Source organism: Rana temporaria, chromosome 2 (assembly GCF_905171775.1).
Source record: "Rana temporaria chromosome 2, aRanTem1.1, whole genome shotgun sequence".
Taxonomy (NCBI): domain Eukaryota; kingdom Metazoa; phylum Chordata; class Amphibia; order Anura; family Ranidae; genus Rana; species Rana temporaria.
Genome location: NC_053490.1, coordinates 214,751,057 through 214,895,235, shown reverse-complemented (window position 1 = coordinate 214,895,235; position 144,179 = coordinate 214,751,057). Strand labels below are relative to the sequence as shown.

General features: G+C 40.8%; 1 long non-coding RNA gene across 1 annotated transcript; it reads left to right on the top strand.

Moving 5' to 3' along the window:
• The first annotated feature begins 58,452 nt into the window (after window positions 1-58,452).
• Window positions 58,453-130,816, top strand: LOC120926469. The gene is made up of 3 exons (XR_005746950.1): window positions 58,453-58,590; window positions 117,403-117,782; window positions 129,285-130,816. It is a non-coding gene; the product is annotated as an uncharacterized LOC120926469 (long non-coding RNA).
• The last annotated feature ends 13,363 nt before the right edge of the window (window positions 130,817-144,179 follow it).

Sequence of the window (144,179 nt, the reverse complement as noted above, 5' to 3'; positions counted from 1 at the left end):
GTATCCACATCCCATATACAAAGATTACAATCTATTTAGATATCTATAGCTTATTCAGATAAATTATATGAGTCCTAGGCTAAAAAAAAAAATATGTTTTTTATTATTGCCATTAAAAACGATATTGGTGATGAATTTTACAGTAAAGAAAATTGAGGGGGCACAGTGATATATTGGGCTATTTTAAAGCTAAATAATGAAAACATTTTACCAACCAGGTAAGGCTCCATCATTTGTCAGTACATCCCTTTTTTTTTGTTTTCCTAGATCCCCTGTATGTAATGAATTGTAAGTACAGTGGCGAGGAGAGTATAGTATGTAATTATGATTAGGATAACAACACAATGGGGGAGATTTACTAAAATGGGTGCAGACAGAATTTGGTGTAGCTGTGCACTAACTCCAGTTTGCTCAATTAAGCTTTGATAATAAAGCCTAGAACCTAATTGGTTACTATGCACAGCTGCATCAAATTCTGTGTGCTCCAATTTAGTTTTCTCCCCAAATTAGTTCAGTATTAAGTTGCCTAGGAATAAGTATTTGATAAATAGATTCTGGTGGATTATCAGAATGTGACTATACAGGATTGTTGTATATATACTGTACATGGAATCAGAAGTTGCATACATTGCATTGGGTGTTTATATGTAATCTTCAATGATGATGTGGTGTACTTGTTAAAATATTTCAAGAAGGAAGGTGTTTACTGCATACACCATGTACAGTGCATTAAAGGGTGCATGGGCGCTGCCCCCTCTCTCCAGTCACCCCCTATATGTATGACACATAGCATGAATCTATCCATGACCGCCGCTGCCTACCCCCTATTCAGGCGTCTGGCCCCTTTTTGGACACCAGGCGCCTGAATTTCAGTGGTGGGAGTGTTTTTTTGAAGCACCTGATTAGAGTCATAGGCTCTAATAGGCTTCAAAAAAGGTGGAGTGCAAAGAATTGCACTCGCAGTCCACTCAAGTGTTTTAGAAAAACGAATGAATATCCGCTTTTCTAACACTAAACCGCCTCTTGGCCAATCAGGAGGTGCGGAACTAATACCCATCACCTGATTGGTTAAAGGCACAAGTAAACTGGCTCTGCAGTTCATTTAGACCCGACTACCCTCTGATCCACCTAAATGAAAGTGGATGGATCACCTTCCATAATTGTTAGCAGACTGGATCAGACATGGAAGTAGGCAATTGTAAAAGGACACAAGTCTGTTTACACCTACCTGTCCATAGGAATGCATGGACTTTCCAATCAGGCCCGCTTGAAAAACTGTAAGGCGGACCTGATCGAAACACCCATGTAATGTGACCAATGTACACTTCAGGTAAAATGTATAATTTAAAAAAATATATATATTTTTTTGCATTGTGGATGGAGTAGGGAAGTGTTAAAAGATCTTTCAAGTTGTATTGCTGAAACCTCTGGCTGCCAGTAACATTCTTTTTTGCAGTGATTCAAAGCTAACTTTTTTCCTGATCCTGTCATTGCAGAGAATATATCTAAAATATATAAACTTCTCAGTTACAGTTAGGAATAGGTGAATAGTTCGCACCGAGCATAAATTCAGGCCGAACTTTTGTTGTCCGGCCGTTCTAGCGAACAAACGGGTCGTTTGACCACTTATTGCCCCCCCAAACTGACCACAATGCATTGTAGCGCTGAACAGTGCATTGCAAGCCCTGATTGGCTAAAGCAGTGAAAGCTTCAGCCAATCGGAGTACAGAGCACTCTCAGAGTCATGATTGGACACTGTCATCATGACTTTATCCAATCATGGCTCATTCCTGCCCCACAGTATAAAAGTATTCTTTCAATGGCAGCCATTTTTAGTGTGATTTTGGTGTGGAGAGAGCTAGAACCGGGCTCTGCTCAGTGCTATTAGTTAGTTAGTATGCTATACTGTGCTATTTTGCTTCAATTGTCATTGTAGAATATTAGTTTAGTGTCAGTCTAGGGACAGTGTGAGTGTAGTGAGGCGGGCCATTGTTCAGCTTTCCATAGTGTGCAGCTAGAGTAGGGACAGCTCAGATAGTTTCACTGTAGTGTATTGAGACCGTGTCATTCATACATACATTAGTGTAGAGCAGGGACAGCTCAGATAGTTTCAGTGTAGTGTATTGACGCTGAAACAAGGGAAGACAATTTGGAATCAAGAGGTTTTTCACTTACTCATAATGTTATAAAGAAAGAGGGGAAGATAAGATAGGGGGAAAAGGGGAAAAATGTATGGTTGTGTATTTATTATGTTAAGACTATGCACGTTGGTGTACTGTTTTTTGTACCTTTTATATGCAAATAACAATAAAAAAAATTATAATTAAAAAAAAGAAGGTGATGCCACACAACCCCAAGGAGGCCAACATCAAGAAAAAGTAGAGAGCAGCCACCCAGGGGCGGACTGACCATTCGGTCATTCGGTCATTGCCCGAGGGCCCCGTGGTGGGGGGGCCCGGGCTGGCTCAGTCCGTCCCTGGAGGTGCCCGCAGCAGCGTCAGCTTCTACACTATTAAAAAAAACGTAGTCTGTACTCTGTACCCCCGAGATGCCTTGTATAAGAGGCTCGCTCGGGAGTTATGAGCTTCCCAGGATGGATGGCTCATCAGAGCCGTGAGCCGTGCGTGTGGGGATGTACAGTGACACTGTGACAGGCGCTCCGGCCACCTCTCTCCCCACCTCTCTCCCCTGTGCTTCAGCTGAGGGGGCGGGGCCATAAGTCACTGCCTCGGAGGACTGCATGTGAAGGAGCTGCTGCTGCTGGACTGGAGAGGCAGAGCACACTGAATTGCACAGACACAGGAACGAATGGCATTCACAATGACCTGCCTTGTGTTGTGTGCAGATTAGCAGGTCAGTGTGATAAATAATGAAAGCCCTGTGATTGCAGTTACCGTGACAGTGTCTAATCTGTGTAATAAGAGCCATGCCCATGCTGATTGTTTCTTTACCTTCTTGTCCTGTGCTGTGTCTGTGCTTATTTACCAGGTAGCAGGTCATGTCAGGGGCTATTCACTAGTGCACACGATGAGCCATCCATCCCGTTGTCTTGTCAAGATGGTTCCCCTATCGGATAGGTTCCCACCTCGACTGCGCAGGCGCTGCACTTGCGCAGTCGGAGGCTACGAAAATCTCCAAGCCAGAAGAGCTGTTTGTTAGCTGTAAACAGAGCATATGCAATGAACACTGCGCTCGCTCCCGACCCAATGCTTGGTGCTGGTTACACACACCCCCAGTTTGTTGATATTCTCAATATGACATCCACCCCTTTGACAAAAGCACTGGCCATCGAGTGGAGGAGCCGTGTATAACCAGCCCCAAGCATCGGGTCGGGAGCGAGCGCATTGCGCATGCTCCATTTACAGCGGACAAACAGCTGTTCAGCCTCAGAGATTTCCGTAGACTCTGACTGAGCATGCACAGTTGAGGTCGGAAACTATCAGATAGAGGAACCATATCGTCAGGACACCGGCCAGCTCATACCTCCCGACCCCCTCATATACAACAGCCACATCAACCTAGCTAGTGGGATTTAATGGTTCAAGGCACTGCTTTCTCGGGGGTACAGACTCAGTTTTTTTTTATTGTGTATGATAAGCTGCCACTGTTGCGGGCACCTCCAGTGGCGGACTGAGCCGGCCCGGGCCCTGCCACCACGGTGCCCACGGGCAGTTACCGACTGACTGGTCAATCCGCCCCTGCACACTGATATCTGGTACACTGAATGCCACTCAGTGTGTAGATATCAGTGTTATATATAGGGAATAGCACTTAGACCTGGTTCACATTGAAGCAATTTACCATGCGATTTGACATGTCAAATCGCATGGCAATGGCACTAACCAAATCGGTGCGATGCCCCATTTGTGGCGCCGATTCCCAAAAGTAGTTTCTGTACAACTTTTGGCGACTTCTTGGTGCAATTTCCATAGACATCTGTGCTGCAACCCTCACAGATGTCTCTGAAATCACCCGCCAAATTCGCACTGATATGCGGGTATGAAATCATGCGAGTTTAGCTGAACTGTTTCGCACAATTTCATTCCCGCTGTCAGTGCGAACCTGGACTAAAGCTGATTCACACCTATGGCATTTTTTGTGCATTTTGCAGATTTGCACAACAATCCATTTAACATGGTTTCCTATGGAACACGTTCTGTAGTGCAAATCTGCAAAATGCAAAAAGCACTAAAAATGCCAAAGGTGTGAATCCAGCCTAAGTGAGTGTTATTCCCTATATATATTCCTTACGTTGGTGGTCAGTGAGAAGAATGTTCCTTACATTGGTGATCAGTGGGAAGAATGTTCCTTACATTGGTGATCAGTGGGAAGAATGTCCCTTAGATTGGTGATCAGTGGGAAGAATGTCCCTTACATTGGTGATCAGTGGGAAGAATGTCCCTTACATTGGTGATCAGTGGGAAGAATGTCCCTTACATTGGTGATCAGTGGGAAGAATGTCCCTTACATTGGTGATCAGTGAGAAGAATGTCCCTTACATTGGTGGTCAGTGAGAAGAATGTTCCTTACATTTGTGATCAGTGGGAAGAATGTCCCTTACATTGGTGATCAGTGGGAAGAATGTCCCTTACATTGGTGATCAGTGAGAAGAATGTTCCTTACATTGGTGATCAGTGGGAAGAATGTCCCTTACATTGGTGATCAGTGGGAAGAATGTCCCTACATTGGTGATCAGTGGGAAGAATGTTGCTTACATTGGTGGCCAGTGGGAAGAATGTTCCTTACATTGGTGATCAGTGGGAAGAATGTCCCTACATTGGTGATCAGTGGGAAGAATGTTGCTTACATTGGTGGCCAGTGGGAAGAATGTTCCTTACATTGGTGATCAGTGGGAAGAATGTCCCTTACATTGGTGATCAGTGGGAAGAATGTTCCTTACATTGGTGATCATCAGTGGGAAGAATGTTTTAATTCCTATAATAAACATTTATTTTGAACAGTGTGTAGAGAAATTCTTTGAACGCCTGCAATGTGGGCAGTGCAATATGTAGGTGGGACTTTGTGTGAATGTAGCTTTAACGTGGGCGGGGACACATGGGCGGAGACACAGGGGGCCCCATGATCTCCTTTTGCCCGGGGGCCCCATGAACTGTCAGTCCGCCCCTGCAGCCACCCTATTCCGTCACATTCAGCAGCTGTTATCTCCTGGCCCACTCAAAGCTCAGCTGTCTGAGCCTTTTTCAGTACATCTGCAGCAGATCGCACTGTTGCTATCTGCACACTGTGTCTTAGGCACATCAAACATGGCAAAAGCACCAGCCATTTGGATACCACATGCTAAACAAGGCATTTAATGTCCAACCATTCAGTTCGTTGACAAGAGCACCTAAAAGCCACTGCAAAAATCTCCTCCTCCTCCTTACCCACTTCAGTCTGCCCCTGCTATACCAAGTCATTACCTCTCAGCAGCCTCCACTGACAGGATGATGGTATAGCACAGGGTGTCCCAGGTCTTAGCAGCACATCTGCCAGCAGCACACCACAAACTGTAGACTGTAGTCGGCAAATTTCTCTGCCCCATCTGCTGCAGCGGAAAAATTAAAAATACAGTTCCCGCCACCCACATGCCCAGCGTCTAAATGCAAGCTTGTCAAAGCTGTTGGCTCTTTAACTTCTGCCTTTCAGCCTTGTGGATTCTGCCCCCCTCCATGAATTTGCACAATGTATTGTACCATAATGGCAGGTTCACGTCCCTACTATTTTTCATGTAAGGCCCTTCCATTTTTTTACCATCACGTGGAAGGGAATGTTCTGACATCGTTAGGCAAGGCAGTCAGTCATAAAATCCACCTTACTGCTGACACTTGGTCCAGCAAGCATGGGCTGGGAATGGGATGATATATTTAGTTCACAGCACACTGGGTAACGCTGCTTGAAACTCGAAAGGATGCAGGACAGGGCTCAGTGCTGCAGCTTGTTGTGCCCCCATGTCTCCATACAGCTGGTGGTGATAATGACAGACCTGTGAGGTCTATCCCCTCCTCCTCCTCATCTGCCACCTCAATGCCCTCCTCTGCAGAATTGTCCTATGAACATCAGGTGCCCGCTAAGCGTTCAAAGGGCTATTCCATGAGTCAGGCTAAAAGATGCCGTGCAGTGCTTCAGCTGGTGTGTTTAGGGAACAGGAACCACACCGGAGCAGAGATTCTTGCAGCTCTGCAGGGACAGGTCCAGAGGTGGTTCACACCATGCCAGCTGGAGCCAGGAATGGTGGCGTGCAATAATGGTTCAAACCTCCTATCCGTCCTTAGACAGGAAAAGTTCACACATGTGCCATGTCTGGCACATGTCCTTAATTTGGTGGTGGAGCTTATCTTAAATACAATCCATGGGTTGCAAGATGTGCTAAAGCTGGCCAGAAGAGTCTGTAGACATTTCAGGTGGTCATACACAGCCAGTGCTCGATTGGCTGAAATTCAGTGGGAATTCCACCCTCCCGGTAAACCGCCTGATTTTTGACATGCCCACCAGGTGGAACTCAACTTTGGAAATGCTTCAGTGGCTATACATGCAGGAAAGGGCTGTCAATGATTACCTGTGCGAGTACGGCATGACAACAGGCTCAGGCTGCCTCTGCTTATTTTCCCCACGCCAATGGCTGACCATTAAGCATGCATGCGCTGTATTGTCACTATTTGAGGAGGCCACAAGGATGGTGAGCCGTGACAGTGCTTGAATCAGTGACACAGTCCCTGTTGTATTCCTGCTGGAGCAGACTCTGCATGGCATTATGGACAGGGCACTGGAGGCAGAGCAGCGGGAGGAAAATGAGGCCTTCTTTTCCTTTCAAGGCCCACTTTATCAAGACACCATCATTCCCATGTCACAGAACACACAGGAGGAGAGAGGGGAGGAGGATGAGGAGGAGGATTCTGGCACTTTCATAGGCTTTGACAAAGAGCAAGACATGCATCAATCTGTAAGTGATGGCTTTCCAACCCCATGACCCTTGGCAGTAGTACGTGGCTGGGAGGAGGAAGTTCCAGATGCTGTCATCCTGAGTGATCCTGAGGAGTCTGCTTCTCAAGCCTTGGCAAATTTGAGGCGCATGTGCAACCTCATGCTTCAAAACCTGCGAAAGGACCCAAGAATACGTGGCATAAAGCAGAAGGATGATTACTGGTTGGCAACCCTCCTTGACCACCGTTATAAGGGGAGGGTCTCAGAATTCATCTTGTCCCCACAGAGAGTGCAGAAGATAAAATCTCTCGAGGGCACGTTAAAGAGGATTTTATTGAACATTTTTCCTGACTCCATTAGGTTACAGTGTCGTGGAAACCGTTGTTTTGAGTCTTCTCTTGGTCAAGAGAGGAGTGTTGGAGAAGGTGCCCGCTTAAGTGAGGGATTTCAGATTTGTTTTAGTCCTCACTGCCCAGGGCTGTCAGCTTCCACATCCCATTGGCAGCGTCTGCTTCACATGGTAGATGATTACCTTGGTGCAAAAACAGAGATGGAGAGCTTTCCAGCTGACGATCCACTGACTTACTGGGTCATGAGAATAGAATAGAACTTGCCCAATATGCTATTGAGTTTTTGGTCTGCCCTGCATCCAGTGTGCTTTCTGAATGGGCATGCAGAAGGTTTTGTTACTGATCATAGAATGCGTCTGTCCACAGACTCCGTGGACCATTTGACTTTTATAAAAATTAATCAGTCCTGGATTACCAGCATTGAAGCCCCTGATGCCGAGGTTACTGATTAAGTATTTTTGGGATATGGAATCCCTGCAGGACTTCAATGCTGCCTAGCTTTGAGGGTGTTCAATCATTTTATCTGGAAGAATGTTTTTGGTATAAGTTTCATGGGCACAATTAACACCCAAAGAACAATTTTTCAGCACCTGTTTGAAAAACAGGTGCATATCATTGCATTTTTTTTTTTGCCTTAATCAAGAGAACTTCTATAGGGTTACAGTGGGAAGCAGCCTCCGACACCCAAAGAGTAATTTTTCTGCACCTGCTTGACAGGTGCATATCATTGCAATTTTTTACAGCAAGGCCAATTCTTGTTTTTATCAAGATTACCTCTACAGGGTTACGGTGGGAATGCGCCACGACACCCAAACACCAATTTTTACCCACCCGTTACTTCTATTCAAAGTCAAAGTGACACCAGAATGTATCCAAAAAATCTCTAATCTTGTTCCTAGTGCACTACATTGTGGCCTCATCATACACACTGGCTCCCCAGCTGTTGCTGAGCAAAATAAAGGCAGCTTTCAGGGAAAAGGTAATTCTTTGGGCTTTATAAATGCAATTGTTGCTTCAGCAGATTATAGACATGGTACGGATCTTCCACTTTACAGGTAGACTCAGGGGACCCCCCATGCACTATATTGGAAGGAATTTTTCATTTTTATGCCTTCACTTTAAAAATCAAAAAATCACTGCTCATTTTTTTATATTGATACATGCCCTCCAGGGCAGGACTCAGGCCCCTATAACCATTGTATGCCCAATTACATGCATATAAGCCTTCAAAAGGGGCACTTCTAAATTTTTGAAGTTCGGGTACCATTGACTAATGGGGTTCATTATTCGGGTCCGAAATTTTGTGGTGTTCGAAAGTTCTGATGCGAACCGAACAGGAGTCCGTTTGGCCCATCCCTAGTTACAGACAGTATGGCCCGGATTTACAAAACACTTACGCCGACGTATCTCGAGATACGCTGCGTAAGTGTAAATATGCGCCGTTGTATCTGTGCGCCGTGCCCACAAAACTAGATACGCCTGAAAATAGGCTTCATCCGACCGACGTAACTTTCCTACGCCGGCGTATCGTTGGCGCATATTTACGCTGGCCGCAAGTGGTACTCCCATTGATTTCCTGTTCACCTATGCAAATGAGGGAGATACGCCGATTCACGAACGTACTTGCGCCCATCGCATAATATACACGCTTTGCGTAAGTCCTATGTCCGGCGTGAAGTTATTCCCCATATAAGAGGCGCAAGTCATGCAAAGGTATGGACCAGGGAACACAGTCGTTGTATCTTACGTTGTTTACGTAATACGTGAATAGGGCTAGGCGTAGGTTACGTTCACGTCGTAGGCAGTGATTCGACGTATCTTAGGCAGTTGTTTCGACGTGATTCTGAGCATGCGCACTGGGGTGCGTCCACGGGACGGTGCATGCGCCGTACGTTATTCGTAACTTTATGATGCTCATTTACATAGAGTCACGCCTCATTAGCATGGCTCACGCCCACTACCACCTACGCCGGCTTACGCTGAGGAAACCCAGCGTAGATTTGAGAGCGACTGGGGGCGAGTGCTTTTTGAATACTGTGCTTGCCTCTGTGCGCTGCGTCGGTGTAGCGTATATTCGATACGCTACGCCGGCATAAATATGCGCCAATGCATGTGAATCCGGGCCTATATCTCTACTTCAACAGTATACTATTTTACAAATTTGATCAGCCATATGTTAAAACTGTTATCAGTAGTAACTCCCATGCAGTCTGCCATCCTCCAGAGGGAGACAGAGAGCGTGTGCTTGGATGGACCCCAATAGGTATATAAAAGGTAATCACAGTATAAGATGTATGTAACTAACTACCTTGCCTAGACAATTCTACCATTAATGTCTATACCTTAAGAAACTTGCAGAACAAGTGTTTCTTCCTCAGTGGCCTAGAAGAGATGTACAACAGTTTAAAATTTCCCAAAGAGGGAGGGGTGCTCTAGTAAATTCCAAACACAATTTAGTAAATAAATATGTAAAGTTGAATTTATCAATCCATAGGTCCACGGGTCAGGACTATACAGCCAGTGTCAGCAGGAGCCAGAGTAGGGTACTGATATATGGTTGGGTGTACTGAATTGCAGCTGTCATTGCTATAGATAATAAAGAAGAGTATTTTTGAGAAAAGCTCGTGTCTAGAGACTGGGGCCCGGATTCACGTAGAGCCGCGCAAAATTGTGCGGGCGTAACGTATCTGATTTACGTTACGCCTCCGCAACTTACACGGGCAAATGCTGTATTCTCAAAGCACTTGCGGCGGCGTAACGTAAATCGGCCGGCGTAAGCCCGCCTAATTCAAATTTGGATCAGGGGGGCGTGTTTTATGTTAAACTACTGTGACCCGACGTGATTGACGTTTTTGCGGAACGGCGCATGCGCCGTCCGTGGAATTTCCCAGTGTGCATTGCTCCAAAGTACGCCGCAAGGACGTCATTGGTTTCGACGTGAACGTAAATGACGTCCAGCCCCATTCACGGACGACTTACGCAAACGACGTAACTCTTTCAAATTTCGGCGCAGGAACGACGGCCATACTTAACATTGGCTGCGCCTCATATAGCAGGGGCAACTTTACGCCGGGAAAAGCCTAATGTAAACGTCGTAACTTTACTGCGTTGGCCGCGAGTACGTTCAGGAATTTGCGTATCTAGCGCCACCTAGCGGGCAAAAAAAATGCAGTTAAGATCCGACGACGTAAGAGACTTACGCCTGTCTGATCTAATGGATATCTATGCGTAACTAATTCTAAGAATCAGTCGCATAGATACGACTGCGCAACGCAGAGATATACGACGGCGTATCTGGAGATACGCCGTCGTATCTCGGTTGTGAATCTGGGCCCTAGTGTAAGTTAAAGTGGAACTGTAGTAAAAAAAATAACGTGTTTTTTAATGCAGAAGAGACATACTAGGCAGCTTCTTACCTGCCTGTCTGCACTGTACAGCTCAGTACACAATGTTGGGAATGCTGAGATAAATTCTGAGATAAATGAACTCCTGGGCATGTGTGGGAGTGACATATTCTGAGCCTGGCTAATGAAAATTAACATAGATTGGTACTCAGAGGACCACTCAAAGATACAAGATTGTAAACGCCCAGCTCTATGACATTATGACGCTGGAGAGAACATTGGCATAACTGAACTGAGACTTAACTGAAGCTGGAGGTGATATGTCTGACCAGACTTAGGCCCCATACACACGAGAGGATTTATCCGCAGATACGGTCCAGTGGACCGTATCCGCGGATAAATCCTCTCGAGGATTTCAGAAGATTTCTATGCGATGGCGTGTACACACCATCGCATTGAAATCCGCGCTGAAATCCTCTGGCGATGACGTGTCGCGCCGTCGCCGCTATTATGACGCGGCGACGGGCGCGACGCTGTCATATAAGGAATTCCACGCATGCGTCAAATCATTACGACGCGTGCGGGGAATCCCTTTGGACGAATGGATCCGGTAAGTCTGTACAGACGAGCGGATCCATCCGTTGGAATGGATTCCAGCAGATGGATTTGTTGTGCATGTCAGCAAATATCCGATCTGCTGGAATCCATCCCAGAGGAGATTTCTCCGCGGAAACGGATCCGCTGGCGTGTACACACCATAGGATCTATCCGCAGAAACCCATTTGCTGGGATTTATCTGCGGATGGATTCTATCGTGTGTATGGGGCCTAAGTGTGGGTTGAACAAAACTGAGCTTGCAATTCCCTTGTCTGACTGGAAAATCCTGGAGCTGCTCACTAATTAAATCCTGAAAGATCTGTCAGCAATATTCTCCATTTACTGATGCTAATATATATATATATATATATATATATATATATATATATATATATATATATATATATATATATATATATACACAACAATATAAACAACGGTAACCCGAGTAATGAAACTTGAGCTTTATATGTTATGTATGAACATTTGCATTTTTTAATTTATGCAATGAATAGGTTTTAACTCTAAAAAATCTTGTTTTTCAATTTACTAAAATGTAAAACATTATTGGAAAGATGTACATGTGAATTTCTTAAATTCTGACTGGTTTATTAACTCTGACAGTTTTTTTTTTAAATTGAAAATGTGAGAATCAAATGTGTCTTATTTTAGGATACAGGTCAGGGATAATGGAACCTAAATATACTATACTTCTGTGCTCAGTGCCAACATCTGTGCTAGATGGATGTTTTATAGACAAAAGTGGTCTAGCGATGCTGGTCACAATGCAAACAGTAATTAATTAAGCAATTATTTTAATTTATGTTCATATTTTTCTAGCGAACAGATGGCAAATTCAGGAAGTATGAGTACGCATGTGCCATTGTGTGCATAGGCCATTAGCAATGACAGTCAGCTTACAAATGGCATTCTATTACCATGCTGAAGGAAGTGACTTTACCAAACTACTCCTTAAAGTGGACATACACCAAAAACAAAAAGTTTTGTTTAAATTCAGAAAGCAAACATTTTTATGTTGATAACTGAATGTGATAATATGTTTTCTAAATGACCAGAAGTAAGCTTTGCTTTTCTATTTATACTGAATGCAGTGTGTGACATGTAACACATCTACTGGGTGTTTCATTCATTACTGCCAGGTCTACGTAAATGTAAAACATAATTTTCCAAATAAAGTGAATGTATCATGACATGTTTATTTACTTTTTTTTACATTTTTCAGATACAGTAAAACCTTGGTTTGCGAGCATAATTCGTTCCAGCATGTAATCCAAAGCACTTGTATATCAAAGCATTTTTTTTTACTGGGTCTAAAAGAGAAAAGAAGCACCTCTAAGTGTAGCAATAAGTTGCTAAATGTTGAACCTTCATTAAATGTAACCATATTGCTACACTTAGAGGCTCCTCTCTTCTTTTTTATACTCAGCTGTCACATGACACTACTCTTTTATCAAGACATCGCTTGTATACAAAAAACACAACTGAAAGCCTATCTTTTATCTCCTCCAAATTCCCCAATGAGCATTCTATTTTTGGTCAATGGGTTGCTTTCATTGGCTAGAAAATCTGTGCAGTGAAATTTAGTTCTGAAGTCAGAAAAATCTGGGGCCAAATCTTCAAAGGAGATACGCAGGCGGAACTGCTGTTCAGCCTGCGTATCCCTGTGGCTATCTTTGGAAACGATCCTCAGAAGGATTTTTCCAAAGATAGTCAGAAGATCCGACATCTGTAATAGACTTACACTGTCGGATCTTAGGATGCAGTACCGCATCCGCCGATGGGGGCATTTCGAGTCGAAATGCCGCTTTGCGTATGCAAATGAGTACTTAGGCAGATCCACAAAGCTTTTTAGCTTTTTGTTTTCTGCGTAAGTTACGTTTTGCATGCGTAAAATTAGGGATGCTTTTACAAGGCCTAAACTGTTTAGACCTTGTAAAAACAAACTAAACTAAATTTAACGCCTGTGTAACTTAACTGCTGAAAGTTAAGTTAGGCAGCTTTTTTGAGGATTTGGCCCCTGATTCTCAACTAACAGAATCCCTTTATTGTAAACATTATGGGCCAAATCCTCAAAAAAGCTGCCTAACTTAACTTTCAGCAGTTAAGTTACACAGGCGTTAAATTTCTACCTAAGTGCCCGATCCACAAAGCACTTACCTAGAAATTACACGCCGTGTAACTTAAGTGCCTCCGTCGCAAGGCAGTCGTCTGATAGAGGGGGGCGATTCCTATTCAAATGAGGCATGCTCCCGCGCCGGACGTTCGGCGCATGCGTGTGACGTCATTTTTCCCGACGTGCATCGCGCGAACGTACTTTACGCCGGGCTTTGTGGATCGCGACGGGACAATAAAGTTGCGTCGGGTAAAAAAAAAATACGCGCCGGGAAAAAAAATTCGAAATTAAAAAAAAACGCGGCGATTGAAAAAAAGGTTTGTTTTTACAAGGTCTAAACAGTTTAGGCCTTGTAAAAGCATGCCTAATTTTACGCATGCAAAACGTAACTTACGCAGAAAAGACAAAGCTAAAAAGCGTTGTGGATCTGCCTAAGTACTCATTTGCATACGCAAAGCGGCATTTCGACTCGAAATGCCCCCATCGGCGGATGCGGTACTGCATCCTAAGATCCGACAGTGTAAGTCTATTACAGATGTCGGATCTTCTGACTATCTTTGGAAAAATCCTTCTGAGGATCGTTTCCAAAGATAGCCACAGGAATACGCAGGCTGAACAGCAGTTCCGCCTGCGTATCTCCTTTGAAGATTTGGCCCAATATTACTGAAAGTAAGTAGCACGTTTTCCATTTTAACTAAAGGTTCCATACTGCTTGACAGGGCAATTTGGCTGGGTTCCCATTGTTACTGGCTGTGCACAATTAATGCTTGATTGTTGGTGGAATAGTTTACTGTGTACATGCAATTCCCTCATTCTGGGTCTGTACACCGGTAACTGACTTTCAGCAGAGAAGGGTGACAGTTTGTCTATTGATATAGTGATCGGTTCTAGTAACACCGACAAAAGGGGGGCAAATATTGTTTTAGTTTTTCCTCTGTTAGCCTCAGCATTTCAAATGTGACTGTGGCATCTGATTTTGTTAGTGTACTATTATGGCTTGCTATTCGATAGAGGTAGGAGGTAGGAAGAAGTGTGGTACACACAGTTAACCTAGAGAGACAGGAAAATTACTTCTAGGCTTGTGCATTGCTCAAGACAATTGATCCTGACCAGTGAAAGAGTACAATGCTGCAGACCCCACATCACTGCATTCTTTCAGCCAATGTGCATGGTGGTGGTAGGAACAATGGGTAAACTAAGATGCAAGCTAAAAATGATCACCAACTAATCATTAGAGTTTTAAACTAAGTGGCAGAAATAATTTTAAATTGCTACCAGGCTGCATCTCCTATTGGGCCATTTGGCCTGCCTAGCCAAATTCAAACACACTCTCCATTGCATGCTGTAGAAATAGGAAGCAATAGCCAGACCACCGCACACCTTGCCCAGCCCAAGTGGTTAGTGGGTAAAAGCAGCCTCACCTCGATTCATTCAGGCAACGCCCCCCAACATGTTTCCCCCACCCTGGAACTTAAAGCGGTTGTATAGTACGGTAATTTTTTTAACTTGTACCTACAGGTAAGCCTTTAATAAGGCTTAACTGTAGGTAAAAAAAATATCTCCTAAACCTTTACGGTTTAGGAGAAATTCCCCTTGCAATGAGCCGCTGACTGTGGCTCATTATGCCTTTTGCCTTACGGGTGACAAAAAAATATATAATTATGGGGCTATACAACCGCTTTAATCATGGAGGCCTCCATGATTAAGCCCCTGGGGCAGGGTGAAATATTTTGGGGTTGTGGTCAGGATGAATTGTGTGACACAGCAGTGCCTACCCACAAGACATAGTAAATTCATGTCACAGAATTCAAGGTTTATTTAAGGTAAATTAAATGTATGGGGATCTTCACAAAGTAAGTTTTAAAACTTCAAGATGATTCAGATTAATAGGAGTAGGCTAGAAATAATTAAAATACAGTTGCAAATTAATATATGATTTTACATTTTGACCATAGATACACTTTAAAATATATAAAAAATAAACATATGCACAGCCAAACCCTATGTAAAAGGATGGTATTTAATTATTTGTACACCTAACAAGCTGGAGTTCAGCATTTGTGTTTTAACAGCTTTTTGATACATATTAAGTAGTATTAGTTTTGACATTTGGGAGCATCTTTGAAGTTTTTATTACAAATTGTAATCAGTGTCCAAACTATGCAGGAAGCCAATAGGAAAGCTATTCGTTTCATTTATACAGAATCTGGCTCTAATGCTTCAGCCTATGTTTTGGTGATGGTATGTGCTGCTAATGTTTTTTTACAGTTAAGTTAGGGAAAAAAGAGACAGACTTCTGATCCACAACTGTGTTCAGGTCACCTCTGGCAATATTGCTCTCAGCAGCAAATGCCAAAGCCAGGAGAGGGTATTTGACCTGATTGGGAAAATAGAGATTAGCAATCATGTATATTGAGTTATACAGAGAAGGCACTTCCTGAAATGCCACCTTCTAGAATTCTATGATGGTGAATGAGAGGTTCTTGTGGAATGCAGTGTGGACACCATGGGGAGATTTACTAAAACTGGAGCATGCTAAATCTGGTGCAACTCTGCATAAAAAAACAGTTTCCAGGTTTTATTGTCAGAGCTTAACTGAACAAGCTAAAATTAGAAGCTGATTGGCTACCATGCACAGCTGCACCAGATTCAGCGTGATCTAGTTTTAGTAAATCTTTCCCCATGTGACTTTGAAGTAGAGTTAGGGCAGTGGACCCATTTATTATAGTATTTGCTATGGAATGTAGATAGGGATGGACCTCTGAAGTGGGTTTTCGTGAATTGTGGGGTTCCAACATGGCCATAGAGACACTAACTTGGAGTCCTAATGGCAGTTTTGTAGCTTCTCTGTCTGCCAAGGTCTTTTCAAAGCTACAGGATCATTAGAAGTGGTGCTTTGCATTTGAACACTTTAATAGACCTTGGCTTGTATAATAGCGAAATCTCTCATCAAGCCGGTCATGTGACGAGTGCGGATCTAATTCCGCCATGTTAAATAAAGGCATGCAGGTGAAACTTGCCATTAGGCACCTGCACACTGCACATGCGCGTGAAAGAGCGGTGAATGCTGGGAGACGACCATTCATTGCTTCCAGGAAGTCAGTGCTTGTGGGCTTCACAATGCCCACAAGCAAAATGGCAAATGCCTGCATCGGATTTTATAAGTTTCTCTTTTCAAAGAAAACAGACTGGGGATGGTTTCAGGCATTTAACAAGTGAGTACTAAGTTGGGATATAATACCACATTGAATGCAGACACATGTATTTTTGCATATACATGTAACCACTGTGCCCTAAGCAGGAGTGGTTATCTAAATGTAGTGGTGCTAAACTGCAGTCAGCTCAGTTGAATTTGTTTTTCCTGGGCTCTGGTTATTCTTTCTGCTGCCAGTAGGTGGCACTGCTTACATGAGAGCTACACTAATAAGGGGTATAAATATTTATCTCTTCCTAGCCAACCAGTAGGAGTTTTCTTGGAACTGGTGCATGCTGGATGAGGGTATAAATATGTAGGTAGGGACCTTGGAAAATTAGTATGTTCTCTCCTGAGCCTCTTGTTAAGGGGAGGGGTATGTTCACTGCTGAAGCCTCTTAAGTCTGCAGCCTAAGAGGGTGATCATGTGGTTGAAAAAAGGCCTGAAAATGGAACCTAGCATGTGGAGCCTGAGGATTGAGGAGCCATGGACAACCCAGAGATGGGATGAAGGACTGGAAAAAGCTTGAATGTGGAGCTTGGACCTCATTGGGGTATGGAATTTTCTCCCCAGGGTGCTGGTAGTTCATTTAATAAGTATATTACAGTCAGAGCTACAACCCCAGAAAACAAGGTCGGCTTTAAGGTTCTATATCTGTGAAGACTGTGAGTACTTTTATTCCCACTTTGTGGCGTCTGCTAGTTTTTAGGTTCCATGTGCCCTTACCCTCTTTCTCTGGAGTTTGACTTTCTATCAATAAACTCATTTTTGTTATACCTTGACTGGTGTCCATCTGTTCATCTCCCTCTGTTGCCTAAGTAATCTACTCCAGAGGTGAAATGTTAGCCCATCCTGTCTCTGAGGGTTACCACCATGCTTCTGGGTGTCAGGGGGGTGCTACATAAATAAAACATAGATACAATCCTGCATGGCTTGTCTGCAGTGAAATACAATTAGCATAATGTTAACAAGAAAGGAAAGCTACGGCTCCACAATCGACCAGAGATATGACAGCAAGTTCTCAAAAGTTTCAAAAACGTAATTAGAGGAAAAACCTTATGTATTTAATTTGTCACCACAGCCCCCCTTACCTGAGACCGATCCCTATCCAGCAACGTGCATGAAAGCCGCAGCTCTCTTGGCTCTGTTTTTCATTACTGCACAGATTGATAGCAGATTCAAATTCTTTGATGAGCGGGCAGGGACTGATCTGTCCTGTCTGTGTCAATGGACAAGGTGGCTCTGGAGCAAGCCCGCATGAGTGCCCCCATGGGGAGGAGCAGCCAGGCGTGACAGCAGAGGACCGCAGAAGAGGAGGAATTACAATGCAATTGCACAGAGCAGGTAAGTATGACATGTTTGTTCTTTTAAAGGAAAAAAACAAAGGTTTAACCACTTGACCTCCAGAAGATTTACCCCATTCATGACAAGGCCTTTTTTGCTATATGGCACTAGAATGTTTTGCAATTGCGTTGTCATGCAATGCTGTTTCCAAATATAATGTATATAATTTTTTCAACAGATAGAGATTTATTTTGGTGGTATTTGATCACCACTGCATTTAATTTTTTTTTGCACTATAAACAATAAAGGCAGACAATTAAAAAATATATATATATTTTCTACTTTCTGCTATAAAACATATCCAAAAAAATAAATAAACAAAAATCAAATTTCTTCATAAATTTAGGCCAGTATGTATTCTGCCTATTTTTTGGCAATAAGCGAATGCGGCTTGCACCTGTAGCTAGCGTGCGTTCCACCCTTCTTGACACACAGACCAAAGGGACCAGATATGGAGCGAGCCTTGGTCACATCTATATTCGGTCCCTTTGGTCTGTGTGTCGAGCAGGGCGGAACGCATGCTAGCTACGGGTGCAAGCCGCATGGTTACCATTCAACCGCCTTACACGCATGCAACCTCTGTGCCGGGCTAAGGCATCACACATGTAAGCAAGCCATTTGGCTTTTTGTTTTTTTTTATTGTTTAAAAATAAACGGGTTTACACTATATCCAATTCCTCTATCATTCTCTGCATATACCTCACCCACGATCTCTGAGGAAGCCATCCAGTTGTTCAGTATCCACCATTGTCAGCAGACAGGGTTCTGCACTAAGCAGTTTAGATCTACTTTTTAATTAAAGTGGTCAACTTCATCTGGTAAGCAGTATATTCAATCGAGCACTTTGGGTGATTACTTTTTCCGGTCAGTGAAAGTTTACTTTCTCTGAGAAGATTTTTCTGCACAGTAACAAGCTTCTTTTAACAGGACATTCTTATTCATCTGTTCGTTGCACCAATTGGATGTATTTTTTTTAAACATTCCAAGTTTATTAGTGTTCCAGAAAAGAACAGAATAGCAAGTGCAGCCAACATAACAGTACAGGATGATAATGACAGTTACACACAAAATTGTTATGCATCCACAGTTGACAATCAGGACTGTTTCGGTGAGCTATAAGCATCATGTTCCTTGATGTGATATGTATTAAAGCTAAACTCAACCAACATTGAAAGTGAATTCGGTCTTCAAATGTTTGAATACATAACAGTGTTTGTAAACTATAGGTTAAGCTTCGACAATACAAAGTTAAACAATGTTGTAATGTGAAAGAGTCATCCGTAACTTTTGGTGTGTACTCTTCACTACCATACCCTGAGGTTGGGCTTAACCGCCCTGCTGGGCCGGATAGATAGGGCCGTAGCAGGGAGAGGGGAAGGAGGTAGGGGAGGGGGTCAGTGATGAAAGAGAAAAAGTGGGGGGGGGGGGGAGGAGCAGTGAGGTGAGGAGCATTCACTATCTATATCAGTCAATCTACCACACCAGCACCTAGTCGTGTGGCTAGAGGGCAACTCTCAGGTGCTCAGCAGCCACCCAGAAGTGTCTCATACGTCTCAGAGAAGCGGAACTCAAACCAGGGGGACCAAGTCTTGTGAAATCTCTCTACACTATCCGAGGCTTGCGCAAGTGTGTTTTCCATTTCACAGACCTCCGATATCTTTTCAAGCCACTGCTTAACCGTGGGCGCCTTCGGGGTCTTCCAAAGAATCGGTATCAGGGCTTTGGCGGCGTTCAGCAAATGTTTCGTCAGCGAATTCTTATATCGCTGCAATGAAAAGGTGGAGATGTGGAGTAGGCAGCACGCAGCGTCCAGCTCCAGACTGGTCTCTGTGATTTGTTTGATTAAGTCTTTGACCTGTTGCCAAAATTTAGCTAAACAAGGGCAAAGCCACCAGATATGTATCAGCGTGCCCACTCCCTCTCCACATCTCCAGCAGACGCTAGGTGTCTGAGCATACCAGGAATTCAGCTTAGCTGGTGTAACATACCAGTCCGTGAGTAATTTGTAGGACGTTTCCTGCATTTTCGTGCTAATAGAACATTTGTGTGCAAGGATACAAGCATTTCGCCACTGTCTTTCTGAGATAGTCCTCTCTAATGCTTTGGACCATCCCTTTTGAAATCTATCCTCTGTTGTAGTAGAGGGTGTTTGCAACCACTTATATATGACTGACGTCGTTTTTTGCAGGAGATCACCTTTGAGACAGACCTCGTCTAGATCAGTCACCTGTCTGGTGAAATGCGGTTTGTTCATCTTGTCACAGGTATAGCTACGTATTTGTAGGTACGTCCAGAACGGTAGGGTGGGCAGGTCGGTGGTTTGTTTAAGTGTCTGGTATTCCAGAAATGTCCCTTCTTTAAAGCAGTCTCCAGCCTTGAGTTGTGCCTTAGAAAGTGGATGGCTAAGCGTCCGCGTACCAACTCCTGGCTGGAAGTCTGGATTGTCTGAGAGTGGTGTGAGCGGGCCCTTTACTGATGAAATGGAGGAGCATTTGGTTCCCATGTCAAACACCCTCAGGGTATTAGCTATAAGGGGTTGGTGGAGCAGCAAGCGTGATTTTCTTACTCCAGGGTTCCAGGGGGAAAAAAGGAGGGGGTAAGGACTAAGATCCTCTTCCAGAGTCACCCAATCCTTAGCCCTTTTGTGACAGTGCCAGTCCACCACTCTAGTAACATGTGATGCTATGTAGTATTTCCTGAAGTCCGGCAATCCCATACCCCCCCCTTCCTTTGGCCTGGTCAAGAGAGCGAATTTAATCCTTGCCCTTTTATGTGACCACAGAAAGGTCAGAAGAGCGGTCTGGAGTTTTTTAAAGAATCTGGTAGGTAGAATTATGGGCAGTGCCCTCAAAAGGTACAGGAGCCTGGGCAACATCACCATCTTGATGATGGCTGCCCTCCCAAACCACGAAAAGTATCCTGTATTCCACAGCTTGAGGTTTGCCTCTATTCTGTGTAGTAGTGTTGTGAAATTTGCGTCGTATAATGATGCTAGGGATGGAGTCAGCCATATTCCCAAATATTTTAGGGCTTTGCTTTCCCATCTGAAGGGACAATTGGTCTGTGTTTTGGAGAGAGTCAGGTCAGGTAACGTAAGATTCATCGCTTCCGATTTTGTCAAGTTTATTTTGAGGTTGGTGAGATACCCATAGTGGCCAAATGCTTTCAGAAGGTTTGGGATGGAGATATGTGGACCCGTTACAAAAAAAAGGAGGTCGTCCGCATACGCCGCTGTTTTGTACACCCTACCTCGCACCGAGATCCCTTGTATTGCGTTGTCCTTGTTAACCGTACGGATGAATGGTTCTAGGGCGAGGATGAACAGTAGAGGGGATAGTGGGCAACCCTGACGTGTCCCATTCCGAATCTCTATCACGTCTGACAATGACCCATTAATTTTGACCCTGGCAGAAGGGTGGTGGTATAGGGATGTAATCCACGCCATCATCTGTGAGCTGAGGCCTATGTGGGCGCACGTCGCAAACATAAAGTCCCATGACACTCTGTCAAAAGCCTTCTCCGCATCGGTGGACAGGAGAAGACTTTCGACATGTTGCGTACGGGAAGCTTGCATCAACAGAAGGGCCTTAATGATGTTATCCTTCGCCTCCCTTCCCGGCATGAAGCCCACCTGTTCCGTGCCTATTACATTGGGTAGAAGTGGCCTCAATCTGTTTGCCAAGATCTTCGCCAGTAATTTCAGGTCGATGTTTAGGAGGGAGATGGGTCTATAGCTAGCGCATGCCTCAGGGTCTTTATCTGCTTTCGGGATGACCGTGATGTGTGCCGCATGAAAATCTTGTGGGAGGGGTCTGGGATTGGTTAGGGAGTTGAAAGCCTTCTGCATGGGGCCCACCAGGATATTGCTAAAAGTCTTATAGTAAATCGAGGTGAAGCCATCGGGACCCGGGCTTTTCCCTGACTTCAAGGCTTTGATGGCACCGTGTATTTCTGCTTGGGAGATCTGTTCTTCTAGGGCGGATATAGCATCCGCCAAAAGTCTGGGTAGGCCGCTTTGTTCTAAGTAATCTAATATGGCTTGACTCCTATCTCCCTCCACCCCCGTCGGTTTGTGCTGCAGTGGCAGGTTGTATAATTTCGTGTAGTATTCGTGGAAGTGTCTCGCAATGTCCCCCGTCCTAACGTCCAGAGCACCGGAACCATTCCTGATCCCAGCAATATGGGCGGAGGAGTGAGGATCTCGTAGGGCCCTCGCCAGCAATTTACCTGACTTGTCTCCTGCTTCATAGTATATTTTTTTCCTAAAGTAAAGGAAGCGCTTTGCTTTGATGGCCAGAGCAGCCTGTAATTTTTGCCTGGCCTCTAGCAGCTCTGAGGCCGTTTGTTCAGACAGAGATTGTTTGTGTTTGGCCTCTAACGTGGAGATTGTGTTCAGTGGTTTAGTAACTTCAGCCTCCTGTAGTCTCTTGCGTCGGGCTCCTAAGCGAATCAGGACACCCCTGACTGTGCATTTGTGAGCTCCCCATACCATCATAGGGTCAGTCTCTTCAGATTCATTCTGCTTGAAAAAGTCCACTATATCGTCTGTTATTTGAGGTAGCAGTTCTGGATCTGTTAGGAGCGACGCGTTTAGTCTCCAGGAGGCTGACAGGGTCGGGAGTGTGGACTCAACGATCGTCAAAGAAGTGGGTGCATGGTCCGACAGGGTCTGGAGTCCTATTTTAGCCTCTGTCACTCTGGCTAAATCCCTTTGGGAGATGTACAGGTGGTCGATACGTGAGTATCGGTTGTGCGGTATGGAGTGGAATGTGAAGTCTCTATCTGCTGGGTGGAGAAATCTCCACGTATCCACCAGATGTAAGGACTGTAAGAGTGATTTTATTTTTTTAAGGATTCTGTAGGATATGCAAGTTTTACCTGTCGATGTGTCCAACAGTGGGTGCAGTGGGATGTTAAAGTCCCCCCCCAATATTAGGCAACCGGACATAAAACCTGTCAGGGCCCGTATCATACGTTGGCAAAAGCTCACATGTGCAGAATTGGGGAAGTAGACATTCGCCAGCGTAATTGGAGAGCCAGCGTAACTACCCTTGGCGAATATGTATCTGCCTTCTGGATCAGTCAGCCTTTCAGTCATTTGGAAGGGCGCATTTTTGCTTATTAGGATAGAAACTCCCTTAGACTTGTTCAGGTCATTTGTCGCGTGTAAAGCCGTCGTGAAATATTGGTTAGTCAGTTTTGGTACCTTATTGGTCTGAAAGTGAGTCTCCTGCAAAAAAGCAAAATGTGGTTTACCTTTCTTTAATTCCCTAAGCAGCGTGGTCCATTTCTCTGGTATGTTCAGACCTTGAACGTTATGTGAGATGATCGTGGGTCCGTTACCTAATGTTGAGTACGCCATCTGGAGTGTTCACTTGTGCCTTATCTGACAGAATCTGAAAATGAGACAACAAGTTAGACAGGTACTGGTGTAGTGGTATGCAGTTTCGCTCACTATCGGATGCTCCAGTGATAAGAGTGAGGACCAGGGGGAAAGACAGGGTGGAGGAAAGAGCTAGAAAAGAGGGGAAAGAGGGAGAGGGGAAGGTGAGGTAAGGAGAGGGTTCAATTAGCTCCTCGGGATGTGATGATCACCCCGAAGTTAGAAGTAATGGGTCCGCAGCGTAAAAAAGGATCACCGCGGGCCCACTCTGCGAGGTCGTAGCGCGGCAACAAGACAACAACGGAGGCGGGTGCCGCTGCGGAACCCGTAGGAGGTTGCCACAGGATTCCTCGTCACTGCCAATAAACTGCAGTCCGTGGAATCCGTTACTGTCAGTAAAAAGCTGTTCTATTGTAGTAGAAATAAATCTGGCAAAAGGAAAGATAAAAATTTAAACAAAATGAAAAAACTATAACAACTCTCTCTCACAGCTCAGGCAAGAAGAGAGGAAACCCGGCCTTTAACTAATACTGTATGTCCAGCCTTCGTACTCAAGGAGCACGGAGGTTGGAGTGGTGACATATAAACCCTGCGAGGGTTGATGATGGATAGGCAAATCAAGGTATTGTGGCCTTATATCTCTCAGTGGTGTAAGCATAAACATGGAGAGTACATCAGCCATCAATGTAGAGCAGAACACAAAACTAACAGGCAACATAGAGGAGAAAAAAGAGAACAAATAAAAAGTAAAATAAAGGACGGTGAATCTCAGGCATTATGCTACTTCGGATAAAGTGTCTTCCTCTAACTAGGCATTTTCGCATGGAGCCCCATGTGAAGTAGACAACACTAGGCCGTGAGGTTCCGTCATCAAGCTGGTGGAATGACCCTGAGCACGGTATCCGCCCTTCTGGGTGGTGAGTGCATTGTACCACTTTAGGTCACGTGGTATGACCCTGTCTGGCTTTCTCCCATCAACAGACATCATTGGCAACTGTTAGTAGGTTATCATGTTCGTGTCGCTCTACACTAAGCGTCATTCCTCTGAACGGCCAGTAGATGGCGGAAGATGTCCATGGGGTCTGTTGAGGCCTGCATGAGGGTGATCGTGGCAGCTCATTGTTGTCCTTAGAGCTTTCCAGATCATATTTGGGGAGTTCGCATAACAAGGGTGTTAACTTGAGATATGGTGGGAGAAAAATAATAATAAAATAAAGATAAAAAATGGGAAAAAAAAAAGGAATCCAGTCCGCTCAAAACTTGCGCTGTTTATTCATCCTCTTGAGCCCTAAGCGGGCCTTGCCTGGGCCTAGGTGTTCCGCTTTGTGAACCGTGGCCTCGATTCTGTTTAGGGCGTTTGGTAGGCCTCTTCTCTGGAGTTGAGAGCGGGGAACGAATCTGGCCTCCCTCAGCTTTAGGGAGAGCAAACTCCTGGTACCATTCCGGGACTGCAACAGGTTCTATGTCCAGCGCCTCAAAAAAGTCAGGAAGGTCAGCAGGAGTGCGCAACACGTGTTGTCTGCCGGCACGTGTTACGGCTAGAGCGAATGGGAATCGCCATGAGTAGGTCAGTTCTTTCTCTCTCAGCGCTTCCAGTAAAGGCCGCAGAGCCCTGCGATTCCTGAGAGTAATCTGTGATAGGTCATGGAATAACATGATAGTCTCTCCGTTAAACACAACACTGTCGTTTCTCCGTGCCCTGTTCATAATTTCCTCCTTAAGTGGGTAATTCTGCATACAGCAGATTATATCACGTGGAGGCGCCGTATCAGGGCCTTTAGGCCTGAGGGCCCTGTGAGCGCGGACAAAGTCAATAGCTGCATCTTCTTGTCTCTCTAGGAGGCTGTTAAACACTCTCTGTAGGGCCGGAATGATCTGCACGTTCTCCACGGACTCAGGGATCCCCCTTACCCTAATATTTGCCCTTCTCCCTCTATTGTCCAAGTCCTCCAGGTGCCGATTTATCTCAATAAGATGGGAGGAATGGGAGATCACTGCACTCTCTAGTCTCTGCAGCCTTTTATCTCTGTGCCGTCCACCTGCCTCCACTGCTGTCAGCTTCTCAGTGAGGACAAGCAGGTTGGATTTGAGGTCGGTGATGGCAGCTGAGAAAGTTGATTTAATGTCCGCTGCAAACCCCGACATGTCTGCATAAGTCAGGGGGTGGTTGGGGTGATTGTATCCCCTACCTGAGTCCTCCGTCACCGAGAGTGAGTCCTCGCTCGAGTCGTCTTCCTCCCGCTGCGGCCGCGCCATTTTGTGGCCTGCCATGCTGCTGTTGGAGACCGCGCTGTTTTTAAAGAGGTCTGGTATGTTCCGGGCCGGTACCGCCGCTGTGCCACGTTTGGATCGCGTCTGCGGGGTCTGTAATAGCTTTTTGCCCATTTCTGGCGTGGATCTGGCAGGGTTTTAGGCTGTGAGCCGGGTTTCCTCACGGAGCCTCTCTAGTGTGCGTCAGTCGCCATCAAGCGCCAAGCCACGCCCTCCAATTGGATGTATTATATAGTTTTTTGTTTATGCAACATTGCTACCTTTTCACTAATTTCTCTTAATCAAATAGATGTGTTTGGTTACGACATAAATGTAAGTGGTGTATTAGTGATTGCACATCACGGTTTATTTAATTATTGTATAATAGTTTATTTTAAGTAATATTGAGAGCTCCCTTTACCTTATATTTTACAAATCTAAAGCACATAGCACTTTAGTGGGGTTAGTAGCCTTTTCTTAACAATCAATACATTTTTTGCACATAGTTTATGAAGCGCAAAGTTTATTTATTATTTTTACTATACTATGTGTGCTACTTTTACTCAGAGAACTGATGGATTGTATGCCCTGCTTTGCAGGACACAAAATCCATCCCTTCCCCCCTGTCAGAATGGAGAGCTGCCATTGTTTACATAGGCAGACTTTTGTCCAGTGCCCAGCCCGTAGGCGGAAGTGCAGAACCACGTACAGTATATATATATATGTGATTCTGCACAGGAGAGCCTCCCTGTAGCAGTAAATCTGCTATAGGGTGGTCCTTAACTGGTTAATGTTACTTTAATAGATCAAGAATGGGTATTTCAAACAGGTCACTTTTTTTGTGCCAAAAGATAAACAAGACCAAATATTGTCAAATTTATGCATGGCATTGTGAAATTAACAAGTATGCTTCTCAGAGGCAGTGAACCTGTTTAGTTCATATATTCACTCATCCACCAATGAAATATGGATCTAAGTATGTCAAATGATGTTCAATCATCAAGAAAAAAAGTGAAAATATCCCAAAATACATGTCTGAAGATCAGCCACCATGTTTGTACCAACGACTCAGTTGATAGGCCCATTCTTTACAAAAATATAGGAAGATTTAAAATGCCTTTAAGTTCCTGAGATATATGAAATATGCATTTATTGTCACTATAGGTTAAAAGATGAATGACTAGATCCCTAGCCTTCAGCGGGACCCTCGTGGGATAACACAAAGAGGAGTGTTTACCTTTCACTCTTCCCACCTTTCTTTGCAGGTTTCCATTGAAGATTGCAGCAGGAACCTTGTATAGCAACAGGGGACGAATTGACCAGTTTTGGCAGGCATTTAGAGAGCCCACTTTCTGCCCCTTAATAATTTGCGACTCCCGCGTTGCTGCAGTCTCAGAAGGAAACACACCGTGGATCCAACCCACCCTCCCATTTTATTGTCTTAATATCGTCATGTTTAGTGGGGGTTTAGTCATCCAGTTTAGCTGGATGGACATTGTGGCTGAATTTTGGTTTGTTATTTATAGTTTAGCCAAAGACGACTATATATATATATATATATATATATATATATATATATATATATATATATATATATATATATATATATATATATATATATATATATATATACACAGGTGCATCTAAAAAAAATTGAATATCATCAAAAAGTTTATTTATTTCAGTAATTTAATTCAAAAAGTGAAACTTGTATATTATATAGAATCATTATACAAACAGTGATATATTACAAGCATTTATTTTGATGATTATGGCTTACAGCTAGTAAAAACCCAATATTCAGTATCTCTGAAATAATATACTGTGAAAATGTTCAATATTGTAGACTTGTGGTGTCACACTCTAATCAGCTAATTAACTCAAAACACCTGTAAGGGCTTCCTGAACCTTTACATGGTCTCAGTAGGTTCAGTAGGTTAAACAATCATGGGGAAGACTGCTGATTTGACAGTTGTCCAGAAGACAGTCATTGACACCTTCCACACAAAAAAAGTGCACAAGCAATAGGGATAACTACAGACTTGAGAGGAATGTGAAGGAAGGGCCATTCAAGAATTTGGGGGCGATTCACAAGGCATGGACTATGGCTGGTGTCAGTGCTTCAAGAGCCACCAAATGCAGATGTGTCCAGGACATGGGCTACAACTGTTGCATTTGTTATGTCAAGACACTCCTGAACCAGAGACGGCATCAGAAGCGTCTTACCTGTGCTAAATAGAAAGAGGACTGGACTGTTGCTCAGTGGTCCAAAGTCCTCTTTTTGGATGAAAGTATATATTACATTTAATTTGGAAAGCAAGGTCACAGAGTCTGGAGGAAGAGTGGAGAGGCACATAATCCAACTGCATGAGGTCCAATGTGAGGTTTCCACAGTGAGTGATGATTTGGGAGTCGTGTCATCTGCTGGTGTTGGTCCACTGTGTTTTATCAAGTCCAAAGTTAGCGCAGTCCTCTACCAGGATAATCTAGAGCACTCCATGCTTCCCTCTACTGACCAGCTTTATGGAGATGCTGATTTTATTTTACAGCAGGACTTGGCACCTGCCCACACTGCCAAAAGTACCAATACCTGGTTTATTGATCATGGTATTACTGTGCTTGACTGGCCAGAAAACTTGTCTGATCTAAACCCCATGGAGAATCTGTGGGGTATTGTCAAGAAGAAGATGAGCAATGCCTGACCCAACAATGCAGACAAGCTCAAGGCCACTATCAAAGCAAAATGGGCTTCTATTACACCTCAGCAGTGCCACAGGCAGATCGCCTCCATGCCATGCCACATTGATGCAGTAATTCATGAAAAAGGAGCCCTGACCAATAATTGAGTGCATGCTATACTATACTATACATAGACATACATTTCAGTAAGCTAGCATTTCTGTATTAAAAACCTTTTTTTTAATTGGTCATATGTAATGTTCTATTTTTCTGAGTTACTGAATTTGGGGTTTTCACCAGCTGTAAGCCATAATCATTAGAATTAAAAGTAAGAAATTATTGTAAAATATTGCTCTATGTGTAATAAATATATATAATATGTGAGTTTCACTTTTTGAATTGAATTACTGAAATAAATTAACTTTTTGATGATATATTTGATGTTTATTGTTTGGTTTAATTAAAGTTACCCCTTAAATAGCAGTGTGGCCAAAATAATTCCAATAAACTGCTGTTAAATTGAATTCACTGTGTGTACTGTGTTTATTCTTGTTTATAAACTCCTTTGTAATTTCTTATGAGAAAAAGCCTTGAAGGGTTGCCAGTTGGTAATGGGAGAATAGTGCCCTATGCACTATGTCTGCAGTAAAGAGGGGAGATAGATGTTTCTTGCCACAAGTGTCTAGTAACCATTGCTTAGCAAAGTCAGACATCACAAGTTTAATAGATCTAGAAAGGACATTTTAAACATGGCAATTTACTGTACCAAAAGACAAACAAGGACAAATATTGTCAAACTTGTGCATGGCATTGTGACGATAACAAGTATGCTTCTCAAAGGCAGTGCCTCTGTTCAGTTCATATATCCACTCGAACTCCAAGGACGGTGTTGGTGAGATACATTTTAAGGGTATAATTTTGCAGGCCTCAAATAGCGATCTAAGTATGTCAAATGATGTTCAATCATCAAGAAATAAAAGTCAAAATATTACAAAATATCTGAAGATCAGCTAGCAGATTTGTACCAAAGAGTCCATTGAGAGTCAAAATCATACCTTCCTAGTATAATGTGAAAAAATCAATAGTCCTATCAGTCTCAAACTCCGCCATGGGTGGAGTTTCAGTGGTGACGTCATCATACCTGCCGAACACTTTTATGTACTCAATGCTTTTCTTACTCCTCTTTATGTAAGTAGATTACTTTTTTTAATAAACACGATTTTAAGATATTGCACAATGAAGTGCTTCACTTCGTCCGGCACATGAATGTTTGAATTCATTCAAGGCTGTGAGCGCATAGCCCTGGAGGTGGTTTGGGTAGTGTCAGAGGGGATCGTATAAGGCTGCTGAGCCTGCTTTCATGTGCCTGGGTTGCAGTAAAGCTGTTTTACAACTGTGCATCCATCCAATGGAGGTCTATTACTAAAACCCCTTTCACACTGAAGCGCTCCAAAAATTGACGATACATTTTTGAGGCGCATTTGAAGTGCTTTTGAGGCGCTAGTGGTGCCCTTTTTTAAGGTCACGTGACAACATGACCTTAAAAAAATGGAAAAAAGAGCCATTTTGCTGTGCTTTTCAAGCGCTTTTAAGGCACTTTGAAACTGCTACCCATTCATTTCAATGGGCAGGGGTGTTTTTGAGGTGCTTTTTAAAGTGTTCCAAACATACCCCAAAGATGCTGCTTGCAGGACTTTTTTCACAACCCCACAAGTGCACAGCCCCTGTGTGAAAGCATATATTGAAATGAATGGGAGGCAGTTTTCAGGCGCTTTACAAGCGCTCATTTTAGCACAAAAGTGCCTGAAAACCACCTTAGTGTGAAAGGGGTCTAAGGCACAGCTAGACCTGTATAAAGGTCTTTGTTTCTGGTAAGAGGCAACTTCATTGTTAGGGTATAGCACATTTGCGGTGCTCACCAGAAGCACTGGATCTTTGTGTGAAACACACAAGTAGAGCAATTCACATTACTGCAAACACTTCCTATTATTTCATTGGGATTATTTTTTATTTTTTGACTGAGTTTTTAGAACTATTGATTTATTCATCTTTAGTCTCGATGCTGTTATATTGTTGTATTTATTAATCATGCATTCTATTTATTTATAAAATATGTAAAGCGCCATGCACTTTGCGACAGCACAACACATTTTTGTTTTATTTTGGTAGTTATATTTTAATGTGATATATAGTGAGTGCAGCTGTCTCCATCAGTTTGAGATTGTTTATATTTGGGAAGGTATTTGTATTTAAATACACTAAGCGCAGAACACTTTATTGTTTATTTCATACCCTCTCAATACCTTTGAAGCTTGGGGCAACACCACAGGAGATGAATAAGGGTACCATGTGTTTGATTGCATCTGTTGAAGCAGGAATCATAACATAGGCCAATTCTATACAAAAATGCAAAATTACGGTATACTCTTTGTAAAATAAATAGTTGACTCTGACTATGCAAAAGCAAGAGCAACGTCAACTGAACAAATTGTGAATTGTTTCCCAGATATCATCAGAAAATGTCTCATATCTTTTTACCAATTGTGTGTGCAACAGAGGGAAAATTAATTCAGGTGTAAGATCAGTAAATGTGTATAGGTCACTGAAATGAACCCTTATGCCGCATACACACGATCATTTTTCGGCATGAAAAAAACAATGTTTTTAAAAAATGTAATTTAAAATGATTGTGTGTGGGCCTCACATCATTTTTCGGGTTCTGAAAAAACTACATTTTTTCCCCCCGAACATGCTGCATTTTTTAACGACGTTTTAAACAATGTCATTTTTCGGGTTGTAAAAAATGATCGTGTGTGGGCTAAAACGACGTTAAAAACCTGCGCATGCTCAGAAGCAAGTTATGAGACGGGAGCGCTCGTTCTGGTAAAACTACCATTCGTAATGGAGTAAGCACATTCATCACGCTGTAACAGACAGAAAAGCGCAAATCGTCTTTTACTAACAGGAAATCAGCTAAAGCAGCCGAAAGGGTGGCGTCATCCGCATGGAACTTCCCCTTTATAGTGCCATTGTACGTGTTGTAGGTCACCGTGCTTTGCTAGAGCATTTTTTTAAAACGATAGTGTGTGGGCAACGTCGTTTTAATGATGAAGTTGGAAAAAACAACATTTTTTCTACATGCCAAAAAAAAGTATTTTTTTTCATGACGAAAAATTATCGTGTGTACACGGCATTAGGTTCATTAGATTTAGTAAGGGTAATAAACAGAGGTGTGACTGCTGTAAGTAGGGAAAAAGTACCATTCCGTGCTTGACATGTATTCCACAATTGCAAATATTGATAACATTTGCTGTAGATAATACCAAAACCAGATTGCAAGTGCTGGAAAGTTTTCAATTATTCATTCATATATAAGTGCTCCAAAAAATAAATTTCCAGCAAGCCTCCAGGTATGGAAACTCTCTAGTTTGTTAAATTCAGAACAATTTTCATTAGATGAGATGGGGTATTATGAAGTATGACAAGTGACCCATTATGTCACAATAAGCTCTATTAATGCAGAACCTTAGAGCAAGAGACCAGGGATTTTGGGATATATAGTTTCTTCATAGACAGTGAAAGGTCTTAGACTACAGAAATAGCCTTGAAGGCTTGCCAGGTAGTAATGGGAGAGCAGTGCCCTATGCACATGTCTACAGCAAAGAAGGGAAAAAGATGTTCCTTGCCACAGGTGTCTAGTAACCATTGCTCAGCAAAGTCAGACAGAAAGGTGTCCTCGGCACATCCTGAAAGGCCCACCAGCTGTATATTATTGTGCCTGAGTCTATTTTCATTGTCCTTAGCATTTAAGGCATTGGCACCTGCCTAATTTAGGGTGACTTTGACATCAATTTTAGGAGGATATAGTACACCTTTCACCTCTCCAAAAAGTTCCCCTGTGGCCCTTTTAAACTCCTTCACCTTCTGAAGCTCACGGTGGAGCAGGAGGGAGTCCATCAAATTATCAGCAGAAGTGGGAATATGGCTAGTTCCGATGGAGCAGGCAGTTAGAGAACTCAGTCTGGCAGCTGCTGATTTGTGTGCTTCATTCCTATCAGGTTTTCTCCCATGCACTGTCTTAGAGCTGCCACCACCATCTTGGACATTGTTATCTGTGGAGGACACAATGTTTCTTCTCTTGGTAATCTCAGCTAATTGTTTTGACAATTGTAGTAAATTGCAGGAAGAATGAGGCAGGCAGTGAGGCCAAAACAGCCAAGAAGGTCACAACGGGGGGGGGGGGGGTCTTGGCAAGAATCAAATCAGGATTGAATGCTTAAGCTTGTAGATGTGCATCCACTCACATGGAATGGTCAGCCATATTTCCACAATTAACATTTACAAGTGTGTCTTTTATAAGATAGGAAACATTTACTTTTTGTGTTCAGGTCCACTTTAACTCCTCCACGTAGATGCATGATGGGATAGTTGGACCAGTTTTGTAAATTGGATTAGACTACTACATACTGTAAAAAAAAATCCTGAATTAGAGAAATAAAAAATGAAGATACTATTTCAATAAAAACATCCAGATCATTCTCACAAAATATTTGAGTATGGTCCATGATACATTGTTTATTTGCACTAACAAACATTTTTAGGACACGTTTTCAGGGCATGTCCCCTTCCACAGGGTTCGAGCGGTACTCAATTGTTTCTGTCGCAAGTGAATTAATACGGCTAACATCACCTCAAGCAAAAATTTATGGATTTTTAATCTTTTTTGTAATTAGAGTCAGGCAGCAGTCCCTAAAAGAAAAAAATGTATGTCAGATAATACCTGGTCTTCAAATGTTTAAAATATATAAAAATATAGATGATTACGTTGTATGCAGATTTGAGGTGCTGGAAATGTACATGCATTTGCATTTTAATGGTATAGCGGTTAAAAACCAAAAGTGTTTAGTAGAAAGTTATGGTTACTAAAGCACACTATAGTGTAGACTTTAATTTGCCACTTAAATTCTCACATCTTTCTTTCATTTTTCATTTAGGTTTCTTTGATTTTGGTAAAACTATTAGGCTGAATAGGTAATCTCAGATAACAAGCAATTCTACTGGAGATTTACTGAAGTGATTAGGAATGATTTATTCAATTTAATGTTCAAAATACATAATTATGGAACAAAATATGTCTAGTGAATTTGCACAGTGTTAATAGAAATACAAGTGCACATCATTTGACTTTTTAACATTATACTGTATCTAAAATGTCTTCCGGTGCTTAATAAGCTTATTTTTCACAATTAATTTAATATCAAGCACATTTTTATTTCAGTAATTTAGGAAGGTATTCTGTATTAAATCTGTACTGTAAAAAAGTCAATTGCTACAACTCAGATATAGAAAAATTCTTTCATATTACTGAAATAAGAACATATTGAGCTCTTTATCCTGTGGCTTCTCATTTACTCAACAAGGTGCATTTGTATTTACATGTGGGATGATATATAAAGTAGTAGCAAGAACAAAAACTGGTATTGTCTTCGCTCAAATATTGGTCAGGATGCTGGATAACTTATGGCATATAAACATCTGACTAATAAAACAGTGTTCACAATGAGAATCAATAAATAGAAACATGCAGCCAAATATTATCTGTAATCATTCCCAGAAAGTGCTTTTGTTGCATTTGATAAAAGAGCTTTCTGCATCTGTCCAGTTTTATTTTAGTTTAATGAACCTATGTACAACTGAAACAGACTGGAGCTAGAAAAGGAAACATTGGCACATACAATATAACAGCTATAATTTTTAATATATTCAGTAGTGGCTAAGTGACCTGATTTTAGCATCACAGTCCTTTAATTTAAAATGGTGTCCTTTGTGTCTTACTTGCCATGCCCTCATTTGTCTCAAGGGGCAGGAATTCAGAGGTAAAAGAGCATAAAGGAAATGCTAGATACCAACAGAATGCACATGAAAACTACTGCTACATAGCTGTTGGATTTGGACATATAAATAACTTCACACTGGGATAGAGGCAGATAAAAAAAAATCACAAAATACTAGACATTAAACTGGGCCTCAATTTTAGATTCCTGAAGGCAGAAACTTGGGAACACATTGACAAAAACGTGTTGAGCATATTACTTGGTGGTATTTATTATTTACTTTTGTGTTGGTGCTTTTTTAGTAATATGACTATTTTGCTTTTTACTGTAGAAACATAGAAACATATAAAAGTGACGGCAGAAAAAAGACTAGTAGTCCATCGAGTCTGCCCATTTTATTTTATTTATTTATTTTTCATTAAAGCGGAGGTTCACCCTAAAAATCATCTATATACCATTAGATCCAGCATACTGCTACAGTATGCTGGTATTTTTTTTCCGAGTTCTCACTCCCGCGGGGAGTAGGCGTTCCTATGAAGAGGCGTAGATGATTGACGTGCGGGTAAGGCGTGTGGGTAAGGCGCATCACGCGTTCCGAAAATAGACGAACTAGGACTCGGCGCTATACGGCACCTGCGCCTGCCGTGTAGAGCTTACTGCGCAGGTGCCGTATAAAGCGAGTCCCAGTTCGTCTATTTTTGGAACGCGTGATGCGCCTTACCCACACGTAAATCATCTACGCATCTTAATAGGAACGCCTACTCCCCGGGGCAGTGAGAACCCAGAAGCCGGGTAAAAAGAACTATAAGAAGGTATGTACAGCGGAAAAAAAAAATACCAGCATACTGTAGATGTCAGCAGTATGCTGGATGTAACGGTATATAATTGTTTTAGGGTGAACCTCCGCTTAAACCTTGTTGTCTGACTATAGAGCTATGTTTATCCCAAGCATGCTTTTCATCATTTACTATTGACTGTCTCACTACCTCTGTTGGTAGTTTATTCCAATCATCAACTACCCTTTCAGTAAAATTATACTTTCTAAGATTAGTTTTGAACTTTCCTCCAGTTCGTTTGAGGTCATGTCCCTGTGTTCTTCCTGAATCTTGATGTATTTAAAGGTTTCAATCATGTCTCACCTTTCCCTTCTTTCCTCCAGACGTACAGTTCCGGAAGTCGCTCTCGATATGTTGTATCCCCCACACCTTTCACCATTTTTGTTACCCATCTCTGGACTCGTTCTATTTTATCAATATCTTTCTGTAAGTGAGGTCTACAGAACTGGACACGGAATTCTAAATGAGGTCTCACTAAAGATCTACATATACTAGATAATATTGTGGGTATTAACCTATCATAATGCACACACTGTTGAATATAGTGGCTGAAGAATTCTAAATATGATACTGATCTGAAAATCATGCTTTAACTACCTCAGCTCCGGAAGGTTTACCTACCTTCATGGCCAGGCCATGTTTTACGATACAGCACTGCATTACTTTAAATGACAATCGAGTGGTTGCTGTACCCCAAAAATGTATGTCCTTTTTTTTCCCACAAATAGAGATTTCTTTTGATGGTATTTGCTCACCTCTACTGTTTCTATTTCTTGCGCTATAAGAAAAAAAAAGACCAACAATTAAAAAAAAACAATATTTTTTACTTACTGCTATGAAACACATCCAATAAAAAAATTGAAAAATCGAATTTCTTCATAAATTTAGACCAATATGTATTCTGCTACATGTTTTTGGTTAAAAAAAAATCCCAATAAGTGTATAATGGTTGGTTTGCAAAAACGTTATAGTGTCTACAAACTATGGGATATTTTTATGCAATTGTATTTATTTATTTATTTAATTACTAGTAATGGTCAGTGACTTAGAGCGGGACTGCAATATTGCAGCAAATCGGACACTAAATTACACTTTTGACACAAAGGGTCAAATGTGTTCCTAGGAAGTGCTTGCTGACTGTGTGGGGGATGATTTAACTGTGGGAAAACAGAGATCCGTGTTCATGCTTAACAGAAACACAGGATCTCTATCTTTGCTTGTCACAGAATGGTGATCTGCCTTGTTTACATAGGCAGAGCTCCGTTCTGCCTCTCTCTCAGTAATGATCGGCGCATTTAACGGACCTTAAGTCCGCTGGACTCGCTGATTGTCTCCCGCTGTGTCCAATCACAGACCCAGACCCGGAAGTGCAGAATCACGTACCTGTATGTGATTCTGTGCACAGGAGCCACAGTACATGTACGTGGGGTGGTCAGCAAGGGGTCAAACAATAATAAATACAGAGGGGTTGATTTACTAATACTGGAAAGTGTATAATCTAGTAAAACTCTGCATAGAAACCAATCAACTTCCAGGCTATTTTGTCAAAGCTTAATAGAACAAGCTAGCGAGTTAGAAGCTGGTTACAATGCACAGCTGCACCAGATTTTGCACTCTCTAGCTTTAGTAAATCAACCCCACAGTAAAAAAACATTCCTAAAATGAAGAGAGCATTTTAATATTCATTTGATCATGTGTAAATATTTCTTAGAAGGCTTTCTACATTGCCCATACTAGGTTTTCCACTTACTTAATAACCCCAGTTAAAAAAACAACTGATAGTACAGTTACAAAAACACTTACTACTACTACTACTACTACAAAAGCTACAACAAAAACAATGTTTTCAGTTGGGCATCTAAGCCACAGCTTTGTTGGCTCACATATGGGATATAGGTAATTACTTGCCCCCTCCCCCTATTTACTGAGCATATTTGAGGGTCACCCTTTTCCTGTACCAGACTACTATCTTTAGGGGATCGCCATCCAAGCAGTTTTTTCTTTAGATTTATTCACATATCTACTGAATGCTTAATACTCATGCACTTTTCAATGTCAATGACATGCTTCAGCAATCATTGCCTAATCCTGAGGTTACCATTGCATTGTCCCTACAAGGGTTCTCCACACTTGTCATCATTGTTACTATTATAATATCTTTTATCAAAAAGGAGTGAACTTTCTCGCAAACACAGAGCATCACTGACATCACCTCCATCTCCTTCCTGTGTCACATCCCCTCAGGTCACTGACAGCAACATGGATGGTTAGAAACTGAAAATAGTGTTATTGCTACAAAAGGGCACACTGGAGAGGGCAACATCTTTCTTAGACCAATAGAGCATTTTTGGTAGCAGGAAGTCTGCTTAAGAAGATGCAGATTTTCCATGCCCAAACCTTATCCAATTTCTAGCTGGCCATGGTACCACATCCACATCAAGCACGGTGCAATAAAAATGCATTGGCTGTTGTTGCCTACCATATTACCCACTTGATGGAGGCAGGGATAAAGCCGGGAGGATCTTTGCTAATATCATATACCATTAAATGCACCCACTATAAAAATGCAACAATTCTGCGAGCCACCACTCCTATCAGCTAAAGTATAGAAATAAAGCTGCTAGCGTGAAACACATCACATGAATCGTACCAAAGACTAAATAAAATGAACAAAACACAGCGCTAATGAAATGATAGTGCACACACCACTATACAAAGTAAGGGGGATATGTGTTCAGTAAGTGATGTTGATATGTGCAAACAAATAGTACAATTACATATATATATATATAAATAATGATTCAAAAAAATATAAATTGCATCAAAAAAATAACATGATTAAAAAAATCGCATTACAATAAATAATAATAAATTACAACAAATAATAGTGGTTAACAGTCCAATCCTTAAAAATGACACACAAGTCCATATAAAAGTATTCTAAGGTGCTTCAGTGTGGATAAAAAATGAATGAAAAATTCCATAGTGCTTTAGTGCATGTAATCAGTAGCAGCAATCCAAGGGTAATGTATATTACAGTTCATACAACAACACACGGCCCAGTGAGTGATCCAAAAGTCATGTCAAGGTGTAGTCACACAGGTGCACCCCTATGGTAATGGACGTTCACCTTAGAGCGTGCGACCTTGTAACTAAGCTTGGTCTGTGCATGCTTATGAACCACACCTGGGTTCTAATGGATAATCCTGGGTTCCCGATTCCTTGGTAGGCAGCTCCAGATCATAGAATATTTAAGAAAAAAACCCGGATGGTGCAAGTAACGTTTTAACAATATTTATTTGAATAAAAAGAGAGATCACTTGCCGGGGTACTCACATACTGCAGGTGCGACAGTGCACCCCTCTATAACAGGCTTGTAGTGAGATGTACAGATCAGGATATGGTAAAAAGTCCTTACAGCCTTTCCTGCCGTCCTTTCCCCTCCCCCACACGTGACGATACAGGGGGTGTCGTATCTTCTTCAGGGGGAAAATGCACCCACTATGTGTCTTGTGTCCTGCAGGCTCACAAGTTATAATAGAGAATGACAAACGTGAAAAAACACCAGTTTTTTGTTCCAAATTTTTTTTCTTAAAGAACAAGGACAAGGAACAGAGCATTGCAACATAACCAAACAAGTGAAAGACAAAGATGTCCAGTAGATAACAATTAATATAACTGAAAATATCACATCATGGATTATGTTCCCCCAATAATCATGGGGAGGTAGGGACAGAAATGGGCTGCGTCAGAACCCATTAGTAGGTTAGAAGTCCAATGATAGAGTAACGCCTGTTTTTTTTTTGCTTTAGCTGACCATTTGTGGCAGGGTAACAGATTTCTACAATAATAGTGTACATCCCCCAATCCCACCAGTAGGCCATGAAGGATAAGGCCTTGTACACACGGCCGAGGAACTCGACGTGCCAAACACATCGAGTTCCTCGGCCAGTTCAGCCCTGAAGCCGCTGAGGAGCTCGGCGGGACGAGAGCTCCCATAGAACAATGAGGAAATAGAGAACATGTTCTCTATTTCCTCGTCGAGCTCCTCGTCGGCTTCCTTGGCCGAAAGTGTACACACGACCAGTTTCCTCGGCAGAATTCAGCCAGAAACTCGGTCGGAAGTTGAATTCTGCCGAAGAAACTGGTCGTGTGTACGGGGCCTTAGTCTCTAAGTGTGATAACTGCTGCAAGTCAGTAATGGCTTGCGCTACTAAAAAATTCAGCGGGCACGTCAAAATACATTTTAAAGTGATTCTAGACTTTCCCTTTTTTTACCTAAAGAAAAAAAAGATGTTATACTTACCTGCTCTGGGCTTTGGTATTGCACAGTGGCCCGAACCATTTCTTCTGGAATACCTTGTCAGTGCTCTCAGCTCTTTTGTGTCTGCTACTATATCAAGCGACTTCTTATGGGATCAGATGTGCAGGCCCCCTCCTGAGCCTGGAAGGTAATTTATTAACTACTTCAGCCCCGGAAGGATATACCCCCTTAATGACCAGGCCACTTTTTGCGATACGGTACTTGCGTCACTTTAACTGACAATTACGTGGACATGCGACGTTGAACACAAACAAAATGTATGTTATTTTTCCCCACAAATAGAGCTTTCTTTTGGTGGTATTTGATCACCTCTACAGTTTTTATTTTTTGCGCTATAAACAAAAAAAAAATGACAACTTTAAAAATAACTTTTTTTTTTACTTTTTGCTATAATAAATATCCCCAAAAAAGAAAAAAATATTGTATTCACAAGTTTAGGCCAATATGTATTATTTTACATATTTTTAGTAAAAAATAAATCACAATAATGATGTATATTGATTGGTTTGCACAAAGGTTATCGCACCTACAAAATAGGGGATATATTTATGGAATTTGTATTATTATTTTTTTTACTAATAATGGTGGTGATCAGCGATTTTTAATGGGACTGCGACATTGCGGCGGACAGACCAGACACCATTGACACTTTTTTTGGGACCAGTGACATTTATACAGTGATCAGTGCTAAAAATAGTCACTGATTAATGTAAAAAAATTACTCTGGCAGGGAAGGGGTTAACACTAGGGGGGAGATTAAGGGGTTGTGTGTTCCCTAGGGATGTGTTTATAACTGTGGGGGGAGTGGACTGACAGGAAGTACAGAGAGATTGCTGTTACTAATCACTAGGAACAGACAATCTCTTTCTACTCCCATGTCAGAACGGGGATCTGTTTGTTTACATTGACAGATCCCTATTCTGGCTCTCTGTGGAGTGATTGTCGGTGGCCGGCGGACATCGCAGCACCTGCTATTGCTCTTAAAGCGGTCGACATGCTCCTGTGGCGATTCGTGCAGCCGACCCACCTGCCACAGTATAATGACGGCGGCTGGTCGGCAAGCGGTTAAAGTTTTAGATAAAGTGGAGAGCGAATAGAACACCTGTCAGGTTTCATTACTGTCTGAGCCCCCGTTAGGGAAATTCACCCTCTTCATTTGTCCAGTTTACCATTATCATTGAAAGTGAAAGTAAAAGTAAATCCCACATTTTGGGCTGTTCCCAGAAAAGTAATTTAGGGGAAAACTTCCAAGGGGAACACTAGTTCTGGTGACCTTGGGGTCTCCAAGGAATGCAGTGATTTCCTCTGTCTTTCTGTTTGGCTTTGGGACAGGAATTGAAGGGAATTTTTCGCAATGGGACACAGAGGGCAAAAAAAAATCTGACAGGGGTAATAACCCTCCCTTGTTCTATCCAAAATGAAAAAAAAAAGTTTTGCCAAAGTTCTACTTTAAGGTAAAAAAAAACTTGTGACTTTAGAACCACTTTAATACACAACACACTTGACTGCCTTGTTACAGAAATAGTAGCAGCAAAAAATAGTTCTTTGCTAAGGTTGAGTGCAGTTTCTTTTGGAAGTTTTGGAAAGGTTTGAATCCATTTAACATCTTTGTCAGGTGAAAATTTAGTTGGATGCAATCAGACCCGTCACTACGGAGGCAAGACAAGTACAGGAAAGAAAGGTAAGGAAGACGGTAAGGAAGAAGAACACGAGTAGCAGGAATTAGTTGGACTGTAGCTTTGTGGACTGTGTATATTAGAGCTGGACATAAACACGGCTCTCAGATCCCTGCTACCTTTGCTTTAGAGGTTCAAAGAATGAATAATTCTTTGCATTCCACATAAATACAATGTTAACCACATGAATTATGCACTCAGTATTTTTGTCAATTTTAACCCCCCTGGCGGTATTCCCGAGTCTAGCTTGGGGTAAGATTTCAATACCAAAAGCGGGATCTCCTTGCAGCATCCACAGGCACAAGTTACTTACCTTGTCCCTGGATCCTGCGATGCATCCCCGCTGTGTGAGAGAGCGGCGTCCTCGCTCGTTTCACACAGTGCCCGTGTGCCGCCGATCTCCGTTCCCTGTGACGTTACGATGCACGGGGGCAGAGAACGGCGCCAAATAAAAAAAGTAAATAAACACATTACATACAGTATACTGTATGTAAAAATTACACACCCCCTTTGTCCCTAGTGGTCTGCCCAGTGTTCTGCATGTACTTATATAATAAAAACTGTTCTTTCTGCCTGCAAACTGTAGATTGTCCATAGCAACCAAAAGTGTCCCTTTATGTCAAAAGTGATTTTAGAGCAGATAGAAAACAGCGATAATAAATTATAATCACTTGCAGAATTGAGCGATAGCGATTTGTGGGGAAATTCGTCATAAAAAAATAAAAGTAATGACAGCGACAATTCTGCAACTAAGCAAATTTCTGTGTTTTTGATTTGATTACATTATTGAATCATTTTTATTATAATTACATTATTATTTGTTTTAATTATTTATAGTTATTTATTATATTATAATTTATAATTTTGTTTTTCAAACTTTATCATACCCGAGATGTCTACTAGACTCTTGTTTGGACAGATTTAAGTGAGTTATTCCTAAGAATTACAGGCCTACAATGTAAAATGCCAAATTTTCATGCAAAATAATTGTACCGCTTTCTGCACCTAAAATCTGAAATAATCATACCGCCAGGGAGGTTAAATCAACTTCAATAATTTTAAGTCATCTGTTGAGTCTGTTTGTGGTGCACATATTGTCATATGAACAATTCAAAATAGCATGTGTTGTATGAAAAATTGTCTCAAGCAAACTTTCTCTTGTGTTTGGTAATTCCTTGATGGAAAATAATAATTTCATAAGACAAAATGTTGTAACATGTAAATAAGAAATTCAAAGTCCTATTTTCTTTTTTAAAAAAATGGAAAGTATACCAACGAATACAGTTTTATATTATGTGTTTTAAATTATTCAGAACATTAATGATGTGTGTAAAAAACACAAGCAGATGTTTGTTAAAAAAGACCACTACTAGAAGTTTATGAGACATTTTCATTTTTAGCTGGTGTTTGAAAAGGGCTTCTAATTTTCATTGATACCATTTTACTAAAAGGATACATTGCTGGACACATTGCTGGTGATAAGGGTACTCATTGCTGGTTTTCCAATTTTCTATTTACATTGTACAGCACTTTTCACTTGCATAAATATGCTGTACTAACATGCTCCAAAAAGCAACTATTAGAAAGAGCTGTCCACCAGTACACAGTATGCTAGCAGACCTGATATATTGTTAAGAGCTTTTTTGACACAGCTTAGATTTAATTTGATTTGTCAAAGTGAGAAAAATTCAGAGTTAAAACAAGCATCTGTCTGACATTGCCCTTTTCTGAACTGGTGTTTTTTTGCCTCCCACAGGCATTGGAGCTCGGTCTTTTTTTAATAAATAAAAAAAAAAAATATTCCACTAAAACTTATTGAAATTGATTGGAAATAATAAAATTACATGTTTTTTTGGAATTAAATCAATATTGACATTTGCTAGTTTGAAATTTTTTAACTGTTATGGCTTTTTTATGTAATAAATTTATTATGTTGGTCCTTATTTTCCCCTTCCTCCCATCCATCCACCTATCCATCCCTTTCCTTCTCTGATGTTGCAAATTTCACAGCAACACTAAACCATTACTGTGTAAAAAAACAAACAAAAGAAACATTGACACCTTGATTGGTGTTAAAATGGAAGTTTATTAGTATTTTTTTATTTTATTTAGTTGTGCAGTCCTATTTTTGATCTGTTATCATTTGCTCCTCATCAATTTCATAGTAAAGTCAATGCTATAGTTTGCAAAGAAATAATATAAAGGCACTGGGGCCATAAGGGACTGCCAGTGCCTGACCCTGCGGGCCTTTCTGTCAATCATAGCGTTCCCATCTCTTCTTCTTTTCACACCAGGCAGCTGTACCCATCGCTGTCAACCAGGTAACAACCAGCAAACAATAGAGGCTTGAATGCCTGGTCTAGACACTCTTTTAGCCACTTATTTGCTGCTCTTGGCAGCTGTTGAAGCATAAATAAGCAGTTTGTAATCAGAAAGCTGACATCATCGCAGCTCAGCTGAGGGTGAGAATTGTTCCTGTGCACTGAGCTGCTTTTTTTTATGACTTTTTTGTGTGACATTGGATTCTGGCTTGGGAGGGGGGACCAGATCTGTGCCACACTAAGCTGGTCTTTCTTTCAATGTACAATAAGGGTAGGGATTGTCAGCCTACTGAAAGAACACGAGAAGGAAAAGGAGCACATGTTCATTCTTATGCTTTTTTTGCTAAAGATAATCTAGAATATGCCATAAAGCAGGAGTGGATGCTAAGATATGGCCATCTGTGACACAATTTATGAGCTGCAACTAAAAATACTCTGGGAAATCCAGGCATCACATGTGCAAATGTTGAAAAAGAGTCTGCTGTGCAGTGCGGCTGCCTGTAAATAATGAGCAGCAAGGTGCCTAGAACTCTGCTGCTGCCCATTTAAAATGAGTGCACGCAGCAAATTGATTCTGGCCACAATTAAGGAGAAGGGCAGCACAGAGCTGTAATGGATTGTTTATTTATTTACTACTTTCTCTTTTCCTGTACTGGTGGGGCTATAACAAATGGGTGTAGGATGTCAGCCTAATTTGAGACTTGTATCTGGCTTTTATATCCTCTCTAAGTCTTTATGCAAAGAGAGCTTGCATAAGCATGCGACACACCCATATACATGTGTTAAGTCATGAAAAATTTGAATCCAATCGCTTGGTAGCACCAGATATTAAGTGGGTGATTTAGTAAAAATAAAGAGATTTTGGGTTACAATATAACACATTATTAATAATAATAATAATAATAATAACAAAATAATAATAAATACATAAATTTATGATAAATATAAGTAGTAACTACAATACTAATCTCAAAGTCAATAGACACTGACGTTTTATTTCCAATCAGCACTGGGAACGTTAAAGAAATAAAACTGAATGGTTGCTACGGGCATTAAAGAAACTTTTTGTAGATACCTTCATTCAAGATCTTTGAACAATAAGTACATTAAAAAATAGTGTTTTGTTGCATATTAATATCTTTAAAATAGTTTACTGCTGTACTAAAAAGGTTTGTGCAGTTTGGCATGCCCCCCTCTCCCCCACACACACTCATTCATATGGACACTCAAAGAAAAAGTTTAACATCACATTTATACTCCATCTTCTATGCATTTAAGAATTTAAAGCCATAGTACTTTGGAAATGTTTGCTTATGCTGACTTCTTTCAAAACAAGTGCCACCTTCTTGCATATCAAATTGAATCATTTTTAAAGTTCAAGACATTAAAGAAACATTAGAGTTGAAATGCATATAGTTAACATATGAAAGAATCCTTTGTAATATTTGCAAAGATATATGTAAATATTTTTGAACTTTGTAAGAATCTGGGAAATGTGTATTTTTCAGTGCTGTGGAAAAGGCAATGTGCCTTTGCACTTCCTCAAAGTTTTGCTAATATTGTTGGTCCCTAGAGATGAGTTTAAATAGAAGGGTGTTATCAGCCTCATACAATATATATAGCTACACTGAAAACTCTAAAAGCATCATAAAATAAATGCAATGACCCCGATTTACAACAGAAGTACAAAATGTGTATTTTAAAAGTGGATTTTCACCTTACTAAATGGTAAATGAGGTAAAATAAAGTGAAAATTAATTTTGAAAAGAATACCCAATCATTTTCAAGAAGCATAAATAAACAGGATTTTTGCCTGCACATGATGGATAATAAATGTTAGCACCATGTTCACCTTATTCACTAAGCTAGGTGAAGATGCTTCTTGCAAAGTGAAAAATGCACTTTGAAAGTGAACAAATTCTACGTATTTAGTAAATCATTGTCAATATCCTTGTTGTAGCTATAAAATAACAAAGCTTTGGTAAAAACAAAACTATACTGTAATGATTTAATTATGTTACAAAAAAGGGGCCAACCATGTCACATTTTGTTGACTGTATTTCACATACCATATATCCAAATATATTCAAAACATATTCAAAACACAATACAAATAGTAAGAAAATACATTTCTTTAAAACCCTAGATTATTTTTAAGGTTAGTTTTAAGGGATAACAACATATTCTCACAACGTGAAAAATCTCTGTTAAAACCAGAGTAGGCCGTTTGAATTTTGGCTGATTCATGCTGAATCAATAAAATCTGAGCTGTGGATGGGCCTGCAAGCACCACCCAACTCAACAAAAGTCATTTTAAAAATCATCTGACCAAGATGACAAGTTATCGGCCAAACAGTGACTGCATCTTATTAGATGAAGCCACTGTTGAGCAGTGCCAGCAGCCACAGTTGCCTGAAAACAAGGGAGATTCTTCCATCAATGCTGTTTAATGTGTTTAGGGGAATCCAGTGATTGTTTCTCATGCACTGAACAGCCAAAGCTAAAAAGGGGGTTATTTATTAAAACTGGAGAGTGCAAAACCTGGTGCAACTCTGCAAATTAACCAATCAGATTCTAGGTGTTATTACCAACGCTTAATCACTTAAGACCTGGAACATTATGCAGGTTAAGGACCTTGCCCCTTTTTGCGGTTTGGCACTTCGTTGCTTTAACTGACAATTGCGCGGTCGTGCTCCCAAACAAAATTGGCGTCCTTTTTTTCCCACAAATAGAGCTTTCTTTTGGTGGTATTTGATCACCTCTGCGGTTTTTAATTTTTGCGCTATAAACAAAAATAGAGCCACAATTTTGAAAAAAATGCAATATTTTTTACTATAATATATATCCCCCAAAAAAATATAAAAAAAATGTTTTCCCTCAGTTTAGGACGATATGTATTCTTCTACTTATTTTTGTAAAAAAAAAATGCAATAATCGTTTATCGATTGGTTTGCAAAAAAATGTATAGCGTTTACAAAATAGGGGTTAGTTTTATGAGATTGTTATTAATAATTTGTTTTTACTAGTAATGGCGGCGATCAGCGATTTTTTTCATGACTGCAACATTATGGCGGACACATTGGACACTTTTGACATATTTTTGGGACCATTGTAATTTTCACAGCGAAAAGTGCTATACAAATGCACTGATTACTGTGAAAATGAGAATGGCAATGAAGGGGTTAACCACTAGGGGGAGCTAAGGGGTTAAGTGTGCCCTAAGGGAGTTATTCTTACTGTAGTGGGACGTGGCTGTCGGTGTGACATCACTGATCGTCGTTCCCTATTACAGGGAACAGACAATCAGTAACACTGCCACAGAGAAGAACGGGGAAGGTGTGCTTACACTCACCTCTCCCCGTTCTTCAGCTCCTGTGACCCGATCGCGAGACACCGGCGGCAATTGGTTGGGCTCTTAAAGAGGACATATATATACATCTATGTGCCCAGCTGTGCCATTCTGCCGACGTATAATGGCGTTAGGTGGTCCTTAACCACTTAAGGACCGCCTAACGCGATATACATCGGCAGAATGGCACGGCTGGGCACAATCACGTACCTGTACGTTATTGTTAAACGACCCGGTCCGGGTCGTTTAACGACCCGGTCCGAAGCTCTGTGACCGTGGCCGCGGGACCCGTGGACCCGATCGCCGCCGGAGTCCCTCGATCGGTCCCCGGAGCTGAAGAACGGGGAGAGATGTGTGTAAACACATCTTCCCTGTTCTTCGTTGTGGTGCTGTCATTGATCTTCTGTTCACTGATATAGGGAAAGGCGATCAACGACGTCACACATCCAGCCCCGCCCCCCCTACAGTTAGAAACACATATGAGGTCACACTTAACCCCTTCAGCGCCCTCTAGTGGTTAACTCCCAAACTGCAATTGTAATTTTCACAGTAAACAATGCATTTTTATAGCATTCCTTGCTGTGAAAATGACAATGGTCCCAAAAATGTGTCAAAATTGTCCGATGTGTCCGCCATAATGTCGCAGTCATGAAAAAAATCGATGATCGCTGCCATTACTAGTAAAAAAGAAAATAATTAATAAAAATGACATAATACTATCCCCTATTTTGTAAACGCTATAAATTGTGCGCAAACCAATCGATAAGTGCTTATTGCAAAAATAGGTAGAAGAATACGTATCGGCCTAAACTGAGGAAATTTTTTTTTATATATTTTTGGGGGATGTTTATTATAGCAAAAAGTAAAAAATATTGAATTTTTTTCAAAATTGTCGCTCTAATTTTGTTTATAGAGCAAAAAATAAAAACCGCAGAGGTGATCAAATACCCCCAAAAGAAAGCTCTTTTTGTGGGAAAAAAAGGACGCCAATTTTGTTTGGGAGTCAAGTTGCACGACTGCGCAATTGTCAGTTAAAGCGACGCAGTGCCGAATCGCAAAAAGGGGCCTGGTCCTTTACCTGCATTTTGGTCCGGGTCTTAAGTGGTTAAGTGGTTAACTGAAAAGGCTGAAGTTAGAAGCTAATTGGCTACCATGCACAGCTGCACCAGATTCTGAGTGCACCAGTTTTAGTAAATCTCCCACAAAATGTATATGCCCTTTTTTTTTTTTGAGCTGGAGCTCAAAAACGCAGCAGTAGCATTTTTTTGGCGTTTCTTAACACCTGGCATTTTTACAGCTCTAACGCTGGAGCTTCAGAACGCACTGGTCCTGTTTTTTTTTTTGCAGCTTAAAAACGGCTCAGCCATCTACAGCTCAAAAACTTCATGGTGGGCATGAGGCCATAGACTAACATGGAGAGCCGTTTTAAGCTGCAAAAAACGCTCAGAAAGGTGGCTGTAAAAACGTCCATGGAAATGAAGCCTTAGTGACCAAAGTGAATACCCCGTATTCTTTTAGTAAATCAATCCCAGTGAGTGACACTGTTTTTTGTAGGTTCTAGGTTCTAGGCGCTGCTAAAACTAAGTTATTTGAATAGAGTCAGCACATTCCTCTTACGTTCATATGAAATCTTTCTAATCTAACTGTCCCAAGTGTATTTTTTTTCCAGTTTAATATGAACAGGATAAGCAATATATAATTATACAATCTATTTTTAGAAAAGTTTCATAACTAATGAAGTACCCTGGGGGTACTTCTGGAAAATTAAGAGGGTACGTCTGCCTGTTGCAAAAATAAAAAATCATTAACATAGTTAAACGTTTTAGTAAATAATCGATTAAACAAAAATTCCGATCTGAAAATTGTAGTTATTAAATAAAATGAGCAATGGTCGGGATATACTTTAAATAATCGATTGATGCTTTGGAAACCGTCTTATAGTACCTTGACCATAGGCAGGTGTACCATTTGAATGTCTATTCTTTAAACAAAGGATTACCAAAGACTGGTCTGGTATTATATAAATACTTATTTTTACTGTTCTACGCCCTTGGTCCTAATTGGGGATGTTTACAAAGCTTTAGAACAGAAATGTATTTGTAATAATTCCTAGTAGCTTTATGCACTTATCTTATTGTACAGTAAGTGGCTTGTGATTTAATAAGAGAAAGCATTTCCAGAATGCATGTTTAACAAAATGACATAGCAGATAATTGAAATTTATTTGCAATTTTCAAAGTACAATAAACACAATTCTCTTTTCCTTTCATTAATAACCACACGACTAATGCATAACAATCCCTCTGCAGCTTTTACAAGCAAACTTGAGCTGCTGTGTTGTAATAGCTGAAAAAGTTAATGTAGCTTGAACAAGGTTCCTAATTGTCCCTGTCTCTGTCATATTTGTCTACTTGAGTGGTCCTAAATACCACAGCGATTAATTACTACAGAGCAGGTATTACAAGATGTTATCATACTTCCCTGGCTGTCTGGGTGAATGAAGAGAAGCAGGAGATTGTTACAGTGTTTCATCTTTGCACTTCCTGTAAGGCAGTTTAACCAGAAGATTTAACGTGTCAAACTTAACTACGTTCCCTAGTAGATCTTTACGTTCTAATTAAAGATTGTGGAGCAAAATACATTACACTGTGATTTGTCATACATGGCTTGTTAACGAGAAAGCCTAGTGGAATTCCCCAACTTGAAAACCTTAATATACTATGTTTTCACTGTATGTTTGCAAAATATCAGTAGTACATTTTTCTCCTAACCATTAAAATAGGATTGTATTTATGTAAATGTCTATGTTCAAGTGTGTCCATTCTGCTGGATCATTTTCAAAAATCATGGTATTTATGAAGATGTGTAATCATTTTTGGTGTTATACATAGTATGCCCATTACATATTTTATTGAAAAATGTATATATATATGAAGAATTTTAAATATTCATCTTGAGGCTGTTCATTACAGCAACCAATAGGAATTTGGCTTTAATTCTCACACTTGTACTAATTTTTTCTAATAAAAATGAATATGATTGGTGAATGGGTAATGAATTTATCTGTAAGGCCTCGTACACACGACCGAGAAACTCGACGGGCGAAACACATCGTTTTGCTCGTCGAGTTCCTTGTGAAGCTGTCGAGAAACTCGACAAGCCAATTTTCTCCATTCCCGTCAAGGAAATACACACGACCGGTTTCCTCGGCAAAAAAAATCTCCCAGCAAGTTTCTTGCTGGTTTTTGCCGAGAAACTCGGTCGTGTGTTCGAGGCCTAAGAATTTTCTTATATTATAGTTATTACTCTTCATGCACATGAAACATGGCATTCTCTTTCTCTTTTTTAGCCATTATCAATCAATGAGAAACAGGACATGTTTAGGGTTGTCCAGATGAAAAACATAAGTCAGCACTGGAAAATATCTCTTACTGTATGCTTTGATACAAAAAAATCAAACATTTGGTTGAAATTAGGGCTCTAAACAGTGTTTAGATTGCATATTACTTTTGAGTAATATGTTGTATTTATAGTGCTCTTACATTTATAATTTATTACCAAGAATATTACTAAAGTTTTAAAGTGGTTGTAAACCTTCTGTTTTATAAAAGTAACAAACATGCCTATACTCAGGGCTTTTTTTCAGGGGGAACTTGGGGGAACTCAGTTCCACCACCTCTGGGTTAGACCTTTTGGTGCCTGCTTACCACAATCACTTGTAAACACAGAAGTCTGGTTTCTATGTTTACATGTGACAGCTTTGTAACCCCCTGAACTCTGCACTCTGTATGTAATGCAATTCTGGTATTTAATGCCCTTTTAAGACCCTTCTACTGTTTGTGAAATCTGAACGGGTCGTGGTTGAGTTCATGCACCTATTTTCTGAGAAAAAAAGCTCTGCCTATACTCACTTCCTCTGTGTAATGGTTTTGCACAGAGCAGCCCTGATCCTCTTCTTCTGGGGTCCCCCGCTGGCCCTCCCGTTCATTGGGTGCCGCCACAGAAAGCCGCTTTCCCTGTGGGCACTGGTGTGGGCTTGCTCCCGAGTCCCGCTGCTGTGTCCATTGACACAGACAGCAGGACTCGGCCCCACTCCTCGCTCCCATATCACCAGATTTGATTCACTCCCGCTGCTATCAATTGGTCCAATGAGGAGAGAGACAGCGGAGATAGCTGTTGCGCTCATGCACATTGCTGGACCGGATGGACTCAGGTAAGGAAAAGGGCGGGTCTGGGGGGAGCTGCAGCACAGAAGGTTTTTCATTTTAATTATAATTTTCATATCATTTATATAGCGCCAACAGTTTGTGCAGCTCTTTACCACAGTAGAATAAGGAGAGGGGCGCCTCTGAGTATGTATCAAAAAAGGTTTAATAAATAATAATATCCACTCACATGGGGGAATGTAGAGTTGAGATCGTAGCTGGGCTGGGAAGATGATGGTAGGACTGCAGGTAACAGCAAGTATTTTCCTCTCTGGCAACACATCAGATCCTGAGCAGAATGTTACAGGGATGGTAGGGCAGAGCAGGTCGTCCTTCAGAATCCCAGATAGGTCACACTGCAGTTATGTGTAGAAGTCTATCTAGCATTGGCATGGGTTCCAAGAAGGGTTAAAAGAGGGGGTGAAGAGGAGGGGGGACAGACGTATGACTGCAGGTGAGCCGCACTGTGGATGCAAAAAGTTTGTCCGGCCTCTACAGTGACACGGGCGTGCATTTAGAGGTCAGAACGAGGCTTGGATAGCACAACAGCACGCGGCACCGGGCTGTGACGTCATTAACGTGTGATGCGTTTAGAAGCTGACTCGCTGTAGGTGGAGAGGACAGCGTCGCTCCTTTCTCAAGCATGGGATCTTTACTTACTTGTTTTACTTTACCACAGTAGGGCAGACATTACAATTACAATACCATTTAATACAGGAAGAATCAGAGGGCCCTGCTCTAATCCATATAATGCATTTAGGTGAAAAACCCTAAGGCTTTAGAACCACTTTAAAGAAAAAACAATCCAACCGTTTAATTTTGAATAGGAAATAAAAGGCTTAGAACTTAAGTTGTTTTTTATAGCTATGTGTCCACTGGGGAGGATTTCCTTCACTTCCTGTCCACATGAGCGGTGACAGAGACAGGACTTTTTTATTGCATTATGGAATGGTAAGTACATTCCAGCTCAAAATATTTCCCTCACTTACTGTCCCAGCAACAGCTGTCACCAGCACAGAAAATATGGAGAATTCTCCTCAATGTAGATGAGAGCAATAAAATTCAGAAAGAGATTCTAACTCTTCCCCCACCCTATCAAAAACACAATAATTTCACTTTAGTCATTTTACAGGCAATTCATTGTTTTCAGACTGATGTGGTGCAGTTTGACTGCACAGTGGATGCAGTGCAGCTTACCTGCATGTTTAGAGTGGGTAAGTTGCATTTTTCCATAGAGTTGTATTATATTCTATGTGATTAAAGTGGATGTAAACCCACTCTCATCCTTTCTAAACTACTACCATAGTGCTGATCTATAATGATATACATGCCTCCTGCATGTATCATTACCTGTCAAATGTCTCCCCTCTGTCTGTTATGAGACCCGAAAAACTGCAGATTCTTTGGGTGGGTCTGTTGTCTGGAGCTCAGTGGGTGGAGTCGTGATGTCAGTAGACTCCACGCCCACCTCTACAACCCCCTTGACAACATGCATTTTCTCTTGTGTATTCCTTACACTAAATTCTGCTATGATCCCTAACATCCAGTCAAAATCCAGAAAAGTAATCACATGACTTCAGAAAAGGAGTGGGGGTGGGAATTAAAAAATAATGCCTGTCTCCAAGGTATTTCATGAGATATGTAAATAACCTAATGTTGCAACTGTGATCAGGTGACCTCAGACACACACACTGCATATATCTAACCTAAATCAGATCACTTGTCTGTGTATATTCTGCTTTCTGTTTTATGTTTTCGCTGCAATATACATGCATTTCCTCGTCACACTGAACTGTGGAGCACACCCCATGATGAGAAACATCCAGTCAAAACACAGTAAATGCAGCCAATCCTGGGAGAGCTGGAAGGGAGAGGAGGGGAGAGGGATGTGAATTGTGAACTTTTTACACAGGATGTGCCTCTGTCTCAGGCTAGTGCATGAGATATATAAATAACCTGTCACTCACAGCAAGGGGGCGGAACGGACTAAGGTTTTTCTCTGTAAATCCGTTTTATTTCACTGAACAATAAAAGAGGGTTGCTCAGAGCTGGATTAACTCTGTGTGGCAAGACTGGGCACAGATGATAGGAAATCTTATACCTTACATTGTGACATCATTTTGTTTTTCCGGGTTTACATCCACTTTAATGCGCTTTCTGAAAGTGCACCAAAGATGCAGTGCAACAAAACCACTGTACACTATAAAATTATATGGGAAAGTGCAGATAACCCATTCCAAATGTGCAAAGTAAGCTGCCCTGCACCTGCGGTGCCATCAAACAGCACATCATCAGTTTAAAAGTGTCCTCAATATTTACATAGACTTGTCTGATCTATGAGAGAGATTAACATTTGAGAACCCAGAAAATCTTGATTCGTGATTTAAATAATTCTAAGCAGATTGGACAAAAAAATGCAATTCACAGATTTGCAATTTTCTCTAACTTTCAAGATTCTACCTCCGCTAAAGATGACAATTGTATAAAAATTTACTCCACCAATAAGCTTAATTTGGGGCTGAATGATGGAGAATCATAATTTAGGCCCACCAGCCTAATATATATTATTTGTACTGGCCTGTGGGAACAAATGTCCCGCTGCCTCCCAACCTAATCCTTTTCTGGCCCCCAGGCATTTATCTACCTTAGCTTAGTGAATAAAGTGAAGCTATATGAGCTATCTGAAGCTCACATTAAATACCCAGTCATGTTCCTGGGTATTAAAAAACATTTTCCTGCCCATGAGTTAATCATTTATTTCCCTTTGGGATTAACAAAACAAAACTTTACATTATTCACTAAGCTAAGTGAATGTTCACCTTGTCAAGTGAACATTTTCTACTAATTTATTAAATTAACCTCTTAATCTTTTCTTCTTCTTTAAAAAAGAAAAACAAATCTCTGTCAGGGTTTAAATTCGGGGTGGGGGGTGGGGTCAATACCTATAGCGTGTCACATTAGCTCATTTTAATAGTGAATCAAGCTAGCAATATGGGAACATTGAACAGTCTAGTTTCTACACATTGATTAAAAATTTAGCTCATCATTTTAACAGAAACTCTTACAGATATTCCATATAACCACCCAAGTGGTTTATTATTTATTAACTAAATGAATACAGTTTAAATTTATATAATTTATATTTTAAGAGAAAGCATTACAAAAAATAAAAATAAATGGTTTTGAACCTCCCAGAGGTTTCCACTTGATTTCACCCTAATTTGCGCTGTGGCTGCTGAGCAGTGGGGTTCAACTCCCCCCCCCCCCCCCCTCTGTCCAACTATGCTGCTAGCAAAGAAATTCAAATGTATTTAGGTGTCAGGTGCTGCTAGAGACAAACATTCTCCACAGCAGTGAGAGGAGAGCCTGTCATCTGAGACTCCTTGTGTATAATAAATTACACCTACCAATGACAAAGAAAGTGAGCCAGTTATGCTTGCACTTATAGTTCCTCACAGTGCTGCTTGTTCACTCATGTAGCAGTGGCTGCCTGTGGAAAGCAGAGGGGTTGATGTCAGAGCTGGGGGTGGACTCTCTGTCCAAGTGTAAAGCTGGCTAGGGAGAAACACAGAGCGGTTGTGTCACGTACCTGGCGGTAGAGCCTGATATGCAGATGACGGCCTCTCTTGCACCTCTGATTCAAAACCCCTGGTAGAGCAGACAGGAGGGGCAAGAGTGCAGAGTCGCACAAGTGCCTGGCAGGATCACTGATAATGGCGCTGGACTGGAACCCCTGAAGAGACTGAGGAGAACACCGGTACAGGAGAAGCCATGAATAAGCACTGATTTTGTGCGAAACATCGGCTGTTCCACTGTTTCTGTCGTTGTGATCTGGTGATGCATCTGCTGTTCATTTAATAAAAGACAACCTGTACGGTTTTTGGAGTGCGGCCATCCATCCTTCATCTATCCTTTATGCTTGCCTAGTGAACTGCCAGCACCATTGGAATCCTGTATCAGTGTGTGACCGTATAGTAGACCCACCTGGAGCGGTGACTTTCTTTCTTCTACAGGAGAAGACCAGGAGCAGCTGTCAGCAGATAGCAGGGACTGGCTTGGTACAGGAACACCACAGACAGAAGAGCAGATGTAGCTGCAGATGGGGTGGATGTTTAGCAGGAATCTGAAGGTCTGGAGAGGTAGCAGGTGCAGGCAGGCCAGGTCATACACTGGCGGACATATCAGGAACAGAAGCGTAGGCTGGAGCAGAGTCAGGGTACATGCCAGGTCGGTATTAGGCTGGCAGCGAGGTAGCAGAAGGAGCAGGCAGATGCAAAGTCAAAACAGGCCGAGTCGGGTGCAGGCAGAAAGCAGGAGAGACAAGGACAAGCCGGGTCAGATAACAGGAACAGGTATCAGATTCTGGGGAACAGAATGCTGTAGAGCAGACAGCATCTGAGTCTGGGTGCTGACCCAGTTTAAATAGCCTGTCTGGTGCCAAAGCTGTCACGGGGTGCGGCGTTCTGGCAGAAGCGGAAGTTCCAGGCCGTCTTCTACAGCCAACATCTTGGGTGCTGGCATGCCCTTCCTGACAGGTTGAGAGATACTGCAGGGAATATGAAGACAACGGCATAGCAGAGAAGAGCCATCTCACAGGTGAGGATGCATACTGGCAGAGGGAAAAGACACCAATATTGCTCTTATGTACAAGAACAAGTTCAGTGTCTGTTTAATACTGATCTACACTATAGTTTCTGACTACTTTATTTTTTTTCAAGTGTTGTAAATTACCCGATGCCAGGCAAAGAGTAATATACCTGTGATAAGGTAATCCTAAAACATGTTATTGTCCTGTTTTACCTGATCATACACACATTACTCAAAATATGGATCAAACAGGACCCATAAGAGATGGGGTAGTGGCTTCAGTGATGGCTGCACCTCCCCCATAGTAATGCCTGAAAAATTGACGTGGAGCTAAACCCTCCTATCTTGTTCAGCCAAGAAGGCTGCCATCTTAGTTTCTGTTTGATTTGCAACTACCATTGTGCCGCACATGTGACCAGTTATGAAACCAGCCATTTGATGGTTTGACAGTTTGGTTAAGTGCACAAGCATATGTGAGTGTTAGCATTCCTGGCATGCCAGGAATGTAACTGTATTTTGAAACTGTTAAATCGATGGGTTTAGTTCCGCTTTAAAGTCACTTCATTAATGAACCCCATAGCAACCAATCAGCAGTCATATTTGATTACACTGACAGCATTAAACTGATGAAAGTTGAAAATTAATTGGTTAATATAAGACATACCTTTTATTTTATCTTTTCTTCTTGCACTGCGTTACAGATCATTTCTACAAGAGAATTTTATTCTCTCACATTTGTTGTTAATGAATAAATTCACCTGTCTGAACATGTGAACATGTGATATTTAGGGTGTAACATGTAACATGTTTAGTATCTGTCCCCTCCCCCCCTTGTGACAGCGGGCTGGGGATCTTCTCCCCACACCCGCAGTCACAATTCAAACAGCCACGTCATTCATTCACAGATCCCTGCGAGTCAACAAACTGCAAGTACCATCATCCTTTGCGGCTAACGGCTTGTAGTTCTCAATGAACTACCAGGGTAATGATAAGCTCTCTAGGTAGTTCAGTGAGCTTCCTGTCATTCAGTAACTGCCTGCCCATATCTGAGATACATGCAAACAGCTACAGTCTGTAGGAGTGTGGCATTACACTTACAATCTTCTGATTGTGGGTGCAATGCTTTACAGGCTCCTAAAAAAATACTTTTTTTTTTTGTAAATTAAAATTGAACAGTAGATACCACATTTTATATGTATCTGAGTTTTCTGGTATTAATCACATCCCTAAAGACCTAGTGACTTCACAAAATGATTACTTATATAACTAAATTTTGTCCACAAATCTGCAAATTCATGGAAAGTAAATTATTTTGCAATCAGTCCCACTGTTCATAGTCTTCCATTGATATAGATCATTTTTCTTTATCACTGGTATTTATTTAGAGCTAACAGTTTATACAAAGCTTTTTGTACAGTCATATCAACCCCTGACCTCAAGGAGCTTAAAATCGAAGTTCCCGCTCAGGTACACACATGCATACTATGACCAATTTCTACAAGAGCCAGTTAACCTATCACCATGTTTTTGGAGTGTGACATGAATCCGATACAAGAGAGCATGCAAACTCTATGCAAATTGTGTCTTGACCAGGATTCGAACTGAGGACCCTAGAGCTGCCAATATTGTTACTAATTACCTTTAATACCATATCAGACCACGCAGTTCATACATAGTGTACAGTAAACTTTATTGAATTTCAAGGAGAGATCAAAATCAGGCTAAAAACTGATTCCTAATCAGACATTCCTTCCAAAATTGTCTCAGTGTGACTGTAGCATTTCATTTTTGCATCTTAAAATGTCAATTTAAGACACAATTTTATCCCCCACAGCTTTGCAAACTGACCTGCAGCTGTTCATTATCATTTTTTACCAGTTTGAACATCAGATTTCTAACAAGAACATGTGATTATATCGAGCACAGAGAGACATTTATTCTTTCTGTTTTTAACTGATTTATGCAACAATTGATTTCAAGTGGCATAGCACTCCACAAAAAAGCATGCTTAACATTAAAGAGTTTTTGGTGTGTTTTATAATATCAACTTTTTAACTGCCTCAATTCTTCCCATTTTCTTTTTTGCACGCTGTGTTCCAACTCTGTTCGTTCTTCGCTCTGAAAATGCTCTTTGATAATCACATTTCTTGCATTCCAGAAAAAAATGACTGTAATGATGATTTCTATTTATTTAATATGTCCTCTGCATAATTCGAAGTTGCTCAATAAGTAAAAATCTCTGCTCATGCCTTTACTCTGAAATAAATTAATGTGCACTCCTGCATCACTGATCATTTCAATGGCATGAATCAGCATTTTGGAAATGGATTTTTATTAATGTCTTTTTTAAGTAGTCAGCTGTCTCATTTTAACATTTATGAATAGAAGTAGCTTTCTTTGTCTTAGTGAAGATGTCTGTACTTTCCCAAACAACTGCTTAAAGACAGTAGCTTGGAATGTAATGCACAATGCACACCTGCATTATTTTACTGTAACTGTAAGATAAAATATGTAACAAGGTAATCATTCAGTTTCTTTATTTATTTACTTGAGCAGCAAACTTTTGTTCGCGCCAGCCAATCAGATCAAGAACTTTTAATGATTTTTAAATTAAACAAACTCATTGGTGTTTCAAAGAAACCGTTTTGTTAAGCAAAAATATTGTGTATACAGAGAACATACATAGATCAACTTTGTTTATATAAGGGATTATAAAGAGCAGAAGTGAGAATTTATTTTTAGAGTATTGCATTTACATTTGTGTTTGAAATTCTTATTTTTTTATGTCAGTAAATAACATGTCCAGGTTCAAAAAATCATACTAATTACATCACTTTTATGTTAAGTGTTTTTCATAGCTCACTTTTTTATACTTAGTAATATTACGATTTAAAACTTAAAAGAAAATGTTACTAATATTTGTTTATTCAAACAAAAAGATTTTTTTTTGAACACTCAATCTTGTTGTATGGTTTATAAGGTAGGAAATCTGTCTTGTGTACTATTGAAGGTTTGCCTAAATTCCCTGGTCACATATACACTGCACTATTTTCTGAGGAGAGTGTTCATGTATAGTATTTTTTTGTCATTGGCATTTCATATGCAAAGCATGCATCAGCCACAACGAGGCTATCTGCGAGAGCAGTCATTTCGAAACCTGATCTGGGAGAAAGTGCAGACTAAATAAAATTTCATTTTGACTTGGCCTCCTGCTGAGAATGGGACTGCTTTGTTTCAGCCAACAGAAGCAGCAAGTAGAAAGGTATGTCCTGTTTTGCATGGCCGACATGTGACTTGAGGATTCACAACTCTAGTGTTCAGGCTTTCAAAGCTCGGCATCAAACCTAGGTCCTGTGTTTTTTCTTAGCCTTTTTCTGTGCCTTCTCTCATTCATTGCAGAAGGTCTACCTGCAGGGCAGAGCTGTGATTGAATATACTACAATTATTTACTTTGGCATATATCAGAATAATGCCTTTGGGATAGTAATCTTCTGTGGCTTTTTACATATTATCCACACTTAATATTAAACATTTTTATTTGCATACTTATTTTCTTATTATAGTATACACAAACACAATACTTATATAGGTGTTTAAATGTGTTGTCGCTGCAAATGTTTCTGTTGTCAACAGGCTATTTTAAAATGTTTTTAAATCGTGCCAATAGGAGAAATATGACTGTAAAAAGTGTAATATATATGACATATGTAATTGATGGTATGAAATATGCATTTTGCCTTATTATTAATACAGAGAGCACAAGTAATGAGATGAAGCAGTACTGTTCTAGTTACTACACATAGAAATTAAATTTGCATTGTAAATAGTTAAAATTAATATAAATAGGTCATGTTAATATTTACACTACAGAAAGTTGACCTAGTTATATGTCTGCTAATAATTTCAGTCTAGTACTTGTGTAAGTGTCAATACTGGCAGTGAATTACAAAAGCACAAGTTACAGTTAAACAGTAATAAAACAATTTGATTTGCTTCATTAAATAATTATTTAATCAATATTGTTTATACAGATTAATTGTTTTAGACAGAAGTATCATTATTCTGATCTATTGCTAATATTCTCTGTTTCTTACAAATACAATAATTTGGATTAAATTATGTGCTGATAATCCTAATGTATCTCCTACTAAGACAGTAGAACACATGAATTGAGTAGTGTCTGCATTTATGTTTATTGCACCTTTATAACTCTAGACTGCCCAGGTGACAGATCCCTAAACAGAACTGTGTGTTTAGTTTTACTCACTAACTTGAAATATAATACACTACGCTATACATAGACCATGCATAAAATAGACAGCAAAGCTTATTCTCTACTTAAGCATATTTGTATAGTGTTTCAGTGCACTGGCCAACTGTTTAATATACAACTGCTTTTGTGGTTCAAGCAGTTTAAATATTCTTTTATCCCTACTAAACTTTATGACAATTTGTACAGTTCCCAAAAACTTGCTTAATGCAATGCATGGTAGCTGTTGGTTTGAACTAGTGAATCAACATTTTTAACCCTGTGTAACAATGTTAAGAAATATTTGCATGCCTGCATGATCAAATGCAGATATGTAAAAGACAACCAAGTCAACCAGTAGCAATGTATCACAATGGGGTTGACTTTCTAAAGAAATGTTTACATTGGTCCATGTCCACTTCAAACACCCCATAAAGCTCGGGGGATTAAAAAACTTTGGAAATTCCCCAGAGCATTATTGGATGTTTGCAGCAAAGGCAAGTTGTGCCAGTGTAGAAAAAAAAATGCTTTAGCAAAGTTACACCTATGCATATATCTGTGTTAAAGCTGATTTATCTAGTGTGGAAGCATTATTGTACAATAATTGTTTACAACATATTTGTTTTACTACATTTCAAAAGGAAATGAGGCAATACTGCCATCTATGTAATGTACTACATCTCAGGTTTTCTTTATAAACAGATAGATTGCATAAAGATCTAAGCTTAGGAAAATCTGAGAGACCATCTATCCAAATAGGAAAATGCCTGTTAATAAAAAAATGTTCTGTCAATCAGAAATCATACAACACAAGTGCATACAAATTGAAGGATATCGGATTCCTAAATGTCAATATTTCTAAGTTTAATTTCTGGTGCTTTGAGCATATACAAGCTTTTTTAAAAAATCCTGGTTTTGCTCTTGTTTCTAACTGCCATCAAATTTATTATTAATATCTTAGATGAGATAATTGACAACTTATCATAAAGAGTAACTTTTTATGACTACATACAAAACATTTTATTCATCTGTTATCACGTGTCTACCATTTTTTTTTTTTGATGCACTGAACATTTACACATGTCATTATGAGAATGTTATATGCTTTACCACCATTATTGTGATCGCAACACTTATGCCCTGTACACACGATCGGTTTATCCGATGAAAACAGTCTGATGGATTTTTTCATCAGTTATCCGATGCAGCTGACTTTCATCAGTCTTGCCTACACACCATCAGTTAAAAAACCGATCGTGTCAGAACGCGGTGACGTAAAACACAACAACGTGCTGAGAAAAATGAAGTTCAATACTTCCGAGCATGCGTCGACTTGATTCTGAGCATGCGTGGATTTTTAACCGATGGACGTGCCCACAAACTATCGTTTTTTTCTATCGGTTTTTTAACCATCAGATAATTTTAAAACAAGTTCCTAGTTTTTTCACCGATGGATAAAAAAACGATGGGGCCCACACACGATCAGTTCGTCTGATGAAAATGGTCCATCAGACCGTTTTCATCAGACGAACCGATCGTGTGTACGCAGCATTAGGGTACTGGCAAGACATATCTCAATACTACAGCTGGGGCTTAGCCACTTAGTCTTTCCAGTCATATACCTTGTACAACTGTTCTTTGAAGGTATCAATATAACTTAAATCATCACACTGCTTTGAACCCATTTCATATTCTTTTTATTAGGACCTCACATTTTTGTTTTATTTTTATTTTTTTAAATGGAGGAAAAGTGAATTGGTAGAGTTTGCCTTTGCAACTAATCAAATGTTATAATGTTTTATATATATACACACACACACACACACACACACATATATATATATATATATATAATTTATTTATTTATTTAAATCAGTGTCGTTCTGTTTTGTAGCCCCAGACCATTTTGCTGGTCAAAGACCAGGCCACTTTTTGCGATTCGGCATTGCGTCGCTTTAACTGACAATTGCGTGGTCGTGTGACGTGGCTCCCAAAAAAAATTGACGTCCTTTTTTCCCACAGATAGAGCTTTCTTTTGGTGGTATTTGATCACCTCTGTAGTTTTAATTTTTTGCGCTATAAACAAAAATAGAGCAACAATTTTGAAAAAAAATCAATATTTTTTACTTTTTTCTATAATAAATATCCCCAAAAAATATTTAAAAAAACGTTTTTTTTCCTAAGTTTAGGCCGATACGTATTCTTATACATATTTTTGGTAAAATACATCGCAATAAGCGTTTATTGTTTGGTTTGCACAAAAGTTATAGCATCTACAAAATAGGGGGTAGTTTTATGCCATTTTTATTAATATTTTTTTTATTTTACTAGTAATGGAGGCGATCAGCGATTTCTATTGTGAGTACGACTACGGACAGATCGGACACTTTTGACAAATTTTTGGGATCGTTGTAATTTTTACAGCGATCAGTGCTATAAAAATGCACTGATTACTGTAAAAATTACACTGGCAGTGAAGGGGTTAACCACTAGGTGGCGCTGCAAGGGTTAAGTCAGTACTAGGGAGTGATTCTTACTGTTAGGGAGTGTGGCTACACGTGACACCTCACTGATGACCATTCCCAATCACAGGGAACAGCCACAGGGAACAGCCATCAGTGACAGTGTCACTAGGCAGAATAGAGGAATGCCTTGTTTACTTTGCTGACCGCAATCGCGGCCGCCGGGAAACATCGAGTTCCCGGGACCCGCGAGCATGCACACGAGGCACGCAAAGGGCACGTGCGCGCCCGCTGGGCGGAAAATTTAAAGGGACGTACATGTACGCCCATTTGCCTGCCCGTGCCATTGTGTCGACAAACATCTGCGTGCGGCGGTCGGCAAGTGGTTAATCTATCCACAAGCTATTGTTATGAATGCTAATTTGTGAGAGATTGCCATGTTACGAGAGAACTATGACTACAATGATCCTATTTATTTCAGTGCAACAATATGCCTCACAGGTGAATGGCTCCTTTTATGCAAACCGCTATGTTGCATTGCTATAAATGGGATAATACTAAAGCATAGTCTCAGAATCCTTTTGTTCTCTTATTGAGGCAGGACATTCCTATAGACTGGTCCATACCATTATGGTTTAAAGTGGGCTTTTACTTTATTTTAAGTGTATCTAAGCCAAACGTGTTTGGTTTAAAAGGAGTGCTGAAGGGTTAGAACCCTTTCCAATGTTTGGTCCATGTTCCAGTTGTGGAGATTTACTTTCTAAATTCCTCCTGGTGACCCATAACACCAGGACTGAAAAAAAGGAAAAATCCAACATTTTGGGGTGTCACTGGAACAGAAAAAGAGGTGGTACCATCCAGTTTGGACACTTGATCTGGTACCAACTGTTAAAAGGGACATTTTCCCCATGGAGAGATTCTTTCTCACTTCCTGATTTGTCAACAGATCACAAAGTGAAAGGAAATCTCCCCAATAGAACACAGGGCAAAAAAAAGAGTGTTGGTTTTAGATATAATTTCAGAAAAAAAACACACATGTATATGCACCAGTCATTCAGCAAAAAAAAAAAAATGTTTTCAACTTTACAGTAGTTTCCTTTCTGATCAAAATTGCCTATATGTACCCAGTCTAATAAAAGCATAATATATTAACCACTTAGTGACTGCCCACAATGTACTGCAGACGAGCGGCCGCTGTAGGCAAAGCGACATACTAATATGTCGCTGACTACTTCTGGGTTTAGGGCGCATGCATGTCGGCAACCACATTGATTGTACATGGCAGGAGCCTGTCAGCAATTCCCAGCCAATAATTCACAGCCAGGACTTGTTGATCGGCTGGGTACATTCCAAGTCCAGAGCTCTGTGTTGACATTCACCATTGAGCTCTGCAAAGCAGGGATGAGAAACTTAGAGATCAATTAGTAAAAGCAGCACATTTTACACATATTACACATAGTTAGGCATATATTTAATCCCTTGATTGCTATATGTTCTTCCCTTCTTAGCCAGTGTCATTAGTACAGTGAAAGTGCATTACTATTATCACTGATCACTGGGTTAATGTCACTGGTGATGTCAGTGGCAGTTAGTCATGTCCCCCCAGCATCAGTTAGTGTCAGATTGCCCACTGCATTATTGCAGTCCCATTATAAGTTATTAATCGTTGCAATTAGTAGTATAAAAATTCCAGTATACATACACCATAGTTTGTAAGCCATATAACTTTCATGCAAACCAATTCATGTACACTTATTGGGATTTTTATTTATTTTTTATCAAAAACATGTAACAGAATACATTTTGGCCAAAATTGATGAAGAAATTTAATTGTTTACATTTTTTACAATTGGATATATTTTACACCTCAAAAAAAAAAAAAAAAACAGTGGTGATCAAATAACAAATACCACCAAAGGAAAGCTCTATTTGTGTTATATGAATTTTGTTTGGGTGCAGCGTTGCATGACCGCACAATCACCAGTTAAAATAGTACAGTGTTGAGTCTCAAAAAATGGCCTGGTCATAAAGGGGGCAAAATCTTGCAGAGCTGTGGTTAATGAAAGCTGAAGAATAAGCATTCATTAAAATGCCCTCAGTTTTATTTTACTTTTATGTGGTTTACTTCACATTTTTTCAATTTTAATGTTATTTAATATAAGCCATATAGAATATAAGATACTCTAGCTACTCTAGAAGGCTTTTTATAAAGGGGCTTCAGATTCTACAAGATAATTGTATACCACCAACTTTTATAAAGAATTTTTGAAGCTTCAGCAAGCTTTAAGTTGAGTTGTTGAAGCCCATAAATCGAACAGATTTTCTTAATTTCTTATGCCTCCTTGGCATATACTTGTCTATCCTTCTCCCTACTTTATCCCACACTGGGAGCTGAAAGAAATACCTGATACTTGAGTAGCATGTGACAGCACTGGGCCAATCAATGCTTTCAAATGGGGAGTCCAAAAAAAATCACAGTTGGCACTCCCATTAAAATCTGTTAAGAGCTGACTGAAAGATTTACACATGCTTTGTAAAAGCTTGCTGTACACATTGTTTTTATGCCAGCCAAAGACTGTGTGAACAAGAGCTTAAAAATTAATTACACACAGCTGGAGCATTATAAGCTCATATGCGTTTAACTGCTACTACATGCAATGATGTAGCTAACACTACAGGGAAGCATATATTTTTGTTTTAGCTATCCCAAGGGATTATTAAAATGTGCAAATTACATTTGATAAGGATTCTCTTATTATCTCTTTCTGTCTCTGACAACTTTCTCTACCTTTCTCTTTAAATACATTGGACTATGCCAATGGTAACACTATAAAAGGTATAAAGCCATTAAATGTTTGAATAGCACACCAAAATATGGACTTGCAAAAAGATTGAGCCTCAACAAAATGTTAATTTGGTTTATTTCCACACATATAATTGTTTTTAAAGTTTAAATCTGGGAAAATATTATCCTCTTCCCACCAGCTTCTCTCCGCCTATCAAGCATGATTTTTTTTATCTTTTGAAGCAAGTTTTACTCACAGCTTGCAGACACAAGCGATGGATAATCCAACACTGCATGTGTACTTGTGCCAGCTGATTCACTGTTGACAGCATAGGTGTGCACAGCCTATAGCATTAGGGTGTGCACCCCACATCTCAAACACACATGTGTGTGTGTGTGTGTGTCTACATGTATATGACCCTGGTACATTAATATACCTGCTGGCCCAATGGGAAGTGTGTAAGCACTTCTCTTGTGGCATAGCAGGTAAGAGGTAGACATGTGCAGACTGGAATATTTTGTTTCGTTTTTTCGTTTTCGTTTGGAAAATAAATTTATTTAGTTACTCCCGAAAATCGTTTTGATTTATTTTTTCGTTTTTCGTTGGGGAATAGCTTTCGTCCGAAAATCCAATAATACTTGGTTTCTGTCGAATGGTCAAAAGAATATTAGACGGAACGTCGAATATTTGTAGTTTCCATCGATTGTTCGTCGAATCTTTACGTTGAATCGTACATTTCCGTTCGAATATTCTGCCTACAAGAATTCTAATGTTGTATGACTAGTAATAATGTCGAATCTATTCTCTATAATGTCAAATCTATTTTCTCATTAATCTAAATCTATTCTCTGTAATGTCGAATCTATTATTTCTATAGTGTCGAATCTTTTCTCTATAATGTCGGATCTTTTCTCTATGATGTTGAATCTTTTCCCTATAATGTCGAATCTCTCTATATCGAATTTTTACCGCAACGAAAACGAAAATAAAGCATTTTTTATGTCGGATCTTTCGGTTTTCGTTTCTTGCACTTTCATTATCGTTTGTTAAAACGATAACGAAAAAAACAGATTTTCAGACGAAAATGCATTGTAACGAAAACGAATGCACATGTCTAGTAAGAGGGAGATCTTTTCCATCTCCCGGCCAGCACACAGAGCAATAACACTAATGTGCATATGTAAATAGGGTGTGCCAAGTGGCCCCTACCACTGGAAACCCAGTAGGAATTGTCCTTGTCATGCAGGTAGTGGGATGTACACCAGAAGAAAAATCAAGCCTCTCTAAACAGAAGAACAAAGAAGACTAATGCCTCGTACACACGACCGGTTTTCCAGATGGGAAAACTGGCCGTGTGTATGCGCCATAGCAGTTTTCCCAACAGGAAAACTGCGAGCAAAAAAATGAGAACTTGTCTTATCTCTTTTTTCCCACCGTGATTCTCTGTGTTTTTTTGCTCAGCAGTTTTCCTATGGGAAACACTGCAGTGTAGCATACACGCAGCCGGTTTTCCCGACCAAAGCTGTCATGGCAGTTTTCCTGTCGGGAAAACCAGCCGTGTGTACACGGGGAAAAGCAACCAAGCATGTTCTCAGTTTTCCCGGTGTACTTTTGAAAGTCAGGAAAACCGATTGTCTGTACGAGGCATTAGGCACAGAAGTCACGTGACTGTGGGTTTGGGTAACTAAAAATGACATTTAGGCATTTTAGCTATGCAAGAGATTGGGAAGGGAGACCCTGTAGATCAGGTTTAAGTCCAGGTAGTACAGAAATTATGAGTCAAGCCAAATTGTAAAACCCTGAATAGAAGAGTTTTTGCCCTTTCACTGTTTTAAAAATGATAACAAACATTTAACAAACAATACTGCATTATTTATATGGCATGAGAGCTACAATACTTAGTATACTCCACTACAGTAATGTTGTTACAAATGTATTGACTCATCATGTATAAATTTTTTGTTAGCAAACACTAGACAGTTCTGTAAAATTGTTAGAAGCCATTTTGTAATTTACTGAAACATATTTTCTGTACAAAACGTTATAATTCCTAGCAGGACCACCTAGAAAAAAGTGTACATTTTAAGTTAAAACAGTTTTTTTTTTCTAATGCATTATTCAATTTACAGTGCAAGAAGCAAAGTGCTAATTCCCTAGTACAGTAAGTCTTTGCAACCATTCAAAATTTGCAATGTTGCAGTCAGACCAGCCATGATGGATTTAAATGTATTGCTTCCGGGTACTATCATTAAAAAATAACATTATGCTCCTTGCGATGTTTATTGAATAAGTCTGACATACAGTAATATATGTATACAATAGTTATTGTACTGATCATACTGCAAGGTCATTATGCTAGTTAAGCTAACTCTTGCCTCCAAACAATCTATATAATATTTCTTTGGAGAATCAAACAGTATCCTGACCTGCCAATTACTTTTTGTACTTTGTTACTGATCTTCCAGTAGAGCGAACTGCTTATCTCCAGCACCATTAAGCTATGACTGCTAATAACTCTGACAGCCTAGAGATGGAGAGAGACATCTGTTTTATACATAAATAAATAAATAAATAAATAAAGTGATTCTATATCTTTAAGACTTTTTGCTGCATGACCACAGCTTTCATGTCACCAGGGTGAAGCTAATGAGGACTCTGTTTAACTTTATTTTACTGCTATAGATCAAACCTGGTGTTTTACTGGCATCGCACAACCACGCATTTGTCAGTTAAAGTGACACAGTGGCATATCGCAAAAAAATGGCCTGGTCATTGAGCAGCCAAATCTTCCGGGGCTCAAGTGGTTAAATTCAAGAAGCCCACTGAATTGAATTAAGTCTGAATAAACATTACTGAATAAACATTATGAAAGATTCTTATACATAACCAATAGGACTACTAATGGACTACAGACTCTTTTCACTAAGCTACTGTATACGATTTATATCTGTAATAACAATAGTTATTTTTTGTAATAAGAGATGAAAGTCACCTTACTGAGAAAAAATATGTCTGCTTTAACAAAAAACACATACATTCCAGTTTAGTGGGATTGAGGGCTGCTTTACTAAAGGCAACTAGAATGTTCACTTTGCACGGCAAGTTACAAGGGTATTTATTCCAGAACTTGGTAAATGAGGTGAAGCTCTGCTGACTTCCATTATTCAATCTTGTGCAAGCACAAATGCTGTTTGTTAATTTCCCTTGCACGTGATAGGCTATGTTTTGCAAAGTGAAATTTAACCACCTTCACTTAGCTCTAGGGAAAATTCCCTTGCAAAGTACAATTTTCCTTTGAATGTGAACAGCCTATTTGCCTTTAATAAATCATCTCTTTTATGTTGTGCAGCTTTCTCTCAGTCTCTGGGGGAAACAGTAAGTATTCTAAAGGTCAGACATGTACTGGCCATCAGGACTACCGGGACTTTCCTGGTGGGCCGATGGCTCAATGGGTCGGTTTCAGCGGCCGCCTATTGCATCTGCGGTGCAGTGAATTTCCCCTGGAGGTTTGCAGTGATTTACCCGTCATTCGCTGACAGCTGGTTCCTGATGGGTAGATCTAGATGCATGCAGAGTAGCGCAGGAAGCATCTGTAATAAGTTCTCTCTCTTGTCATGTAACGCTGCTCCCCGGCGGCCCCTCCTCTCTTCTTGTCCATCCCCATTTGCTTGTGAAATCAGCTGGAATGGACAGGAAGAGAGGAGGGGCCGCTGGGGAGCAGCTCTGCGTGACAAGAGAGAGAACTTATTACAGATGCTTCCTGCGCTACTCTGCATTTGAAGAAAACATCAAGTAAACGCCCATGTACCCTTATGTGCCCTGATATGCCCTGAATGTGCCCCATGTGCCATGAATGTGCCCCATGTGCCCTGATGTGCCCCATGTACCCTAATGTACCCTGATGTGCCCTGAATGTGCACTGATGTGCCCCATGTGCTCTGAAGTGCCCTGATGTGCCCCATGTGCTTTGATGTGCCCCATGGACTCTGATGTGCCCCATGTGCTTTGATGTGCCCCATGTGCCCCAATGTGCCCTGATGTGCCCCATGTACCCTGATGTGCTGTGACCTGATGTGCCCCATGTACCATGCTGGGCTCTGTACCCAGATGTGCTGTTCCCTGGTGTGCACTGTACCCTGATGTGCTGGACTCTGTACCCTGATGTCCCCTGCCCTGTGCCGCGATGTGCTGTGCCCTGTACCCCGATGTGCTGTGCCCTGTACCCTGTTGTGCCATCTGCCCTGTACTCTTATGTGCTGTGCCCTGATGAGCTAAGTCCTGATGTGCCATGTGCCCTATCCTGATATTCCCTGTCCTAATGTGCCCTGTCCTTATGTGCCGTGCCCTGTACCCTGATGTGGCCTGTTGTGCTGTACCCTGATGTGCTGTGCTCTGGTGTCCCTGTACCCTGATGTGCTCTGATGTACTGGGCTCTGTATCCTGATGTGCTGTGCCCCGACGTGCTGTGCCCTGATGTGTCCTGATGTGCTGTGCCCTGTACCCTGATGTGCCCTGATGTACTGTGCCCTGATGTGCTGTGCTCTGTAACTTGATGTGCTGGACTCTGTGCCCTGATGTGTTGTGCTCTGTACCCTGATGTTCTGTGCCCTGATGTGTTGTGCCCTAATGTGCTGTACCCTGATGTGATGTGCCCTGATGTGCTGGGCTCTGTACCCTGATGTGCTGTGCCCTGATGTGTTGTACCCTGATGTGCTGTGCCCTGTACCCTGATGTGCTGTGCCCTAATGTGCACTGTACCCCGATGTGCTGTGCCCTGGGCCGGTCTGGATAAAGTCCAGAGAAAATTTGTCTTGTATACTCACTTACCTGAGCCTATTAATTAATACAAGTTAAAGTGTTTGTTACTCCAACACTTCATATTCCTGATATGTGCCTGCTGTACCTTGTACTTGTATGAGAAAGTATCATGTTCTCTTTGTATTGCTTCCTTTATGTAAAATCCCTGGTCTTCCTGCTAGTCCCTCTGTTTTTCTATTAAAGACTGACCACACTAAGCAAGAGAGCACACTGTGATCAGTTCTCTAGCTATGCTGGGAACTCAGTATACTCTCCTCCAATGACCAGACTTGTCCTGACATGCCAATACTCCCCCCCCCTCCTGCACAGCCATTCCATTTTGTAATGCAGGTGGCTGAACCAATGTTTCTTTTTTCCACATGAATTTACCTGACTAATCCTGCCTGGCTATGTCCTCTCCCCTGTAAACTGACAGCGGTTAATCATGGCTGCTGAGCCCTGACACCGTGGTCAGTTTACGTGCCTCCATCATCTGCAGCTCTCCACTCTGCTTAACTGTGTCCTCCTCCCCCTCCCCTCCCTGCCTGTCAGCTCTGTGTGTGAGCCACCCCTCCCCTTCTAGCATGATTCCGAGCAGTGCAAACATTACTGCACACAATCACTGCCAGCCCTTCTTCTAGGATAACCTGTATTATATACTGTATGTTGTTCCTTCTCCCTAATCAGTGGTCACGTGACCGCCCGTAGCTCTCTTCCTCTGATGTATGTACTACAGAGGGTGGTCACCTGACTGCCCGGCAACATCAATGGGATATCTCGGCCCCTCCCTCTGTAGTACATACATCAGAGGAAGAGAGCAGCCACGGTCACATGATCGCTGATCAGGGAGAAGAAATAAGAAATTTACAAAACGGCATACAGTATGCACTACAGGTTATCCTAGCAGAGGGGCTGGAAGTGCTCGTGTGCACTGCCTTAACAACCTCTTTAAGCACTTCAGTACCTGCCCATAGTCATATGACATCCACAGATGGGATCTCCCATCCTGGGCAGGCATCATATGACGTCTGTGGCTTCCCGGAAAGTATAGGACCGGATGCGCAGGCCCGGCGACCGCGACCACCGCCGGGCACCCATGATTGCGCGTTATAGAGCAGGAAAGTGGATCTCATCCTGTCAGTGAAGAGGAGACAGATTGTGTGTTCCTAGTATATAGGAACACTGATCGGTCTCCTCCCCTAGTCAGTCCCATCCCCCCACTCCTTCCCTGCCAGTGACATTTACACAGTAATCAGAGCATATTTAAAAAACTGATCGCTGTATAAATGTAAATAGTACCAAAGTAGTATTAAAAGTGTCCAAACTGTCCACTGCAATGTCGCAGTCACGATAAAAGTCGCAGATCACAGCCATTACTAGTAAAAAAATAAAAATTATAATAATAAAAATGCCATAAATCAATAACCTATTTTATAGGCGCTATAACTTTTGCACAAACCGATAAATATACGCTTATTGTGATTTTTTTTACCAAAAATATGTAGAAAAATACATATCAGGCTAAAGTGAAAAAAAATAGTTTCTTTAAAAAAAATTGGGATATTTATTATAGTAAAAAGTAAAAAAATATTGTGTTATTGATGCTCTTGTTTTTGTATAGAATGCAAAAATAAAAACCGCAGTGGTGATCAAATACCACCAAAAGAAAGCTCTATTTGTGGGAAAAAAATGATAACAATTTAATTTGGTGTTGCATGACTGCGCAATTGTCATTCAAAACGTTACAGCGCTGAAAGCTAAAAATTGGCCTGGGCAGGAAGGGAGTGAAAATGCCCTGTATTGAAGTGGTTAAAGTGAGTACAGTATATGAGCAAACATTATATGTATGCTGCAGTCTGTCACTAGCATTAATACACTAGTTAGAGACTCCATTCTAATATAGTTTTATATATTCAGTATATCTGTTGATTTCTATATCTCTAGACCAGGTGGCAAATCTGTTCCTTGTATTAATATTGTGCAAGAGCAATACCCCCCAATTGACAGAGAAACTTTACCTAGGTGGACTCATAAGTGTGCGCACAGTGTGTGCCGGGGGTGTCCAGGCACACCTTAATCACCTAATGCGCATTAGTGTTATGACTCTGTGTAGTAGCAGGAACATGGGAAAGATCTCCCTCTTACCGGCTCTGCCATAAAATAAGTGTTTATGCTCTTCTCTTTCACTGTGACAACAGTCAGATCAATTTGCCAGGGTCATATATATGTAGACACATACACACATGTGTGTTTGAGCTTAAGGGTGCACACCCTAATGCAATAGGCTGTGCAACTCTAGCTAACACTATTTAAGCCATTACAGCGCCATTTTTTATACAACCGCCATTCTGTTCAAACGGCATGAATTTAAACTGAACATTGTAAGCAGCCCCACCCGTGTTATGGTTTATTCCTAACCTTGTAACTGTTACTTTTGTTTAGAACAGTGGTTCTCAACCTGGGGGTCGAATGATGATTTGCCAGGGGTCACCGGATCCTGGTCTGTTCATGAAGCCTGCATCACTCTCCCTGGAGCAGGGCTGTTCCTGGAGCCTGCGGCCTCCAACTCATCCTCTTAGCAGTTGCCCATTCAGTTCATGGCATGGCTGGGGGGTAGAGACTAGAGGTCAGCTGACTAGTGAGGAATGTGAAGTGGGAGGGGCTGAAGGAGACCCTATCTCTTGATTTTGGCATAGGTGTCACTGCTATGAGACACCACAAAGTCGGAGACACAGTGAAGCCGGAGACACAGTGAGTAACACTACCTGTGATAATAGTTGCCATTAAAAGTCCCCACTACAGTTCTCAGATCAGCAGATGACCTGGATCAAAAGCACCTAATCCACTCATCCCATTCCCCCCACCCCCCCCCTCCAAGGACTAAGAGAATGAATAAAAATAGAGAATACATGGAAGGGAGAGGAAAAGAGGGGGAGGAACAAAGAGAAAGAATAAGAGAGAGAACAAGAAAGACAGCTATAGAGAGGGATGGGGAAAAAAACAAGAAATTAGGATAGAGAGAGATACAAGGGAAAGAAAGGAGAACAAAGAGAAAAAGTGGTACATCCCAAAACGTACTATAAGGTGTTTTAATATCGTACGAGTGGAAGGGACTCAGGAAGCGCTAAATGTCCGTGGGTTAGGAGCGCAAATTACTTGGGTGCTGACAACTTACGCTACGAAAATTATTTTGCTGTTAGGGGTCCCCACAACTTTGGAAATTTTATGAAGGGGTCATGGCACTAGAAAGGTTGAGAAGGGCTGGTTTAGAAGCTTGATCTGTATGTAAATGCAGAGAGAAACGAAAAAAAGGCACATGAAATTAAAAAAGGAATTTATACATTGAATACTCTCTTTAGAGATATTATCCACATATAGGGCTGGATTCAGAAAGATGATCGCATCTTTCTGCGGGCGTAACGTATCTCCGATACGTTACGCCGCTGTAACTTTGGGCGCAAGTTCTGTATTCAGAAAGAACTTGCGCACTTAGTTACGGCGGCGTAACGTATGTGTGGCGGCGTAAGCCCGCCTAATTCAAATGGGGATGTTGGGGGCGTGTTTTATTAAAATTTTACTTGACCGCATGCTCCGCCTGTAAAATATCCCAGTGTGCATTGCTCCAAATTACGCCGCAAGGACGTATTGGATTCGACGTGAACGTAAATGACGTACAGCCACATTCGCGAACGACTTACGCAAACAACGTAAAATTTCAAAACTCGGTGCGGGAACGACGGCCATACTCAACATTAGCTACGCCTCATATAGCAGGGGTAACTATACGCCGAAAAAAGTCTAACGTAAACGACGTAAAAAAAATGCGCCTGGCGGGACGTACGTTTCTGAATCGGCGTAAATACCAAATTAGCATATTTCTCGCGTAACTATACGTAAGCGCCACCTAGCGGCCAGCGTGATTATGCAGCCTAAGATACGACGGTGTAAGACACTTACACCAGTCAGCTCTTAGGGATATCTATGCGTAACTGATTCTCTGAATCAGGCACATAGATACGACCTCCCACACTCAGAGATACGACGGCGTATCAGGAGATACGCCGTCTTATCTTGTATCTGAATCTGGCCCCTAGTTACCAGAATACAATATATTTGTTATATTGGTCCCTTGAAGATGGAAAATAAAATAGCACATTGTGAAAAACATTTACTGCTTTGTCTATTTAAGGGCATATATATATATATATATATATATATATATAAACCAGTGAGTGTGACATTCACCAAACATTCACTGTATACTAAAGCACATTCACAAAGAAGGTTCACCTTCGGTAAATGTTTGGTGAGTGTGACAGTGTTCATTCAGGGCTATGCACACGCACTCACATGGCTGTCAAATTGGGATCAGTGTCTGTGTAGCTGCTGCATCCCAATTGACATAAATGGGACTGCCTGCACAGTGATGCATGGAAAACCTGTGTATCCTCATATGGCCTTCCCACAGGCAAACAGTTATGTAATCCTGTGTGAATGAGGCTTTATACAGTAAATTTAAATTGGTGAATGATTACTCATCAACCAATAATGTGTGTATGGATGCCTAACATACTGTATATAGCACAGTAGTGAATATATACTGTAATGGTATATGTATGTTTAAATGTGGTGATGTGTATGTTACAAGTGTGTGCAGGTGTTCTTGTGTGTATTTTTTACATTTTTTTTTTTTTTTTAGTTCAGAGGTTTGCAGGAGATTTAGCAAGCTAAGAGAGAATTCCACAAACCCCAAATATAGCATTGAACCCTACTGACGTCTTTGAAAGCTAAATCTTGCTTTTTTCTGGCATTGTTCAAAGCTCATTTTGAAGATTTGGTAAAAAAAAAAAAAAGGCCATAGTTAACTGGTATTTTTTTTAAATTAACCTTTCACAGCAGGGAGGGGGTCTTTTGATGTGGCTTAAAGGGCAACATCAAAAATACACAATACCTGTAACCACTTCAGCCTCGGACAATTTTGCTGGTCAATGACCGGGCCACTTTTGCGATTCGGCGCTGCGTCGTTTTAACTGACAATCGCGCGGTCGTGCGAAGTGGCTCCCAAACAAAATCCTTTTTTTCCCCACAATTAGAGCTTTCTTTTGGTGGTATTTGATCACCTCTGCAGTTTTTAGTTTTTGCTCTATAAACAAAAATAGAGCGAAAATTTTGAAAAAAAATAATATTTTTTACTTTTTGCTATAATAAATTTCCTCCAAAAATATATAAAAAAAAACATTTTTTTTCCTCAGTTTAGGTCGATACGTATTCTTCTTCATATTTTTCGTAAAAAAATCACAATAAGTGTTTATTGATTGGTTTGCGCAAAAGTTATAGCGGCTACAAAATAAGGGATAGTTTTATGGCATTTTTATAAATATTTTTTTTTACTAGTAATGGCAGCGATCTGCGATTTTTATCGGTACTGCGACCTTATGGCGGACACTTCTAACACTTGACACATCAGTGCTCTAAAAATGCATTGATTACTGTAAAAATGTCACTGGCAGGGAAGGGGTTAACACTAGGGGACGAGGAAGGGGTTAATTATGTTCCCTCAATGTGTTCTAACTGAAGGGGGGGTGGGACTGACTAGGGGAAATGACAGATCGCTGTTCATACATTGTATGAAAATGCGATCAGTCATTTCTCTCCCTGAAAGGACCGGGAGCTGTGTGTTTACGCGCGCTCCCCTAGTGGCTGCAATGCAAAATCACGGTATATTACGTGATTTTGCATAGCCAAGCCAGCCTGTCGCCGTAAAACTATGGTGGGCGGTCGGCAAGAGGTTAAATAACATACTTGGGGGATAGCTTAAAGTGGATGTAAACCCGGAAAAAAAAAATCTTATTTTTGATGTCACAATGTACAGTATAAGATTTCCTATTATCTGTGCCCAGTCTTGCCACACAGAGTTAATCCAGCTCTGAGCAATCCTCTTTTATTGTTCAGTGAAATAAAATGAACTTACAGGGAAAAACCTTAGTCCGTTCTGCCCCCTTGCTGTGAGTGACAGGTTATTTACATATCTCATGCACTAGCTTGGAGACAGGCATTATTTTTGAATTCCCACCCCCACTCCTTTTCTGAAGTCATGTGGTTACTTTTCTGGACTTTGACTGGATGTTAGTGATCATAGCAAAATTCAGTGTAAGGGGAGTGTAGAGGAGGGCGGAGAGTCAACTGACATCACGACTCCACCCACAGAGCTCCAGACAACAGACCCACCCACAGAATCTGCAGTTTTTCAGTTCTTATAACAGACAGAGGGGAGACATTTGACAGGTAAGGATACATGCAGGAGGCATCTATATCCTTATAGATCAGCAGTATGGTAGAAAGGATGAGAGTGAGTTTACATCCACTTTAAAGCTGTACATGGAATTACAGAAAATTATGAATTACCCTTTTAAAAAGTGACACAGGCAGAATGTCGGGAGACAATTGCTGGTACAAAAAAAATACCGGCCAACATTCTGCCCGTGTGCATGTTGGTCTGTCAAACAGAAGCTGGAAACAGCAGCCGCCCGACTCCCAATCAGTGCTCTCAGTTAATGGCAGACAATGCTGATTAAAATGTTCTGACGGAGGGGCGCCCCCCTGTCAGAGCACAACAGCTCAGCAGGGGAGATCGATGGGCTAGCCTTGTATAGTTAGTACAGCAGCTCCTGACCAGAGCTGCAAGCTTTTATTGGTGCAACTCATAGGGTTGCATGAAAAAAACTGTAGTGTGTACCTGGCTTAAACAAAAAGCATTACCACAAAACGGGTGTTTGTAAACAATCCTGTCAACAAACAAATCTGTTGTTTTGCATCAGTAGTGTATCAGGGCAAGATCGTAAAGCATTATTTGCGGTGGGGCACCATCGTCTGGTGGCAGGTTGTCGTCGGGGCAGGCCATCATAATTGTTACTGGGTCTATATCGCTGGGTGCTGGGATCGACAATAGACTTAAATTAAGGACATTTCGTTTTTTTAAATGTCCTTTTTTTTATTAAAGGATAGTGTGTGTGTGTGTGTGCATATGTACATTTCTATATTTTGAGGGGTGACTGAGTAATAAGGGGTTATAATGTACCCTGGTTTTCTATACCCATTCCCCTGGGAAGTCTATTTTGCCTTTAAAAAAATGCCATGAGGTTCCCCTTTAAATTACCATATTTGATCAATGGCATCATCCAAGATCCCTGTTTTTTTCCAAACATAAGCTGCTTGGGGACCTGTAATTTGTGTTGAGGGTTCAGTGGGCAGCAAATCGATATAGTGTCAGGTCACCATGATTGATGCTGGATCTACATCACTTTATGACATGATTGATGATGGATTTACACCATGGGACATTTTTTTTTACTAACACATTTTTTTATTAAATTATTTTTCACGGTGTGGATGTCTTTTTGTATTTTACATTTCTTCAGGAATGAGTAATAAGAGGTACTCATTTACCCTGTACTATTTCCCCTGGGGGACCCAGATATCTGGGAACTCCAATTATAATTGGGACTTCAAGCTCCACTAAGACCCCCTGGATGAACATGGCTGAGCACTTGTTTCACCTGACACTAGTCTAAATTTTAAAGGGGTCCCCATTTTAAGGGACAGTAAGCATAAAATAAAGTGTGCAGTTTCCCCTAAAATTAATACCAGGCCCCTATCCATGCATGCAGCCTGGATGGCCAGGGAAAGGAGAGCAGCAATGATGCAACCCTCCCCCTTTTCTGAACTATATCAGCACAGGTGCCTTTTAACATTGGCAGGGCGTCCTGAAGGGGGTGGTCAATCCTTTCCACCTTTCACCATGTTCAGGAGACAAGGGCCTTATCCCCAGTCCCCAAAAGGATATGGCGGTTTGCATGGGTTTCCATCAATGTAAATCAATTTTGAATAAGAAAGCCCTCAGATATCCTGACCTTCCCTGAAGACTAGTACACACGACCAGTTTTCCCGGCAGGAAAACTGGCAGGAGAGCATTTGGCCGGGAATCCCGGCCATGTGTATGCTCCCTAGCAGTTTTCCCATCAGGAAAACAGCTGGGAATCCCAACGGGAAAACAGAGAACCTGGCTCTCTATTTTCTCGTTGGGATTCCCGGCAGTGTTTCCTGCCAAGAAAACCGGTCGTCTGTATGCTTACCTGTCCATGGTATACCCACACATGCTCGATACGACTTTGACGCATGCGCGGTAGCATACAACGATAGTGTGGGGTGTAGCAAGATGGCGGCGATGGCATCAAATGAAGTCGTAGTCGATAACGTCACTGCGTTCTTGCCATTCAAAAGAGCGGCAGTTCTTTTGAATGACCATCTGTATGCACGGCATGGCAAGCCAAGCTTGCCAGGAATCCCATCAGGAAAACCAAAGTTTTTTTTCCTGACGGGATTCTCGGCCATGTGTACAGGGCTTAAGGGAATGAGTTAAGGGTACATGAGAAGCCCTTATTGCTCATTACCCTAAAAATTGTAGAACGGAAATACTATACCATGAAAGTCCTTTAACCACTTCCATACAGGGCACTTACGCCTCTTCCCGCCCAAGCCAATTTTCAGCTTTCAGCACTGTCGCACTTTGAATGGCAATTGCACGGTCATGCTACACTGTACCCAAACAAAATTGGCATCCTTTTTTCCCCACAAATAGAGCTTTCTTTTAGTGGTATTGGATCACCACTGCGATTTATTTTTGCGCAGCAACTAAAAAAAGACTGAAAATTTTGAAAAAAAAATACGTTTTTATTTTTTTCTGCAAATTTTTTTGTAAATAAGTAAGTTTTCTCTTTCAATTACGGGCACTGATATGGCGGCACTGATGGGCACCGATGAGATGGCACTGATGGACATCAATGAGGTAGTACTGACGGGCACAGATGAGGTGGCACTGATTGGCGGCGCTGGTATGTGGCACTGATGGGCACACATAGGCGGCACTGATGGGCACACATAGGTGGCACTGATGGGCACTCATTGGCGGCACTGATGGGCACTGATGGGTGGCACTGATGGGCACTCATGGGCAGCACTGATGGGCACTCATGGGCGGCACTGGGCACTCATAGGTGGCACAGATGGGCACTCATGGGCGGCACTGATGGATACTTATGGGTGGCACAGATGGGCACTGAAAGGTGGGCACTGGGCATGGATGGGCACTGTGGGGTGGCACTGATGGACACTGTGGGGTGGCACTGATGGACACTGTGGGGTGGCACTGATGGACACTGTGGGGCGGCACTGATTTACCCATGTGTGCCAATCAGTGCCCATTTGTGGGCACTGATTGGCATCTTTTTTTTTTTTTTTTGCTTAGACTTTTTTTTTTTTTGTCCCTTTTTTTTTTGCCCTTCCCTGGTCCAGGGTGGGCTTCCCTGGTGGTCCAGTGTGGCGATCCGAGGGGGGCTGCACTGATAAACAATCAGCGCGAACCCCCCTGTCAGGAGAGCCGCCGATCGGCTCTCCTCTACTCGCGTCTGTCAGACGCGAGTGAGGAAGAGCCATCAACGGCTCTTCCTGTTTACATCGTTATCAGCCGTGGTTGGACACGGCTGATCACGTGGTAAAGAGTTTCCGTGAGAGACTCTTTACCGAGATCGGTGTTGCGGGGTGTCAGACTGACACCCTGCAACAACGATCGCCGCGATGCACGTCCCCGGGGGCGCGCAGCGGCTCAGAATCCTGAGGACGTCATATGACGTCCAGTCAGGATTCTACAACCACTTTGCCGCCGTCAATCTGTCATTGGCCGGAGGCAAGTGTTTAATACATTTTTTTATAAAAAAAGTGAGCAATGTTCTGCAATTTAAATCCATCATTAAATAATTTACATTGCAATGGTCGCATTTCATATAATACATTCCAGCATATGTAGTAAGTGTAGTCTTTTTGTTACATAGTTCTACAAATTATTCACTGTCACCTCCTTAGCAAGCGTGCTGCCAACTTCAGTGTGGGCATCTGAAGCCCGCTCGTTGCTCCTTCTGGGATACAGTGCTGCTGGCTACCCAGCATACACCTCCCAATCTTGCATTGCATACAAAGCAGGACACACTCATTGTATTGCAGAGGCTGCCCATTGACTCCTGGGATTGATGACACTTATATCCCAGGAGCCAACGGGTGGCTGGATATGACATACCTCGCTGCAGCAAGGTACAATGGAAGTGTACATGTCTAATGGCCAACAAAAAGGTAATTAGGGGAGGGGTATATCTACATATCAAGAATAATGCACAAGTGAATGTGAGAGATAACATCACTAAGGGAGCTAGGGAGAATGTGGAATCTTTATGGGTAGAGCTTCAAAGGAATGACGCTAAGGGAAAAATAATACTGAGAGGCCCCCTAACCTGAGGGAGGCGGGGAGATGGATCTCCTATCACAATTTTGATTAGCAGCAAGGATGGGAAGTGTTATCATAATGGGGGATTATAATCATCCAGACATAGACTGGGTGGAGGGAACCACCCATTCGTCTAATGCTCACCAGTTCCTACATGTCTTGTAGGGCAATTTCATGGTTCAGATGGTAGACGCACCACCTAGAAATAAAGCGTTACTGGATCTACTGATTTCCAACAATACAGACCTGATCACGGATGTGGAAATACAGGGAACTTTAGGAAACAGCGATCACAGGTCAATTGGCTTCAGTATAAATCACACAAATAGGAAACATAAGGGGAATACAAAGACACTGAATTTAAAAAAACCTAAACTATGAACCTTGCTAGAAGGCATAAATTGGGATAAAATCTTAGGAACAAAGAACAGGGAGGAGAGATTGGTTTGCTTTATGAGAATATTAAATAAGGGCATTAGCCAATGCATCCCATTGGGTAATACATTTAAAAGAGCGAACAAAAGTCCTGGGTGGCTTAACTCCTATGTAAATATGCATATAAAAGCAAAGGAGAAGGCAACAACAAGAAATGTAATGGTGCAAATAGGACGACTAAGATAGAACACAAAAGACACATAGCGGAGGAAAGCAGAAAAAAATACATCTCTGGGAAATACAGACCAGTTAGCCTAACATCAATAGTATGCAAGATCGTGAAGGGGATGATAAGGGACTATATACATTTTAGTAATGAGAACGGTATTATTAGCAGTAATCAGCATGTATTCATAAAGAATCGTTCTTGCAAAACCAATTTTTTATTAACCTTCTATGAGGAGGTGAGTTGCCATATAGATAAAGGAAGGCCTGTAGATGTATTGTATCTGGATTTTGCAAAAGCATTTGACACAGTTCCCCATAAATGTTTACTGTACAAAATAAGGCCCGTTGTCATGGGTCATAGGGTGAGTACATGGATTGAAAACTGGCTACAAGGGTGAGTTCAGAGAGTGGTGATAAATGGGGAGTACTCAGAATGGTCAGGGGTGGGTAGCGGGGTCCCCCAGGATTCTGTGCTGGGACCAATCCTATTTAATTTGTTCATAAACCATCTGGAGTACAGGGAAAACAGTTCAATCTCTGTATTTGCGGACAATATTAAGCTAAGCAGGACAATAACTTCTCTGCAGGATGTGGAAACCTTGCAAAAAGATCTGAACAAATGAATGGGGTGGGCAACTACATGGCAAATGAGGTTTAATGTAGAAAATGCCACTTTGGGTGGCAAACAAAAAATAAATGCAATCTATACACTGGGGGAGAATCTTTGGGGGAATCTAGGGTGAAAAAGGACCTGGGAGTCCTAGTAGATGATAGGCTCAGCAATGGCAGGCAATGCCAAGCTGTTGCTAACAAAGCAAACATAATATTGGCATGCATTTAAAAGGGGATCAATTCCAGAGATAAAACAATCATTTTCCCACTCTACAAGACTCTGGTCCTGCCGCACCTAGAATATGCTGTCCAGTTCTGGGCACCAGTCCTTAGGAAGGATGTACTGAAAATGGTGCGAATACAAAGAAGGGAAACAAAGCAAATAAAGGGTCTGGAGGATGTTAGTTATGAATAAAGATTACAAGCACTGAACTTTTTCTCACTTGAGAAGAGATGCTTGAGAATTTACAAATACTGTACTGGTGACCCCACAACAGGGATAAAACTTTTTAGCGGAAGGGAGTTTAACAAGTGACCACTCATTAAAATTACAAGAAAAGAGGTTTAACCGTAAACTACTGTACGTATAGGGTTCTTTACTGTAAGAGCGGCAGGGATGTGGAATTCTCTTTCACAGACGGTGGTATCAGCGGGGAGCATAGATAATTTAAAAAAATTATTAGGTAAGCACCTGAATGACCGCAACATACAGGGATATACAATGTAATACTGACATATAATCACACACATAGGTTGGACTGTCTTTTTTCAACCTCACCTACTATGTAACTATTTAACTATGTAACAGCGGGGGATTTACACTGAACTCACCAAATTTGGCAAGTTTGTTTAGTGGCTCTATTAAAACACTAAGGTCATTTATTCATTTTGATTACAATCAGAGACCACCAATTAAAACTGAACTTTAATTAACTTTTGCAAAATAAGTTTTAGGACCTTTGTAAAATATTAAAATGCATTTATCTGCTGTTGTTACTACTACACCACATGCACTTTTTAAAATTGGACTTTCAAGAAATGTATTGCTTACAAACACTTTGTTATTCAGGTTTTTAAGATGTATACAACTAGTGTATAAAGCTCTGGGGAACATTTGATAACTGATTTCCTAAAAACAAATAGTTTTTTTTTACATAACCAACTTAATTCCCTCCTACCTCTTTCAAAAAAAAAAATCTCCTCCTAATTTTAAAATAGATTTAAAGGAGTTACTTTAAATTGTGTGTAAATTTCATTCCTAGAGAATCAAATAAGCTGTGAAATCAAATAAACAGAATGATAAACAGTTAAAAATCAGGATAGTTATCTGTATATCTGTCTGTTTGTCTCTCTAACAAATATCAGTCTGTCTGTGTGTCTTTAGAATAAGTGGTATGCATTATTTACTATAATGGCTATCTATTGAAGCGCTAACTACAGCACAGTAAACAAAACTGGTTCCATTCATTAATTCCATTCCAGCTTTGCCTCAGGGCTATTTTGTTTAGTACTGGGATTACTTTGGCACTTACTGGCCATTTGGCAGAGTGAGCAATTTCAACATATTAGTCCTCCCAAGTGTGTGATATTTTCAGCACAAAATCCAAAATCCAATGAAAATAGATTGCACATATAAAAATAAAGATGCACATATATAAAACAAATACTAGTATTGTATACATTTTTACTATAATAAATCTGGTATTGGTTTGCACACAAAATTCTCAAATTGAATGTCATACTATATTAGTTAGAAACTGTACATTGTAAACATACTTTATTATATAGGACCTAAACTCATTTTTTTTTAAAGTGCCCTTCTTCCCTGCCACCACTATACTTTCACTTAACCTGCAATGAATGTGTTTGATATACTTTCTTAACACTTAATGTAGGCTTGGTTTGACAACAGCTATAGCTACAGGGGGAAATATCACATGAACTCTGCTAAGACATAAACTCTGACCCTGACCTGTCCCCACTAAGCTCAGAGCAGGTGCTTTATGTGCAGGTTAAGTTGAAGGATAGTGCAGTGGTTAAAAAAGCAGGCAAGTCTTGGGGATAACTTAAAAGCATTTTTTTCTAAATAAAATAAATTATTATTGTTATTATTATTGATCTACCACCGCTTAACACATTTTTATATCAGCAGTAAACTTTACAGCATAACACTCTAGCAAATTACCTTAACCTGGTGACAGATTCTAATTTTGATAGCCTATCCAGAACGCTATTGCATGATCAAAAATGATCTCTTTAAAACAGTAGTAAACTGCACTTTTTTTAAAGTCCTGCAAGACAATGGCATAATGTGCTAGTATGCATCGCTCCAGCGGCGTGCTGCCACCACAAACATGGCTTCCATCTTCACCCGGCCTTCCTTCTGGGTTTGCATGTTCTGACCATCTGATTCGGCGTGCCGTGAAGACGTCACTTCTGCACATGCGCACTGGAGTCACGGACCACGGCATGGAGCTCTGAGGGGACGACACTCCTTGTACATGGCATTTTTTCAATTCCTCCTGCACAACACTTGCTTGCAGACTATCATTCCTTCTCTCCTGCACAACATTTGACTCCAGGCACCACTAGCACATGGTTAGGCCCAACACTGACTCAGTCAAGCCCTAGAAGTTGCCATTTGTAGACACAACCAGTTCCATCACAGGAGCATATCGTGGAGCAATCGCTTGAAATAAGTGGGTAGTTGATCTGGGAGCACTAACTCAGTAATCCCTCTTATTTTAACCCTCCTAGCGGTATTCCCGAGTCTGACTCGGGGTGAGATTTTCTTACCAAAAGCGGTAACCCCCAGTCAGACTCGGGCTTGCCTCGCAGCATCCACAGACAGTGTTTACTTACCTTGTCCCTGGATCCAGCGATGCCACCGCGCTGTGTGAGCGAGCGGGACCTCGTTCGATTCACACAGCATCCTCCTGTGCCGTCGATCTCCGTTCCCTGCGACGTTACGGTGCCAAATTCAAAAACGGAGCGGAGAACGGTGACAAATTCAAAAACTTAAACAAACACATTACATACAGTATACTGTAATCTTATAGATTACAGTACTGTATGTAAACAAATTTTTAGATCAGCTAGAAAACAGCGATAATAAATTATAATCACTTGCAGAATTGTGCGATAGCGATTTGTGGGGAAATTCGTCATAACAAAAAAAAAAATAATGACAGCAACAATTCTGCAACTGAGCAAATTTCAGTGATTTTGAGTTGATTAGATTATTGAATAATTTTTATTTGAATTATATTATTATTTGTTATAATTATTTATAATTATTTATTATATTATAATTTATAATTTTGTTTTTAAAAAAATGTCATACCCGGGATGCCTATTAGACTCTGGTTTGGTCAGATTTAAGTGAGTTATTCCTAAGAATTACAGGCCTACATTATAAAACGTCAAATTTCCTTGCAAATAATGGTACCGCTTTCAGCATCTTTTTTCTGAAAGAATCGTACCGCCAGGGAGGTTAAGGTTGCTCCACCTTGATCTGTCCTCCAGGTCCACAATTTTGGCTTAATGCCAAGCAACATCATCTCCCATTTCATTAGTCAAGTCAACTAGGGTATTAAAGGAGGAGGAAAATTCTTCCGTTTTTGTTTCTACATAATTCACCCGTTCACCTAAATCATTCACATCAGCTTTAACTCTCTATAGGGAAGAGGTTATGTCAGCTTGTAAAGCTTGGGAGTTGGCCACGGGGTCTGTGTGGGGAGCAGAGTCCTCCATAGAGTCACTGTGGTCACTCACCTCCTCTTGAGCTACCCCTAGCATGTCTGAAATTGATGTTGCCTTCCACAGCTTGGACTTTACTGGACTTCTTGTAGAGGGGGTAGAGGATCCCAAGGTGACTGGTGATAATATCGAGGGAGATCTGTGGCTATTAATACTTGTGGCAGCTGCTGCCATTTTGTCCGCACTCTGTGCGCAGCCACACTCGGCATTCAGCTGCAGCCATTTTGTTGTGGTCTCTGGGTGCCACGGCCTGTGCCATTTTGTTGTGGTCTCTGGGCATTGTGGCCATTTTGTTGTGGTCCGCAGTAGGCACCATTTTGCAGTGGTCCACGGCCAGAGGGCACAAAAAAAGCCAAGACTTTCTCCGTCTGTGCCCTTTATTTGCGTTTGCGGGTCATCTTGCTGGGGTGGCAGATGCTTTGCTGTGGGATAGCTGCTCCTGGCGGTGTTGAGGCAGTCATTAGTGGTGGGAGATCCCAGTGGCGGAACGCTTTCAATGAGCACCCATCTTGGATCACAGTCACCACGCCCCCCTGTCTTTGATGTTTGATACCCAAACCCTCCAAAAGGAGGCTATCCTGACTCCCGATGGAACACTAGTTGGGCCCACCTTCAAAAGACTTTTGTTAGATGTCTAGCAGCCAGCTCTGTACTTGATTCCATGTAAAAAGGAAGTTTCTGCCCCCTTCACTGTGATCTGGTAAATTTCATCCTGGCCTATAAGATTTGACTGAACCCTTCTGAAGATCAACAACTTGAGCAAAAAGGCGGCTGTTTTCTCTTATTAGACTGTGGCCACAGACTGGACCTTTCTTCTCTGACTTGCTTCGTCCAGCGTTTTGCCAAACAACAACCTCCCTTTATGGAGAATGTTACAAAGAGCTTGTGTGGAAGCTTCATCCACCCTCCAGTGGTGCAACCACAAAGCTCTCATGGCTGTGACTGAATGCATCAGCCCTAGAACTAGGTCTATTGAAGCCTCCACCAAAAGTCAGCAGCCAGGTTCAAGTCCTCTAGAACCATACCCACTCCTGCAGGTTCCACTTGAATTAAAGGCCATTTCTTAATTCTTTAACCATCACAGCTAACGCTGTTGCTAGTCAACAGGCAAAAACCTGCCACAGTATAGATTTTCTACAAGTCTGAGGGCCAGTACACCACAATTTCTGAGTTGAAGGGATCTTTCTTCGTGTATGTTTTTGAAGTGTTCAGGTACTTTTTCAAATCGTTTTGCCATTGCCAATGCGTTACAGATGCGTTCCATACAGAAAAAAATGCAACATTGCTTTAGTTGATTGTACTGTAACACACTGCACTGGTGTGACGTAGGCCCCTGGAAACCATACACTATTCATGCATTTTTGAATAAAAACGCAATTAGACTGCATCTGGTGTGAACCAGCCTTAAATCCACCTTTCAATCTAGATTGTGCTAATGATGAGACATTTGTTCTGAATTTTTTTTTATAACTAGCCCCATAAAGCTATGTGACAATAATATGTGTAATGTGAGGTTGTCCCAATGCACTATAACCCTATCCTGGCAGTCAAGATCCCAGGGGTTGTCAAGTTCAGTGTAAATTCAGTGAATAAATTCATATATTCACTATGCTTCAGTTTATTAATTTATTTTACAACATGTGATCATTATAATCACATTAAGCAAAGTTAAGAATAATTGAGCCTATGCTACAATGTTGCTACAATGTTGCATTGTTTGAGATCATGATTTTTACTGTAGCTCAGTAATGAGATATACTGTACCCCTGTATAGATTTGTCTGGTACCAAGGCTAATAAAAATAATACTACTTATAAAAACAATAATCAAATATAATTTCTTTAAAGAACAGAGGAAAGAAAAAGCTAAATGTCTGTTATTTTATTGCTTAATATAGATAAGGCCAAGACATTCTCTTACCATTTCAACAAAGCCAGCAAGCAACTTTTCGATTTCAAGGAACACACAAAATGCAATACAAAACATAAAAAACAGTTTTCAAGACAGAAATACAGGAATACACATAGCTGTATTCCACAACATGGTGCAAGTGCACTTGTTTAAGAATCTATAGCGGCCACGTAGAAATAGAATTGCATTAGTCTGCCTACTTTAAAACTCAAAAATATTAAAAGGTGACCCTGGGGAACAATATGTATGTGTCCTTTAAGTGTTTAGAATAAATTCTACATGGCATGAAGTTTGACCATTACACAATTAGCACAAATTTCTTTCACATTTTATTTATATTTGTATGTATATTGAACCCTTTTGCTGACAAAACCATTCTTGGGGGTCTATAAGAAACCTGTTTTCTCTCTTGCACTCCACTGAATCTATTGGAATACAGATTATTCTCAATTAGCTTCCTCCTTAGCAACAGCAGGCGGGGAAAATTACAGCCAAAACCAGAAATTATATAATGCATGTTGCTTCCTGGTTCTTACTAGCAAGAGAATATCAGCAAATGGGTACTCATGGGTCTGCCTCCCACCTACCCAATGACACACACCATACTAGTCTGGGGCATGCAGGTAGGATAGCAGAGTCCAGGTGGGTGAGTGCATGTTACGAGTGAGGGAGTGAGTTGGCAGATGTTCAGTTGTTAGATTACATCCAGATGAAAGCAGTCAGCTTGTGATGTTTTCATGCATTCCCAGATGTCTCTATCAGAAAAGGGTTAAACCATTAGCTGAACATTAGCTCACAAACTGAACCACAGGTAAAAAAGTTATACCTGATTGTTAATGTTACCATAGACAAAAACAAACATGTAAACCTCACAGTGTGGAATATTTTGACTCCAATTGTTGTAATTATGTTATTACTTTCTGTGACCCCTATGCCTGGCCTTACCGGACCATAGACAATCACTGCAGACAATCTTAATTAGATAGCTTAACTCACCAAAAACTTTGGATTCACAAAATATCTCCATTGCACTAAGAAGGGTTCAAACAAACAAACAATATTATGTGGTAGATGTTAGTATTTGTAGGTCAGAAACCCATATTAAGGAGGGATTGCGTCATGTCATACAAAAGGGGAGGATACACAGAAAATTTGTGACATAAAAACAGTGATTACAGGATAGCAACATAATAATGAAAATTTAGTAACTGTAAAAGCATAAGAAATAAACATACATTAAATTACATTGCCCATATACTGTAACTGCTGGAGGAAAGACACACCCCGCATGGGGTGTTAGATACCACTATATTAATTAACACAGTTATGTAAAAATGCAATAAGTAGAAATTCTACAAGATGGCAGCATAATAACAGTTAATTGGTAAAGCATAGCAAATACATATAAATAGAATTTTATTGCCAAACAGTAACTTAAATGGGTTGTAAAGGTACTTGTTTCCCTAAATAGCTTCCTTTACCTTAGTACAGTCCTCATTCACTTACCCTTATCCTTCAATTTTGCTTTTAAATGTCCTTATTTCTTCTGAGAAATCCTCACTTCCTGTTCTTCTGTCTGTAACTCCACACAGTAATGTAAGTCTTTCTCCCTGGTGTGGAGTGTCCTGCTCGCCCCCTCCCTTGGACTACGGGAGAGTCAGGACGCTCTCTGCATTGCAGATAGAGAAAGGAGCTGTGTGTTAGTGGGCACCCTGACTCTCCCGTAGTCCAAAGGAGGGAGCGAGCACGACACTCCACACCAGGGAGAAAGCCTTGCATTACTGTGTGGAGTTACAGACAGAAGAACAGGAAGTGAGGATTTCTCAGAAGAAATAAGGACATTTAAAAGCAAAATTGAAGGATGAGGTAAATGAAGGAGGACTGCACTAAGGTAAAGGAAGCTATTTAGAAAAACAAATTGTACCTTTACAACCCCTTTAATTCAAATGATATAAAGTGTAACATCACAATTCTTATCTTGGTGTAAAAGAACAGTCATTACTTCAGGTGCAGGTGAAGCAAAGTTCAGTCTCCAAAAAGCAAAGTCTTTACAGTTGTAGCCAGGTGCAGCCATCCCCACCTGCCGCTCATCCACCCACTGTAGGGTTTTTGTGTGGAGCTAACACTGCTTCACGGTGACAAGAGAGGCTCTGTAAAATCCTTTGCTTCTGGTCTTCCTCTCCTCCCTCTTGACAGTTGTGATATGATGTGATCAGAGGACAGGAGTGTCAGAGCCAATGGAAAGCTGCGGTAGGAGACTGGTTGTTCTGCAGAGCTTTATGGAAATTGTAGCTCCTAAAGAAGCGCTTCATCATTCTTGTTAATGGAGATAAATAGCTACTGAACTTCAGTTCCCACAGTGCCCTGCTCCAAGCAAGTTAGTTCAGGTAAGAGAGTGACAGGTACTTACCTGCTGTTAGGGTCTGTGCTTTACATCTGAGGGACCAAAGCCATTAAAGCTAAGAGGACCTGTTGCTTTGCCTGTTCACCCACATCAGGACAAGGGGGTGGACCTGCACCTGAGCCTGCTAGAGCTGCCTTCAGTGACTGAGTCTGAGAGAGAGAGGGAGTCACTGCGCCCTCAGTATTGGAGTTAAAAGACTACAGCCTGTGCGAGGGCCGAGATCTGATTGCTAAGGACTGCTGATTGCCAAGCCATTGGGACCAGATTAGCCACCTGCCTGCTAGGAAGTGCTGAGCGATACATTCTAAATGCCCAGCACACGCTTTTAGTCTAAGTTAGTGGTTCTGAACCTCGGCCCTCCCAACAGGCCATGTTTTGGGAATTTCTCTTTGATTAAATAGCTGTCCAGAATAACAAGCCATTGACTCTGATTTTAAAAGCACCCGTGCAAGATAAAGGAAAACTTGAAAACACGGCCTGTTGGGGTACTTGAAGACTGAGGTTGAGAACCACTGGTCTAAGTAGAGACTGCTTCTACGTAGTTCTTAGAGGAACAGTGCACCATCTAAAGAAGGGCCCTAGTGAAATGATAATTATTAGGAACCTCCAGGGGTATCCCCATACTAGGAACGCATACACCTACCCATTGTTGGTTTTGAATACAGAAGATGTTGTTTAGAGACTCTAGTCTAATTTAATTTAGTCTTGCTATAACATTTGAGTGCCAGCTAGTGGATAATTAACTAAATAATCTCACCACATCCTTAAATCTATGTAATTAAATGTTTATTGATTTACCCTCTATTTGTTTGCATTGTCCCTAAGACATTTAATTAATTTTCTCCAAGCTGTTTGTCGGTTTTTTCTTGTACATTATTAGAGTGGTATCCTACTAACCCTTACATCCACAGGTGTAAATAGCTTTAGTGTATGACCAAGTGTGTAAGTAGGATCCAAGCAGTTAGGAGGGTTATGATATACAAAGGACCCATCGTCATCAGCAGGGGTAAGCGCAACACAGTACTAAACATGTGCATTCGTTTTCATCTGAATGCATTTTCGTCCGAATTTCAAGTATTTTCGTTATCGTTTTAACAAACGAAAACGAATGTGCAGAATATGAAAACCAAAAGATCCGACATAAACAAATGCTTTATTTTAGTTTTCGTTTCAACAACAGTTCGATATAGATAGGAGATTCGACATGACGCTGACAATTACAATCTGTGTCTATCGAACCTGTGGTCGAATGTGCCTAACCTTAACTCTGTTAGTCCAAGATTATTCTACATAGAGAGAAAAGATTTGACATACAGAGAAAAGATTTGACACTATAGAGAGAAAAGATTCGACATTATAGAGAGAAAAGATCGCTGCTGGAATTGGGTGGGGGAAGTAAAATAAAAATAATGATGATGATGAATGTTATTGGCTGATTGTTACCAAAGAGGAGGAGCAGTAAAATGGCTAGAACTAACTTGACAATTCAACATGAACAACGAAGATTCGACAAAGCATCGAAAAACATACAAACATCAAATATGTCATTGAAGGCTTATGGTGTCTGTTGAAAGTTCTAAGAAGATTTGACGGAGCAGCTAAACTGTACAATGCTGCAATCGTACATTTCCGGTCAAATGCTCGGCCCATAGGCTATAGAAAAATTCTAATGTTGGTTGACTAGTAATAATAATTAATAAATATAATTATTACTAGTCATACAACATTAGAATTCTACTATAGCTAGCTTATAGGCGGAACATTTATCCGTAAATGTACGATTGCAGCATCATACAGTTTCCCTGCTCCGTCGAATCTTCTTTGAACATTTGACAGACACCATAAGCCTTCAATGACCGATTCGACCTTAATTCATTCAGATTTTCGGACGAATACAATTTCTAACGAAAAACAAAATAAATAAAAACTAATTTCGAGAGTAACTAAATAAATGTATTTTTCGGACGAAAAGGAAATTCGGAAATGAAATATTTCAGTGTGCACATGTCTACACAGTACCTTGTCTTCCAGCCTTCACCCCTACCTTGCACTCCCTGCCATCATCACTATAAATGCTCTTTATGATGAGTCCCATGGGTCAGTCCATTCTCTCAGTTTGTCGGTCTTGTAATTTGGGTTGGCTTCATAAATAATCTCTAGATTGTTGTCAGGGTCTAGGAGACTGAAGACATCAAAGGTAGCCATGTTTACCAGGAGGAATTTGCAGACATGCTCGTGGACACTAGACTGGTGGCATAATCTGAAAGATTAATGTCCGATGGGATATAATGTTATTGTTTAAAGAAGAAGAAGAATTTTTTATTGTTTGTACTTGATTGTTGACATGGACATAGAAGCTGAACAATTAACTAACTGGAAAGGCATAGGAAATAAACATACATGGAATTGCATTGCCTCTATAACTGTTAAAGGCAGCACACTCTGTCTGATATTGTCAGATACCACTATATTAACTAGCGCAGGTATGTAAATGCAAACAGTAGATGTCTTGAAAGATGACAGCATAATAATAAACAATTAACTAATTGAAAAAGCATAGGAAATAAATATAAGTGGATTTTCATTGCCTGCATAACTGCTGGATTAAGCACAGGGGGGCGAGCCCCAATGCAAGGGTAATTTTGGATTTTATTCAGAGTTCAGCTTTAACAGAGCAACAATATTGTAAAACTGCCTTTTAAATATCAGGTTTGCTAAAAGGACCTCTATGATAAAAGCATACATTTTAATCCTATAAATTTAGCAATGTAATAGCAATACAAAAAATAATTATTTTTGACAATCCACTATAAGCTTACTTGAAAAATCTATCAAGTTGTGAGTGCTACCAGTTTGCCGGCCAATTTTCCCCACAACTTCCTGGAATCCCCGCTTGCTTTTTGTCTTCTCCTCGGCCCAACCCCTTTAATTCACTTTCTGAGGACAAAATATATCAGGGTACCAGCGCACCAGCCTAGTGTATTTACGTTAGAAGATTTTAATAACAATCTCGAACCACACTCCGGCTGGTCATGGAGGAAGTGAAGAGGGTCACCGCCGGGTGACACGTTTCGAAGCTCAAAGCCTCTTCATCAGAGCCCAGCAGTACCTTGCTGTCTAACCTATGTAGTTCTAACCTATGAAGGCAGGCTCTGTGAAATGTGTGACACAGCAATTCCTACTCACAGGGCATAGTAGTGAATACATGTTACAGAATTCAAGGAAGTAAATGTGTGGAGATCTTCATATATTCGAGGGGTTCTAATACCCTTAAGGTTTTTTATTAATGCATTCCTGGCATTAAGGTAAAAAACCTTCAACGCTGTAGGATTCCCCCAGTCCCCCCTTATACTTACCTGAGCCCAATTTTGATCCAGCATTGTGCACAAGAGCAATTTCTCTCCTTGCTCTCTGCCTCCTCACTGGGCAGGTTGATAGCAGCCATAGGGCTTTATTTACTAAAGGCAAATCCTTAAAGATAAAAAACAGTGTTTTTGCTTGAACATGATTGAATTATAAAAATTAGCAGAGCTTCCCCTTATTTCTGATCCTCATATCTACAGTGACTGCACTTCCAAGTGCATTTGCAGTACACAGTGGATTTGCCTTTAGTAAATCAACCCCATTGGCTCTCTCTGCTTTTTATCAAATACTATAACAAGACAGCAGGGTCAAACAACCCTGTGTGTGTAAATAGACACAGACAGGGTGGCTCAGAAGTAAGCCCGCATAAGTGCGGGGAGGAACCAGGAGCACTGTCAGGGGATTCTAGAAGAGGAGAATTAGGACTGCTCTGAGAAAAAACATTGCACAGAGCAGGTAAGTATGATGTTTTTATTTTAATTAAAAGAAAAAAATGGAAGCTGTAATATCACTTTACATTTAAAAACTTCAAGATCATTCAGTATAGTAGGAGAAGGCAAAAAATTATTGAAATACAATGTGGAAATACATATATGATTTTAGTTTTTGACCATAGATACACTTTAAGTGAAAAAAATAGAGAAGAAAAAGAGAGCTGTATGCCTTGATCCTGATTTGATGTTTAACACAATCATGGCTTCCCAAGGGCAATATAGGAATATAGGAATTTGTTTTTTTATTAAATAATCATTACGAAATCACAATTTATTTACAATATTGTATGTAAGAACAGTAAAATATATGTATGATAGAGTTAAAGCTTTACTCCAGTCAGCAGTAAAAAAAAAAAAAATACTATTCAGTTGCCCCCCACCTAGCCCCCCAAATATAAATGGTTAACAGTTCCATCAGACTAGTGGGTGAAGGAATTAGTAAAAATACTTTATTTCTTGCTCCCACTGAGTTGGTGCCCAGCACATAACAGGTCCCACAAAGCTGCTTTTCTTCTCTGTCTGTGTAGTCACATGACATCATTATGACATCATTATATATATATATATATATATATATATATATATATATGACATCATTGGGGTGAGGATATCGAAGGCCTGTCCATATTTCAGGAGTGAAAGAGAGACAGTTCCTGGGGAATAAAGGAAAAAAATAAGTACCCCTGCTTATTCCTTTTCCCTTAGCCTAAATTAACATATAGTGCCTTAAAAAAGTATTCATATCCTCTGAAATTTTCCACATTTTGTCATGTTACAACCAAAAATGTAAATGTATTTTACAGGCATACCCCACTTTTAAATACACAGTGGGTTGTATTGGTGTCCGTTTATGAAGCAGTGAAGAGCGGTGATCCCAAGGATCACCACTGATCACAGCCCATAAACAGTTTATGAAACAGAGATAATCGGTTTGAATTTGTTCTCCTGCTGATTATCTCTACACACAGAGAATCCTCATAGACTGACACAGTAACGGCCAGTTTATGAAGCTGTGATCTGAGAGCTTCACTGGCGATCTGTGTCAGAATTCACACTCCCAGATTCACCAGCTCAGAGGTGGTGAAACGGGGAGTGAAGAGGGAATCACGGGGGTTCTGAGTAGGAAGGAGGAAGATTTTTAACTTCCTTCTACCTCGTTCTGACCCCCCAACACTGTAACTATGTCCCCCTGTAATATTTATGTGTATACATATATATATACATACATATATATATATAATGTGTACCTGTATATATATATACATGTATATATTATGAAGGGGGACTCATTTATTTTAATTACATTACCCACGCCGTCTGTCAGTATACTGAGCGGTGATAATTTATCACCGCTCAATAAACTGACATCTCGGTTTTTCTGTGAATTTCTGGTACTGTAATCTCGTAAAGTCTCACATGTTCGGTCGTCTGTACGTCCGACCAGACAATTTTCCGGCGGATCGGACAGGTTTCCAGCGGACAAATTTTACTTAGCATGCTAAGAAACATGTCCGCTGGAAGCCTGTCCGTCGGACATGTTCGGTCGTCTGTACGACTTACCGGACATGTCCGCTCGGCCGAAAGCCCTCGCATGCGTCGAAGTGATTCAACGCATGCGTGGAAGCATTGACCTTCCAGGGTCGCGCACGTTGCCGCGTCATTGTCGCAGCGACTGTGCGGCCACGTCACCGCGTATCCTGTACGCAGGGATTTTGGTTTGATGGTGTGTACAACCATCAGACCAAAATCCGGCAGCGGACATGTCCGATAAAAAAGGGTCCGGTGGACCGTTTTCATCGGACAGTCCATCCGTGTGTACGAGGCCTAAGGGTGAAGCGATCTTCTCTGCTTCATAAACAGGCACACAGAGGAGAAAAATCTCCACCGTGAATGCCGGAGAACGAAGCAGTGAATAGATTTCACTGCTTCATAAGCGGACACCTTTATGTGATAGACCAACACAAAGTGGTACATAATTGTGAAGTGGAAGAAAAATTATAAATTCGTTTCAAAATACACTTGTGAAAGTGTGGCGTGCATTTGTATTCAGCCCCCCTGAGTCAATACTTTGTAGAACCACCTTTTGCTGCAATCACAGCTGCAAGTCTTTTTGGGGATGTCTCTACCAACTTTGCACATCTAGAGAGTGACATTTTTGCCCATTCTTCTTTGCAAAATAGCTCAATATCTGTCTGATTGGATGGAGAGCATCTGCTAACAGCAATTTTCAAGTCCTGCCACAGATTCTCAATTGGATTTGGGTCTGGACTTTGACTGTGCAATTCTAACACATGAATATGCTTTGATCTGAAGCATTCCATTGTAGCTCTGGTTGTATGTTTAGGGTCGTGGTCCTGCTGGAAGGTGATCCCTCACCCCAGCATCAAGTCTTTTGCAGACTCTAACATGTTTTCTTCTAAGATTGTCCTTTATTTGGCTCCATCCATCTTCCCATCAATTCTGACCAGCTTTGCTGTCCCTGCTGAAAAAAATCATCCCCACAACATGATGCTGCCACCACCATGTTTCATGGTGTGGATGGTGTGTTCAGGGTGATCTGCAGTATTAGTTTTCTGCTACACATAGTGTTTTGCTTTTAGCCCAAAAAGTTCAATTTTGGTCTTATCTGACCAGAGCACCTTTTTACACATGTTTGCTGTCTCCCCCCACATGGCTTCTCTCAAACTGCAAACTGGATTTTTTTTTGCTTTCTTTTAACAATGACTTTCTTCTTGCCACTCTTTCATAAAGGCCAGATTTGTATAGTGCACGTCTAATAGTTGTCATGTGGGAAGATTCTCCCTCCTGAGCTGTGGATCTCTGCAGCTCCTCCAGAGTTAGCATGGGCCTCTTGGCTACTTCTCTGATGAATGCTCTCCTTGCCCAGCCTGTCAGTTTAGGTCTTGGTAGATTAGTTGTGTCATACTCTTTTCATTTTCAGATTATGGATTGAACAGTGCTCCGTGAGATGCTTGGAATATTTTTTGTAACCTAACCCTGCTTTAACCTTCTCCACAACTTTATCCCTAACCTGTCTGGTGTGTTCCTTGGCCTTCATGATGCTGTTTGTTCACTAAGGTTATTTAACAAAACACAGAGGGCTTCACAGAACAGCTGTATATATACTGAGATTAAATTACACATAGGTGGACTCTATTTATTAATTAGGTTCCTTCTGAAGGCAATTGGTTCCACTAGATTTTAGATAGGGGTATCCGAGTAAAGGGGGCTGAATACAAATGCATGTCATTCTTTTTAGATATTTATTTGTAAAAAAGCTTGAAAACCATTTATCATTTTCTTTCCACTTCACAATTATGTGCCACTTTGTGTTGGTCTATCACATAAAATACCAATAAAATACATTTACGATTTTGGCTGTAACATGACAAAATGTGGAAAATGTCAAGGGGTATAAATACCTTTTGAAGGTACTGTATAATCTTTGCTGTGTGGAGGGAAATGCAATTCATACTCATGCTAGCTGGAGCTCAGCCTTAAAAATGTATAGTTAAAAAAAATGCATGATGTTAATTTAGAATTGATGTAGAGAATGTTCATTTTAGGAAGTTAAATTTAGTAAATAAGGTGAATCCATGTTAACTTTGAATATCCAATCTTATGCTAGCAAAATCCTGTTTTTTATTTCATTTGCATGTCAAGCCTATACTGTTTTTGTAAATCCACCCCAACATACACATACACAAGGAACTGCATAACACACAGTGGAAGTTGTTCCATCTGCATAGATATATTAAGTACAAACAAAATAATCTTTGGATCATGCACAAAATGATATGTATGCACTTATTTATATATAAACATAGAATAATGTTAAATCTTGGCCAGGATAGAACATATCAGTCATCTGCACAGTTCCATTTATCAGATGTTGGAAAGCAAACAGAAACTGATGCAGAGTATCCAGGGATTCAACTTTGAACTAGGACTACAAGGACAGCAACAACCCAGCAGGCATTTCCACTGCTCTTGATTGAGGTTGGTCCAAACAGCTCAGGCTTCCCAAGTTCCCAACAGTTCCTTTGAAATGTAATATTTCCGAAGCAGGAAGGAAAAAAAGGAATCGGGGATTCTAAGAAGGAAAGGCAAGAAAACATTGATTTGTAGTGTGTGGCAACTGGTAAATGGTATTATTAACATTAAGTAAGACAAAAGAAAATAGATTCTGTGGGGAAGTGCATTCTGTGACTGTCAGTAACAGTTTAATTTTCTTTTTTTTTTAAACAGAAAATTGATATAGGTCAGCAGATGGGTTTTATTGCTTTTAAATCTCGTCTTTGATTCCTGTCCTTGTAAGGTTTATTTTTTTTTCCACAATTCCTTTAGTTTTACAGGCTGCTATCCAAGTTATTAAAGCAAACATTGCACTGTCATTGAAGGTTTGCTTGCCACAGGTATAAAAATATTGACAATTGTCTAGTATATCCTTTTAAAGGGTCAGTAAATATGATTTTTTAGCCGATTTGTACAACAAGTTTTTTTTTAAAAATATATAAAAATATATAAAAATATCAGCTTTCAGAGAATAAATAAATCAGATTTGCTCTAATTATTTCTTAATACAGTATGGTACCCACTATATACACTGGGGTAGATTCAGTAACATTTGCACAGTTTTTGCCCTGCGCCCCCGCAAATTTTCTGCGCTACCCTTGATTCACAGAGCAGTAGCTCCGTAAATTGCGTGGGCGCTCCGGCAAAATGCCCGGCGTAAGCGCACGCAATGTAAATGATCCCGTAGGGGGCGGGAATCATTTAAATTAGGCGCGTTCCCGAGCTGAGCGTAGTGCGCATGCTCCGTCGGGAAACTTTCCCGACGTGCATTGCGGTAAATGACGTCGCAAGGACGTCATTTGCTTCAAAGTGAACGTGAATGGCGTCCAGCGCCATTCACGATTCACTTACGCAAACAACGTAAATTTCAAATTTCGCGACGCAGGAACGACGGGTATACTTTAGCATTGGCTGCCCCTGCTATAGAAGGGACAGCCTTACGCAAAAAAACGACGCATGCAAACAACGTAAACTGCGTACGCAGGGCTCGCGTAACGTTGTGAATCGGCGTTAGTATGCAATTTGCATACTATACGCTGACCACAACGGGAACGCCACCCAGCGGCCTGCGTAAGAATGCAGCCTAACATATGAGGGCATAAGAGCCTTATGCCACGCATATCTTAGGCTGCAGTCGGCGTAAAGAGCTCTCTGAATCAGGAGAAGTCGTTACGCCGGCGCAAGTAAGCAATTGCGCTGCGTAACTATGGTTACGCAGATGCAATTGCTTCTTGAATCTGGGCCACTACTGCCATTTTATAGGAGTAGAGTAAGCTCTACGGGCAGATGAACTGTTTAAGGTCCAAAAAGTGAATGAGCATAGATCTGGAGCCTTCATACAATATTTCAGTTCAGCTGTTTAACACAATTTTGCAAACTGTACTAGTTTTAAATACTTTAATATTGGTGTGAGAACCAGGGGTACATAAATCAGCATCTGTGAACACAGACTTCTCTTAAGGGTGTACCTGGTCATCACCAAAGCCTCAGATAGTGGAGAGGGGATTGTTGGTGGGGTACTCCTAGGTTGTGTCCACCCATCTGACCCACTGGTGGACCAAAGGTATTAGCACTAAAACAAAGATATCAGACATTATTGAACTAAGATCAACAGTTGGAAGTGAACAAGCAGTAAAGCATAAACTGCAAAAGCTCTATAAAAGCTGGAAGATGACCAAGGTGCCAACTAGGAAACCAAATCGTAAAGGAGTTGTAAAGGAAAAAATGTTGTCACCTTAATGCAATCCATGCATTAAGGTGAAAAAACATCTGATGATGCCGCCCCCCCCCCCCCCCGAGCCCCCGTTTTACTTACCTGACCCGTCGAAAGTCCCGCGCACGGTCCTGAGATCCTCTTCGCCGCTCAGCCTGGCCGCTAATTGGCTAGAGCGGATGGCTTGAGAGCAGCGCAGTCATTGGCTGGCGCTGCTGTCAATCACATCCAGTGACGCGGCACGCCGAGGGGCAGGGCCGAGTGATACAGTGAGCAGCTATGGCCGCTTGCTGTATCACGGAGCGCGCCCGCAAGGACTCATCACCATGCGAGCTCTCTCGCATGAATGTGGTGAGTTCTTGCAGGGAGGACCAGAGACAGCTGCCGAGGGACCCCAGAAGACGTGGATCAGGGCCACTCCGTGCAAAACGAACTGCACAGTGGAGGTAAGTATAACATGTTTGTTATTTTAAAGACATTTTTCTTTTCCTTTACTAACCCTTTAGGCCTGAATCACACTAGTGCGGTGCGAATTTCAGCTCTCTTATCTCTGCAGAGAGATAAGAGAAGTGTTCTGCAGATTAGCAACGTTTTAGATGCGCATTTGGAGACCTGGGAGAAGTTCCAGGTGAGAGGAGAGTGGGGGAGAAGTGTATTGAGCTGAATGAGAGAAATTCCTGAAGAGAACAGAACACATCTGCGAATTAGATGCGTACCCATAGAAGATAATGGGACTGCATTCGCACCTGAGCCGCACCGCAAGACATAAAAACCGCACACGGTTTGGGGCAATGCGCAGTGTGGATGCATCGCACATATGTGAACCAGCCTCATTGAAAACAATGTATTTTGAAATGTCCTGTGAATTAGATGCGGTTTAAGCCGCACTCAATTCGCTTAGGTGTGAACCTGGCCTAAAAGTGTATGTCAACCCAAATTTTTTCTTTTCTAGTTAAGGATAGAATGGATTAGAATTTCTGGCACTGCATTAGAGATACATACCAGCTTACATGTCCTACTGATGAAGTCTACAACTGAGAGAAAGTGAAAAAAAAATCTACAACAGGGACATTTAAAATCTAAAAGGACTTATAACCTTCCCCCTTTTCCCTAAAGATTTTTTAAATTTTTTTTATCAGTGTTGCTGTTGAAGAGTTCCCTTTACCTCCTATCTGGTAAAAATGCTGGCAGCCGGACACAAAGTAAGATTACATTTTTCTAACAGAGCCCTGACAAGGTTTCTAACCCCTCTTTACTTTATCCAAAACCAAGAAAAAAAAATTGCAACTTGACATATGCTTTAATAAATGACATATCAATATCATTAGCATGAAAGAGACAGCAGAGAAATCATTAAAACACATTTCAGAGTACACACTAAAATATAAATAATTCCTAGATGAATAGCATTTAAGCCTAGTACACATGGGCCGAATGTCAGGCGGCAATGGCATTGGCTGGTTCAATAGAAACCAGCCAACATTCAACCCGTTTGTACTGCAGTCAGTCTGACAGAAGCCGGCCATTTTCCTGGCTTCTGTCAAAGGGGCATGACCATAAAATATCTGCCAATCGTCTCCCGATGGCTGAGAGCACTGACCTGAGTGTTCGGGGGGGGGGGGGCAGTACCCCTGTCAGAACAAAATAGAACAGCAGGGGAGGTTGGTGTACTAACATTGGATAGTTAGTACAGCAGCCCCTCCTGAACTATCAGTTTTTTTTTCATTCAGCTCTGCTGGGTTGAAGGAAAAAAACTACTAGCGTGTACTAGGCTTTCGTTTTTAAAGCACTGTCAGAAGAATTTAATAAAACAAAACCGACTGAAACTTGCCATCAAGGGACAGATAGAGTAAACAGTGGCATTGCTATAGGGGTGTGAGGGGGAGGGGGCGGCCAACACCGGGTGACACCCGCCAGAGGGGTAATATCAGGGCTGCTGCTACACACTGTACTATATTGCTTGCACTTGCAGAGCTACAGCAGAGCAGTGCAAGCAGGGAACCCATCCATGTGGGGGAGGCTGCCTATAACACTCCTCAGTCATTAAATCAGGTTAAGCTGTCCCTCTGGGATCTCCAATATCTCCCAAGACAGTCGTAGTTGGTGGGCCAAGCTGGGGGTGTGGCTGTCTCCTCCATTCCTCCCACAGACTCCATCACTCTGGTTGATCTGATCCCGCAGCTAAAGAGGAGAAAGAGGTAAGGACACAGCAGTCCTGGGTGTCTTCATCTCCAGGCATGCTTTAAGTTTCTGCACACTGTCAGTATATAGAGTCCTAACCTGCCCTATACCACACTAACCTGCCCTATACCACCCCAATCTGCCCTATACCACCCTAACCTGCTCTAAAACACCCTAACCTGCCACTATACCACCCTAACCTGCCATTATACCACCCTAACCTGCCGCTATACCCCCCTAACCTGCCACTATACCAACCTAACCTGCCACTATACCACCCTAACCTGCCCTATACCTCCCTAGCCTGCCACTATACCACCCTATACTACTCTAAACTGCCACTATAGCACCCTATATTATCATTTACAGGGGCCATCTTGTGGTGTGGCCCGTGACTGTGCACTGTCTGCAGGGCGCTGGGCAGGATAGACAGAAGGGGGTGACACCATGTTTTACCGCACCATGTGACATCACCCCTAGTGACACCACTGAGAATGCCTGTCTCTGTACACTGGCTAACCCCTCCCCAACTGTCATTGGTTGTTAAAGGGGTTGTAATGGTTCGTTTTTTTTCACCTAAATTTTTCACCTTAACACATCTACTGTATGTTAAGCTGCACTGACTGCACTCACTAGAGGACGCCTTGCTTTCCACAGGACGAGGATCAGGAAACCAGAAGTGATGCAATGACGAGTATAGATTACCTATAATCAAAAGTGGGAGGTTTTGGGGCGCAGTGTTCTGCTCATCAAGGACAACCTGGAACAAGCCAATTAGAGCCTCAGCCTCAAGTCACATGCTCAAATCACATTTACAGACTTAATAGCCACCCATTAGTCTGGCGCCCCACACAGTGTACAGAGTTTGTACACTGTGCGGGGCGCCGGACTAATGGGTACTGCAGACATATGTACAATTTATTTTTTAATAAATGTTAATATAACTTAAAGTTTTTAATATTTTTAAGTAGCTTTCTTCTTTGACAAACTACCACCCTAATCTAGTGTGTAACATTAAACCCCTGAATACATGCAGTACTTAATTGGTATAGAGCACATACCACAGTATGGTCCAGGCATGTTATTAAAGGGTGTAATTTTGCCACTGATTTCTAATGTGATGTGTTTTTCTTATTTATTTGCCTCCTGTGTTTATGTGCCCTAGAAGAAATAGAACCATTCACATAAGTCACTGCTGTTAAGCAGCTTACAGGCTACAGAACACAAACATGCACTGTATTATATTGCCAGTTTGATCTGTGGCTCATCAACCTACCAGTAGATTTTAGGGTTTTAGGAGGATTCTGGAGCACTGAAAATAAAAATAAAGTGACTCTGTCACTTAAAAAAATAGGGTGCAAGTACAAAGTACAAGCATATAGATGTGCCAGCAAAAAAGTGCAGCAGCTCTCATTCCTCTCCTATGCCTGATGGCTGGCTGTTCTGTACAGGTATCCTATAGGTAATGTTGGAGGTTGGTGATCACCCTCCTTTTCACATGCAATCTTATTGGCTCATCGGTATTATGAGTGTCCTTTTTGGCCACTAGGACTGTGTGAATGACAGAGACAGTGGGCAAGCTCCATGCAAAAAAGTACTGGTGCTTTGACCATTCACTACAATTCAACATTTAACTGTAGCTCAAGATAGTGAGAGCTACTGCAAGTATCTACAGACACCTCTAAGTATCTAGAACCAAAGTTTAGGTAAATAAAAAATATATAAACATTAGTACAATGGATGTTACTTACATTTAAAGCAAAGTTTGCCTTGTGCCATTGCCAGCTGTCATAGTGGACCTCTGATTCATCTGCTCATGTTCCATCCATAGATCACTTTTCATTCATAGAATCTATATAACAGCTACTAAAAAGAGAGTAGGGATGAGCCAAACACCCCCAGATTCGGTTCACAACAGAACATGTAAAAAAAATATTGTTCGAACACACAAACAACATGAAGCCCCATACACACTATCAGTTTTCCTGCAGGTTTTTCTCTTCAGATTTACCAAAACCATCTAATATGAGGTCAAACCTTAAGGCCTTGTACACACGACCGAACATGTCTGCTGAAACTGGTCCGCAGACCAGTTTCAGCAGACATGTTCGGTCGTGTGTACGGCCGACCGGACAGGTTTCCAGCTGACATTTGTCCAGCCGACCGTTTTCCAGCGGACAAATGTTTCTTAGCATGCTAAGAAACATGTCCGCTGGAATCCTGTCCATCGGACATGTTCGGTCGTCTGTACAGACTCACCGTACATGTCCGACCGGCCGCCATCCCTCGCATGCGTCGAATCACTTTGACGCATGCGTGGAAGCATTGACCTTCCAGCGTCGCGCACGTCGCCGCGTCATCGTCGCGGCGACGGCGCGGACACGTCACTGCGCTGTCTGTCCACGCAGATTTCGGTTTGATGGTGTGTACAGCCATCAGACCGAAATCTCCCAGTGGACATGTCCGATGAAAACGGTCCGGCAGACCGTTTTCATCGGACTGTTCGCTGGTGTGTACGAGGCCTAAGGCCTTGTACTCACGACCGGATCTGTGCGCTGGAAACTGTCTGCCCGACAGTTTCCGGCGTACAAGGCTGATTTGTGTTTTGTTCCGCTGGCGTGTACACACCAGCGGACCAAATTACCGTCGTACCGGAACGCGTGCACGTAAACTACGTACGACATCACTATAAAGGGGAAGACCAAACTTAATGGCGCCGCCCTCTGTTCCTCTTTTGCTAGTTACGGGTTTGCTCGTGTTAGTGAAGGTTTGGTTAGAGCTGATTCGCGCTTCTCGGTCTCCAGGCTTTGACAGCGTGTATTCACGGGTTCAGTGCGTGTGCTTGCGGTAACGTAGTTGTCATTCGGCTATAGGCTAGCAGGTTGTTTCTGCTTTAGCAGTTGCATCCTGTGCGCTCGTATCTGTTTGTCACGCGTTTGTCGCAGGTAGTGCTGGATTTGCGAGTGCTTTCTGTTTCAGTGTGTTCTTGACTGACCAGCCGGCCGGTTTGAAGCCATGATGGAGCAGCAGCGTCAATTTTCGCGAGTTGGTGCTGTTTATTGGATGGCTGCTGGATATGTTCATTTGTCCAGTACTTTGGCCAGAAACAGGGGGCGGAGGCGTTTCTGGACCAAGAATTGGTTGCGCCAGCGTGACCAGTTCTCACATATGCCTCTGCTTAGGGAACTCCAGGAGAATAATCCTAATGACTTTAGGAATTTTCTCCGCATGACGGACCCCGTATTCAACCGTCTGCTGGAACTTCTGTCCCCCTATATCACGAGGCAGGACACTGTGATGCGCCAAGCCATCACGGCCGAGCAGAGGCTTATTGCCACGTTGCGGTACCTGGCGACTGGGAGGAGCCTGCAGGACCTCAAGTTCTCGACAGGCATCTCTCCGCAGGCGCTTGGGGTCATCATACCGGACACGTGTGCTGCCATCATCAAAGTTATGCATGAGGAGTATATTAAGGTAAGTTTCGTGGCTGTAATAATGTGGCCAACTAACTTTTTTTTTAATTTCCCAGATATGCTGTGTGTTTAACTAACGTTCCCTTTTCTCCCTATGCATGTTGATATAAGCTTTACATGTTTTATTCTTGACCTACCTGTATATTTGTCCCTTACCCAATATTAACCTGTCCAGCATGCTATCCTAGGGACAAACCCACCTTGCCATTTTTTAAAACAGGACTTTTTGGTTTTTGTGCCCCCCCCCCTTCAAACTTTTATTGTCCCCATCAGAGGGTTGTGGAGTCTCTTAATTAAGTGGCCCTATATATTTCATTTCCCAAATTCTCCATGCACATTTTTCAAATGCAATTTTAATACTTTGAAGTGTCACAAGGATGCTTGTAGGATGTTTTTGTTACAAAGTACTAAATCTCTTTTTTTGTTTGTCCCCACAGCTACCCTCCACACCACAGGAATGGCAGTCTGTGGCTTCCCAATTTGCCCAGCGGTGGGATTTTCCTAACTGCGGTGGAGCAATAGATGGGAAACACGTCCGCATTGTGCCCCCACCCCGCTCGGGGTCCTACTATTATAATTACAAGGGTTATCATAGTATTGTGTTGATGGCGGTGGTGTCGGCACAGTATGAGTTTCTATATGTGGACGTGGGGAAGAATGGCCGGATGTCTGATGGGGGAGTGTTCGCACGGACTGATTTCTATGATCGTCTCCAAGCTGGTGGTCTGGCATTGCCACCAGATGAAGATAATGTGGAAGGACTTCCGTTTGTGTTCCTAGCGGACGAGGCTTTCGGGCTTGGTCCTCACCTCATGCGGCCTTTTCCCCAGAGGACCCTCACCTCAGAGAGGAGTGTGTTTAATTTTCGGTTGGCCAGGGCTCGGAGGGTAGTCGAGAATGCCTTTGGGATACTCACCAACCGGTTCCGCCTGTTCAGGACATCGATACATCTGGCGGAATATAAATTGGACACCGTTGTATTTGCCTGCTGCATTTTGCACAACTTTTTACGCAGGCACTCCCAGACGTACCTACCCGACATCGGTTCTGAGGCAAGACTACCCTCAGATCCCCTTCCCGGGCTGGACACTGGTCGCGCTGGCTTGGCCCCCCAATCAGCTCGTGAGGTACGCGACAAATATGTTGAGTACTTCATGGGTCGGGGGGCCATTGCTATGCCAGATCATATTTCTTTCTAATTCGGCCCCCAAAGAAAGGAATATTCTCTCAAATAAAAAATAATTAGACCATTGGACTTTATACAGTTGTTTGTCATTAATGCTTTTTCTCTTTTTATCTGTCTTCCTGGTTCTCTAACTAACTTCTGCCATTTTAATGCATAATTGATTTCTCCACTTTTAGTAACTAACCACATTTTGCACAGTATTCACTCATCTACAAACAGGGTATTGAGTCTAGAAATAAGAAGCAACTCCATTTTGAAATTTTGAGGTCAAGTATTTTAATTTTTGCTTGTTCATGACCCCAAAAATTAGTTTATATTTTTTTCATTACTCCCTGCTTTTGTACTTAGGAGTCTACAAAAAAATTTTTTTTTTTTTTTTTTCAGGTAATTCAACCAAAAATATTAGGCAGATTATACATTTTTTAACAAGTTCACATTTTTTTTTAACAAATATAGTTAGATTTATTGTTTACATATATATATATATATATATAGACTATTTTTGGTGGGGTGTTTACCGCCTTTTTTTTTTTTTTTTCTGCATATTTTTTATGCACAAAAACCAATATTTTTTTAACCATTTTTTTTTGGTGTGTTTTTCAGTAAGCAAATTTTTTCGTTAGATTTTGGAGTAAAATCTCGACTTCACTAAATTCAGTGATTAGAGAGATTTATAATTCTATATATATATCTTTTTTATTTTTTGGCGTTGTTTATTCTTTATGGTCTAAACTTTATAGTATCCCAAAATGTTCAACATGGTCAAAAAGTAACAAAATCCAAATAAAAAAATATAAAAAATCACAACAGCAGTCAGTCATGGTGTGCTTTCACACTGGAACACGCCAAAATTTGAAGATACACACATTCAGTGCAAACTCGCCAAATGTCATTGGTTCAACAGACAAATGGCCACATGTGCTATCTGACATCATGGGTGATCAAGGTCTGTGTTCTGTGGGAGCAAACCCTTCCTCTCAACTACTTGAGGATGGAGGAGGGGGTTGGACCCACAAAGCACAGACACTAGATATTCTGTGATGGCAGATAGCACATGTTGGCACACTGTGTGTGTATCTTCAAATTTTGGCGTATTCATTATTAAAACAGTAAAAATGTTTGTGGGGGCGGGGGATGGGCGGGGGGTGTTTCAGTCTTTGACACGGCCCATCATGTCAATAATATTTTTAAAATTAGATTCGATGACCATCATTCTTTGCCGCATATTGTCCATTTCCGTGCAGCATTCCAAAAGGACATTTGTTAAATTCTCTTCCATGACAACCATCCTTTCACGCATATTGTGCATTTCAGTGCTGCACTCCATTACCTGCTGAATAATAATAGCAGCACTTGCACGTGAAAATATTGGCACACCATCCTCCTCCCCTAAAAAATAAATCAAAATTGTCATTTACAACATTATTTTTCGATGAGGCCTATCTACATATGTTTTTTTTAATCAAGCTAGGGTGACACTGACCTGATGGGCTTCTCCTTTCCACCTCTTCGACATCTTCTATCACTCCTCCTTCTTCCACCACCTCCCCATCATCTTGGACTCCTCCTTCATCCATCAATCCACCTTCTTTCAATTCGCCAAATTGTTCTTCCGCCACTTGCCCTTCATCTGCTATAAATTCTAAGTCCAAAATTACTTCTTCCTCCTCTCTTCCTTCCTCCTTTCTTCCTTCCTCCTCTCCTTCCACATCCTCTTCTCCTTCCACATCCTCTTCTCCTTCCACATCCTCCTCCTCCTCCACATGTTGAGATGGCAGATTTTGGCCTTGTCTGGCCCTCTCTGCCTCCTCCAAATGCTGGCGACTTCTTTCCCCTGAAATAACCAGAAAAAAATGTAGACTCATCAGCACACAGATATTGGAGAGCATAAATTGCACACATTGCTTAGAAGATGCTTTCATTTAGTTACTTTTAGCTTTCACCAAACCTACATTTTGCAATTACTTCTATATGGCAAGCTCTGATCCTGCCCCTTTTTAGCAAAGTGACACACATGGATGTCCCCCCTAAACAGTATTTATGGGAGACCCTACCAAACCCCTTTTTTGGTTTGGGGAGACACAGGTGCTCTGCATTGCAGATGTGAAAACATCTGCTTTATTACCACTGTTTTTAGAATGAATCCTGTTTGCCTTTCCCATTCTCATAATTTTATTTTCTAGAACTAGCTTTTACACAATGTTTACAAACAAAGTTTTTGGCCAGTGAGCCATGTCCAGGTGTGTTGTTCCTGGAATAACCGAGCCTTTCTGAGAAACTATGTGATGTTACGTGGTTTACTAAGAACACTATTTGTAAATATGTAGGTATTTATGTCCTAAAAAATAAATGACAACATGTCTTTAAAATTACAAGCAGGCCAAGGAGGCAGATGGTGAAATATACATGGCAACACATTATTGCAGACAATCACCCCCCCCCCCCCCCCAACCCCAATATATATTTACTTACTTTTACGCAGAATTTTAAGTATTTTCTTCATCTGATGTGGCTCCCTCAATTTTAAGTCTGACCATCGTTTCCTCAGCTGTTCCTTGGACCTGGTGATCCCAAACATCCTCTGCATTCTCCTCGCCACCTTGTCCATAATATGTGCCTTTCGGCGGTTAGGGGTCTTGTATGGCCCTAATTCACCATCATAGTCCTTCTTTCGCATGATGTAAACTAACTCCACCATTTCCTGGAACCGCATATTAGTGGCTTTGTATCTTCTTGGCCTTGATCGGGACGTCCCTGCCTCTGTCCCTTCACTTGTGGCATGAGAGCATCGTGCCCGCTCGTGTGACATCGCCATCTTTCCTTTCCCACAGAGATTATGGGCGTGGAAAAGATGAATTCTTACGCCATGGGCGGAGAAGAGGGCGGCGTTTAATACATACGCGGAGTGTAGAGAATGCAAACAACGTGTTTACGTCGTTTACGCGGAGAATCTTCGATCGCATCCAGAACATACACAGTTAACGCCATATTTCCTAAACTCATTGATTAGGGGCCTCGCAAAGGTGACGAGGGCGGGGTTTAATAAATACGCGGAGTGTTTAAAAGGTGCACGCCGTGATTACGCATCTTACGCGGTAATTAGGCGAGCGTGAGAAACGAGGAGCGAGAGACAGGAAGGTAAGGAAATTAAAAATGTGATCAGCAGAGGCCTTGAAAATGTAGACACATGGGATGGGGGTTTGGGCTGTTGGTTGCACCCTTTTTAAGCTATTCTGTCTATGGGGTACCACAATGTTATTTTGGTATCCAAATGCTTTTGGACACCTCACAAAATAGAGATGTGAACAATGCTGTACCTCATTGACAAGTTTTTGAATTCAGATCAGGCAAAGTATTGTTCAAGTGTTGGTTGTACAGAGGTCATTAGGAAGTGTCTTTTATGTCATCCATTGTCAGGGGCATGAAATTTACACATGAAAGAGTGCCTAGATGAATACTGTCATTTGTAAGCATTGTTTATTTTTCTATATTAAAAATATTTACTGCAATGTTAACAATGGCTCTGCATCTAGCAAATCAATGTTTGGTACAAGCAATGCGGCCGAGCTGCCAATCATTGTTTAAACAAGAGAGACTGTGTTTGTAATTAGATATAGGTAATAAATTTGAAGACACATATTAGATCAAGGTCAACGCTGATCCTTTTGAATAATTTTTTTTCTGTGGTTTATGTTTTTGGAATCTAGACTCAAAAAGAAATATAATTTTTAAAACAATTCAATGGACCAACTACAAACCAAGGAAGCTATAGAGCCCTTACTTCAAAAATATCAGGACACGCCCATCCTGTGGAATTCAAAACACGCATTATATTGCAATAAAGAGGTACGAGCGGCAGCACTAGAAGAGCTAGCAAACTATATGCAAACTTGGGTGCCAGGATGCACTGCCAACATGGTGAAGGATAAACTTGCCAACCTCAGAAGCACATACAGGAGAGCATACAAAGCTAATAAAAGCAAAAAATCGGGAGCAGCAGCAAGACAAGCAAAGGAACCCAAACTGTGGTATTATAAACAGATGGCTTTTTTGCGGGACGAAATGGAAGGCAGGAAAACGATGTCGAGTCTTTCTTCCAACCTTTCCTCCATGCTACCTTCCAGCGGACATTCCCCAGATGACCACAGCCCTGCAGAGTCGGAGGAAGAGGGCCTGGCTGACAGAGATGCAGATCTGCCACCCTTCGATGAGGAGGTATAGTAGTTTCCTCTATATTTCTGGCGTAAATAATTCTTGGTGGATTAATGATTTGATATTGTAAAAAAAAAGCCAAGCTGGGAAAAAGCAAACAAAAAGGTGTACAGACAAATAGGTGTCAGGGATGACAACTGCAGGGGTCAGAAGTAGAGTGTATTCAAGTAATAATGAACAGAAAATACTAAACGAAAAACATGAAAATGAGTGTGGTTTTATTTAGCGAAATTGTAAAAAATGTCCTTTTTTTTCCACACAGGAAGAAGAGATCAGCCAGGAGGTGGCAGATCCTCAGGTGTCTGTCAGCCAGGAGGAGGCAGGGGTCAGTGGCAGCCAGGAGGAGGCCGGGGTCAGTGGCAGCCAGGAGGAGGCCGGGGTCAGTGGCAGCCAGGAGGAGGCTGGGCCCAGTGGCCTGCAGCAGGTCCCCCCGGCCAGGAGAACCACCACCAGCCAGTCTTCTCCCCCCCAGGTGAGGCCATCAGGCCGAAGGAGGCAGTTGAGGCCTGTGGAGGAGGCAAGCCTCCGCATGATACAGGAGGCAAGCGCCATCATGAGGGCCCCCCTCAACCCCACAGAGGCCTTCAGTGCCTCATTGGCCCACGATTTGAATGAAGGGGAGGAGGACCAGAGAAGACTGGCAAAGGCCCTGATGAACCAGGTCCTTTGGTGGATGCAGAAGGGCCTGCTGACCCCAGACACTGGGCTATGTGACCCGGCCCGGCTTGCGGAACACCATCCTCCTGCTGCCACATCGACCCCAACTGCAAGACCCCGTGTTAGATCCGCTGGAAGGCTGCCTGGAGGGAAGGCTGGAAAGAGGAGGAAACGTTGATTTTCTGCCTTCCATTTCCTTCCACATAAAGGACATATTGTTTGTACTACCACAGTTTGGGTTCCTTTGTTTGTGTGCTGCTGCTTCATATTTTTGTGTTTGGCTCCTGAGGCTTGGAAGTTTATTCTTCACCATGTTGGAAATGCAAGTTTGCATATAGTTTGCTATCTATTCTAGTGCTGCCGTTCTGTTTATTTTTTGTGATGACATTTGCCTGAATAAAAGGCTTTTTGCTTTCATTTGAAAACATGTCTATTGTTTGTTATACTGTGGGGATTATTAGGCAGCAAACCTTTAATAAATATACAATGGGTAATTTACAAAGGACACACTCCTTGGGGGGGGGGGGACATTTGGTGTGCCAACATGGTTTAATATTCTCTAATGAAACACAAAAAAAAAAAAAAAAAAAAACTATAAAACATGTAAAAAAAAAAAAATTTAAATGGTGACATAACTAGAAACAACAAAAAACCCAAAAAAAATGCACATTCCTTTACAAAAATGACTACTATAAATTATGGAGGACCACCAACCAAAACACACGTCTGGCATAGAAAACATTATTAAAGGATTACATCACAAGCAAGAAATGTGACATTTCAGTATGGGACAACTCTATTGAAATTGCATCAGCAAGAGAACGGGGTTATTCTAGCAAGAGAAGAATTAATAAAACGAGGCAAGAAAATGTGGTTTAGTGCGCCTTTTTAAGACATTGTTCTCTTGCTAGAATAAAAGGTTTCTAATGACGAATGTGCCATATCCCAAACAAACGCGAGTTTTACCTGAACGAGCGCTCCCGTCTCCTCATTTGGACTGAGCATGCGCGGGGTTTTTGTACGCTGCTTTTGTGTACAGACGACCGAACATGTCTGACGGACACGATTCCAGCAGACTGTTTTAAAGCAAGACCAGGAAACAGTTGTTCGTTGGAAAACGGTCTGGCCGACGATTGTTTGCTGGAATTCTGTCCGTTACTGCCTACACACGAACGAACATGTCCGCTGAAACTGGTCCGCGGACCAGTTTCAGCAGACATGTTTGGTCGTGAGTACAAGGCCTAAGAGTTTCAATTCATATGCAATCAGGCAGGCCCTTGCACTACATGGTTTTGGTAAACCTGAAGAGAAAAACCTGCAGGAAAACTGATAGTGTGTAGGGGGCTTTAAAGTCTTTGGGACACGAACATGAAAAATCAAAAGTGCTAATTTTAAATGTTAATATAGAAGTTATTGTCATAAAAAGTGTTTGGGGACCTGGGTCCTGCCCCAGGAGACATGTATCAATGCAAAAAAAGTTTTAAAAACTGATGTTTTTCAGGAGCAGTGATTTTAATAATGCTTAAAATTAAACAATAAAAGTGAAATATTCCTTTACATTTCGTACCTGGGGGTGTCTATAGTATGCTTGTAAAGTGGCAAACTTTTCCCGTGTATAGAACAGTCCCTGCACAAAATTGCATTTCTAAGGCCCCGTACACACAACTCGGCAGAATTCAGCCAGAAACTCGATCGGAGCTGAATTCTGCCGAGAAACCCGGCCGTGTGTACACTTTCGGCCGAGGAAGCCGACGAGGACCTCGGCGAGGAAATAGAGAACATGTTCTCTATTTCCTCGTTGTTCAATGGCAAATTTCGGCTCGCCGAGATCCTCGGCGGCTTCACAAGGAACTTGACGGGCAAAACGATGTGTTTTGCCCGTCGAGTTCCTCGGACTTGTGTACGGGGCCTGAAGGAAAAAAAGTTGCGGCTATAATGAATTGTCGGTTTCCGGCAATACAGATAAAAGTCATTGAAAAAAAAAAAGGGAAGCGCTGTGGGGTTACCCAGTGACATGTACGAGTGACACCCGCCCACCCCCCTCCAACGCAATGGGAAAACATTTTTTTCTCTTTTAATAAAGGACTTGTCCCAAGCTGTCTACTGTTTTTTTTTTAATGTTATAAAATTCTTATTCACATAGAGGGCCAGGATCTGGTCCAGACCCCAAAGCATCCTCCCCATGTCGAGGGCATGTGGCCTGGTACGGTTAAGGAGGGGGGGCGCTCTCTCGTCCCCCCTCTTTTCCTGCGGCCTGACAGGTTGCGTGCTCAGATAAGGGTCTAGTATGGATTTTGAGAGGGACCCCTATGCCATTTTAAAAAAAAATTGGTTCAGGGTTCCCCTTAATATTCATACCAGACCTGAAGAGCCTGGTAATGGACTGGGGGGGAACCATGCCTTTTTTTCAATGACTTTTATCTGTTTTGCCGGGACCCGACAATTCATTATAGCCGCGAGTAGTTTTAAATTACTAATTTTCCTTTAGAAATGTCATTTTGTGCAGGGACTGTTCTAAACACAGGAAAAATGTGCCAATTTACAGGCATACTACAGATACCACCAGGTACGAAATTTAAAGGAATATTTCAGTTTTATTGTTTCACATTATTAAAATCACTGCTCCCGAAAAAAACTTAAATTTTTAAAACGTTTTTTGCATTGATACATGTCATCTGGGGCAGGTTCCCAAACACTTTTTATGATAATACTGTGCATATAAGCCTTTAAAATTAGCACTTTTGATTTCTCCCATAGACTTTTAAAGGGTGTTCCATGGCTTTCGAATTTGCCGCGAACACCCCAAATTGTTCACTATTCGGCGAACAGGCGAACACCCGATGTTCGACTCAAACATCAAGCTCAACCCTAAAAGAGAGTAGATGGGCAAAAAGGGCTGGCATAGTTGGCACACATCACAATAAATGTAAGTAACATTCCTTGTTTTTAAAAAACGTAATTTAAAATGATCGTGTGTGGGCTGCACATCGTTTTTTAGTTTCTGAAAAACGCCAATTTTTTTTTTTCGAACATGCTGCATTTTTTAACGTCGGTTTAAAAAATGTTGTATTTTTGGGTTGTAAAAAATGATCGTGTGTGGGCTAAAACGACGTTTTAAACCCGTGCATGCTCAGAAGCAAGTTATGAGATGGGAGCGCTTGTTCTGGTAAAACTACCGTTCATAATGGAGTAAGCACATTCATCACGCTGTAACAGACAAAAAAGCGCGAATCGTCTTTTACTAACAAGGAATCAGCTAAAGCAACCCAAAGGCGAATAGAACTTTCCCTTTAGAGAGCTGTTGTACATGTTGTACGTCACCGCGCTTTGTTCATCATTTTTTTTAAACGATGGTGTGTGGGCAACGTAGTTTTTAATGATGAAGTTGGAAAAACGTTGTTTTTTGGACATGCTGAAAAACTATGTTTTCTTTCATGCTGAAAAATGATCGTGTGTACGTGGCATTAGACTTTAAAAAATGTTTAAATACATGTAAAATTAGTAAAGAAAAATAGAAAAACTTAACAATGGACAAAGGGATATTGTTGCATATAAAATAAAGAAGATTTGACCATTTCTTTAGAAAAGAGTTCTGGATATCGATTTGTTTTTCCTTGTTAACTCTGTAACTTTACTCAACTAGGGGCATGATTTTAAAAATGGTTAACTACTGGCACATTTGCACACATGAACTGCATTCAATCTCATTTACCCAGTTAACTGATTTTTTATTTAGTGCAGATGCAAAGACAAATACAGTACCAGTATATCTAACATATTATTTTAAAACGTAGCAGATGTAAAGCAAATAAGGACTTAGATTATTAAAGCGGAGTTCCACCCAAATATGGAACTTCTGCTTTAAGGGAAGGTGACCCCCTGCCATGCCATATTTTTTGGGGGGGAGGGGCAGAAACCCTCTTTTTAGAGGGTTTCAGCTCCCACTTCCTACCTGGGCGCCAGAAGGGAGGTCACATCTCCCCCTCCCTCTCGGCAATCATCTGGGACATGTCACAGGTCCCAGATGATTGCTTAGCCAATCACGGTGCACAGCGTGGCTCGCTAATGCACAGTGAGTGCCTGGCTGTGAAGTCACAGCTGGGCGCCCACAGTAGTGATTCCGGCACCATGGAGAGGAGGGGGAGACAAGCGAGGCTTCGTTTCACCGCTTTTGCTGGACCCTGGGACAGGTGAGTGTCTGATTATTAGAAGTCAGCAACTGCAGTATTTGTAGCTGCTGACTTTTAATATTTCTATTTTAGTAGGAACTCCGCTTTAAGTAGTATTAAAGTGATTGTAAAGGCTAAATAAAAAAAAAATAGTAACAACTAGTTTTGTACAGAGCAGCCCTGGTCCTCCTCTTCTCGGGTCATCCATCAGTACTCCTGGCTTCTCCTCTTCCCGGTATGCCACCATAGGAAGACACTTCCTATGGTGGCACACTTGCGGGTTGGATCCTAAGCCATGCTGCCTGTGTGACACATGACCCCCTCGTCTCCTCTATCTCCTCACAATGTGATTTACATCAGCAGGAGCCAATGACTCCCACTGCTGTCTCTGAGCCAATGAGGCTAGAGAGAGACAGCAGCTTGATTGAGACTGGACTCAGGTAAGTATTTGGAGGGGCTGGGGGGAGAAAAACATGAAAAGGTTTTAACCATAATACAGAAGCAACAATGCAGAGAATGTATTAAGGTAGAAAAAACTTTAGCCTTTGCAACCACTTTACGTTTAGCTTGTCTTTAAGGTGATATATCTGATAAAAAGATCATTTTAATGTGTCGTAGTTTGGTAGAAAATAACAAAAACAATTGTGGTATGGTGTAATGTTATAGCCTGGATTTTTCACTGAAGAATGGAAAAATGCCTAATCCAGCAAATATGTACCGGTAGATGAATCCAGACAGAGCATGTGAGTTACAAATGTGATGAAACTACTTTCCTAAAAGCCACTGGCAAATCAATCATTCTGAGCTTTTTAAATATGCCCCTAGTGACTTCCAAGAAGGAATTAAACTCAAGATCATGGCCCTGCAAGACAAGCAAGCTAACTATATGGTCACAAAGTTGGCCTCTGCAATTATGTTCAAATAATAATAATAAAAAAAAATGTAAAAAATAAAAAAATTGGTTTGTAGACGGCGCTGTTTTGTTTTAAAGTGCACTTATCCATTAAAGTTAGTGCATCCCAAAAACACATACCAACATCATGTATACAGCATACGGACACTTTAGTCTATGCAGTGATCAGTAAATAAATACCAAGCTTGTGGTACTTTACAGTATACCTTGTGGTACTACAATATTGTGTAACAATTAAATAATCCTAACATATGCCAGTCCTCCTAACATGGATATATCTAAACAATAAAATATAGACATATTTTTATCACCATGGTATAGGTCCAGTCTCATGTAGAGTATTCCATTACCAGCAAAGATCCAGCTATGTAAACAACCATGAGCAATCTATTAATAATTAATCCAAAAATCTAGAGTGGAATGAGTGATCCCAAAGGAAAACAGACCTACATAAGTGATTAATTCAACACCAGGGTATTTGATCCTGAGTTAGAGTAGCAGAGCATAGCAATAAATGTAGGTACAAAATTTGATTCAAACCCTTATAATGAAACATTTTCTAAACTTATGGTGAGAAATTTTGATTTTCCTCACTTTCAGTACCAGTGGCAGTGACTGCTAGGACAAATAAAGAGGATGTATCTCCCTAGCAAGGGCACAGACAATATAAATATGACAGGAGGTTTAACACTTCTACACTTAAAATTCAAAAAAGTTTTGGCTTTACAATTAAAGTCCTGATGCACTTGGAGAAGTGACACTTAGTTCAACAGAGAAGCGTTTCTTAATGTGCCAACAGTAGGCTAATTTAAAGCTTAAGTGCAGCCATAATCACAAATAGAAAAATCAACACAAGGGATGTAAATTACAGTTAGTAGGATGTGTCCCTTTTGCTGATTTCTCTTATATTAGTGAAACAAATCCTACTCTGTTCATGCCTTCATCTTTCCCCCAATGTAATCTTCCAGTGCAGCAGAGGTTAATACAACTAACAGGCTGTCACAGTCACTCATCAAGGCAGTCTGATTATGCCGACCATTTCTGCCTAGTCACACCATTCATATAAGCCATACTGCAGCTTATATGAAAGAAATGGGGTCTTTGAAGGATGGGTGGATGATTGATAGCTCCGCACCCTCCATTCATAGAAGCTGTAGTACAGCTTCTTTGAATGGAGAAGCTGGTCGGAAAGGGCGGGCATAGTCTGTCAGATAAAGGTTTGGGAAAGCCCCTTACCCTTCCCACCCACACCAGAAGATAATGGCAGTATAGATAAAGGGTCAGAATGGAGGAGGATTCCACTAACAGAAGAGGAATCAACACATGTGACATATTCTTATTGACTGTAAGTTATATCCCTTGTGCCGATTTTTCTGTGTCATTTTGACTGCACTAAGGTTATAAATTGTAATCAAATAACTTCAAAAAAATCCTACACGTCATCCTATATATGAGTAAATGTATATTAAAAAAGTTCTCAAATAAGAGCAAATAACTGTTTATTTGGGTTCACTGTATAACACTTTTGCAAAACTAGTTATGGAGAATATTGAAAATCCTTTCAATTTAAATTTTGAATAACTGAAACATTCAAAATTACTAATAATTACGATTTTACCATGTAACCTACTGACATTGAAGGAATTGTTATATTGACTAATATAAGATCATGGTTAACAGCACCTTATAAACTGAAAGGTTTATAAATGTTTCTTTATTCAGGTAACTCAGCATACCACAAAGGAAGTCAGTAATGACAGTCTTCCTTCTGTAAAGAGCTCTGAGGAAAGTGGATCACTGTTGGCTGATGTTAGCACTTGCGGCTGCGGGTGCAGCTCTGAAAGAGGTCTGAAATGGAGACAGAAAATATCTACTGGCTGCCTTCCACAAATATTAAAGAGGACCCGACCCACCCATCCCAGTCTACCCCTGTTCTGGTTTTTCCCTTATTGTTCAAGAGTTAGAAGAGGATGTAAATCAGATGCATTTTGATGGTTGATTATCCCAAATGTAACATGCCCATCAAGAATATCTGAAGGGCTGTAAATGGATCCTTTACAGAAATCCTTATAAGCTTTGAGATGATCATAATTCTAACACTGGTATGTTTAAAGACATGTCATTTACTTGGAAAAATGTTTTGCAATTCATACATTTTTTATTGTTTCCATTTTTTAAAAGTGTTTACCTTTTTTGATATATACTGTAGAACAACTAGGGCCCACGAAAACTTCCTAGGCATGCTTGTGGACATAATCTACTTTATCTCATTGTGGACACCAGTGGGAAACATTAGTTTACTAATCATGCAGCATACCTAGAAAAAGATCCTGACGCATTAAAACATAGTTAAAAATATGAAAAACCAAATCACAAAAATCTTGTGACCCATTTTCATCATACAACGAGCTGGAGCCAACTGTCGGCTGACATCACAAAGCCGGTCCAGGTTCGGGAAAAGTCGTTATCTGCCCAAATGTTTGGACTGGAACCTGGCTCAGCCTCTCAGGCACGGGGGCGGGGGGTGCAGAGAGCTGGTGAATGCTCAGGGAGCACCAAGTGATCAGCAGTGTTTGATCGCTTGGTTCTCAGTGTTAGTGCCAGTGGGGGAAATATGAAGCTTCTGACTAATGCTGCATCCCCCTAGGTAAGTATGATTCCAAAAAAAATCCCATACTTTTCTCTTAACGTACCTTCAAAAGTCTTTTCCAATATTAAAAAATCTGCAACTTTCAATAACATATTACCTGCTGATCCTGCCATGAAGACCTTTGTTAAGGTACTACTTCTTATTAGAGACACAACTCTCTGACCCTTTTTTTCCAGCTGTGCTACTGCGTTGTCAATCTGTCATACAGGTTCTGATGGAAACAACAAGTGGCCATTTCGACATGCATATTGTCCACTGTCATCATCATCAGGAATCCCACCCTGAGTGCATGTCTGTAGACAGAGAGTAGTTGAAAATAGGCTGTAGGAGATCAACAGCACTGAGATGCAATACAGATGAAATAAACATAAACATAAAAACATATATTTCAGTTTTAAACATTTTTGAATATTTATGACACACAATGTTTTAGCAAACTAAACAACATCCAGTTTAGCATGTAAGGGTCTTTTGTGACCAATGGAATTTACTCAACATTCTTTAAAGTGGAGTTTCCATCCCAATTTTTTTTTCATTATTGTGCTCATTATACCTATAAAAGAAAAAAAAAAAATGTTTTACTCATCTGGAAATGCCTGTTGCTATGCAGTCCCACAAAATCTGCCTTTGGAATCACCTAGGATCCTGACATCATCTCCCTCTAATGCTCCTGGGAAATGTGTGTCATCATTTCCCAGGATGCAGTGCGCTACCCAATTATCACTCCCCATCCAAGACTTCCAGGAAGTAAGTGCTTGTGGGCTTCACAATGCCCACAAGAAAAATGACAACGGTGTGGACATAGTTTTATAAACTATCTTTTTTGAATAACTATGCAAAGCGGCGGCGGATTGTAAAATAGTAAGTGACCGGATTTATATTATAAAAACGCATGATGAAAGGACATACATTTAAAAAATGCTAATTGTGGTTGGAACCCCACTTTAAGTACTATGTTATCAATATTTGTGTTAAAGTGATACTAAACAGAGAAGTGTTAATTGTCATAAATCATTCACATAAATAATATATATCATGGCAGTTTTTTTTTTTTTTAGCCTAGGTTTCCTCTGACAGTGGGATTGAAATCATCGGGATTTCATTACCTCATTACAGTCTGACTTTGGGGACAATTTCAGAGACATCTGTGCGGGTTCCTGCATAGATGTCTATACAAATCGCATCCCAAAGTCACCAAAAATAGTACAGAAACTACCTTTGGGAATCGGTTTGGCGCTGCAAATGCGGCATCGCACAGATTCTGATGGTGCCATTGCCATCAATAGCCGCCAATTTGGCACATGATTTGACATGTCAAATCACATGCCAAACGCTGCAATGTGAACCTTGGCTTAATCCTCTAAGTACCTTTTTCCTGCAGTGCTGTTGTGTGGTTCCATAATCTTTCCCTATTATTTGGCATCTGTTGAAAAAGATCTTTGGGAGCGGCTTCTATTACTCTGCTGATGTATGCTCTCTACAGTGTGAGGCCCCGTACACACGACCAGTTTCCTCGTCAGAATTCAGCTTCCGACCGAGTTTCTGGCTGAATTCTGCCGAGGAAACTGGTCGTGTGTACACTTTCGGCCGAGGAAGCCGACGAGGAGCTCGACGAGGAAATAGAGAACATGTTCTCTATTTCCTCGTTGTTCTATGGGAGCTCTCGTCCCGCCGAGCTCCTCGGCGGCTTCAGGGCTGAACTGGCCGAGGAACTCGATGTGTTTGGCACGTCGAGTTCCTCGGCCGTGTGTACGAGGCCTGAGTCTGTGTCTGGCCAGCTCTTATTGGTAATGTACTAGTAACATGACAAAAAGAAAAAAAGTTTCAGAAGAGTAATTCATATAAAATTATAAATAGAAAAAATCTGTTGTACAGCTCCCAATAAATCTTTATTGATTTTCAGATCAGAAGCATATTGTTTGTGTATTAATATGGTGTTGGCGGAGTCAAAGATGGCTGACATTAGTTTTCACTTTGTTCAGAAGACATTTGCATACAAGGCACCTTTTACTTTACATGTATTAGCAATTACATTAGATATAGTTAATACTGATGTATATTAAAACAAAGCATTTTTGTGAGTTTCTTAGTGAATGTAATCAATGAGCATACCATTTCTCACCCAAATAGTGTTAAGCAATAGGAGGACATGGAGGAGGAGGGAGAAAGGGGGTGTCATTTACCACTGTGTATACGCCCACGTGTGTGACTCTATAGTTATGCGGGTTGCACAGATAAGGAAAAGGAGGAAATTAATATCTTCGAAGGGAACTGAAATTGAGCATGTTCTGTAGAGGGCACCAGCTGGTCTACACAATCTTAACCTGCAACGGTGACACAGAAAAGATGGGAGGAACAGCTGAAGGCAGGATCAACCCGATATATTTCACTCTATACAAAACAAATGCTTTAGTGATTTTGTGAGTATGAACACTCTGTTATATGGCATGTAAATTGAGTATTTTGTAGTCTGAGTTTAATGACACTATCTAATGGTACTTTTGCTGTTTTTTGCATGCCGCTAGTGTCACAGATATATATATCTTTTGACTCACTGCTGCTGTTCACTGTTCAGGTATTTTTGAGTCATTAGGGTGTCTCATGTGTATATTATATTGTGCTGCACATTGCATTGGCATTCCAAGCTTGCTGAATATAATAAATGTCATGAATCACTGCCCTGTCATTATAACTGGCATATCAGATATTCATAGACCGCCATTAGGACATTCTAGTCATAAGTAATATTCTATTTTGACTGGCATTTTTATTGGCATGTTTTAGGGAAGTTCCTGTAGTAGTGCTGCTTATTTTTCATTTCCTTTTTTCTATACCACTAACACTACGCATTGTTAAAATGTTCTATTCCAAAAACTTACAAGGCACTTTAATTATCGAGGATAATGATATATCTATTTTTAAGTTCTTTGTTTTCTTGAGAGGGATAAATGTGTTTATAGTAGGAAGATATGAAGCATACTGACACTTCCAGACAAATCTAATATGTTGCAGCCCTTTCACACTGAGACACTTGAAAACTGTCTATAAAACACAGAGTACTTTTGCTGCACTTTCAGGCGCTTTTCAGACTCTTTTGAACTGCTTTTGAGATGTTATCGGTGCACTTTTTTGAAGGTCACGTGACTCAAAAACGGAACCATTTTGAAGCGCTTTTGAGGAGCTTTTGAGGAAATTCCTATTCATTTCAACGGAGAAGGGCGCTTTTGAGGTGCTTTTTTTAGCACTCCAAAGATGCTGCTTGCAGAAGTTTTTCACCTCCCCGCCAGCGCACGGCCCCTTCGTGAAAGTATCCATTGATTTTAAAAGAAAGTACTTATGAGCTTTCCAGGTGCTTTAAAAGTCATTGTTGAAAGAAAGACATAAGAAGTCCTGTTTGCAGTTTGTGAGAAGCCATGTAGGGGACACAGCAAACATGTAATCAGATAAGACCAACATGTAACCCTTATGGACTCACAGCAAAACACTACGTGTGGCAGAAAACTAACACCACACATCACCCTGAACAAGAAACATGAAACATGGTGGTGGCAGCATCGTGTTGTGGAGATGCTTTTCTTTAGGAGGGACAGGGAAGCTGGTCAGAGTTGATGGAAAGATGGATGGAGCCAATTACAGGGCAATCTTAGAAAAAAACTGTTAAGGCCCATACACACGGTCTGATTTTTTGACAAGAAACTTCAAAATTAGCAGGTTTTCAAAAAAATCTGACCGTGTGTATGCTCCATCGGACAAACTTTTACGGTTTTCATCGGACAAATGCTCTGCAAGCGGACACACTTTTTGGCAACAAAAGTCCTACGGTGCAAAATCCTATCGTGTGTACAGAAGTCCATCGGATTTTAGTCCAAAGTACAAACACACATTCTCAGAACCAATGTTAAAGTTAACCAACAATAGCAGAAGTTGACCAAAGGGTGGCGGTAAAGAGCAGAAAAGAGCAGAAAAAACACATGATTTGGCGAAAGTTAGCTGAAAAATTCCTGTCATGTGTATGCATACCAAGTTCACGGCCAATGCCCTTCAAACAAAAATCCACGGAAAAGTTTTTTTGAAGTCCGACCATGTGTATGAGGCTTTAGAGTCTGCAAAAGGCTTAAGACTGGGGCGAAGGTTCACCTTTCAGCAGGACAACAACCCTAAACATACAGCCAGAGCTACAATGGAATGGTTTAGATCAAAGCATATTTATGTGTTAGAATGGCCCAGTCAAAGTCCAGACCTAAATTCAATTGAGACTCTGTGGCAAAATGTGAAAATTGCTGTTCACAGGTGCTCTCCATCCAATCTGACAGAGCTTGAGTTATTTTGCAAAGTAGAATGGGCAACAAATGTCACTCTCCAGATGTGCAAAGCTGGTAGAGACATCCCCAAAAAGACTTGCAGCTGTAATTGCAGATAAAGGTGGTTCTACAAAGTATTGACTCAAGGAGGTTGAATACAAATACACGCCACACTTTTTGCATATGAATTAGTAAAAAAAAAATGAAAACAATTTATAATTATCCTTTTACTTCACAATTATGTGCTACTTTGTGTTGGTCTATTACATACAATCCCAATAAAATACATTTATGTTTTTGGTTGTGACATGACAAAATGTGGAAAATGTCGAAGGATAAGAACACTTTTTCAGGACAATGTACAATGTCTATCTATCTATCTATCTATCTATCTATCTATCTATCTATCTATCTATCTATCTATCTATCTATCTATCTATCTATCTATCTATCTATCTATCTATCTATCTATCTATCTATCTATCTTTCCTCATGATATTTGAATGACTGGCCTATTTAATAGCACTTGTGAATATGGCAACAGAAAAGTCTCCTTCTCTATATTCCATCACATATGACACACTGGACTGGGTAAGCAACCAAAACAAGGAATGCTTCTTTATTACAACAGTGCAAGCATACTGGGATTCATATTATAGTATTTCTTCAACTCTGCAAGAAAGTAATTACTTCTTGCATTCATTAATCTGTTTTTTTTTGTCCTGGAGAGGTGAAAATATATGATTTGCATTTGTATTTTAACATATTTCTCAGCAGGGAAAAGTGACCTACCACACTATGATGCCTGTTTCAATGTATGAATTTTACTGTGTTATAATTACAATATATTGCAATAAACCAGGATTGTTTCTGATGGATCAAATTGATGTACACAATGAAAAAACTTCAGTATTTTTAAATCAACATCTGTAATATATATTTAGCATTGCGTAAATAGACAAATGCAGAGTGCAATCAGCCATAATGCTAGCGCATCACATTTTCTGAATTCATCTGCAATATTAGGTATAATTCTGGGGATGTTGAAATTCATAAATACGTGATTATAGAGGGGCCATGCTGTGTGGTTGGAGAGAAAAATTGTATATAGAAACAATGTTCAAATATATCTAGTTATTTACAACTTCTGAATGCTGCTTATGCATATATTTTTAAACCCTGTGAAGAAGTTGCAACCCATCAAATCTTTATTTGTATGTTTTACCCTCCTAAAACTCATTTTGGATCATCATTTTCCCATATGCGGTAAACTTTCAATTTGTTACCTTGCATAATTTTGCTGTCTTAGCTGGGGGCAAGCTAAACATCTTTTTGAGATTTGCTAAAATGTATTGTGCATCTAATAATATAGTGTCCTGGTTTATTTATTTTGGGCTGTTTGCTATTAATTATTCAGGAGCATTGGCATATCATGGTACTCTTGGAAAGCACTTGACTTGCATGATCTAATCATTTAAGACAGATTGCCTATCACTGAGACCTTGTATTGAGTTGCCTGTTGACACTGTTGTGTCTGACTCATTTGTACCCAAAATTTCAGTTTTTGCCATTGAGCTTTGTAAACAAAAAGGAACTTTACTACAGAGCTAAGGGGTTCTTGGAAAACCTGAAAGGGGGCTCTAAATACTGTTTTAGAAGGGGATTACTAGATATTAATAGTGATATTTTATTATTTTTTACTTGCCTAACTCAGTCGTTGGTGTTTAAGTTAAGGCTGGAAATCTGTGCAGGTTCAATGAAACATGGCAAACATAGGGCTTAGTATGTATTGGCAAAAACTTTTTTCAGTTTTGGATAGAGTATGGAAAGGTTAAACCATTTATTAGACCGTGTTTTGCTGCCTGTGTCCCACTGGAGTGATTTTCCTTCACTTCCTGTTCAGATGATGCCACATGAAATAAGAGATGATCTCCCCAAAGTCATTAAAATTCCTGTCTTAGGCAGTTTTTACAGAGACTGATGTCTCCATTGGATATTGTATCCTTACCTGCTGCTCAGGTGACAATTCTAAAATGTTTGTTTTCCTCTTAACTTCAGGAATAGAGAGGGGTGAATCTCCCCAGTAGGGACCAATATTGCATTAAAAACTGAATCTATCCATTGTGATGCAATTGCCTATATGCTTCAGTCTAATGCTCTCCCTGCTAACTTAATGCTGTTGGTTACAGGTAACAGGTGTTTTATGTGTGATTCATCTCTCTCTGTAAGGACTGTTCATATGTTAAATAAGGCTAGCTTTTGAAAGGCCTTTAATTGTGTGATAACCCTGTCTACAACCTAGTGATTCTCAGAGGTGTTAATAGGTGTCAAACTGGAAGCAGACGAAACGTCTGCTTAGGAAACTCAAGTGTGTGAAGGTGGTTTGTTGTGTAAGGAATGTGCAGTGATTAGACATGATAATTGTCGGTCGGTGCCGACCTGTCTGGAATGTTTTAGTAATTAGCCTTACTGTGTGATTGGGTTGGGTGGAGATTTCATTGTTGCTTCAATGTCTTGGACTGTATAAAAAGCTGAGAAGAAAAACCATTAAAGTCTGTCTTGTTCAAGCAGTAAGCTTGTCTCATGTGTGGCTTTCTGGGCGACTCCAGGGATATCCCTCCTCGTGGAATATTGGGGTGATTTTCGTTATGGGAAGAAGGGAACGTTGACGGGGATATCATACCGATACCGTCACATCCATAATTAAATCGAGTTTATTAATTAAAACATAAATATACATCATAATTAAAGTATCGAAAAAGTTAGGATGAAAATAAGCACGATTTCCCATATTTTAATTCTCAATAGTTTTTTAGCGGAGACGACCTTTGGTTCCAAAGGGCTGTTTGTAAATAAAGTTGTTTAAAATAGTTTCACCCTACTATGTCAAAAGCCTCTGTTCCTCTTTAGTCTTTTTTTAAGGCAAGAATGTGATTGGCAGTGGACTGTTTCCTCACTGGTTACATACCGGTACCGAAAATCGCTTTGAGCATTGGTGACAAGAACATCAGCTGAGGGTATGCAGATAAAAGCCTGGTGATATACAAGAATGGAGGGACAACATTTTCAGTAAATGTACTTTTCTTAAAAAACAACCAAATGCAAATAAAACCATTAAGTGAATTCCTACTGTTGTCCAGAAAGCCTTGGTTAGAAAGAATACACAATATACTTGTAATATCTGTTTAAGATAATCACTTGCTGTCAAAATAGTTTGAATGGAACTTCAACCTTTTGTCACCTGATTCTGTGCAGCTCAATTTTCTTTCTGAAAACTATGGAAGGTGGTGGTCAGAAACTGGAAACACTTGACCTACCAAAAGGCTTGATTTATGGGCAGTCAGGAATACAAGATGAATGACAGAATGAAAAATTGAGCCACATGGCTAATAGACCTGTTCTGTCACTACATGTGCTGTTCATGGGTCTAAACTGGAAACAAAATCTTACTTACTGATGTTGCTTCTTGATGTTGACATTTTTTACATCCATAAATAATGGCATCGTCTAATTTGTGATAATAGAGATGTTTGCTGCACAATGGAATATGTCAAACCTTTAAAACAAGGAAGATAAGGCAGATATCAAAGGTAAATACTGCAGCTACAACATTAAGGGACATCTTTTTCAAAGTATTACTACAAAGTATAATGAACATTTTTGTTTTACAGAGTAGGTACAAGAAAACAAAATCTTTTAACCACTTGACCTCCAGAAGATGTACCCCCTTCATGACCAGGCCATTTTTTGCGATACGGCACTGCGTTACTTTAACTGACAATTTAACAGTCATACGACGCTGTAACCCAATTAAATATATGTCCCTTTTTCCCTATAAATAGAGCTTCCTTTTGGTGGTATTTGATCTCCGCTGTGTTTTTTTATTTTGTGCAATATAAACAAAGAAAAACAGACAATTAAAAAAAAATGTACAGGGAGTGCAGAATTATTAGGCAAGTTGTATTTTTGAGGATTAATTTTATTATTGAACAACAACCATGTTCTCAATGAACCCAAAAAACTCATTAATATCAAAGCTGAATATTTTTGGAAGTAGTTTTTAGTTTGTTTTTAGTTTTAGCTATTTTAGGGGGATATCTGTGTGTGCAGGTGACTATTACTGTGCATAATTATTAGGCAACTTAACAAAAAAAATATATATACCCATTTCAATTATTTATTTTTACCAGTGAAACCAATATAACATCTTAACATTCACAAATATACATTTCTGACATTCAAAAACAAAACAAAAACAAATCAGTACCAATATAGCCACCTTTCTTTGCATGGACACTCAAAAGCCTGCCATCCATGGATTCTGTCAGTGTTTTGATCTGTTCACCATCAACATTGCGTGCAGCAGCAACCACAGCCTCCCAGACACTGTTCAGAGAGGTGTACGGTTTTCCCTCCTTGTAAATCTCACATTTGATGATGGACCACAGGTTCTCAATGGGGTTCAGATCAGGTGAACAAGGAGGCCATGTCATTAGTTTTTCTTCTTTTATACCCTTTCTTGCCAGCCACGCTGTGGAGTACTTGGACGCGTGTGATGGAGCATTGTCCTGCATGAAAATCATGTTTTTCTTGAAGGATGCAGACTTCTTCCTGTACCACTGCTTGAAGAAGGTGTCTTCCAGAAACTGGCAGTAGGACTGGGAGTTGAGCTTGACTCCATCCTCAACCCGAAAAGGCCCCACAAGCTCATCTTTGATGATACCAGCCCAAACCAGTACTCCACCTCCACCTTGCTGGCGTCTGAGTCGGACTGGAGCTCTCTGCCCTTTACCAATCCAGCCACGGGCCCATCCATCTGGCCCATCAAGACTCACTCTCATTTCATCAGTCCATAAAACCTTAGAAAAATCAGTCTTGAGATATTTCTTGGCCCAGTCTTGACGTTTCAGCTTGTGTGTCTTGTTCAGTGGTGGTCGTCTTTCAGCCTTTCTTACCTTGGCCATGTCTCTGAGTATTGCACACCTTGTGCTTTTGGGCACTCCAGTGATGTTGCAGCTCTGAAATATGGCCAAACTGGTGGCAAGTGGCATCTTGGCAGCTGCACGCTTGACTTTTCTCAGTTCATGGGCAGTTATTTTGCGCCTTGGTTTTTCCACACGCTTCTTGCGACCCTGTTGACTATTTTGAATGAAACGCTTGATTGTTCGATGATCACGCTTCAGAAGCTTTGCAATTTTAAGAGTGCTGCATCCCTCTGCAAGATATCTCACTATTTTTGACTTTTCTGAGCCTGTCAAGTCCTTCTTTTGACCCATTTTGCCAAAGGAAAGGAAGTTGCCTAATAATTATGCACACCTGATATAGGGTGTTGATGTCATTAGACCACACCCCTTCTCATTACAGAGATGCACATCACCTAATATGCTTAATTGGTAGTAGGCTTTGGAGCCTATACAGCTTGGAGTAAGACAACATGCATAAAGAGGATGATGTGGTCAAAATACTCATTTGCCTAATAATTCTGCACTCCCTGTATTCTACTACTTTTTTAGTAAATAAAAGTTATAGCATCTACAAACTATGGTATACATTGTATATATATTTATTCATTTATTTACTAGTAATGGTAATGGTGGCGATCGGCGACTTATAGAGAGACTGCGATATTGCGGTGAACATTTGGACACTAACTGACTCTTTTTCGGAACCAGTGATCAGTGTTAAAAATATGCACTGTACCATGGGAGGTGTTTTTACTAGGGGGAGTAATTAATTTTATTACCTGCTTTGCAAGTAAAGAAAATCTATTACTTCCCAGATAACAGAACAGGGCTCTGCCTTGTTTATATAGGTGTTTTGTCCTGTATAAATTCATGATGATCGCCAGGTGTTGGCCATATCCTATTGGCCGTCAACCGCTGATCGACATCTGCTGTGTTTAATCACAGCACAGCCGGGTCACTGTCAGGATGCGCCCCCTACCCAGAAGTGTCAGATCTTGTACATACGTTCGGCAAGTGGTTAAAGAACTAAACTAAACCCAAGAAACAGATATAATATACTGCAGCTTACAAGTCTCTATGGGTGGAGGCTGTATTTTATTTATTTATTTATTTTTTCAGAACATTTTTGGCAAGTGCAAAAAAAAACTGTTGGTCCTCGTTACTTCATGTGAACTGAAAATAAAGCACCATTATTCTTATCTTTCTTATATAGTTATTAGTCCAATTAATCCATCATGTGATGGACATGAACAAGGGCACACATATTTTAGCCCAGCCTGGGGTGACAGCCATGGCTTTCTTCATAGATATAATGGAGAAATTTGTGTAGACGCAAAGGGACATAATGTGGGTTATTCAGTAGATTGCCAGGTTAAAATAAATGGAAAAAAATCCCCCCAAAAAGAAAAGGCCTAATCATAGTTGTGATAAATTATGTTTTTGGTTTTAGCTTTAGATACTCTTTTTGGTTTTGGGTTTAGATACACTTTCAGGGACATCTCTTCCATCTGCTAAATATCACTAGAGTGTTTTATGCAACTACTAAGGCTGCCTTAGAGCTGTTTTGTGCACATTACTACAATGGCAGTGAGCACATGAGACCAACTGTGTTTAATTATTTCTCATTGATATTGATTATGGTATCTTGATGGCTGACCATTGATGATTTTTTTTCCCTCTTTTCTTTAGGTAAGGGGCGTTTTACATCACCCTGCCAGAACCAGACACCACCGAACTTGTGTAATTTGCTATTTTACATCTTTATGTTTTATTTGTTCCTGTTCTCCAAATAAATTGCAGCACGTTTTCAAGAAGGAGTTCTAATCAAAATGTTGTCTTGAAATATCTAAGCATATGGCTATACTACACCCTAACAATCTATTTTTAATGCAAATCTATTTTGTACAAATCCTGGCACCTTGTGGATGAGTGGAAGCCGTCATGTAAGCACCACAGAAGCACAGCCTTGTGAATAAAAATGCCAACTTTCAACTGTTTATTCTGGAAATGTTCCGCTGGCACTGGAAACAGTTTCTGGCAAGCTCTGGTTATGTGAAGAGCTTATGTGGGCTCTTTATTTTCAGCCAATTCCACAAGTACTATTGAAAGCTGAGGCTAGAGAACATCTTGTCAGGGCTTCAGTAAGTAAAGAGTAAAAATATCTGTGCATCTCCAATCATCCAAATATTAAGTTAATTTGCATTTGCAAATTAAGAATTTCTTCTCCCTAAATGAGACCAGATTTTATTTTACTGCAGGTTTTAGCAGATTGAATAGTGGTTGCAATGGTAATTTTGCAGATGCTTATGCTTTTCCTTCCGCTAGTATTACAGCAAGCAAAATATGTCTTAACTTACTATTATTTTTCAGAATGGCACTAGATATAGAATATGCATTGCTTTAAACACATTGATTAAGGTATGTTGAAACATTTCTTGTGGAAGACGTTGAACTAAACTAGCAAATTGTCCCATCAACAATGTCTAGCTAGGTTAACATGATAAGCAAACATACACAAACAGCACTTACAAATACTGCTAAAGCTGTTCATATACTTTACGTCTCTCACTACAAAAAAATTAATAAAAAAAAATTGTATTTATGCGGTGCTCCTCTATGTACTTTTTCAATGGCTTCTTCCCTTTAGCATGGCCCTCACACTTCTCCTGGAAAATTAAGTAAAGTTATACTTTTCCTAAAACTCTCTGGAAATATGTAATGTCTTCCTATCACAAGGAGATCAATTAGCTGTGTTTGGAACCTACATTAGACTTGCTTGTTCCCTTTCCTTCTGCTTACAGAGTAAAGTAGATGTTAATTACAATATATCTGTACACAATCCTTAAAAAAATACACATTTTCCACAAGCTATTCATATGATAAAGTAGCTAGCCCAACACCTTCATGACATCGCCAGATTCTGCCTCTTAGAAATATATCCATCTAAGGCAATTTCCTGTCCTATAGAAAGAACGGAGAGGAAATATTTCCAAAGTAGGGAAAATCTTCACCGGAATAAATGTCACTGGAAGAAATGTCCCAATTCAGTGGCAACTTCAAACTTTGGATTCGGATTGAGACTAGCCACCAGACAAAAAGACAGGGTGACTTCCCCCAGTAAGGACAAGGACAAAACAAATTAACAGAGGTTCTAACTTTTCTCTACTCTATACACAATTAAAAAAAATTAAAGGGGTTGTAAAGGTAAAAAAAAAAATCCCTAAATAGCTTCCTTTACCTTAGTGCAGTCCTCCTTCACTTACCTCATCCTTCGATTTTGCTTTTAAATGCCCTTATTTCTTATGATAAATCCTCACTTCCTGTTTTTCTGTGTAACTACACACAGTAATACGAGGCTTTCTCCCCCCAATAATGCCCTTATTTCTTATGATAAATCCTCACTTCCTGTTTTTCTGTCTAACTACACACAGTAATACGAGGCCCCCTCCCCCCTCAAGAGAAAGCCTCTTGAGGGGGGAGGGGGCGAGCAGGAGAGTCAGAACGCCCACTAACACACAGCTCCTTTCTCTATCTGCAAAGTAGAGAGCGTTCTGACCTTCATGCTCGCCCCCTCCCCCCTCAAGAGGCTTTCTCCACACCAGGGAGAAAGCCTTGCATTACTGTGTGTAGTTACAGACAGAAGAACAGGAAGTGAGGATTTCTCAGAAGAAATAAGGACATTTAAAAGCAAAATCGAAGGATGAGGTAAGTGAAGGAGGACTGTACTAAGGTAAAGGAAGCTATTTATGGATTTCTTTTTTTTACCTTTACAACCCCTTTAAGTTTTGGAGTTAGATACACTTTTATTTGTTCAAAGCAGAGAGGCGTGCCTGATGGGTGCCTAGGTAAGCTTTATGCGGGACCCCATGGGATAGTTTAAAGGGGCTGTATGGCTTTCTTTCTACCCTTACTTAAAATTTCATGTTGCCACATGCTACAGGAATGGGTATTTTGCACAGCAACAAGTAGCAGATTGGGCTCAATTGTCAGGCAGCAAAAGCCTGTGCTACCGGAGCAGTTAAAGAGAGCACCTGCCTTTAACTAGTTGCCAACCAGCCGCCGCAGTTCTACAGCGGCAGGTCGGCTCTCCTGCGCGAGAGCCCGTAGCTCTACGTCTCCTCGCGAAGCGGCCACTAGGGGCTGATCGCTGCCATTACTAGTAAAAAAAATATATTAATAAAAATTCCATAAAACTACCCCCTATTTTGTAAATGCTATAACCTTTGCGCAAACCAATCAATAAACGCTTATTCTGATTTTTTTTAACAAAAAATATGTAGAAGAATATGCATCGGCCTAAACAGAGGAAAAATTATTTATTTTATATATTTTTGGGGATATTTATTATGGTAAAAAGTAAAAAATATATATTTTTTCAAAATTGTCGCTCTATTTTTGTTTTTTAGCGCAAAAACTAAAAACCGCAGAGGTGATAAAATACCACCAAAAGAAAGCTCTATTTGTGAGAAAAAAAGGACGCCAATTTTGTTTGGGAGCCACGTAGCACGGCCGCGCAATTGTCAGTTAAAGCGACGCAGTGCCGAATCGCAAAAAGTGCTCTGGTCTTTGACCAGCAATATGGTCCGGGGCTTAGGTGGTTAACAACTGTCCTCAAGACTGGATCTCGACTTCCACCCACCATTTCCTATCTTTGATCTTATAAGTTATGGTATTATTTAGTGGAGGATTAGTCGTCTAGCATTGTCTGGATGGACATTGTGTCTGTATTTTTTGTTATGAGTTGGTATAGCCAGTATGGCTTCATATTTTATTAAAAGTTATTGTTATTATGTTATTAGGCCTCCTTGAATAACATTGTGGCCATTATTACAATTTTGACAAACAAATAAATATTTGAAACTTATTGGATTGAAAATTGTCTCTTTATTTAATTTTTTGCAATAATCTCTTTGTGCTAGCCCATGCATTGTAACACTTTGGTAAAGACTATGAGCAGCTCTGGTGGTACACTTTGCCAAGGCATGGACCACTGTTTTCCCTATCAGAAAGCCAGTCCAGATTAATAATGTGCAGTTGACCCTGGGGCAAGCACATGTTGACAGGATGTTGCTGAAAAATGCTGGAGATCAGCTGCAATGAGATGAAAGAAAGATGATTAAAAAAAGGTTTAAAATGTATTTTAGTACATTCTTTTAATCCTCATAAGAAGGCAAGCCTATTAAAAAGACCCATATGTATTTAAAAGCACCTAGCTAAATTTAGCCTCAAACAATTGTGTTCAAGACCATACAAGTGGTCCATATTTCTTTGCTTGCTTTCTTGAATTGTTTAACCTTTATACTGTTTCCCAGGTTGTAAAGACTCAAGGTTTTTATACCTTCATGCCTTCTGTATGCAGCAGCCCCCCTTAATACATACCTGAGAACTACCCTGATCCAGCAATGTGCATAAGAGCAGCAGGCCTCTCCTAGGTCTCTTCTTCTTCATTGGCTTAGACAGCAGCAGGGGCCATTGGCTTCTGTTACTGTCAATTACAGCCATTAAGCCCATGAAGAGAGCGGGGGGTGGGGCCAAGCTGTGCTCTGTGTGTGAATGGACACACAAAGAGCAGTGGTTTAGCAGTGAGTATTCTCGGGTGCACCCATAGCAAGCTGCTTGGGGGCACTTGGCAGGAGGGAGAGGCCAGGAGCTCTGGTGGGGGATCCGAAAAGAGGAGGATTAGGGCTGCTCTGTGCAAAATCACTGCACAGAGCAAGTAAGTATAACATGTTTGTTAAAAAAAATCTGCCTTTAACAGCATTTTAAATCATATTATTAGCACAGGCAGTCCCTGAGTTACATACATCTGACTTACATACAACTCATACTTACAAATGGAGGGAGACAATAGGAAGTGTGAGGAAATCTACCCTTAGGAAGGGAAATGCACTTCTGGAAGTGCTATCATGGGGAAAAGGTCTCTCCACTGAAGCTTTATCACCAGTCCTTGTCTCTACAACAACCCAAAATTTTGGGTCAGGGACAGAAAGTGAGGTGAAATTTTCTGAACAGGGGCACTGACAGCAAAACATATATAACAGGGGGGTAAACCCTTCCCTATGCTACCCAAAAACCATAAAAAAAAATTGGGGCTGGAGTTACACTTAAAAAATGTATCTGTTCCAACTTACATACAACGTCAACTTAAAGGGGTTGTAAATGTTCGTGTTTTTCACCTTAATGCATCCTATGGGGACAAGGGCCTCATTCCCACAACCCTGGCCGGTGGTTGTGGGGGTCTGCAGGTGGGGAGCTTATCAGAATCTGGAAGACCCCTTTAACAAAGGGGACCCCCAGATCCTGGCCCCCCCTATGTGAATTTGTAATGGGGTACATTGTACCCCTACCATTTCACGAAGGAAGTGTAAATAGTTGTAAAAAACACACACACCGTGGAAAAAAGTCCTTTATTAATAAAAAAAAAATCCAGGGGTGGTAATCCACTCTCGGTCCGGCTCCCCGCTCCAACGTTGTCTGTATCCAGCGACTGGTGATCTCCTCTCCGATTCAGCGATGAGAAGATCGTCTGGGATCCAGAGCGCAGCATCTCCACCGGAGACAGCACGGCGAATGACGCTGCTGAAGCTGTGACATTTCTTATATTGGTGAGGTGGGCCACCCGTCACATGACTCCGCCCCCTCTGACGCAAGGGGGAAGCCTGGGCTTCCCCAGTGACGTAGCAGAGGGTGCGTCAGAGGGGGACGGAGTCACGTGACAGGTGGCCCCGCCTCACCAATATAAGAAATGTCACAGCTTCAGCAGCATCATTCGCCGGGCTGTCTCTGGTGGAGAGAGGCGGCCAGCAATGGTGCGCTCTGGATCCCGGACGATCTTCTCATCGCTGGACCGGAGAGGAGATCACCCGTCGCTGAATACAGACAGTGTTGGAGCTGGGAGCCGGGACCAAGTGGATTACCAAAGCTGGATTTTTTTTTTTAATATTAATAAAGGACTTTTTTCTACGGTGTGTGTGTGTTTTTTTACAACTATTTACACTTCCTTCGTGAAATGGTAGGGGTACAATGTACTTCATTACCAATTCACATAGGGGGGGCAGGATCTGGGGGTCCCCTTTGGACATCCTCCCCATGTTGAGGGCATGTTGCCTGGTACGTTCAGGAGAGGGGGGCCGCACTCTGTCCCCCCCTCTTTTCTGTGGCTGGCCAGGTTAACGTGCTCGGATAAGGGGTCTGGTGTGGATTTTTGGTTGGGGGAACTCTATGCCATTTTTAAAAAAAAATTGGGGTGGAGTTCCCCTTAAAATCCACACCGGACCTGAAGGGTCTGGAATGGATATTTGGGGGGAACCCCACGTCTTTTTTTTTTTATTGATGTCGGGGTTCCCCTTAATATCCATACCAGACCTGAAGGGCCTGGTAATTGAATTTGGGGGGACCCCCACGCTTTTTTTTTTTTTTATGAATGAATTCTCTCTTCATTGCCGGGAGCCGACAATTCATTATAGCCGCGAGTACGGTTTTATTTTTTGTACTTTATATGTTTATTTGTTTTTTTCTTTTCTTTACATAAAACAGCATATGGAAAGGCACAGGGCAAATACTCTGCCAAAAACAAACATGAATACAATCCTCTTGACAAAAAAAATACATACATATTCGCTCTGGACCCTCCCATAAACTTCCTCACTAAATCTTCCCACTCTAACCCTTTTCTTAGTCATCACTCTCTCTCACAGAGAGACAAGTGATGCATCTGCCCTTTCCCAGCTCCCCCCCCCCCCCGAGAGGAAAAAAAAAAAAAGGGAGAAAAAAAAGAAAAAAAAAAAAAGAAAAAAAGATAAAAGAGGGGGAGAGAGAAGGGGAGCCCCATCCTCTCCCTCCCTTAAACCACAATTCATAACAGGAAAGTCGGTTTATCCTTCATATTTTTTTTTTACATTATAACTCCCTGCGCGTATCCGATTCTTCATTTATCAGGTTCAGTCATTAATCTTTTCCCCTCATCTGAATTTTTAAACAAATTCCAGCTCTTCCACGTTTCTTTGTATAGTTTATTTTTACCCTTAGCTGAGAGAACTAGGTCTTCCATAGCTTCTATATCTCTAACTCTATTTATCCACTCTAAAACTGTTGGTGACGTAGTATCCCTCCACCGTAAGGGTATACCTGCTTTAGCTGCATTCACCAAATGGCACAGTACTGAGTTCCGATAAGTCTGAACTGGGATCTCAGATAGGTGAAGTAGGAAAAAAGCGGGATCATTGGGTATTTTTAACTCAGAATTTTTTTGCAAGATTCTCATAATTGACAACCAATAAACTCTTATTTTTTTACAAAACCAAAATATATGAATCAATGTCCTGCTTTCTTCTCCACATCTCCAACATCTTTCAGAATTTTCATTGCAGAATTTTTTGAGTCGTACTGGAGTATGGTACCACTGCATCAAGATTTTATAGTTTAATTCTTGAATTCGTGTACAGATTGAAGAGTTTAGAGTCAAAAAGATAATCTGTTTACGTTGTAATGCAGAGAAGGTCCTATCTAGGTCCTTCTCCCATTTGTTAAGGCCTGGTATCTCCTGATCCTCCCTAAATTTATTTAATAGTCCATACATTTTAGAGATCCCTCGGGCTAGTGGTTCTAAATCATTACAGTATGACTCAAAGATTGTTAACTGACGATGAAAATTACTTCCCGGGCCTAATGATCTAAAAAAATTACTTAATTGCAACGCCTGCCAGATATTGACTTCAAAAGGACCTCCTATTTGTATTAATGTTTTAATCGATGGCCAGTTTTCTGATATAATAAAATGTGAGGCCTGATATACTCCTTTCTCTATTAATAACCGGAAAGATCCTCTTTCATTACCCGGACTAAAACTTGGGTTCCCCAATATGGGAAACAAAGGTGATCGCACTGTAGAAAAGTTCCCGTTTTGGCATATACGTGCAGTAATTTTTAGTGTTGTGCCAATTATAGGGTGATTTTTAAGAGGAGCCGGTAATACTGTATAGCACCAAGGTGCTCTACCTAAAGGAACTGTACTCAGCTGTTGTTCTATGTCAACCCACCTCTTAGATCTAACATGTTTACACCAGTCCACTAATCTAGATAGATGTACTGCATAATAATACTTAAATATATCTGGGACCCCCATTCCACCAAGATTCTTTGGCATAGTCAACAGATCTCTTTTAATCCTAGGACGTTTCCCGGCCCAGATAAAATTCATAAATAAACTACGTATCTGACGCAAAAAAGTCACTGGAATCTTAATTGGTAGCGCCTGAAGTAAATACAACATTTTCGGAAGAACGGACATTTTGATTATACTAATGCGGCCAAACCAAGAATGGGAACCAAGTCGCCATTTGTCAAGTAGGGCTCGTAATAGATTATACATTGGTAAAAAATTCATTTTAAAAATGTCCTTTTCTTTTGATGGAATATTTGTGCCCAAGTATCTAAGCATTGGACTCCATTTAAAACAAAAATTCGCCCGAATGGAATCCCGGGAAAGAGGGGATAGTGACATGCTCATGGCCTCTGATTTAGTCTGATTTATTTTTAAATTAGAGAGAGTGCCATATTTCTCAATCTCACTCAGCAAAGTAGGGAGAGAAATATGAGGCTCGGTTACTGAAAAAAGCATATCATCCGCATAAGCAGAAACCTTGTGTATTCCTTCCCCAACCCTAATACCCCGTATATCCGGATTCAGGCGAATTCTGTTCAGCAATAGGCATGTGCAATTTTTTAAGTTACGAATACGTTTTCCGTCATTTTTCGTTATTTTAGTTGATTCGTTAACATACGAATGAACGAATGGTTTAGCGCAATTAATAACGATATTTTAAAAATAACGAATATGGAAAACAACGAAGATACGAAAGAAGAAAGAAACGAAAACATAGAAACAACGAAAATACCGAACCCAAAAAAAAAAAAAATTACGAAAAACAAAATGAACGAAAATGCAAACTTACTAATATTCGAAGACCGAAAAGAAAACGAAATGCCGAACAAAGACTAAAAAACGAAAATCAAAACTAACGAAAAATAAATTACGGATCTTCGGAAAACTGAAATGAAAACAACGAAAATACAAAATAATGTAAATTAGCTTTCGTTAGTACTGAAATATTTCTGGACATTGACCAATAGCCACTGAGCGCTGTCCCTTTCCTCTGAAGAGGTTTGTTCCTTCCCCCAATGAGCTTCTTTCTCATTACCTCCTGGCTCATTGTGTCTTTTTCTGTGTTAGACTGCAGTGCATCTAATTTCTAGATTTGTATTTGTAATATCTGACATATTTTAGTTTTCTTCTACGTCAGACTTCATTCTAGACAGGGTGTGTGTGCTAACTAAGACAGTCAAGTCAATCACAGTAAAATCCGAATTACAAAATTACGACGAGTAGTGTGTCGAATAAACGTAAAATGTATTCTAACAGAATTACGAATGCAATAAAATCTACAAAAATACGTTTTTACAATCAAAGGAAATTAGACATGAAAATACGAATGATCATAAAGCAACGAAAATATATTTCTTTACGAAAATACGAATGCGGCATGATGGAAAATATAATGTAAATACGAATAACAAAACAACGAAAATTAAACTAACGTAAAAACGAAGGAACGAATAAAATCATTTTAAAAATACGAACGCGGCAGGATACAAAATATAACGAAAATACGAATCTCGATTCAACGAAAAATAAACTAACAGAAAAAAACGGAAACGGAAAAAAGAGTGTTACGAAAATACTAAAGAGTACGAATACGATAACTAACGTCTTACGAAATTACGACTCGTTACGAATCACGATAAACGAACAGAAACGAAACAGAAATAAACGAAAATTTTTGCTGTGCACATGTCTATTAAGCAATGGTTCCAAAGAGAGAACGAAGAGAAGGGGTGAGAGGGGGCAGCCCTGGCGAGTACCATTCAAGATGCTGAAGGGTTCAGAAAGGACCCCATTTGCCTTTACAACCGCTTGAGGGTTTGTATAAACACTTTTAATCCAGCTAATCATTCGTTCTCCCATTCCTATTTGTTTCAGCACCTCAAATAAGAACCGCCAGTCTACCCTATCAAACGCCTTCTCCGCGTCTGTATTTAAAAATACACACGGTATTTTTTTATCATTTACCTGATTAATCAAATTAAGAACTTTTGTTGTATTATCTCTACCTTCTCTCGTGGGGACGAACCCTACTTGGTCTAAATCTATTATTTGGGGGATCCATGATTGTATTCTGGTTGCTAATATTTTCGTAAATATTTTTAAATCTGTGTTCAGTAACGAGATGGGTCTGTAACCTCCACAATCCGCCGGGTCCTTCCCCTCTTTTGGAATTAACGTAATATGTGCTCTCAGGGTATCCATAGGGAATGTGGAAGTCAGACCCACCGCATTAAAGACTTTTGTCATTTGTTTACTTAGCAACTCAGAAAATTCTCTGTAGTAACTTATAGTAAAGCCATCCGGACCAGGAGATTTTCCAGATTTGAATGATTTTAATACTTCAGTCACTTCTTTTACCGTAATAGGAGTGTCCAGCGAGTACGGTTTTAAATGACTTTTTTTCTTTCAGAAATGACATAATATACATTTTTTTTCTAACAATCTAGAGAATAAAATGGTGGTTTTTGCAATACTTTTTGTCCCACCGTATTTGCACAGTGGTCTTGGAAGCACACTTTTTTGGTTAAAAAATTCCAGTAAAGTTAGTCCAATTTATTTTTATAGTGTGAAAGATAATGTTATGCCGAGTAAATTGATACCCAACATGTCACGCTTCAAAGTTGCACCTACTTGTGGAGTGGCGACAAACTTTTACCTTTAAAAATCTCCATAGGCAACGTTTAAAAAATTCTACAGGCTGCATGTTTTGAGTTACAGAGGAGGTCTAGAACTTGAATTATTGCTTCTGCTCTAACAATCGCAGCAATACCTCACATGTGTGGTTTGAACATCGTTTCATGTGGGCGATGCTCTCGTATACGTTTGTTCTGCGTGCGAGCTCGTCGAGACGGGGCACTTTAAAAAAAAAAAATTGGGATTATTTAATTTAATGTACATTTTTTATTTTGACACTGTTTTTAAAACATAAAATAAAAATTGAGTCACTTTTATTCCTATTACTGTACAAGGAATGTAAGCATCCCATGTAATAGAAAAAAAGCATGACATGACCTCTTAAATATGAGATCTGGGATCAAGAAGACCTCAGATCGCATATTAACACTAAAATGAATGATTTTTTTTATGTCATTTAAAAACAAATGTCCCTTTGCTTTACAATATGTACTACTGACCACTCTGTACACTGTGATATGTTACATACTGACAATCTCACCACTCTGTAAGCTATAGTGTACATTATATTGTTTTGAGCACACAACTCTGTATTGTGTACTGTATGATACATTTCCCTGACAACTTCACTTTCTAGGTTTTACAGTATTTTGACTACTTCTGACCCCAGGAAATCATTGGTTATGGACAAAAAAACTCATCAGTTCCATGCACCTCGTCCCATATGTACAATATAAGGATAAAGGAAGGAAGGGTACCAAAGGGACCCCAGGGACTATTTAAATGGTGCTGGTAGAAATGTAATAGACAACAAAGGAGTGTAGAAAAATAGAAAATAATTTTATTCTTAACAATTAATAAGTATATGTAAAAAACATCAATACGATGAAAATGTTGATGATCTCCGAAGGTATATAAGGAAGATCGATTAACAGCATTGACTTTGGGACTTGCTCAACATGTTTCGCGCTACATAGAGCTTCCTCAGGAGCTTTTAGACAAACAATGCTAGACATCAAGAAAACAAATAATTAATTTTTGTAAATACATACAATAAACAACAGTATACATGCAAGACATAGCTGCAAAATATTAAATTCAATTGTATTGGGAAAAATATACATAATTTAAATTTATACCGAAAAAAATGTTGTTCAATGGTTCAATGCACAAAAACTGGCACCAAGAAGACTTACCATAGACAAGAATTACTTTATATGAAGAAGAATTAAAAGCAGTGAAGAAAACCAACATGCAGATGGTTGCTGATTGGTAGAGACCTACACTCCGGGGATTCCAATGGTACCTGGGGGGTACCGTTAGACTAGATCAGGGCCATAGTGCACAAAAAAGCCTAAACAAAAAAAAGGGGTAAAATATAATAAGATAAACCATGAGTGGTTTAGGCACATCGCCCAAATAGCTAACCAGGTTGTAAATAAACAGTTAAAAAATTGATTAATAAATAACTGGCTACATCCGATAAATCACAAGAACCAATAAGTGTAACCAAAAAGGAGGATCCCATGGATGAAGAGACCTGCGGAGACGTTGCTCAGAGCATTTGTTCAAATGCTTCTGAATCTCGGCAAATGGGTATATCAAAATGGTATCTAATAAAGTATAAGGAAAAAAAATATTTATGTATATATCTCTTTCCCATTGGGATCAGTGGGGTAAATCATTGTAGGGTTTGATGGAAGAGGGTGACAAGTGTCCCTAAAATAAGGTAGATTACCTGTAAGTCTTGAAACAGAGGAGGTATCCATCCACCAGTCACGAGCAGAGCACCAGCTCGTGGCTTGGATGTGTCTGGTTGTGTTAGACAGTTTGCAGCTGCATACGCCAGCCCTTTTATATGCACCATCGCGGCAACGTCAGACCCACATGTGACCTCTGACGTCACCAGGACTCCTCCTAGGTGATGCGTCAGCACACCAATCGGGCGAGCAGGCTCGCGTTCGCATGCAGACCAATCAGATGGGGCCTGCAAAAGCAAACGCTGAGGCGCACCATCGCCATCTTTGCCTGACCCCAGGCTTTGTATGTTGTTCTGTTTTTCTGTTTGTTACAGACTCCTGACAACACCACTCTGAGTGCTCTACATTACATATTCCTAACTGTACCATTCTGTATGCTATACTGTAAATTACATTCTGCAACCACACCACTTAGGCCGCGTACACACGATCGTTCCATGCGATGAGAACGGTCCGAAGGACCGTTGTCATCGGTTAACCGATGAAGCTGACTGATGGTCTGATGTGCCTACACACCATAAGTTAAAAAAACGATTGTGTCAGAACGCGGTGACGTAAAACACAACGACATGCTGAAAAAAATGAAGTTCAATGCTTCCAAGCATGCGTCGACTTGTATCTGAGCATGCGCGGGTTTTTAACAGATGCTTTTGCATACTAACGATCGGTTTGAACCTATCGGTTATCAGTCCATCGGTAAAATTTTAAAGCAAGTTCTAATTTTTTTGACCGAAGGTTAACTGACCGATGGGGCCTACACACGATCGGTCTGGACCGATGAAAAGGTCCTTCAGTCCGTTTTCATCGGTTTTGACTGATCGTGTGTATGCGGCCTTAGTATGTTCTACTATATGTTATATTTTGCTCACTGCACCACTCTATACACTGTACACAACCTACTACTGTAGGAGAGGTAACTGTCAGCGCAGATACAAAGTACATATATGGGTAGGAGTATGGTGATTAGTCCATTGGAAATAGTAGTAACAGGCAGTTCAATGGTTAAAAATGCAGGTGATGTGGCTGTTCAATGGCGGCTGCTGTCCTCAGAGAGCTGACTCTGTGGTAAACAAAAGGGGTAGAGAAAGGAAGCGCCACCTAAGTGCAGTATTAAAGAGGTTCTTTTAATGACACATTGTAAAAAACACACTTAAAAGAAGGTAAGGAAAGAAGGCTCATCTGTCGGTGCAGTGGGACTACAGGTCCCAGCGTGGCCCAAGATAGCAGCAAACTAACAAATAAATATGATGGCATAAGTAGAAAAGCTGGATAAAATACTATAAAAGACGTGTAAAAAAAAAAAAAAAACACACCCCAGTTTTTATGTACATGTTTTTTTTACACGTCTTTTATAGTATTTTATCCAGCTTTTCTACTTATGCCATCATATTTATTTGTTAGTTTGCTGCTATCTTGGGCCACACTGGGACCTGTAGTCCCACTGCACCGACATAAGCATAAAAGCACCAGCCTCTATAGCTCACCATCAGGCCAATAGAAGGAGCAGTGGCTCCAAGCGCGTAGCCCAATCAGCCTTTGTTCTCCCTGTTTGACCCTCCTCCCGGAAGTGTTCCTGGGAAGTAATCACGTGACCTGTCACGTGACCTGTGAGGCTGGAACAGACTACATCCTGAAGGCCACAGGACAGGCCTGAAGACTCCACACAATCTGCTTTCTTCACTTCTAAAGCAGCCCATGGATCCGGGACGAGGACTACAGGATGTTACAGATGAGCCTTCTTTCCTTACCTTCTTGTAAGTGTGTTTTTTACAATGTGTCATTAAAAGAACCTCTTTACTACTGCACTTAGGTGGCGCTTCCTTTCTCTACCCCTTTTTTGACAACCTACTACTGACTACCTCACTCTGTATATTGCATTATACCTTACAAACTCCCGAGTGCTCCTCTATATGCCCTATACTGTACTCTACATACTCCAAACCACTATGCTCTGTACATTGTACTGTATGTTGCACACTCCTGACTGATCCACTCTGTATGCTATACTGTATGTTATAAAATGCTTGACCACTCCACACTGTATGCTGTGCTAAACAGTACATACTCCAAGCAGCTCTTACATTACATAATCCTGCACATTACATAATCCTGACCACATCTCTTGTATACTATGAAAGCTGTAAGGGACCTACGAATGGTTTGTTCTGGGCCCTCCAGTGTCTTAAACGGCCCTGCCCATAAAAACAATATTGAGAATATTAAAACTAGGATCATCAAAGAGATATTCAGACATCGCAGATTTATTTACACACAATAGAAGACTGTCCTATGACTAAAGTAAAATATATTTTCATATATATATATATATATATATATATATATATATATATATATATATATATATATATATCTTTCAGGCAAGCTGAGAGAGATTAGAAACTAGGAAAAAATAGCTCTATTACTCAAAAGCTAGAAAAGCTCTGTCTGTGTGGAGTGTCTCAGACAAGAGGGAATCCTGAGCAGTGATCTCCAACCAGTAACTGAAAGCTTGCTTTGATGTTGCTCACAACAGTCTCTCTGGAGTTGCTCAGCTTTGATGTACGTGTGTGTATGGACACCTGCTGTATTGGAACACACTTCTCATGAGTATGAAGGTAGTTGGATTTTTTTTTTTCATTAGATTGATTGAAAGTGTTCATGTTATCAGTAAAAATATGTTGAGTACATTTTTTTTATTTTGTATTCTTAGTATGCCATTTACAGAGGGTTCATCAAGCCAGCATTATAATGAGTAGTATAAAATAAGGATATAAACATTGCTATGTGTTGGTTGTTAGGACATCTGGGCTTTTATTTCATAGGCAGAAAGCCTATAACATGCTAACAGAAATCATTGACAACAGGGAACTGTTGCAATAGACCACATTTAACAATTCTAATCATATAGGTATGAATTCTGGAAAATTATTTCACTTTCTGAAATGTTCACATCCTGATTGTGTTTTGTGCCAGTAATAACATGCTGATTTAATTATTAGAGGGACTTATATAGCACCAACAATTTAC